Genomic DNA, 144179 nt, shown 5'->3' with positions numbered 1-144179 from the left:
ATGAATTTGGTACTATAGTCTACCCAGACTAGCACATCCTGTATACTCACTTGCCGCATTATTTAGGTACAAGTAAACTTTTCTTTGTACCAGAGTATACTTGTACCTAATGCTCTTACTGATAGTCCAAAGGACTCATGTTTGTCTTTTTGCTAGAAACCAATGAACAGAAACCCTCTGTAATTCTGTGTGCAACTGTGTATATCCAACAATTACAAGAAATGGGTTCATTTCAATTACAGTATTTAATGCAAGATGAAACTCCAGCATGGTTTCATGTATTTTCATCAGTGGTTTCTGTTTTCCATTTATGCATAATAATCCCATATTGTTCAAGGAGAATTTAAACTGAAACTGTATATAAAACAAAGCTCTGATTTACATGTTACCATTAGAGTTTTTGTTTTATTTTGCTTTTATGTATCCACTATCCATAGATGCTATTTTAAAAGGAGGTGTTCTTTGGACTCACTGTAAAATAGTAAAAGAAGGACACGGGCTGGTGTGTTTTCTGGTTCCTTAGCGGGAGAGGTATCTTGCCTTCGTGTGCTTTCTCCCGAGGCTGGGGCTTTGAAGAGAACAGAGTAGTTCTGGTGTTTTCCTCTCTTCCCCAGAGCCATGGTTATCAGAAGAGCAGAGGAACTGAAGCAGAGTTACTTCACCAGAGCGCTTTTCAATCTTTTATGCTTGTTTCATCTTGTGAGCGTGGTGGCAACGGTCCAGGCTATGGGGAGAATAGGTCCTTACATGGAGTGCTTAATAAAAGAGTATTTTATTAGTACAAAGACAGATGAGTACATAGGCACTAAAGAAATAAACAAAAGGAAGAGGCCCTTCGGGCTTGCTGGCAACAATGAAGTCACTGTTCCCTGAAGCGCCACTCCTAAAAAATGGCATTCTCTCGAAGGTCTTCACAAGGATCAGCTGCGTTCCTCACAGCCCATATTTTCCTAGATGATCTGGTCCTTCTCTGGTGCATCGCTATGTACACAGGATGTTATTTCCTGAGCGCCCTTCAAATACATTTGCTCTTGCAAAATTATCAGATGTGAGACAAAGTTAACCTTTCAGTCTTGCAATGCATTGTGATGTCTGTTTGGGGATTTTGGATAAATCATCCCAGGGAGGAAGTCAGCAGCAGTTATTTATGGCCAGATACCAGATAGTCACCTTTTTTTAAAACGCAAAATTATGTTTTAAACACTTAAAATGTAAATCTTTCTAAAATTATTAATCAGCTCTGACTATATCCAGAGGGCAAATAGAACATAATTTAATTCTTTAATAACTTCAGGTTTATCTGAGTCAGTCCCGGTATTCCAGATTTAGACAGCTTTTTCTCACCCTGCAGTGTGGCCTCTCCTAAGTGAACTGGGGCCAGTCAGGCAGCGAAATAGAGCACTAGTCACCAGACATGTCATATCCCAGGACCTGCAATGGAAGCCTGAACTTGTCTGATGACATTCTGGGAAAGCACCCTATTTAACTCCTCCAAAGCGAAGATTTGGATTTGTACCCACAGCTACACGCACATTTTCAGATGGGGCTGTCTTGGGATGCTGTGGAAAGGTTGCTTCTTCACTTACTTGCACTGCACACGTTTGCTGTCCACAATTTGGCAAAAAAAAAAAAATCTATGCTCTTCCTACCATGGGCACTCAATGCAAAGCTAAGGGTGCTGATTGTCTCTTTCCTACATCACCTTAAATAATACAACCCGAAGAATGTGCTCTACCTTCGAGCTTATGACCATTTCCACTAACTATATAACCACTACTCTTGAATTGAAGGGATAATTAGAGGAGACAAACATGGTTTAAAATAGGGAAAAATAATTCAGGCTCAGTCATGATAATGGTTGGTCTCTGATTTTGACAAAGATAATCTTTGAAGATTACAGACACTACAAATAATGCAAAGCTCTAGAAGTCAGATGCTAATTAAAACCCTTTCCCATGCTTGTATATAATTTACTAGGAATATATTTTGCTGATAGATGTTGCTCAAGATACTTAAGAAATATTATGAATGAAAACAGATTTTTAAAAGGTATAATTCAAACCTTCTTTTCCCAAGTTCCTGGACTATATTCTAGTTGCATTTTCAAAATAATAAGTACATGTTATAATACTTTGATCCAGCTCCAACATCTGTCTGTCATGGTTCTCTTCTTCCTAATGAAGGAAGTCCACATAGCTTAGCTCAGTGTTTTTAAGCTAATTCGCTCATTGCCCCAATTTATCCTTCTTATTAAGTTTGTGATCCTCACACTGGTTCACTACTTCTCAACCATGATGACTGTTTATTACACTGCTGAACTTCCCCCAGGGTTTCCTTGACTGTGAATTATAAGGAAACCCTATGGGGAATTTGTGTTCTCTCCCATGGGGTTCCTATAGCAAAATCAACTCAATAGCACCCAACAACCATTTTTATGAAAATAAACAACCAGGCCTTTCTTCTGTGGCATTGCTGTTGTACCAACTTTTAGATTAGAAAACAAGAGCAAACTGCACAACTCTGGGACCTAATTCTTCCTATGCTTAATGTATATTTCCATATTATGGAGAATTCGTCACTCCCAGAGCAAGCCATGTGTTATTCTTGAGCCCATTTCCAATGTTACCTTCTCTATGTAGCATTTGAGCTTCCATTAGACAAAAGGGACTGGCCTCTCTTCTGAACCATCGTAGCTCTTTGTACTTCCCATGGGGTATTCCTCCTATCTTGTGCTGTAGTTTTATCTGTATACACACTATTGAGTTATACACAACAATTGATAAGGGCCTTCAAGCCATAATCCTTTGCGATATATTATATTTCTGGGTTTCATATGCCTGTAGTTCTAGTCCCAGTTTGGAGGGCATTATATGCTAAATAGGATGAGATTCAGTGCCAGCTCTGGTAGAGGGTATGAACTGGACCACACTCTTTGATGAACGGTTATCTTTGTTGCTATTATTTGCAACAAGGAATTATATACTACGGCTGAGAGAGAAAGCAAACTGTTTCTGGAGGGGCCGAGGAGAACGCTGATAGAGATTAGTAGAAGGCTAGTGCCCACTGGAAAAATCTTGCCAGAGGCCCCAGGTCATACATGCAAAAATAAAATACATTCCAGGGGTAAAGAATAGAAGATTATATGTAGGTGAAATTTTATTGCACCAGGTCATTCCCACCAAACAACCATTCCCTGCATGGGTCTGATAAGAAGGTGGGGAATATACTGAGAGGGTTCACCTGTGAATAGGATTCCCTGCAATACCACCTGCTGTTTATAAAAGGAGCCCACTGAGAAGAAGGGGGTGTGGTCTCATCACGGGCAAGAGTCTGGAGTAGAGTGCATTGTCTGGCCCCAGCGTCTGGCTTACCGCTCCCTGACCTTCAGAATTGAGACTGAGCAGCAGCCATCACCCCAAATAAGACATTTCCTCAAATGGCACCAATTTGCAGAACCCCAAGATGTGAGGGAATATAGTCAAAGGAGAAGTGGGGGGACATGGAACAGACTGCCATCTTGCAAGAATTGGATTTGGGGGGGGGGATTTTTCAATCTGGAACTCCTTGGGATAACTTTTGTATTAATTCTTACAAAGGATGTCATTATTACAGCTCTCTCTCCTACCAGATCACACATAATTTTAGGACAGAACATACACATCTCAGTATTGCAGTACCCAACATGGTGTCTTATAGAAGCAAAACCCAAGTGAATTTTAAAATAGAATTATATGTATGAATCAGGTCTACCTTGGTTTTAAAATAACAAGCCCAGTTCAAACGGGCTCAATTTCTGAAAGAGGAATACACTTGCTGATATAAAGGAGTTACCTAGCGCCACAAATATAAAAGGACTGACAGTCTCAAACATTATCATTACAATTCTTTTTCTTCATTGCTCTTCTCTTTCTGGATTGTTTTAACTACATGTGTTAGTCTAGGTACATTAGAGAAACAAATCCACAGAAACTCATATGTGTAAAGGAGAGTTTTATGTAAAAGGTAAGTGCACATCAAGAAAATATCCCAACACAGTGCTGCCCATGCCCACAATCCAACATTAACCCATATGGCCAATACCAATCCACAAAATCTGCATCCATCTCACAAAACATAGACTATGATGCCGACTGCAGGTGGAAAGCTGAATCAGTGAGTGTGTCAGCGTCTCAGCACTGGCTGGGGCTTCCACACAAGTGCTCCAGCACCCAGGGCTGCATCGGAGTAGGTCAATGTGGCTTCACCTCAGGAATGTCTTGCAAGAAGTGAGCCTTGCCAGCTGAAGCAGGGAACTGGCTAAGGCAGCTACACCCTGGTCCAACCTCAGAAAGCAAGAGACCTGAGAACTCAAAAGGTGAGGCTCACCAAGCCATTTATCTCTCCGCCCTTCAATTAACCCCACATGTGTTTATTGGCCAGATTGGCACAATATACTTTATCTCCCTACAATTTTAGAGGAGATGTTCTTGCACATGGTGGACAGAAAGGAACCAGCAGCCAAAGAGCACATTCACCTTCCTTTCCTTGCAACTCCAGCAGAAGGGAAAAATATTATTTCCCAATTCTCATATCCCAACCCCAGGCAGTATAGCCATGGGCTCCCCTTGCATTTACATTAGCTATGGAAGATAGTTTCCTAACACAATGCATAGATGAATGACAGGAAAGCATATAGGACAGAAACTCCATGTAATTACACATCGAAATTATAAATTTTCAAACATAACAGTTTGGTATTTTAGTGATATAAGAGATCAGCATTGTGTTAGGCTGGTTGACTTGAGAAACAAGTCCAGAGATCTCATATATGTTTAAGAAAGAGCCTTATATCAAAGAGTAATTGTATTTTGAGAAAGCATCCTAGCCCAGTCCAAATCAACTCTTTAAGTCGATATTAGTCCATATGTCTGATACTCATATAAATTCCTTTTCAGACTCGTGATGCCCAAATGCAGGAAGATCACAGGCTGGTGGGTGAAAATTCTTGTGGATCCAGTGTCAGTGGAAGTATCTCAACTCTGGTGCAGGTCTCCACAGGCTCCTCCAGCTCTCTGAGTGGCCCAATGTCAGGAAAGTGAAGCAGAGAGACTGTGTGGGGCCCACCTCCAGGGAGAAAGAGAGGAAGATCCTAGATTCCTCATGGGAAGGCCACTCCCACAATAAGGCATCATCAGGCTGTGACCTGATTGATAGGCTAGGTTCCACTCCTGCACTTACCAGTGGACATGACATTATGTAACCACAACAAGTGTATTTTTTACATCTAACTAAAATATGAGCTTATGCTTGAGGAAAATGAATAATACAAGAACCCAAATTTCATTTACTGAGGAGCCACAGTCTAGGTGGTGGTTGACAAAACTGTATGCATGAAACGCATATCAAGCTTTAAATATTGCAACAGAGATTACAGCAATAACTCTTGACAGAAAGAATGATTCAGGGTACAGTGACCACTCAAAGCTTTATGGAGGTAGGAATAACTGCCACGATTAACAAAACATAGATGGTTGGTTAATTGTTAGAAGGGGGGTGGGGGGAGAATAAGCCCTGAGGTAGAAATTATTTGTAGGGACCTAATGGGAGGTGATAGCTCACTTATGCAGAAACTCTGGTGGCTTAGTGGTTACGCATTGGGCTGTCATCCTCGTCGTTGGCAGTTTGAAAGTACCAGCAGCTCCTTGGAGAAAGACTGGGCTTTCTACTCCCCTAAACAGTTACAGCCTCAGAAACCCACAGGAAGGTCGGTATGAGTCATCATTGACTCGATGGCAGTGAGAGGTCACTTACAGTGGAGAATTTGTGTTGGGTATAAGGCTTGGTCGCTACAGTGAAATTCTCTTAACAAAGTTTTCAGTACTAAATTTGAACTTGATCTAGTTGCTATCATTCCACTAGAAGTGGGTGAAAAGTCACGTTTACTATTTCTTATCCAACTGTGAAGTTAATGACATAAAGCAAAGCCCCACTTTTCATTTACTGGTTCAATTCTACCATTAGCTGCATCATGCTGCCCTTTTCCCTCTGATCCTAACCCCCGGGAGTCAGGTCAGAGCGTACAAGTAAAAGAACCCAGTCATCCAGACCGCCAAGTCTGCCCAGGACTTCAGATGCCTTGCCAGTTGTGAATTTGGGACTCCCTAGAGCTCTCTTCACTCCTGACCTGCTGGCTACAAATTGAGGGGTTGTGTCTGCCTCATCAGGATAACGGCCCTAAGAAGCTGTGGAGTTCCCAGTGCCCTTGCTGGCTCCAATTACTCCCTCAGATTCAATTATTCGCCATAATGACTCACATAACTCACAGGAAGTGCTATGCTTCACTTTATAGTATAAAGAACACCAAGCAGGATCAGCATAAAGAAGGGGTGCAATAGATGAGGTCGTGGAGTGCGCAGGCCCCAATCACTTTCAGCAAGCAAGGCTGTCATCTGCTTATTGCAGGTTGTTAATTAGCATTCTTCCTATCCTGATGTTGCGTTCCTCATATAAGCCAGCTCACTGATTATTTGGTCAGATTGAACAAGTATGATGAGAAGATACAGTGCTGATGCTCATCTTTCCTGATTTTAAATCACACAGTGTTCCCTTGTGTACATGTATACAGGTTCCACATAAGCACAAGTAAGCGTTCTGGAATCTCCATTCTACCCTAGTTTACTTTGATCCACACAGTTGCATGTCTTAGCATAGTCAAGAACACACAAGTAAACATCTTTCTGGTATTCTCTGCTCTCAGCCAACATCCATCTGACATCAGCAATGATGTACCTTTTCCAGTCCTCTTCCGAATTCAGTCTAAACCTCTGGTAGCCCGGTCCACTCCTGCTGCAACTGTTGTTGAATGGTTTTCAGCAACCATTGTATTTGTGTGTGATATCAATGATATTGTTCTACAATTTGCATAATCTGTTAAGGCACTTTGGAATGGGTACAATTACCCATCTCCTTACACGTGGGAGAGACTCTCTGCTCACTTCCCTGGAGACATTCTACTGACAAGGCTGACTTCCTGAAAGACATCCCTGAGAAGAAGCCACAAGGACCTATTCTGATGCACCCCTAGGAACTGGAGGAGCCACATAGAGACCTCTGCCATCACTGAGATGCTTACAACGCCACTGGATCCAGAAGACTTCCAACCCACTGGCCTGTGATTGTCCTGCATTTGGCATCATTGCATGTGTTTCGTGAGTCTGAAGAGGACTTTATAGATTGGTATCAGACATGTGGGCTAATATCAGACTCATGGGCTTAGACTGGATTGGGCCGGAATGCTTTCTTAATATACAATTACTCTTTATATAAAACTCTGTTATACACATGAGTTTTTATGGCTTTGTTTCTCTAGTCGACCCAGACTAACACAAAAGGAATGACGGAGGGAAGGAAAAAAGGAAAAGCACGAATGAAAGAGGAAGGTTGGCAAAAGGGCAGACACTGGTACAAAAAAAAATTGCTCACGCAGTTTTAGAAGCAGGCTATTCCTGCCACAGTCCTTACAGGCTTGTAGCTGCGAAAGCAAATGAATCCAAGTCTGCGTGTCAGGCTTGGGACTGGAGAGACAGATGAATCTAAGTTTGGCAGGTCAGATGGCAGGCTGATGATGGCTCCTGCGATCGACAGGCAACATGGCAGGTTGTTGGCTCAGGTTTAAAGAACCAAAAGTTAGTGAGTCAGAAGCAGGTTCAGATCAAGCAAAAAGCAAGCGCTTCCATGGTGTACTTATATGGCAAGTAAGTCACACCTGGAGGTGTTTCCTTCCTTTTTTTGGTCATTTTCTTGGGGGGTTCTTACAGCTCTTATCACAATCCACTCATAAAGTCACTCTGTCAAGCACATTTGTTGTACATGTTGCCATCATCATTTGCAAAACATTTTCTTTCTACTTGAGCCATTGGTATCAGCTGATTCCCCCCTGTCCTGCCCTCCCTCCCTCATGATCCCTTGATAATTTATAAGTAATTACTTTTTCCATTTCTCACACTGACCATGTCTCCCTTCACTCCCTTCACTTTTCTGTTGTTTGTTGTACTTCGATCACTGTCATCAGCCCTGCTTTCTCCCCCACTTTCCCTTACTCTCCTGGTATTGCTACTGTCATTATTGGTTCTGAGGGATTTATCTGTCCTGGATTCCTTGTGTTTCCAGCTCTTATCTGGAGATACTTAATTTCAATTACTTAAGGGCTGTACCCGAGTAAGCGGTGGCAATCCTCCCTAATCTTTTTACAACTGATTGCATGCTCACAGCCGATCTCATTATTGGAGTGTGTGTTAGTCTGGGCACTTTAGAAAAACAAATCCACAGAAACTCATGTATAAGAGAGAGTTTTATATAAGGTTAAGTGCACATCAAGAAAACATCCCAACCCAGTGCTGCCCAAGTCCACAAGTCCAACATTAACCCGTATGTACAACAACAATTCACAAAGTCCTCCTTCATCTCACAAAACAGATGTAATGATTCTGACTACAGGAGGAAAGCCGAGTCAGCGCTGGCAGGGGTCTCCACACAGCTGCTCCAGCTCCTAGGGCTGCATCGGAGTAGGTCCATGTGGCTTCTCTTCAGGGATGTCTTGCAGGAAGTGAGTATTGCTGACGCAGGGAACTGGCTAAGGCAGCTGCACAGTGGTGTGACCATCACAAAGCAAGAGACCTGAGAACTAGAAAGGTGAGGCTCACTGAGCCATTTATCCCTCTGCCCTTCAATTAACCCCACATGTGTTTATCGGCCAGGTTGGCACAATAAACTAACTACCTCAATCCACCCCTTGCCAATTTGGCACCTGTACATAATTCTTTAGCCTCACGATTGCAATTAAGTAACACCCACACCTTAATCCTATAATACTGTGAATATGTTACCCCAACTATGAAAGTTTGTAAGCCAATCACTTCATGCCTTTATCCCCCCAATTTCGGGTTTCCAATTTACATACTGTTCATTTACATCAACCCAATTCTCTGAGAAGACAATCATATTTTTTTACATGAAGAGTCTTCATTCCAGTTGGAACCTTGTGAAGTCTGCATCCATAAGCAAAGTCAAATCTGCACAGGCCACCCATAAAGTCAGCAAAATATGCACCAGTTTACAGGCTCAAAAATCTGCATCTGGTCGGGTTCTGGTCAACTCAATGTGGGCTGCGTCACTCAGCTTCTACAGGGTGACCATTGGTCACTTTGCCTTTAGACCATGGGCTCTCACCAATACTCAACAAGCCTAGCCCCCTTGTACTAGGTCATGAACCTTAGAGCAGTCAACCCATTCTCATCTTCTCTTTTTCCTGTAAACCAAGTCCGCAAGTGTCAGTGGCCAAACTCAACCCGTCTCTTTATTGCTGCATTTTCCCACTTCCACTCAACAAGTAGATCCAGGTGGTCACCTAGCAAGCATTTTAGCCTGCTCTCAGGCTCCCTTTAACATTCAGTCCCAGAGAGGTGTTTTCTTCATGCTTCCAGATTTTTTTCCAGCTTCTGACAAAGACCATTGATTCCTGAGTACAATAAAGCACTGGATGGAGCATATCTTTCTTTGCATAGCTTTCTTTGCAGGCGTGGCCTAAACCCATCTAAAGGTCAACTTTTAATGGCTCAAAGCAAATGGGCTTACAAATTTTCTATTTTTATATTTCCCATATTTCCCCATAAAACTAGCAAGTAAATACTGTGGCTTTATCTGACCTCTGGGTAGACAAGAAAAACTACCACGAAGGAGAGGTCAAAGAAACATCTACTCTCCATCTTATGATTTGTTTCTCTAGCACCCCACTCCCAATGTACCATAATGTGTTACTCTGGGTACGTTAGATAAATAGAAACTCCTGTATAAGAGAGAGGGCTTTTAAAAAAATCATTTTACTGGGGGTTCATACAATTCTTATCACAATCCATATATCCAACCATTGTGTCAAGCACATTTGTACATATGTTGCCATCATCATTCTCAAAACATTTACTTTGTACTTGAGCCCTTGGTATCAGCTCCTCATTTTCCCCCTCCCTCCCCCCTCCCCCATCCCCCATGAACCCTTGATAATTTATAAATTATTATTATTTTGTCATATCTCACCCCATCCAACATCTCCCTTCACCCACTTCGCTGTCTACCCCCCAGGGAGGAGGTTATATGTAGATCCTTGTAATCTGTTCCCCCTTTCTCCCTCACCTTCCTTCCACCCTCCCAGTATTGCCAGAGGGTTTTATATAAAGGTTAAGTACACATCAAGAAAACATCCCAACACAGTGCTGCCCAAGCCCACAAGTCCAACATTAACACATTAACCCATATGTTCAACACCATCCACAAAGTCCACCTATAAACTAAAATAAACTATAAACTAACTACCTCAGAGTGGATTACATTGTATTAGGTCACATCATGGAGGATTACTAGCCCTTAACTGCCAAACTAATATATATGTTAATTTTTGTTATATATATGTTAATTTTTTGTTAATGTTTCAGGACAGAGTGTAAACCTGGTCTCTTATATACTATGTTGAGCCTTGATTTACTTGTTTCCCTCACTTAGCATTAACTATTTTATAGAGTGTTCTTTGAAAATACAAATTTAGGAGATTAGATCAGTGTTTCCCTCATATATACTTGGAGACATGACCATTTTTCTGTACCCAGCGTCCCAGTGTGCTTCATTCACAAAAGACAGCACATGCCACTCTTAGTGGAAGGCCTGGCCTCAGGCTGCTGAGGCCACTTTGCTGTTTATATAGAACAGGCAAAAAATACCTGGGAATTTACTCTCCCCACCCTCATAATAATGGAGAAGGAATATACATAATCTTATTCCCTTTCTCCTGATAAAACCAAATCTGAGGTATGACCTACTTTACGTCCAGTGCTCCTCGGAGAAATCGAAGGACTTTGTAGATTTACTATCCTTTCTATTCCTTCACTAGTTTTCTCTAAGAACCCCTCTTAATAATACTCTTTCACAAGAAGAATTTTATTAGGTTACATTTCTGAGGCTTGCAAGTTAATCAGTTTCAATGTATGACTAATATTCTACACTGTGCATCACTTATACCAGAACTTAACTATTCATCAATAGTTTTGCATTTGGATTGTTTGCATTTTTTTAAATTGATTTTCTGATGATTAGTTTTTCAAATAAAGGGGTTTTCCAGAGGTCTGGATTGCTTTATATGTATAAATTCCTAGAAAGAAAATTAATAAATCAAAGGGCATGAATATTGAAGCATAAACATCTGGATGAATCTGGAAAGTCATTTTGCTTTTAAGACGTGTGTTCAGTTTATAGTTCCCATGCCAGCATACCTATTTTTAGCCACATTAAGCAATCCTTAAGATCAACTTTAAATGCTTCTTTATTTTTATTACTCACAAAAGATTATTTTTTAATCAATGAATTGATAAAGTTGATATTTTTTATCAATGTATTGAATTTTCCTTCAGATTTTTTGGGGGTGAATTATTTGTTTAAAATAATGGCCTTGTTGCTTTTTAGCAGTTTATGTGAAACTGTGTAATTAAAATCATTAAATCTGCGTGATTTCTGCCATCTATTTGATCTGTGGGAACATTTTCTGTATGTACTGGTAGATATCATTTTTAACTTAATATTTTGGAAGATATCATTTTTAACTTAGCCAGTTAATTTTAAATATTTTGGAAGATATCATTTTTAACTTAGCCAGTTAATTTTTAACAAGTCTTTAGATGATTCATTCAATATTAATATATTGAGCCTCTGAAATGTAAAATTAACTATAATTGGGAATCATCTTAAGAAAGAATGGCTCTTGCTTATATCCTAATAACTAAGGTAAACCTTTTTATACTTCTTAGACTCTATGTTTACACGTGGGACTTTATATCTTTAATGTCTCCTTGAATATTTGCCAATGAGTCTGCATTGTATACAAAACAGACTGAAACCACTAAACCCCAAACAAGAAAACTTTCGCTCAGCCTAGTTTCTCTCTGCACTTCACGTAGATACTCGTGTATAAATTGAGTGTTTCAGCATATTCTTTTTTTTTCATTAGATGATCTTTATTATCCAATAACATCAATAACGTGATTTTGTTTACAATAATTTTTCTGGGAAAATAAAATATAATTAATTTAACATAAATAATATTCAAGATTCATCATGGAGACAAGCATATTCTTAATGCAGTTTTTGTGGTATAATTGAGTGCCTTGGCTGATACTCGGGTCGGCTGTACTCGAGTATTTACGGCATCTCTCCCTCAGACCAGAGGCAGTGTTACATTTGATGGTACCACTCCTCTTCTAGTTACTGTTTACTCATTTATTTCCAGGTGACTGCAGCCTCTGATCTCACTCCTAATCTATTAGCTATTAGGACTTTCTTATAGTTTGTCTCTTTCTTTTCCTCTCTCTCTCACTTATGATCCTCTCTTGAAGTCCTTTCCCCCCAAAACCCTGAGTTTCTTTGGGTTCCATCTTTCTTCCCTCATACTGTTTCCCCCGGCCTTAACTGTTTGACCACCAGCTCCTCATCCCACCCCCCAACCCCCATGCTTGGAAGGCCTGGTTGAAGTAGTCAACGCCACTTACTCAGCATTTGGGTTAGCTCTTCTCTCCCTATCTAGCACATGCTGTCTGAAGCCCCACCTTAGGCCTGAAGGCTCCTGGCCCATAAACTAATGTCTAATAAGTCTGCACAAGCAGTTTTCAAAACGGTTTATGCAATTGTACTTGCTATTTTAATTATGTAATTTAATCAATGTTATGTAAGCCAATGAAATCTGAGTATGAAACATGAGCTATTTCTATATAAATTCAGAGAAATGCTTTGGCAAAACTCTCTAGTAACTGATAACGTAGTGAATAGCTGCAGTCACATAAAATGAAAAACCAGACTAGAAATAAAGAATAAGAACTGCTAAAACCTAGACACATCTTACTGATTCTGCAAGTGGCTCTAACTCATCAAAGCTGCCACTGGAATCTGTGGATGGGGCTGTATGTGAGAAGACAAAGCTGAGCACCAACCCACAGGCCCCCACAAAGCAATTGCCCTGGTCCCCCATCACAAGAGAATTGAGTACAAGTTCATTCACATATTTCTCCTTTAAAGAATGTAAATTTATGTATTTTAAGGGGTCGACCACTTCGGAGAGTGCTGGTGGTGTAGTGGTTGCTCCTTGCGCTGCAATCTACAAGCTCGGCGATTCGAAACCACCAGCCAGCTCCTCAAGAGAAAGATGGGGCTCTTTTCTTCTTAAAGAGATGCCGTCTGGGACACAGAAGCAGTGCTGCCCTGCTCTGTAGGTCTCTATGAATCAGAACTGACTTGATGGCAGTGAGTGATATGTATAACTTTCATTTTTCCCAGTTTGAACAGACTGCTGGATGGTCCAACTATCTGTTCCACTTACCTTGTCTAGGAAACCGCCTTCCCCTGGAATGCTTTGATCACAGTGTGAGGCTTCTACTATCCTTGCTGTACTCTCTTTCTGATAAATTTAATTACCAACCAAATCCTTAAGATAACCTTTTAGTAAGTAAGGACCAAATCTACAAATTCTTTGCTAAGAGGGTCCATTCATTAGTACACACTCCACCTTCCACTTTAGTCCCTCTCTTGCGCAGTAACTAGATTTTTCATTTTAATGTTGAATTAAATTTAAAGTATATTGAAATAATTTGTCAACTGTAATGAAAGGATTGTGTCACAAGATTATCCCTTTGGAGTCATAATTTATTCCTTCTCAGCAATTATAACTCAATGGCTCACTATCGGGCTAGTATTGGGCCACAAACACCAAGGTCAGTGGCTTGCAAACTCACTAGCTACTACACAGGAGAAAGAGGAGGCGATCTGCTTCCATAGAGATTGACAGCCTCAGACAACCTATGAGGTTGAAGCTAAGAGTTGAAATTGACTCCAAAGCAGTGGGCAGCTCAACAAATACTTATAAACGGAAAATTATTTAAATCAGATGGCCGGTGTTAATTTATATATTTTTCGTCAAATGTCACCTTGCGGAAATGTGTGGGCAATTTCTGGGTGGATAATGAAAAATACATCAGCCACACTCACTTTCATCTAAATGTAGTCTTAAGTGTTGCTTCATTCTTGCACTCTGTGCACTTATTTTCTCTGGGGCAATTTCTCTGACCTAGGCAGGATAGATGGGATTATCCTTTCTTTTTGTATGTTTGTTTCATTTTTGGATGGAGAGAATTGATGATGCTAATAGTTATTAACTTACCCTTGACCTCAGCCCCCATAAGTGAATTAGCAGGGGTTTGTGCCCTAGCACTGTGCATCTTGAATCGCCTTTTAAAGGCTCTTAACCCTCTTTCTACTGTTGAACAGGAGAACTAAGGAAAAGTCAAGCCCCTCTGTGTACCGTGATTTCTTATCTACTTCCCTGGCTGTCTATAATTATTGCATTAACATTTAGTCCTTTGACTTAACACATTTCCACCTAACATTCTTGGGAAGACTTATGTTTATAATTTATTCTTTAATATATTTACATTAATAGATCCAATTTGCCTTGATCTAGTAGCTTCTTGGAAAAAGGAAAATGGTAGTATTGGGGGGTGGTCTAGAGGAGCTTACTTTGCGTAGAGAAAGGAAAGTTCAGTGTGTTTGGGTGAGGGGATGGAAGAATATGAAAGATACAGCCAGAGATGAGGATTCTGGAACTCCAGAGGGGATTACTAGGACCTACCATGCCAGAAATTGAACTAGAGTGTAGCATGGAAAGAGCAAAGTGATCCAAGACACAGTGTCTTTTTCAGTTGTAATCTGGGCTGAATTTAGTGCCCACAGAATGTGACCCTTATTTATTTTTGAGAAGTCATTCTGTGTTTTGTTTCTAAGTAAACATATGGTAGATGCTTTGCGTTGATCAGATGTACCGGAAACTAGAGCCTGAAGATTACTTATGGAGCAGAGCATCACTTTCCATAGGAACAGTTTAAGACTTGAGGATTGAGTTTCTGACTCAGGACTTAGCCTTGGAAATGTCTTAAGTATGACTAATTAGATGTGTGTAATGACAATTAAGTGATTACTGTAAATATCATATATCACGTTAAAATATAACACAGAGTTTATAAAATGGTCTTGGATATATCATGGATCCAACTACAAGTTGTATTGGCAAGATCATCAAACATGTCATGCTTTACTGACTACAGATCTTCTCCATGATCTTTTGCATGTATAAAGTCTGAGAAGAGTGAGTTAGTGAGAAGGCTGCTCAGAAAGCTCATTAGAAAATTTGAGAAGCTCCCTTCATTTTTCTGAGTGTTACCTATGTTTCATGTCCCTTCTAACAGTCTAGGAAACTAAACTTTAAAATTAACATACTGGTTCATCTTATGAGGGGACTTCAAAAAATTCATGAAAAAAATCTATTTTATAGGATCGCTGAAGACAAATGGGTGCATAAGCAAATGTGGTGAAGAAAGCTGATGGTGCCCGGCTATCAAAAGAGATAGTGTCTGGGGTCTTAAAGGCTGGAAGGTGAACAAGCGGCCATCTAGCTCAGAAGCAAATAAGCCCACATGGAAGAAGCACACCGGCCAGTGCGATCACGAGGTGCCCAAGGGACCAGGTATAAGGCATCATGCAAAAAAAAAAAAAAGATATGTGTGTGTATGTATGTGTATATATGTGTATGTGTATATATGTATATGTATATATGTGTATATATATCATATTAAATGAAGGGGGAAGTGCAGAGTGGAGACCCAAGGCCCAAGTGTCGGCCAATGGAGATCCCCTCATAGAGGGGTTTAGGAGAGGAGATGGGTTAATTAGGGTGTGAGGTAGTATCAATGAAGAACACAGCTTTCCCCCAGATCCTGGATGCTTCCTCCCCCCAACTACCATGATCCGAATTCTACCTTGCAGGGCTGGATAGAACAGAGGCTGTACACTGGTACATATGAGGGCTGGAGGTACAGGGAATCCAGGGTGGATGATACCTTCAGGACCAAGGGTGTGAGGGACGATGCTGGGAGAGTGGAGGGTGAGTGGGTTGTAAAGGGGGAACTGATTACAAGGATCCACATGTGACCTCTTCCCTGGGAGAGGGACAGCAGAGAAGGGGGGAAGGGAGACTCCAGATAGGGCAAGATATGACAAAATAACGATGTATAAATTACCAAGGGCACATGAGGGAGGGGGGAATGGGGAGGGAGGGGGAAAAAAAGAGGATCTGATGCAAGGGGCTTAAGTGGAGAGCAAATGCCTTGAGAATGATTGGGGCAGGGAATGTATGGATGTGCTTTATACAATTGATGTATGTATATGTATGGATTGTGGTAAGAGTTGTATGAGTCCTTAATAAAATGTAAAAAAAGAAAAGAGAAAAAAATGATTAGGGAAAAGACTGTACAGATGTGCTTTATACAATTGATGTATGTATATGTATGAACTGTGATAAGAATTCTATGAGCCCCAATAAATTGTTTAAAAAAAATCTATTTTAAATATAACGGAAATTTCCCATGGGTGTTTGAGACCTCTTGTACCTTATCATAAACAGACACTAAGCTATAGTAACTTCATGTGCAGCCTTAGACTTTGGAAGTACTTTGGGTAGGATAAGGAGCCCTGGTAATGCACTGGGTTAAGCCTTGGGCTGTGAACCCATCAGAAGTGGAAACCCATCAGCCTCTCTCTCTGGAGAAAGATGGGGCTGCCTGCTTCCTTAGACATTCACAGCCTTGGAAACTGCAAGGAGCCATTCTGCCTTGTCCTGAAGGGTTGGTGTGAGTCAGAGTCCTGTAGGATGCGATGGGTTCGCTTGTGCTTTTGGTTTCAGTAGGGTATGCACTAGGAGGCCCTGGTTGGCATTAAGGGTTAAAATGCTTAGTTGCTACCAAACGGTTAGATTTCAATTCAGCCTAGAAGCACCTGGTAAAGAAGATCTGACAACTACTTCAAAAAAAAAAAAAAGCCATTGAGGACATGTGACAACTAACGGGGTTGCCCTAAGTCAGACCTGACCCCTGTTACTAGTTTATGGTATTGTCCTACTTTGGAAAATTGTTTGAAATGATAGCTCCTGGTTCTTCAGTGATGTATCCTGCCCCCGCTCCCATCCCCACCAAGTCCTTTGCTACACAGATGATTCTGACTCGTAGACCAAGTAAGACAGAGTAGAACTAACTACCCGAAAACGTTTCCAGAGATGGTAAATCTGTGAGGAAGCTGACCGGCACACCTTTCTCCCAAGGGATGGCTGGCAGGTTCCACTGCCTTCAGCTAGCCGTGGAAGTCAGGCTTAGCCCCGGGGCTTTCTAAATCAATGCCAGTACCACTGAGCCGCTTTGTTGTTCAAAAGATATTTTCGAGTGATGCTGCTACCATTTTAGAAATAAGAGCTAGTCATCTACATCCTTTCTTCTTCCTTCTTAAAAAAAATAAATCATTTTATTGCGGGCTCGTACAGCTCTTATAACAATTCACGCATCCATTGTGTCAAGCATATTTGTACATATGTTGCCATCATTTTCAAAACATTTTCTTTCTACTTGAGCCCTTGGGATCAGCTCCTTTCCCCCTCTCCCTTCCCCACCCTTTCACCCTCATTAACCCTTGATAAACTATAAATGATTGTTATTTTCATATCTTATACTAACTGCTTTCTCCCTCCACTCATGTTTCTGTTGGTCCCCACCCCTCGGGAAGAGGGGTTATAAGTCAATTGTGATCAGTTCCCCTTTTCTCCCCCTTTTCCTCCCACCTTCCCCCTGCTCTCATGTTATTGCTGCTCCCATTATTGTTCCTGCAGAGTTTATCTGTCCTGGATCCCATCTGTCCAGAGCTCTTATCTGTAACAGTGTACATGCTCTGGTCCAGCTGGGTTTATAAGGTAGAACTGGGGTCATGATAGTGGGTGGGTGGTCGGGGGAGGAATAATTAAAGAACTAGAGGAATGCTATGTGTTTCATCAGTTCTTAACTGCACCTTGGGTAGCTTGTTCACCCCTTCTTTGTGACTATTCTGTGAGGAGATGTATAATTGTTTACAAATGGGTCTCGGATCTCCACTCCAACCCCCTTTGTTGGCATTGAGATGACTATTTGTTTTGGGTCTTCTGGTGCCTGATACATGATCCTGTGGACACCTGGTAATCACACAGACTGGTGTGCTTCTTCCATGTGGGCTTAGTTGTTTCCCTGATAGATGGTCATTTGTTTCACTTTAAGGCTTTAAGACTCCAGATGCTATATCTTCTAATACCCGGACACTATCAGCTACCCTCACCACATTTGCCTATACACACATTTTGTCTTCAGCAATTGATTCTAGAAGGTGAACATCACAAAATGCCAGGTTATTAGAACAAAGCGTTTTTACATTGAGGGATGACTTGAGTAGAGACCCAATGTCCGTCCGTCTGCTACCTTGATACTTAACGTATAAATATATGTACATAGATCAATATCCCTTTTGTAATATATTAATATATTTACATATATACATGCCTATGTTTATACCCCTATAATTGTCCTTTGCTTCCTAATTCTTTCCTCTACTTCCTTTTATTTTCCTCTTGTCCCACTATCATGTTCAACCTTCACTCTGCTCTCAGATATTCCTCCCGGCTACATTGCATTTGAACAAACCCCACCAGGCATTTTACATCTTCCTTGACATCGATTTTAGATCTCTTGTTGTTTCCTTGTCCCTGGGTTTGTTGGCTCCCCACTCCCTTTACCCTACCTTTCCTCTCCCCATGTCCCCCCAGAACCACAGGTCCCATTGTTTCCTCCTCAGGATTGTTTATCTTGCCTATCTTATATAGGTAGACATGACAAAAAAGACAAAGAAGTAGAAAGGCGGCTAAGCATAGTTCCAGTTCTGTCTGCTGACCCTTACGTGTGCTTTCCAATCGAGTCTGATGAGACGCTCAGCCTGCCCTGAGTCTGCAGTCTACTCTTGGGATGCCTCTGGGACTTCATGACTGTGCTCCCCTTGCTGTTCTGTTGCGTTCCCTTCATGTTTCGCCCAGGTGTGTGTGTGGGTGTGGTGGGGGGTTCAGAGCGGGCACAAGTCCCACACTGTGTCTTCAGTGCTGTACCCTGTAGCACGGTGGGACAGTGAGGGGACTTCGTTTCTTGTGGTGGGGATGGCCCTACTGTCCTCTTTGTGCCTTGGCTGCTCTGAGCAGGAGTGCCATCCTTGGGGCTTGGTGGGCCAGGATGCAGTTCTCTCTCTCTCTCTCTCTCTCTCTTTCTCTCCCCCCTCTTAGTTTGCTCCTGTGTGGCCTGAGCAGACTCACTCCTCTCCCTGGGCTGTATCTTCAGTGCTGTCCAAATCTGGGGAAGGGGGGCATCAATGCAGCTGGGATAGATAGGGGCTGGTCCTGCAGACCTCTCTGTTAGTTCATTGCTTCATGCTGGTATATTGTCCTCAGGCTTGGCATGCCAGGTTGAGGTCTGTTCCTTCTCTCCCTTTCCTGTGGAGACATAAACAATACCCTCCCCGTGGGTGGGGTAGTGCCCTGTTCCCCCACTAGCCATGTCCTGTCTTCTTCTTTTTAAACTCCTTTCCCCCTCCTTTTTAGTTGGCTGCCATATGCATGTCTGGGTTGGGTCTGACCCTGCCAGAGTGCCTGGGCCTCGCCCTGGGGATTTACGCATTTAGTGGCTTTTCTCCTATGCTCCTTGTGATTTTTACGCTTACCTCAGTGGACCCATGTTGTACTTGCCCTCCTCTTCTTAATCCTAAAATAGCTAAGTTTAAAAGATGGCAGTTTAGTGACAAACCAAAGCATGGCACCAAGAGTGGGTTTAGTCACCCTGTTGTCTGCTTAGCCACAGCCTACTTCTTGCTTAGTGAATCTTCTAGCAGTTACGACCAGGTCATTAGCAAAATCCTGTGAAAAAGGAGCCTAAACCCTCTCTGACAGAATTCTCAAAATGACAAAATGCCTTGAGTGTGGTCTTCTTTATTCCCCCAAACAGGGCAGGTAAAGGTGACAAGCAGTGAGACTTGTGCTAATGAGGTCACTGCAAATGGATGACGTGGCAAAAAAGAGAGAAAAAGCAAGAGAGGAGGAAGAGTGAGGAGCTGGGCAGAGGACACACCATAGATAGCGGATTTCAGTAGCTTTAACATGTTAGAATTGCCGCTGGTAATACGGAAAAGCCATTTTAAGTTTTATTTAATGCTATCATCTTTTCTTTGCATTTTGTTTTTTTTGCAAATAAAAAAGATATTTAATTCTGTTTGCATTACAAATTTATGGAACCAAAATTGTTATAGAACCCCAAACTTAATTTATATAACCCTTTTTGGGGAGTGCAAATTATACATCCGCCTTGCCCCTCCATTTTATTTTTCCCCTTTCCTCTTTTGAAAATGAACGCATTTGATTAAATGAACTTTCACGTTAATGAATTTTGTTCTAAAGCCAAAGAGAATGCTGGTAACCAGGTACTACGTTAAGCTATTTCCATTAGATGACTCTGACTCAGAGAGGCCCTAAATGGGTTTCTGAGGCAGTAATGTGTAGCGATCAGACAGTCTCTTCTTTCTTCCCTGGAGCAGCTGCTGTGTTTGAACCACTGACCTTGAAGTAAGTAGCCCAATGTCTAACCCACAGTGGCCATCAGAGCTTTTTTAGAGGTTACCTTCCATCCCACACCCAAACTCTACTGTCTTTGAGTCAATTGTGACTTAAAGTGACCCTTGAGGGTAGAGTGGAAGTGCCCTTTTTGGTGTCTGAGGTTGTAAAGATTTACCTGAGCAGAAAGCCTCATCTCCAGCTGGAGGAGCAGCTGGTGAGTTTGAACTGCTGACCGTGTGGTTCGTATTCCCATGCTTTACTTAGACTAGGCCACCAGGGCGTCTAGTCATGGCCATGGCCCTTCGTAAATATACGGCTCTGATTCTATGTTAGGATTTCTGTCTTAGAAATAAAATATTACAGAGATAAAATTCTTCAGGCTTTACAATTTAAAAATTATATATGTTGTTAACTATACAGTATAGACTTATATAATATCATTTTAAAAATGATAAACAAAAATAAAATAGTACTAATGACACACTTATCAAGATGAATATAAATAATTCACATATTCCAATCGATGCCCAAAGGCAATGTTACGTAAATTCAATATATAGCCCTGGATAGATTCTCCAATGTTGGCCTCTGAAAAGCTTTATACAGATATTGTCGGGGAAGGAGCAGCATACTTCACCTTGGAAATTTAATATTATAAAGACACTGCCATTAGAGATTTTATGTACTTCTACATACCCTTCTTGAATTTGAAATAATGGATAAGCTCGGGTAATCATTTTTGTTCTCTTTCAAGTTTTATGACTAAAATATTGAGTTGGGTTTTACAGCCTGCATTCATTATATTCTGTGGAGTCAGTCAACAGCTCCAGGCAAAGAATACCTTTGGAGTCGGAAGTCGATGCTAAGGAACCAGCTATTTAAAATGAATAATCATGTATTCTAAAAGCATGAGGATTTTACAAATGAGACTGAAGTACAAATAACACTGCAAATATATATATATATATATATATATATATATATATATATATATATATATATATATATATATATACCATCATTTTCCAACCCTGTATAGACATTTTAGAAGCCATGGTGGTGCAGTGGTTAAGCACCTGACATCTAACTGAAATGTTGGCTACTCAAAACCCCCAGGTGCACTGGAGGAGAAAGATGTGGCAGTGTGTTTCCATAAAGATTTACAGCCTTAGAAATGCCATGCCCCAGTTCTACTCTGTCCTGTTTGGTCACTGAGATGAAACCATCACAATGATAAAGGTTTTTAGTTTGTTTGGTTTGTTTTTGATAGACATTTCTTTTTTCTTATGTGGTTAGAATAATTTTCTAAAATATAGGCCAGTATTGTTGCTGTAAAACTTCATTTGCAGGATACTTTGGTAATTTTTTTTTGAAGAAAGACTTATTTTATACAGACAATATTAAAGAATGTTGCTAGGAGGAATTCTGAAGGGATTATAGTAATGACACAATCTCAGTTTGATAAGGCTATGTTTATAAAACTAAACAATAGACCCTCATTTCTTATTTCATTTTCTTTTTAAACTGTTTTCCTTAGGTACCGTCTGTCTCATACTGGCCCAGTGGTTCCGATGCTTGGGCTCAAGGTTGCAGTCACTGTGTCGGTCCAGCTCACTGAGGCCTCCCTCTTGTTCACCAGCCCTCTTTTCTGTCTTACCCAGCATGATGTCTTTTTCTAGTGACTGGTTCCTCCCGAAGATAGGTCCAAGGTAAGTGAAATAAAAAGCTTACCATCCTTGCTTGTAAGGAGCAAGCAGGTTATACTTTCCTGAAGACAGATCTCTTCATTTCTCTGGCAGTCAGTGGTGTATTCGACAACATCACAACTCAAAAGTGGCAATTCTATATATTTTCTTCATTATCCAACTTTTGCATGCATGTGAGGTGAAAGACAATACTACTTTAGTCTGGATTCTTTAGAGGAACAGAACAAGTGAAGTGACATAGAAAGTTAACTTCAAGGAAGTGGGTTGTAGAATTATGGGTGGAGGTAAATGTATTGAGTTAGGCAGCAGGCTGAAGACTTCTGCTGGCTCATGTGCTTCTAGGACTGGATGAACCCCATATGCAGGTCAGGTGGCAGGCTGGAGTCATCTGCTGGTTCATGGAGCTTATGGAGCTGGAAAATCTAAGTTCTGCAGGTTTACAAACCATGCACTTCTTGTCAGATAACGAGAGGAGTGCAGGATCCCAGGGTATAAGTAAACATTATCCAAAACATCCATTTAAATACTGGAGGCAGGTCACACCCCAAGGAAAATCCCTCTTCAAAAAATTGGCTGCTCACACCAGGTCACAAAATGGAAAAGGATTACATTGTGTTTACTAAAACCACTGAGAATCCCTAGCCTACCCAAGTTGACACATAACCTTAACCAACTCAAAAAGCATGGCTTGGGTCATGTTTACCTTAGTCATTAAAGTGGCATTTTTGCTTTTTCACACTTTAAAGAAATCTTTTCCAGATGTGTACACTGCCATGTGTTTGATTTCTTGGTAATTGCTTCCTTGAGCATTGATTGTTGAAAATCCTTGAAGTCTTCATTTTCTCTTGCCATTTATCATGCTGTTTATTGGGCCAGTTTTGAGGATTTTCGTTTTCTCGATCTTCATACTGCAAGCTGTGCTGTCTCAGTCAGTAAGTGCGTCCAGTCATCTGCATGTTTCAGCAAGCAGGTTGTGTCAAATGCATACCTCAGTTTGCTTATGTCTTCTTCAATTCCTGATCTCGTGTGCTTCAGCATGAAGTTCTCATTGTAACCAACTAGATACAATTGGTTGCTATAACTTGTTTAAATAAAATGGGAACTTGATTTCCACAGGGAAACATTCAGGAAGGGTAGAAATATGGTCTTGATTCATGTCCTGCTCAGCTCCTAACTGCTGATGTACCGCATTGTGGCAATACAGAAGGACTGGATGAAGATACAAATGGTCAGAGTCTCTACACTCATGATCACAGGGTTTGGGAGGCAGGCTCTAGTGGGAAAGGCTGTCACAGTTGTGAGTAAAGGTAACTCCCGATACAGATTCTCCAGACTGAAAATCATCCCCACATTAGCCCCCATAAAGGTGCTACCATAAAAAAAATGTCTTCTGCTTGCGTATGCACTGAGAGGCTCTCTGCCTTTAATAGTAATCAGGTTCCGTTGCCCATCCCACCCAAGGTGCAGCCTGCTTCCTTCTGACACTGATCATAGCTTTATTCCTTGGAGACAGCTTTGCAGGGCCATTCGAGGTTAAGCTGCTAACTTCACTCTAGTTCTCAACCTTCCTAATGCCACAACCCTTTAATACAGTTCCTTGTGTTGTGGTGACCCCCAATCATAAATTTATTTTATTTTTTAAACATATTATTAGGGACTCATACAACTCTTATCACAATCCATACATACATCAATTGTGTAACGCACATCTGTACATTCTTTGCCCTCATCATTTTCAAAGCATTTGCTCTACACTTAAGCCCTTTGCATCAAGTCCTCTTTTTCCCTCCCCTCCCCGCTCCCCCCTCCCTCATGAGCCCTTGATAATTTATAGATTGCTATTTTGTCATATCTTGCCCCATCCGGAGTCTCCCTTCACCGCCTTCTCTGCTGTCCATCTCCCAGGGAAGAGGTCACATGTAGATCCTTGTAATCTGTTCCCCCTTTCCAACCCATTCACCCTCTACCCTCCCAGTATCGCCCCTCACACCCCTGGTCCTGAAGGTATCATCTGCCCTGGATTCCCTGTGCCTCCAGCTCCCATCTGCACCAGTGTACATCCTCTGCTCTATCCAGATTTGCAAGGTAGAATTCGGATCATGATAGTTGGGGTGGAGGGGAGGAAGCATTTAGGAACTGGAGGAAAGCTGTATTCTTCATTGGTGCTACATTGATGCTACATAAATTTATTTTCGTTGCTACTTCATAGCTGTGATTCTACTACTGTTATGAATCGTCATGTAAATATCTGATGTGCAGGATGTATTTTCATTGTTACAAATTGAACGTAATTAAAGCGTAGTGGTTAATCACAAAACAATATGTAATTATATATTGTGAAATATTTATTTCTAATTACAAATAAATGAAATTTTGTCTTGAAGCATGGTGTAGCATGGATAGCAGTCTTATAACAGTAAACTACATTGCTACATTTTGCAACAGTATGCACAAATAGCCAACGTTGGTGTGAAGGTTGAGAGAGCTTCTTTCTCACCAGACCAGCGTATCTGCATGTGGGAGGACCCGCCTGGAGACTGATAGAGGAGAAGTGTCTCGGTTCCTCAGACCATCAGAAACATGTGTTTCCAATGGTCTTAGGTGACCCCGGTGAAAGGGTCATTCAAACCTCAACGGGGTCGCCACCCACAGGCTGAGGACCGCTGCTCTAGTACCTGCCCACTCCATTGCGTATGTGCCTCCAGAACCTGCCCACCCCATTAAGTATGTGCCTGCCAGAGCTATAGAGACCCATTGGAAAACACATTTGCTCTCTGGATCCTGACATCGGGAAAGGTGAGCCCCAAATGCCCCACTCTTTCTGTCTCTTTATTTCCTATAATTGCACTACGGCTCCTTGGTACCCATTCAGTGTGGGGCCAGTCCCTCCACTACATGACCTAGAACATGCTAGAGTTATTTTGATAAACCTATTACAGCCGCTTTGATAAGTTTGGGTTTCTCTGTTTAACAAAATGTAACTCTAATGCCTAGCCTGTCTGGGATAAAAGGTTTGTAAATGAAAACTTGGAATTATACTTCTACTCCTTACTTAACAATTGTCTTGTGATGCAACATTTCACATTTATGTCCCCTGGGGAAACTGCTTTATGCCTTAATGATGCAAGCTGGCAGGAGCCCAGGGATGAGGTGAGAATAATTCTGCTCATGATGGCTAAAGTTAAGCGTCATCTCGATGCAGGAGTGATTGTAATAGTAGATGTGATATAATTTGGCCACTCTGTCATTATGCAATCATTCTCCATTTTTACATATTACTGAATTTCACATAACCACTTGTTCTACGGAACCTAACCATTGTGAAAAATGAGGGGTGGGTGTATAATGTATATTGTTATTATTTTACTAGGTAATATATATATAATTTTCATGTTAATATATTATATTTTAATCTATATATAATATAGATTATTATTTACTAGGTGAAAGCGCTTGCCAGGCATTGTTAATTTGTATAAGAGTTTAAATGCCAAAGGCTTGCTATTTGTTTTTTCTGGAAACTGTGGTAAAGCAGAATGACTTGACACGACTCTTCTTCCCATGTCTTTGTAGCTACCACCAAATGTTTGCAGAGTGTTGTGAAATACTAATCGAAAGGATTGGCCAGCTCACTTGGAATATTTATGTAAACTATCACAGAAGCAGGAAGGGAGAGAATCTCGTGACCCTCAAGGGAAAGGAGCCTTTATTGGGATATGCGTGAGACGACTGTCGGGAGTCAGCAGAAACAGCAGATGTACTGGGGTCCCCAGTCCCACAATCACGAGGCAAAGCGGAGGAGCTGGAGACTTCCCGGCCTACAGCTAGAGGTGTTGATCGAGGGACCACATGGCTGAGAAGCGGCACTATGAACAAATCCCTGCATCCCTCCCATATGGAAAACCCTTACTGTTGTGAGGTGCCATCGAGTCTGTTCTGCCGCAAAGGGACTCCTTGTACAATAAAACCAAACCTGCCCCATCCAGTTGCGGCTGGGCTTGAGTCCCTTGTTGTCCCCACTGTGTCATTCCATTGTGCTGAAGGCCGCCCTCTTTTCTGCTGCCCTGCCACTACCCAGCATAATGTCCTTCTCCAGGGACTGGTCTCTTCTAACAACGTGTCCAAAGTACGTAAGACGCAGTCTCACCATCCTTGCCTCTAAGGAGCATTCTGGCTGTACGCTTCCAAGGGAGACTTGTTTGTTCTGAGTGCAGCCCGTGTGCTTAGCATTCTTCACCAGCACCGCAGCTCCCTACAAACCCCCATTCGCGAGTGCTGTCTGTGCGTTGTGTGGCCGCTCCAACAAATTACTGAATCAGGCAGCCACAGATGCGGTGGGAGCGATGCTTGGTGTCAGAATCAGGAAGAATGGGGGGTGCTGGCACATCTGACCTCTGCCTTATGCCATTTGTCCTTGGGCGGGTGTGGAATGGGATTCTTTTTCCCCCTTGTGTCGCTGGAGAACGTCAGATAAGGTCTCCATGCTATTTCCTCAGTAACCTGTAACTTCAGGAGCCACATAAACGAATTCTGCACCAGGAACTCTCTCTATGTTGGGGTTGGTAAGATCTGCCATGCAGATTACAAAACTCTGATGTCACTGGGGGGCGTTAGACTGTTAGCCACGAAGTAGGTGGTTCAAACCTACCAGTCAAACCTTCCTCGGGAGAAAACCAAGGTTTTCTGTTCCAGTATAGATTTACAGCCTTAGAGACCCTGTTTAGTTCACTATGAATCAAAAGTAACTCAACAGTAGTAGGTCTTATGATACTCTGTAGACTGCAGTCGGTGCTCAGTGCTCAGAGTAAGAATCTGAAGTACAGACAACTCCAACTTTAATGTTACCAAATTTACCCTCACTTTGAAATGATTAAACCAATCTGCACTCACAGCAAGTTCTTCATCACAAACACCTTCACTTGCATCCTCTATCATAAAAAGGGCAGTGCGACTTTCCTTGCTCAAAAGGCTAAATATGAGTAGTACACACTTATTCTGATTTCCAGGAGCCATGGTGGCATAGGGGTTATGGGTTTGAAACCAGCCTGGTCCTCAGGAGAAAGACAGGGCTTTCTACTCCTTTAAAGAATTAAGTCCTGGAAACTCACTGGGGCAGTTCTACTCTGGCCTTTAGGGCCACCGTGAGTCAACAGGCAGTAAGGTTTTTGGTTGTTGCTATGGTTATGTGTTGGACTAACTGCAAAGTCGTCCGTTTGAAACCATTCGCAGGTCCTAGGGAGAAAGGTGAGCGTTTCACTTTAGTAAAGAGTTAGTCTCCAAGCCCTGTTCTAAATGGTCACTATGAGTCAGAATCCACTCAATAGCAGTTCTTTTAATTTTTAATTTACCTACAAATTCAATTTAAGGACACACCAGGAACAGATCTCCTATAATCCAGGGACTAGGTCATTGATTGTGAACACAAAAGTTCAGTTCCAACATCATGAAAATTATGGATTGTGATAAATTCTACAAACTACTGTAACATTTCCAGAACAATCGACTTTTTTGAGAATTCTGGTCACAATGTAATTATCATTTATGCCATTGCTAGCGTTTGCATAACCTCAAATTTTTCCCTCCCAAGAAAGTATAAATGATAATTATGTTGCAACCAGAATTCTGAAAAAAGGCAATTTCTTTGAAGGGGTCTGCGGCCACTATGTTTGTTTTGCTTGTTTTTACTTCATGGGCTTTAAAATGCAATTTAGGAATGCTGTAACTGATGCATTTTCCCCACCAATAAGCACATAGGACAAAATGAATGCAAACGCATGTCTGCCGGCAAGATTTGTTTTTGAAATTATTCCATTTGTAGTGAGGCCACAGATAGGAGCTCGCTTCTTTCCCCCTGGGCCCAGGGCAGGCTTCTTTTCCCGACCCACGTGGGCAGTGCAGCAGGGAGTCTAGTGTGCTTCAGCCTCCGGGGGACTCTTGCCCTGCCGTCTGTGGGCACACGCGCACGCAGCCTTGCACACTCAGCGTTCGTGGTGCACGGATGAAGCCCGCGTGGAGGTGCGCTTGCATCGCGGGCCCACAGGCCGGGGAAAGGCACCCGGGAGCCCGCGGGGCGCCCACCGTGGCCCCCACTGAGGCCGGCGCCCCGCTCGTCGCCCGCCTCGCGTGCCGGCGCCCCCACGTGCGGCCGCCCCTCCCGAGACGCAGGCCGGGCACGCCCCTCGCCCTCCCCGGCGCGCCGCGCCGACTCCACGTGGGCGCAGCCCGGCGCCAGGCGGCCGCGCTCCCCGCGGAGCCCCTCGCCGGCACCCGCGGGGGGCGGGCAGGCGCCGCCCGGGGTCAGACGGACAAAGCGGGCGTCCAATCGAGCCCGGCACTGCCTCCCCGAAGGGTGGGAACGGCGGCGGGGCCGGGCCCAATGAGCGGGGAGCCCGAGTGGGACTTCCTCCCGGAATCCCGTTGGTCAGAGTAGCGGGGCCGTGGGTGACACGTAAGTTGGGTGGGAGGCGGCGGCGCCCGCGGCTCGGCCAGTGCAGTCGGGGACCCCGGCCCGCCGCGCGCCCAGCCCGCCCGGCGCCCACCCGAGTCCCCTTTGTTGGGCTCGCAGCCCCGCGCCCTTAGGTGGCCCCGGGCCGCGCAGTGGGCGCCGCCGCGCGGGGTGTGGAGCGGCCGGGGCGGGACTCCCAGCGGCGCCGGGAGCGCCGGGCCAGAAAGTGGGCAGCAGCAGGAGGAGGAGGAGCAGGAGGGCACGGGGCGCAGCGCGCGAGCGGCCGGCGCAGAAGTATGCGGAGGGCCCCCGCGCGGGCCCGGGCCCCGGCGGCGAGCGAGCCCAGGAAAAGTTTGGCGCCCAGGGCTGCGCGCCCCGCGACGCGCGGGGGCTGAGGCGGCCGCCACTTCCCCTCCGGCCCCGCTTTTGTGCCGTGCGGCGGCTCCGGTGCGGCGGCCGCTGCTGAGACGCCCGCGGGGACCCGGCGACGGCGGGCGCGGAGACGGGGCCGACGAGGGCGCCCGCGGCGCGCGCTCCAGGCGGGACGATGGGCAACGGGCTGTGCTCCCGAAAGCAGAAGCGGATCGTGCAGACGCTGCTGCTGCTGACCGTGGTGGTGGGCTTCCTGTACGGCGCGATGCTCTACTACGAGGTGCAGGCGCAGCTGCGGAAAGCCGAGGCGGTGGCGCTCAAGTACCAGCAGCACCAGGAGTCCCTGTCGGCCCAGTTACAAGGTACCGTAACGGGACCTGCGCGGCCCCCGGCCAACTTCGTCCCGCGCCTCCCGCCCTGGCTGCAAAAGTGCCTCTGGGGAGCCGTGGGCACTGCGGGTGCCGCGTCCGACCCGCAGGGGCTTCGGGCCAGCGAGGCAGGGCTGCCGACCCCCCAGTCTGCCAGGGGAGTGGACATCCTTGTCCTCCTGGCGGTTACGTTTGAAATGGATCGCCGGCTCCCAGGGCCGCCCAGCGCCGGGTGGGCGGGGACGCGCAGCGCCTTTCGGGGACCGCTTGTCAAAGGCCCAGCTGGGTCCGGCGGGCGCTCTGTGCATCCTGCCCCGAGAGGCAGCGCTCACGGGGTCTGGGTGTTTTGGTTTCCAGTGCATTTTGCCCGCCGGCTGAAAAACGAAGGTCTTTGAGATTTCTCTAGAAGGAAAACGTAGGCCGTCATCCCGCGGCTCAAAGGGATGAGCCAGTGCAATGTTCTTGTCCTGTTAACTCCGCAGGGCCACCTCAGGGATGTTGCCTGGGTTGTAGTAGTCCACAGACCACTTACTGTTCACCACCTGCAGGTATGCTCCCCACAAAAGGGGGTCTGTTTGCCTTTCTGAGTAGCTGTGGGTTCATCAGAAGGCTGAGTGTGTGCTTGAGCCAATTAACCATGGGAAGTTGGAGAAAAACACGATTTTTCACTTTGTCAGAGGCAGCAAACACAACTGGAGTAGAAGTGGAAAGACTTGAAGCTGATAACCTTCTGTTGCAGACTCATTTACTGCAAATCTCAGAAAGATAACTGATGTATGAATGTGCAGTAAGGTCAGTGTGGTGCTGTCGTCTTCACCGCATTTTACAGCTGCTTTTTGTGCTTAGGTTAGTTTTCAGCGTGTTCACCACCCTCCTGCGGACCACGAAAAGATAGAGTGAGACAGGAACAAGGAAGGAAGATAGAAAATACAGTAAAGCTGTACGTTTTGGAAGTGCTGACGGTTTGCTGATAATGTAGCCGTAGCTTATTTCATATTACCATATCGGTTGGTTGGGCGTATTTGCCTGCATGGTCATACAAATTTAAAACAGATGCTTTCTCCTCGCTCCAGCTCCTTTGAGTGTTGGGGAGTAAAAAATTTAGGGTGAGCAAAAATGATACGCCACAGCCAATTGCTGGTTCTTATTCGCTTACCCCAATTTAGCAGAAAGGGAAGTATTTTTAGTCTACTGAAGCTGCATAGCTTCAGGCAATGAAAATATGTAAACCGGGCTTGGTTCAAGAGGAAAACCTATTTTGGTAATCTTAGGTTAATTTTCTTTAAGTGCTTGAAATTTATTCACGTTGATTATATTTGCCTTGTTGAAATACTTTGGTTTGAGAAGGGTGTAAGAGGCCAGGGGCTTCCTTGTGAGGTTCAGTGCAGGTAATCCAAGGAAAGAGTTTGTTGTCTAACAGTAACCTGTCAGGACTGGTTTCCCTGGATGTGGGTGCAGTACGTGAGGTTGTGTGCATTGGTCTCGTATGTGAGGCACCCAGGAGGGTGGGTGCTGCTGTGGTCACCAGTGTGTCCTCAGTACCACACAGACAGACAGACAGCACCTGGCATTCAGGAGAGGATGGATACACAGTACTCAGTAAACAACTATCACTCTCCCAAGCACTTTCCTCCGCTTTCTTGGGCGTCACTTCTCTGTCTCTGCTTGGGAAAACCGAAGAAAGCAAAACCATTAAAAAGCAAAAACAAATCAAACAAAACAACAAAAAATGAAAGAACCCAAGTAGCAACTTGTCTCAACTGCTAATGTTAGGACTTGACTGAAGTCTTAATTTCTGAGTCACCCTCTTTATTTGAAAATCAATCTCAAGTTCGTCGCCCTTCTCCCCCATTCATTTTATGGTGATGGTAGTGCCAGGGTTGGGGGTGGCCTGGGACCAGTCCCTGGTGACACAGCTGGTGAACAGATGTGGCTGTGAAAGAGGAGGTTAATGGATCGAGCCCACTCATGAGTGCGTCGGAAGAACTGCCTGTGGTTGTCTCCTTCCGAAAAATCAGCCCTTTGCAATTCTTGTCGGGGACAGCTACCCTTTGATATGTGGGGTCACCCGGAGTCATTGGCCTCAATGGCAACTGTTACTAGTGACGGGGAAACAGTGGGCAGGGAGTGGTCGGACGTGGCAACGCAAGGCCAGTAAAGTGTGCAGCGTTTACTTTGCAGTTGGAGACAAATATGTGCTAAACTAGTTTGGATTAGTGGCCTTGAAGTCCATTTCTTCATTTGCTCTTTTGCCCTTTCCGCCTGATTTGTGCTGCTGCTGCAACAGTCACACCCTGGTCATTCATGAAGACTATTCCCCAGTGAGGACACGTGTTTTAGGAAAGGATCATCAGGTTCCCTACCCCCATGGAGCCACTTGATGACGGTTTCCTGGTACTGTGTGGCTTTTGCTCCTCTTGGTGTTAGCAATGGCGGTTTGTACAGCAGTGCGCCTGCCACCTGCAGAGATAAGGCAGCAGGCTGCACTTTCTGAAGACCGGACGTGAATTAAAATCAGAGTTCATTATGAGCAACCACCTACTTTATTACTTCAGCCCAATAGTCTTATAGGTATGCATTTATTAAGTTAGCATATTTAGGTCATCATCAGTTGAGGAATGGGTTGTATGCAGAGCTTAGTTTGAAAGTAGGTTACTTCTCACCCCAAATGCCTCTCCTTGTCGGAAGAACAACAGCAACAACCCCTCAAAACCAAACCATTGTGGTCAAATCGAGTCTTACTTCTAGCAGCTCTCCTCTAGACTCCCCAATGTCATCCCTGATAACAAGTATCATCTTTCTCTCTGTGTCAATGTCTGACTATCTTTCTCTAATGCTGTACTTGGTCTGAGGGACTTTCTTTCACACAATATATCATTCCTCAGTATACGTGAGCAATGGGACAGAGGTCACCCATTGTGTAGGAGGTAGTAACAACCTTTGTCTGACCAACACAGTTTAATTTGACCTTTAATTTAAAAAATTGCTTTCAAGTGGGTCGTCCACCATTTCCCTATGTCTACACTCAGTAGTTCTTGGCCTTGGCTGCCCATCAAAATCATCTGGTGAGCATCCAGATGAATTAACTCGCAATTATGGGGGTATAACTCAGGAATCTTTAGTACTCCCCAGATACCGCCAACTCACGAAGTTGAGAACCACAGCGTTGTAATACTAAAATGGAGCCACTCCACACATTTACTGGGCTCAATTTGTTTGGTCCCAAAGACTGTTGCAATTTTAAGTATGTGATTAAAGTAAAGATGATGATTTGTAGCCAAACAGATTGGGGTTCAAAGCCTGGCCTTGCTGTTTTCTGTGTGGCATGGGCTTCAAGCTTCCTTGTAAAATGGAGATCACAGTGATCTACTTCATAGGGTTTTTGTGAGAATTAAATAAGAAAATGCCTGCAAAACTTCTCATAACTACTTGGCACACAGTAGGTACTCATTAAAGATTCGCTGTGATTCTCATGGGTGGAGCCCCTGTTGAAGGTAGGACGGGTTTTCTCTCAGGAATTTTCAAGGTCAGATTTTTGCCAATTTCCAAATCTGTTGGTAGAGTTAGGCAGCTCACTTTGACTCTGTATCTCATTGCTAAGCTACAGTTGCACTCTCTCTCTGTAGTTACAATATCTACTCACAGAATCCTGGAAACCCTGCCCAGTGCGCCCTAAGGCTGCATGATCTTGAAATGGTCTCCCCTTCTCTCCAATCAGAGTTCTGATTGCCCCACACAGTTAAAGACCAGCCAGGAGTGGGAAGAAAGGGCTTGCTTGTTTGAATACATGTTGCTCTTTCATCAACTCTAAATCTGTCCTTTCTGTGTGAGTTTCTCAGTCTTCAGATGTTGTTCACAGATGTGCCTGGTTTGTAGACTCTCTAGTTCTGGTCTAGTGGTTAGGGAATATTCATTTTACAGTGGTTCCAATAGTCTACTTGAGCCAATTTAGGGTCATAAAATGTATGTTTCCGAACCGGTCATTATGGCTGGAGAGATGGTTTGGAATGAGCCTTCCTTACTGGCTCCAGATAAACAGATTCTACCTGAACCACGTGGACTAGAAATTCTAGAAGGATTTATTTATTTACTTACCTATCTTCACATACAAGTAGGGACTGTTGCTGAAGTCAGATGAGTAGATACCACACAGCGGAAATAAAACAACTTGCGCTACACTGTTTCCTAAGCGTGCTTACACACCCACATAGGATGGTCTCAGCAGACGATGCTGTCCATTATTTGACCAGGCAATTTTGAACTAGGCTGACTTGATTTAATGGGCCACTTTCTGAGGCACAGGGAGCCCTAGTGCCACAGTAGGTTAAGCATTCAGCTGCTGTTGCAATATCTGCAGTTCAAACCCAACCATTGCTCTGTGGGAGAAAGATAAACTGCTGGCTACTATAAAGATTTGCGGTCCCCCAAATTTCTATTATACTTTTCCCTATAGGGCAAACTAGGAGTTGAAATCCACTTGATGACAGTAGGTTTGGTTTTCTTTTCCTGTTGCAAATATCATTTCTTACATCGTTGTTAGAGTGCTCTCTTTTCAGATTGGGCTGAGCAAACCGGGAGAACATATTCTAACCAAACACATGACTGCTGTCGAATCAACTCTTGAGTCTAGTGACTTTCTGTAGGATTTCTGAGGCTGTAAGGCTCCATGGGAGCAGATAGCCTCAATTTCCTTCCTCAGAGTGGCTGGTGGGTTTAAACTACCATCCTTGAGGGTTAACTGACAGCAGTACCAGGGTCCTTGAACATATTCTAATATGGCGGCAAAAAAGTTTACTGCTCTTTCACCACTGCCCCTTCTGAGCATATATTGTTAGTGCTGTTTGTTTAATACTTCTTAGCAGAGTGGTTAAGGCTGCAGATCTAGCTCCACCAGTGATCTGCCAGCACAGGCTCAGTGAGACTGTCACCGGTTGCTGAGCACAGCACCTCAAGTAGAGCGGATATGTAGCAATTGATGAAGAGACCAGTGTGTGCTGTGCTGTGAGTGAAGATAGCAAACTCCATTTTTATTTATTTAATTTTTACTCATTTTAGTGGGATCCCTTCGAGATATAACATTCCATAGTTCTACCACATCAAGCAGTACTGTACATTGCTACCACAGTGCTTCCAAACATTTTCTTTCTTCTTTAATTCCTTGACATCATCTCCTCGTTCCACGCTACCCAGCTTTGTTAGAGCAGAGTTCCGAGGGCAACATTTCTCTCTTTGGAGGACTAGGGAGCTTTGAGATTGTGTTCATATCCGTGGAGGCAAAACAAAATGAGTGAAAGGTATGATGCTGTGCTCGATGCCCTGGTTTCCCCTATTCAGGGTTAGCTTGTGCAAACCCCTGGTAGTGCAGAAAGTTGGAGCTCCTGAGATTGCCCAAGTTGTACCTCGTCAGAGTGGCTCTTGGAATCATTCTGCAGACTGGGGTGGATGCGGGTGGTGCACATGGATGTCCATTAGGCTGAATTTGACCCCACGTTCCTCTTGTGATCACGAGCTCGGGAAATGTCCAGCATTCTGGCCATGGCTCCACCTGATAGCCTCTGAGGCGAGAAGGTCAGAAGGCAGCCCCACCTTCTGGAAGGTTGGTGCCTCAACTTGAATTTACCCTTATAAATAAAGTAGCAATTGCTACTCACAATGTTTCCATTTTGCGCATATAGGAACAAGTGATAAATTAAAAAATGAAATTTCCACTGACAAATTGTGTTGATCGTTTAAGAGCCACGTCCCTCCAATGACTTGTTCTGATAATGCATGTGTGATTGAGATAAAGCCAAGGGGACATTGGGTTTTCTAACAGGTTCCCTATCTTCTAGTGTGTTATTTTGTCCATCAGCAGTAGGTACATTTTCAGGAGAAAATACTAATAAGCAATGCATTTTGCCTTTAGGTGTTTGTCAACTTCAGCCATTCAGATTTGAAACCCAGGAATCAAATAAGCAGGATAGAAGTGGGGAGCAGGGGGGTATGAGCAGAAAGGAAAGTTAATAAATTAACACAAGTTTAGTGTACTTTAGTTTGGAGACTGTACTCACTCGCCCCGCTGTTTAAAGTTTAAATTAGGGTATGTTACTGATTAACTCTCTTCTGGGTCCTGAGTGTGACTGCTAGAGGCAGGCAGTAACCATATGAAAAATGAGGCCTGTGTGTGAGCATGGGGGCGATTTAAGTGGGGGGAAAGAGGAAGCATTAAGTGTAGGGGCAAAAATCCCTACTTCCTACATTAGTAAAGTATTCTTGGTCTTCCTAGTGGTGACTAGAAACTGTCAAGAATGGGATTCGGATGTTTTATATCTTCACATGGTGGCCTGTAAGCTGTGTTGGACTGCTAACCACAGGATCCATGGTTCAAACCCACCAGCATCTCAATGGGAGACAGATGAGGCTCCTTGCTCCCATAAGGATGAATAGCCTCAGAGACCTATATAGATAGAGTAGCTATGAAATGGTATTGACTCATGGCAGGGAGTTTTATTTTATTATAGGTAAATGCATCTTAGTTATCTGTAGAAATGAAAAGCAATTTAAAAATGAGTACTTCGAAGTGTCATATTTGCTATTTATGTCAACTGCCCTGTGCTTAGCAGGGTGTAATTGCCTTTTGAACCTTGGAGAATTTCATGTAGTGCATTGTTGTTCATTGACTTCCGTAAGTGAGAACCATGGTGTGGGCAAAGCATAGTAGATTATATTCATTGAAGTACAGAGTTAGGACAAAGTTAGGGACACCACTCGGCCTGGCTAGCACTTAGCTAACCAGCACTCAGTCTCCTGCATTCAGTCTTAGGTTGGTTCAAGCAGGAACATTTGCCGTTGAAGCCAGTTATTTCTCTGTTTTCAATTAACCTATGTAATTTTTATTTCTGCTGATGTCCCTTTCTGTCAGTGCCAGGCTTTAAAAATTCCTTCATCTCTAGTGGTTGGTGCCTGGTGCATTCTAGGAAGGAATCCTGTGGGTTTCATCTGTTTGACTGTTAACCAAAAGGTTGATGGTTTGAACCCAACAGCGTTACCTGGGAGAAAGATGAGTCTGTTTTTGTAAAGATTTATAAAGCCTTATGGAGCAATTCTTGACCCTATAGGATCACTATGAGGAAGAATTGATTCCGTGGCAATGGTTTTATTAAGTAGGTGCTCAATGAATCAAAAGTTTATTTCGCCATTTGATATTTTCTGCCTAAATGTTTGGTAATGAATAGAGGCTCGAGACTCAAAACACTTGAATTTGCTTTTCTCCTGTCTTTTCTCCTAATTGCGTGGCCCTGGGCAAGTTAGTTAAGGAGCCTGGAGGCACTCAGGTTGGGCATTGGGCTGCTAACCTGAAGGCCAGAGCTCACACATAACCTGCTGTTGTGAGGGAGGAAGATGAAACTGTCGATTCCTGTAAAGGTTTACAGTCTTGCAACCTAATACAGGATGCTATAATTTTGAGTCAACTCCATGGAAGTGGGCTTGGGTGGGTGTGGCAAGTTATTTCGCTTTCCTTGACTCAATGCCATCATAAGTAATAATCAGGAAAATAGTTATCAGAGGTTGTCATGTATGTCCGTAGTTTGAGCCAGTGTTAATGCTTCAGTCGCTATCATTGAGTCATTTCAATTCATTGCAACCTTATGGGATAGAATGGAGCTGCCCCTGTGGATTTTTCTGGGAGCATAGTGAGGCCATAGGACAGGCTAGAATTGCCTCCCTGAGTGTCTGAGATGGGAACCATTGCTGTGAGTAGAAAGTTCTGTCTTTCTTCAAGAAGCAGCTGGTAGTTGGAGCAGCAGTCCTTGTGGAGCACAGCCCAGTTCATAGCCACTTTTCCCCGAGGGCTCCCCAATAGTGCTTAGCAAGATGTAGTTGCATCTTGGGACCTTGGGGACTCTCTTAAAGTGGGTTGTTGTTCACTGACCTCAGGAAGTGAGAACCACAGTGTGAAAAATGAGTGGTAGATTGTATTTATTAAAGCACAGAGTTAAGACACATTTTCGAACATCCATTAGGTTTTGTCTCTTGAATAGCCATCATCATTGAAGTACATCTTGCTATGTAAAGGAACTACTTGTGAGCCTGTGTTTATTTAATTGAGGTGCTATTTTAGAACTGAAACAGAAACAAATAAATACCCACAAGTTCAGTAGGTTCTATTTGTATGTAAAGGCTTGCTTTAAAACCCTTCCCTCAATAAAAGACAAAAGCTTCAAGAGAGCTCTTGAAAATCTGACTCAGTGAAGTATCCCGTAAAAGAATCTCCAACTCATTGCACACATTGTGTTCAATTTAGTCATCCAGAAAAATTGGGACGTGCCTCCTCTGTAATGAGAGTACTGGCATCTGAGTAAATGTCGGTTGACTGTTTAAGAGAATTGTACATCATAGGCAGCCTTTAGTTTTAAGTCCTACTGGAACCCTGATGAAGCGCCCAATTGGCTGAGTGGTTAGGCATTGGGCTGCTAATCACAAGGTCAGTGGTTCGAAACCACCAGCTGCACAGTGGGAGAAAGAACAAGGCTTTCTACTTCCATAAAGACGTTCATACAGCCTCAGAAATCCACGAGGTGATGCTACCCTGTTGTATAGGGTCACACGGATTCCAGGTCATGGAATCTACTCCGTGCAGTGAGTTTGGTTTGGTTTGAGGGCTGCTGGCACAGTGGTTGCACTGTTGCCTAGTGAGTTAGTTTATTGCGCCAACCTGGCCGATAAACACATGTGGGATTAATTGAAGGACGGAGGGATAAATGGCTCAGTGAGCCTAGCCTTTCCATTTCTAGGGTCTCTTGCTTTGTTATGGTCGCACCAGGGTGCAGCTGCCTTAGCTGTTCCGCTTCAGATTGCAAGGCTGACTTCCTACAAGATACCTCCAAGGGGAAGCCACATGGACCTACCCCAGTACAGCCCTGGATGCTGGAGCAGCCGTGTGGAGACCCCTGCCAGTGCTGAGATGCTTACACATTCACTGACTTGGCTTTCCTCCTGAAGTTGGTGTCATTGCGTCTGTTTTGTGAGATTGAAGAGGACTTTGAAGATTGCTGTTGGACATATGGGTTAATGTTGGACTTGGCTTGGACAGCATTGGGTTGGGATGTTTTCTTGATGCACACTTAATCTTTACATAAAACTGTCTTATACATGAGTTTCTGTGGATTTGTTTCTCTAAAATACCCAGGCTAATACACCTAGTAACTGAAAGATCAGTGACTCAAATCCAGTAACGGTTCAGTAACTGCTTCATAGAAGAAAGAATGGCAGTCCCAGGTAGAGGGGAGACTTACCCTGACTTTTTAGATTCTTCATTGCCTTAGCAAGAACAGTTTCCTGTAGGGCTGGGCCTGTGACCTGATTTCAGAGACCCAGAAATCAGGGAATTAGAGTTGGGGAAATGAAGACTGATTGAAAATAGTGTGGAACCAAAAGCAAGGGATTTGAGAGAAACAAAAAAAGACCTCCCACCCCACCCCACCCCCCCAAAAAATCTTAAACTCACTGTTGTGGAGTCGAATCTCCTTCACGGGGATCCTAGGAGACAGGGTAGAAGTGCCCTGTGGGTTTCTGAGATGGCAACAGTTCATCCCAGGACTCAGACACCTCTTCCTCTTCCCCAGGAGTGCGTAGTTGGTGGGTTTGAATGGCTGACCGCGTGCTAAGCAGACAAGCATGTTACCCACTACACCGCCACAGACAAAGCAGCTCCCCTCCCCTGGATGATGTGGTGAAGTGCTGAGGCAGAGTCTTGCTCGTACCTGCGTGTGCACGAGAAGGGACTGGACAGTGAAGCACTTTGGGGCTTGAGAGGCCGTGCAGTGCAATTGGATTGCAACTGCTTATCAGCAAGGTGACCGTCAGCAAGCAGATGAACCTCTGTGAACATCGACTTCTTCATATTTGAATTGGGGAAAACAATGTTTGCCTCATACACTCATATGGACTACTGTAAGATACAGTATTTCTAAAGTGACCAGGACACCTTGCTGAATTAGTATGGTGGTATTTGGTTTCCTTTATCCCTAGATGGTGCAATGCTTAGTGCCTTGGCTACTGACTGAAAGCTTAGAGGTGGGAGGCCACCTCTCGGTATGTCAGAAGAAAGGCCTACCCATCTTCTTCGAAAAACCGGCCATTGGAATCCTTGAAGAGTGTAGTCCTCTTCCCAGACCAACATGGGCGTTTCCCTGGGCGGGGTTTCACGGGGTGGCAACTGGCTTTGTGTGTGTGTTTTTACTGGTTGTTCTACATTCTAGTGGGTAAGCTGGGGCTTCAATGTGGCCCTTTTCAGAACTGTGCGCTCAACTTGGCTCCAAAACATTTATTGGATAGAAGATAGTCTCTTGGATTTTCTATATTGACCCATTTGAGGAAGGAAAAAATCTCAGATCACTTTGCATGGTCGTAACTAAGAGATGCTGTTTCTCACCTTGACAACGTGGTGTTTTTGTTTTATCATGGAGGACGCAATGTTCTTGCTACTTTCCCGCAAGGCGGTTTGTGGGATTTGTAGCTCCTGTTTGGAAGTGAAAGGCATTATATATGTATACAAATATATACATATGTACAAATAAATATATATAAAGGCATTATATACATATATATATAATGCAAAAATACCAAACTCAATTTTTCCCCAAGCCACTCTTATTTGGAGCGGATTTATTTTAGGAGACTTTTTAGGAAAGCCTCAAAAAATTATTTTGATAGAATTTTAAAATTTTGATTTGATGGCATTACATGATTTTTAATACATAAAACACCTACTGTGCTCAAATACTGCGACAAGCACTTTTCATGGATGAGAGAGGGGTTGGTGGTTTCAGGTAGGAGTCTCACTTTCTCTTTGGAAAACAGGTTCAATCCCAGGCCTGCACACCCCCACACAGCCACCCACCCATCTGTCAGTGGAGGGATGTGTGTGGCTGAACGGGTTCTAGCAGAGCTTCTAGATCAGCGGTTCTCACCTGTGGATCTCAACCCCTCTGGGGGTGAACGCCCCTTTCACGGGGATCGCCTAAGACCATCGGAAAACACATTTCCGATGATCTTAGGAATCGAGACACCGCTCCTCTATCCATCTTTAGATGGGTCCGCCCACACGCAGATACGCCCACACACCAAGTACCTTGCCTGATGACATCATCACACCAACCCCGTCACATACACCCTGTCCATATACAGGTGTATGTGACAGGGTTGGTGCCATAATGTACTCAATGCGGACCAGTCACGCGTGTAGAGAGCATCTGTGTAGAAACCAGGTACTCTGTTGAGTATTGCAGTATTGCAGGTAAAACAACACTTCATGAGTTCTAATTACTGGGTAAATGTAAAATCACATACTGTAAAATCAACTACTACAAAAATTATATGTGTCATGGGAACTGGATGCTGATCGGTCTTTTTATGTTCAGCTGTGGTTATGTTCAATTTGTAACACTGAAAATACATCCTGCATATCAGATATTTGTATTACAATTATAGTAGCAAAATTACAGTTATGAAGTCGCAACAAAAATAATTTGATGGTTGGGGGTCACCACAACATGAGGAACTGTCTGCAAGGGTGGCAGCATGAGGAAGGTTGAGGACCACTGTTCTAGACTAACATGGACTGGGAAGGAAGCCTGGTGATCTGCTTTCAACAATCACCCTGTGAAAATGACAGGGATCACAGCGGTCTGATTCCATTACACAGTCCATTACACAGGCGTGCCGTCCCGGGGAATCGGGAGCAGACTCGATGGAAGCTAGTAACAGCAACAACTGTGGTGATAGCACTTGAGTGTGACTTTTGTTATCTTTAATTTGCCTCTGAACCTCTGAAGGGTTCATTAGCTTTCCACTGTCACGATCTAGTCTAGAAAAACTGAACTGAGACCCCTCGCCTGTCATCCTAGCCCATCTTCTTTTCACAGTACTCCATTTCCCCCCAAATTATTTTCAGCGTCCCATGGCAATATGAGTGGCTTTGAGAAAGTAGGTTAGGTGCATCAGGTGAGGATTGAAGACACAACTTAGAGTCAGAAGTAACAGGCCTGATTATGTGATGGGATATTTCCCGAGGACATTTGCTGCTGTCATGAATGACATTGCTGGCTGGCTCAGTAGTGGGTTTTGGGTGGTCTGTCGATGCGCACTAAGTAACATAAAAGTCTCTCAGCATGAAACATGCACACCCTTTTCCAAAAACAAACCTCTCAGTTTAATGTTAAAATCTCTCGCCTAGCTTCCATTACTCATCCTTTGTGTAAAGACAGCACATTTTAGGCTGTGAATAGCCTAATTTGTGCGTGCGTGCGTGTGTGTGTGTGTGTGTGTGTGGGGTTCGTTTTTACAGTGACCATTCACTAATGACATCTACGCCAGATTTTTAAAATTAAAGGTAATGGTGTCGTGTTTCCTGTTTTAGAAACGGATTTTGGTTGGGTGGGGAGAGGGGGGTGGGCAGAGGATGGTGGGAAGAAGTGAAGGGCAGTAATTGAAAATATTTAATTATTTTCACATGGAACTATTTATAGTTTTTTCCCCCATGTCTAAACAGGCAGAATAAACACTCCTGAGGAGAAAACAGTGGGACCTACAGTTAAGGGGTGAGGGAAGAAGCAGGGAGAAGGGAGTGGGGGGGGGGCAAACAAACCCAGGGACAAGTGAACAACAAGTGATCTAAAATCAATAGCAAGGAAGGCAGAATGTCTGGTGTGGTTTGATCAAGTGCAATGTACTGATGAATTACTGAAAGCTGAGTGAAGGTTGAATGTGATAGTGGGACAAGAGAAAAATAAAAGGAAATAGAGGAAAGAACTAGGAGGCAAAGGACATTGATAGAGGTACAAATACAGCACTTACATATGTAAGCATTTATATATAACAATAGGGGCATAGATCTATGTACATGTATGTATGTTAAGTATTACAGTAGTCTCTACTCAAGTCCAGGACATTGGGCCTCTACTCAAGTCCTCCCTCAATGCAAGAACACTGTTCTAATAACCTGGCACTTTGTGATACTCACCTTCCCAATGTGATCACTGAAGTCAAAATGAGTGCATAAGCAAATGTGGTGAAGAAAGCAGATGGTGCCCTGCTATTAGAAGATAAAGAGTTTGGGGTCATAAAGGCTTGAAGTTAAACAAGCATCCATCTAGCAGGGAATCAACTAAGTCCACAGGGAAGAAGCACACCAGCCTGTGCGATCACAAGGTGTCGATGGGATCAGATGTCAGACATCAGAAGACCCAAAGCAAACATCTTTTTGATGAGAATGAGTGGGGTTTGGAGTCTAAACCCAAAGCCCATCTGTAGACAATTGGACATCCCCTCACAGAATGGTCACAAGGAAGGGACCAGCCAGCCAGGGTTCAGTAGAGCACTGATGAACATATAACATTCCTCTAGTTCTTAAATGTTTCCTCCCCACCACCATCATGACCCTACTTTTACATTACAAATCCAGCTAGTCCAGTGCACTTATGCTGGTACAGATAAGAGCTCTTGACACATGGAATCCAAGACAGACAGGTCCCTCAGGAACATTAGCGAGAGTACCTATACCGGGAGGATGGGACAGTGGGGAGAGAAAGAGAGAACCAATCACAATGATTGATGTATAACATTGCCCCCTCCCACTCAAGGGGGACGAACAACAGAAAAGTGGGTGAAGGAAGAGATAGCAGTTAGTGTAAGACATGAAAAAATAAATTGTAAATTATCAAGGGCTCATGAGGGAGGGAGGCTGGAGGAGGAGGCAGTTAAAAAATGAGCTGATACCAAGGGCTCAAGTAGAAAGAAACTGTGTTTGACACGGTGGATATATGGATTATTATAAGAGCTGTAAGAGCCCCCCAATAAAATGATTAAAAAAGAAAAACGTGTGTGAAGCATAGCTGCAGGCCTGAGGTTTAGGAATGTGTGCAATTAAATCTGATATAAACCTTAAGCTCTACAGTTAAGAAATATTGACCCTGAGCCAATAAGTCACTTACTCTGGGCCCCCAGCTAAGTGCAGAGCCCCAGGGTGTGATTTCTAAGTAGCACCATGCTGCTGTCTGTGTAGACCAGCAGTGCCCTCTGCTTCCTACCAACAGCAGCGGGCTATTTTTAAGCAATATTGCATATTTTTTGAATAGCTTATGTATGCTCTGTGCTTTTATTGGCCTGTAAGTGCTTATGCAGAGGACATGTCAGTCATTATTCTTCCCTAATAAGCTTCACTAAATAGGCACATAGCCTGGAGGGACTTGGGAATGAGATAAATTGCTCTCCACAGCAGTATGACATTTAAAAAAAATGTTTTAACTCTTCTTCATATTTGAAATGTCACAATATGATAGTGAATAGAAAAGTAAAAGATGAGCTGTCATTCTGAAGGAGAAGGTATTATAGAACATTTGGATGATATCATTTGCTTTCTTTTGAGAGTAGGTGGGTTTAAAAATACATATATTTCCTCTCTTCACTAAGTGATATAAGTTTCTCCAAATCCGGCTATCAAGCAAAAGTTGGTGTTATGTGGACATAGAGGATGATCACATTAGATCACAGAATGAGGGATGAGTATGTCGTTATATAACTGCCAAATCATATCACAAAGATGCTGTATCACTTTCCGACCAGCGCCACACCAAATTCACTGCCATCGAGTCGATGCCGATGCATAGTGACTCTATAGGCCAGGGTCATACAGTCCTGTGAGTTTCCAAGACCGTCACCCATCTTTCTCTTGGAGCAGCTGGTGGTTTCGAACTGCTGGCCTCTCACTTAGCGCCTCACCATGTAACCACCAGGGCTTGGCAGTGGATCTTTTATTATTGTAATGTAGAATGCTGGATAGCGAGATAGTCTGTGAGAAGAGGGAGTAACTATTTCAGGAGATTTGAACATTCCATTTCTTAGCTCTTATCTCATGTAAGTAGAATTTCTGTTATTAACGGCAACCACAGATGCTGCCCGTCAGGATATTGGAGCAACTTTGTTGTTGCTTCATTGCCTTCCTGACACACCTCTGACACGGCAATACATACTATAAATGCAGGTGAACGTTGGACATTTGATAATTATTTGATAACTTTTTATTACCAAGTAGCTTACCAAGTTAACTTTAATGGGATTTAATATTATAAATCAGTAATTCCTGCCCAGTTGAATCTGTATTTCTACTTTTAACATACATATAGAGCGGTGGTTCTCAACCTGTGGGTCGCGACCCCGATGGGGGGGGGGGGGACTAAGACCATTGGAAAACACATACCTCTGATGGTCTTAGGAACCAAGACACCATTCCTCTCCCTGACACCCCATTTGCACTCGCCAGAAGCCCATTCACAGTCAAAGTTGAAGATGTTCCTGAGACAGCACAAGAGGAGGTCCTTGAACTTATCAACAGCGATGCAGTACAAACTGATTTCTCTACAATGCAAGTTAGAAAATTCTGGATCAAGTGTTTGCAGTCATAATCTGCTCTGTCTGAGACTGTTGTGCCTTCTTGTTCCATTTCCCACAACATATCTTTGTGAAGCAGGGTTTTTCAGCTTGTTGGTTATCAAGTCTAAATACAGAAGTGGACGTTGTGGAAGATGATCTTCGTTGTGCTCTTGCAAAGACTGCCCTGAGAATTTCTGATCTGGTGAGAAAGAAGCTATCTCAACTTTCACACTGATGTTGGCTTTTTATGCATACTGTCACAAAATAGCTATGTAATTTACTATTGTTATGTTTAGACGGTTACCCATGCTACACCATGCTTCAAGCCAAAATTTCATTTATTTGTCATGAGAAATAAATATTTCACAATATATAATATATTGTTTTTGTGATTAATTACTGTGCTTTAATTATGTTCTGTTCGTAACAATGAAAATACATTCTGCATGTCAGATATTTACATGATGATTCATAACAGTAGCAAAATTACAGTTATAAAGTAGCAACAATAATTTTAGGGTTGGGGGTCACAACAACATGAGGAACTGTGTTAAGGGGTTGTGGCATGAGGAAGGTTGAGAACCACTGACCTAGAGGATCGGTTTTAGGGGTAGTTCTTCGTGGTTCTTTTTCATGGACGGCAGGGAGCATGTCTTGCTAGCTGACTGGTCTTCTCAGCTTGCTTCCCCTCAGGAGACCTTGGTTAGCTGATGGCTTCTTTTCACTTGGTGCTGACCCTTTCAGCCACTGCAGATATCATGCTGTCAAAACTTTTTGTGGTTTCCTGTGAAACTACTTTGGGTTTGCACAAGAAGCCACATCCGTCTCTTAGAAATAAACCTGCTCTCACCGTGGGCTTCTCCTGCGAGCCCAACTCTTGAACTCTCACGAGATGTAATTGTCTGATTAGCACTCTGAGGCGCCGAATAATTTTGAAACCATCCAGTGCTTGTTCTTTTTTTTTTTTTATTCTTAGTTTTAGCAGACCTGCCCTCAATCAACCTCTCACCTCTCTTCTCTCTCTCTCTCTCTCTCTCTCTCTCTCTCTCTCTCTCTCTCTCTCTCTCTCTCTCTCTCTCTCTCTCTCTCTCTCTCTCTCACACACACACACACACACACACACACACACACACATCAAATACCACTATAAAAAGCAAGAAGAAATCTAGTGGCATCCACACTTCACTGAGAAACCTTCTTAGCTGGATCACCCGGTTCGTTTGGCACATTATTTTTCCCTCATGTAACTGCAGGTGACAGCAAGTTCCTTAATAGCACATAACCACAAGTGCTGCTAAACATGTTGCCAGTATGTAATTTTCAGTTTCTAATACTTTTTTTTCTCACTTGAAGCTGCGATTAGCCATCTGTGAACAGTGTAGTGTGTTGGAGACGGGACATCTCCTCACACTGTTCTCAGAGTTCTATAGCTTCTCCACCTTTTAGGTCCTCTTAGGGTAGCACCTCACTTTCTGAATCTGAACCAGTTATTATTATGATGGGTTTTTTGGTTTTTCACTACATAGAAAGTTATCTCAAGTGGAATTGGCTTAGAATAATGAACCGTGTCTTCGTTTTTAAGGGACAGTCTCTGGTCTTAGCTGGGGCTGAGGTTGCCTCATGCCAGCCAGGATTGCAGTAATCCAAAACTTGACTGGGATTGAAGGATCTGCTGCCAAATTCACTTATGTCATTGTTAGCAGCCCCAGCTCCCTCTCCCTTATCTGGGGTGCCCCTCAGGGCCGTCCCACAACATGGGTGGGCTGACCCAAGGGCGTGTGAGAAAGCACGCAAGCACCAGGGCCAGAAGCTTAGGGTCATAGCCGCGATATTGTATCACTGTTGCCATTTTCTGTTTTTCGAATGCAATTACTAAATCTAGCCCATACACAAACCACTGTCACCATACGCAAATCACTGATTCAGGGACACCCCATATGTGTCAGAGTAGAACTGTGCTCAGTAGGGTTTGTAATGGCTGCTGTTTAGCAAGTCAATTGCCAGGCTTACTTCTGAAGCACCCAGGTGTCAAGGCAAATCTTTAACTGTTGTTAGTAGCTGAGACTGTTCACCACTTGTACTACCCTGGAACTCAAGGAAAGGGACTTAAGAGGAAGAATAACAGGGGCCATGGATGATTTGGGGCCTTCCTTTTGGTTGCCTGTCTCAAGTTGAGAATACTTATGTGAATATCATTATTGCCATTTTTGGCAACGTGATTACCACAGGCACCGTGAGCTAGTCCATATTCAGTTTGTACCAGCGCCGTTACCCATGATTTCCTTGGATTATCTGACTTGATACTTTTGGTAAAATGTTTGGTTACATAGTAACATATGAACTGTCATTGCATTTGAAATATATTAGCAAGAGGTGGCATTTGAAATCACGACACTTCAGAGGGGAATTATCCAGTACTGAAACCAACTGACCTGACAACCATCCACGTCAGTCCATCAAGCAGGCTGTCAAGAGAAATATCAAATTGAAAGGCATGGTTCCTGGTGGGTTTCAAAATCCAACGATGATATGGGATAATTCCCACTTCTACAAGTGATCTTATTTTTTTGATAAGTAGATAAGAATGCCATGATTATATTTGCTCTTAGTCTTTTCCCTTGCTTATAAATACTCCTTCTGACTTTATATACCGCAGTCTCTGTTGAAGGGTTTGTTATTTGAAGGAAGATCATTTTATAGGATTTTATTAGTCTTAGAAATATAAACCTCTTTGATGTAAACAGGAGCCTTAATTGTATAACTGGTAGTTTCAGGCAGCTCATTCTACCCTACCTCGAAAGTCAAGTTTTAAAAATTGCTACATGTTAGCATTCTTTAAGAATGTTAAAAAGATCAAACACAGAGTAAGAGTTTATTATGAAAAGGTCATTAAATGTGTTCTGAATGGTTGTAATTCCAAATTCACATCCTAACTTCTTGTAAAACATTTTAGTAATTAGAAATTAATGAAATAAATATTTCTCTTTTCCACTGGACTTCCATTGAACTGTCTTCAGCATATTTCTATTACGAGATTGACTGTGGAAATAGGGAATGTTTTTTCAAAGTGTGTTTGAGGTCATAGTCCATTCAAGAATCGAGGGAAACAAAACAAAAATCAAGGACAGCTCTAGAAGTTGCTTTGTGGTTGATTTTTGATGGGACCCCTGGTTTGTCTCATGACCCTCCGGCAATGGCATTGGGAATGTTTGCCGAGGGTGTCGGACGGAGGGTATCCGATGACGGCAAGTGTCCCGTGCAGTGCTGTTGCTATTAGATTCCTCGGGTGGGTTGTGGCGCAACAGAAGGAAGCACTGCCTGGTCTGCGCCACGCTCACGATGGCTCTTTCGTTGAAGTATGTGGTTGCTGCCACTGTGTCAACCCGATCGGTTTTTATACAAATATCCCTGTAGTTATTTGTAACAGCAAAAACACTTTTTATAAATCCAGCTTACATGTATGAATAGAGGCTAAACCTCTGTGCTGATCTATCGATTTTGATCCATCTAATCTTTCCAGTGTGAGTTAGAGAGGCTTTCTACCCCTGTAAACCATTAATTACTCTGAGAATCTCTGGGGCAGTTCTGTCCTGTCCTATAGGGTCACTCTGAGTCAGAAAGGACTCAATGGCAGAGTTGTCTTTGTTATTCAATTTCAATGAGGCTTCGAATCACATGTCATAAGCACACTGTAAACCCATGTGGCTTGTTTTTGTTGCTCCCAGTGCTTTTATAGTCACCGATTATGATAATTTTTGGTGTTTTGGAGATAATTAATGTTCGTGAACCCTAAATCAAATGGATATTTTTGATAATGAAATAGTAATTAAGGGTAAAGGAGAGAAAAACAAAGGCTTCTGCTCAGTTGCTAATAATGTTGTAATTAGTAATGCTCTAATTCAGCATAGAAAGATTTACAAAAATAACTTCTTTGTTAGTATTCATAAGCTCCGCAAAATGTCATATTTAAGCCATTTACAACTGTGTCACGTATTCTGTGAGTGAAAGTGCTATTAAATATTACGAGGGATTTTGTATGATCTGTTAGGGGAGAAGGAGCAAGGGGGGCAGCATGGAGTTCGTGCACTGGGTGACAGCAACCCCAGTAACACCACTGCGAGGTGGCATGTACCTGGTTGATGCCAGCTCCCCCCTGTTACTCTAAGTTGCTTGGGCTTCTGCTTCTCTGTTTGATGGTCACACGTTTCCTTATGTAGTTCCTTCTCTGGTTCTTGTCTTTAAAACCATATTTGGAACAATTTTCTACATGGGACACAAGCTAGTGCTGACTTGTACTGGATGGTTCTTAAGAGGCTTCTGTTAGTCCAGGTAGACTAGAGAAACAAATCCAGGGAGAGTGTGTGTTTGTGTGTGTGTGTGTGTGTGTGTGTGTGTGAGAGAGAGAGAGAGAGAGAGAGAGAGAGAGAGAGAGAGAGAGAGAGAGAGAGAGAGAGAGAGAAAGAAGAGAACTTTATCTCCAAGAATAATTTTATATTGAGGAAACAGTCCATAATTCCAATATTAGTCCACATGTCTGATACTAGTCCATAAATTCTTCTTTAGACTCACACACTGGCCAGTGGGTAGAAGGGCTTGTGGATCCAGTAGCAGTAGAAGCATCTCAACACTGGCCCAGGTCTCTACACATCTCCTCCAGCTCTCTGAGTGTCTCAGCAGCAGGGAAGGGAAGGCAGAGAAGAGAGAGTGGGTCTGGCCTCCAGTGAGCTATTTATCTCTGTGGTGTCTCCAAATGAGGTCATCAAACTGCAACCTGATTGACAGGCTAGACTACAAACCCCTCTTCACTCAAATTGACAGGAGATTATGTAACTGCCACAAAGCTTATGTGTTACTTACTCATCCGCCCATCCATCCTTCCATCCATCCATTTATTTATTTCTGATAACAGTTTTGGTTTCAGTTCCTGGTTTTAGTAGGGTTCATAAGGATTTATCTAATAGATGCTCTCATTTTTTGGAACCGTCCAAGGAAGCAGTAGCTCGTGCCTAGCTGTCGCTGTTCATTGCCATCGAGTATCCAGCTGTGCAGAGACCCTGTGTGTACAGGCTTTTCAAGGCTGTGACTGTTGGGAAGCAGGTCACAGACCTCCTGCCTGTGGAGGTATCTCCATGTACACCCAAACTGCGAGCTTTTTAGTTAACCTTTTGTACCACCTAGGGACTCCTGTCTATTGAGTTTTGATTGTTGCTTACTGTGTGTCATCCAGGTGATTCCAACTCACGTTGACTCCATGTGACAGAGTAGAATTGCCCCATAGGGTTTCTAGGTTGTACTCTTCACAGGGTCTTATCCCCAGGTCTTTTCTCGTTCACACAGCAGGCTGGTGGGTTAAACCTCCAACCTTACTATTTAGCTGAATGAGAGTGTTTGCAAGTTGTTTGTGAGACCCATAAGAAAACCCAAGAAGCTATCATCTGATGAGCAGCTCATACTCTGAGATGGAGCTGAGCCTTTAAAACAGTATATTTGCTTTGTTTTCATTGTTGGCTTCCAGCTCTTCTCAGAACTGCTTCCTGCCTAGTGACAACTCATTCCGTACGACCACGTTGTGTGTCTTGTCTGTGACTGCTTTTCCATTGGGCATTGTCAGTTTGGGAGCCCTGGGGAGACTCAGCAGGTCCATGGACTTCCTGAAATTACATAGCTGTTGTTTTGCCTATGTGCATTTTTTCTCAACCGAGACAATAGCTCTTATCAGATCCTCAAATCATAAGTGACCTGAAGAACTGCTTTAGGACAAATTCCTCCTTCTGAGGGCCTTTCTAGTCTAGCTTGGAATTTGACATTGTCCACCGCATGGACCCTCTGTGACACTCTCCCCGAGCCAACACCAACCCCCAAATTAAGGAAGAATACTGTCTAGGAAGTCACATGGCACGTATTTTAATAAATCACACTCTTAAAATTTACTAGTAAGTGCTTAGTCATTAAGAAAAATTCTGCCCAGTTACATGAGAATTCATACTTCTCAACATGCATCTATACATATCCACTTTGGTCCTAGAAACACAAAACTATCTTCTCATTTCATTTTCTCATGAACTTTTTTACACCCTCTTGTGTATTCTTATTTCAAATTTGGGAAAGTGAGTCACAAAACAAGACTGTGACACGTTTGAGATGAACACTCAAGTTGTTTGAATCCTGACTCAGGGCTCTTACAAATATTGTCCTGAGTTTCCCAGGCTCCCTCACCATGGGACTGGAAATGGGCTTTTCACAGCAGTCAGAAAATGAAATTCCTCCGATTTTGCTTCCTCCACGGGCGCTTTGATTTTCCCCTGAAATTTAAGAATTAGTCAACTTGCAATGGACCTGCCCACTCTTCTCTCTTTTCATCGTCATGTACTATGATTGTGGAAGATGCTAACGATTGGCCTTCTAATAATTTCTGCTTCACTCTCGTGGCTTTCCACTGACACTATCATGTTCATTGTTAAATCTCAGCTCTAAGCACATACCACTGTGAAGGCCTCTAATGCCCCACAGTATGGAGGGCTCCGACTCCATTGCCATGACACGGACACAGAGAGCTTCATCGTACTCAGCATTCTGTGCCATAAGAAGCATCACTTGCTCATTTATTTCTAACTGTACGTCTGCAATGCATACACCCCAAACCATACGTCTGTGCGGCAAAGGAAGTCATCCCACTGAAAGCGGTGGTCCAAGACGAAAGGTCAGGAAGGCTCTCTTCTAAGATGAAGGCCGCTGTAACGGAAAGAAAGTTGGTAAAATTGCACATGGGAAGAAGGACTGTCTCATTTGACCTTTGGACAGTTCTTAAGGGTAAAACCATTTCAACAATCATTAAGGATAAAAATAGGATCTTGAAAGCAGTTGAAAGAGCAGTTGGCATAAAACCAGCCTTTAACACAGAAAAGGCAAGTTCTTGAAGTGGAGAACTATTGATGATTTGCATAGCAGACCAAATTCAAAAGAGGATTCCTCTGAGTTTCCTGTTGATTGAAACAAAAGTTCCCCATCTTTCTTTATGAAAACCAGGGACAACTAGAGTACTGTTGAGTACTTTCGTGCCAATGAGGACTGGTTTTAGTCTTTCAAACACAGATTTGGGTTAAACACAACCAGGAAGGCCAAGGTGGAAGCTATCGAAACATTCAAAAATGAGCTCGACAAGATAATGATCAGATTAATAAAGAATGATGATAAAAACCAAGCCAAACCCTTGACCGTCCAGTTAATTCCAACTCTTAGTGACCGTGATAGGGTTTCCGAGCCAAACCAGATCAGCCCCAGACCCCACTAATGCAGGTGGTTTCTGGATCATGATTTTATGGGACAGAATAGAATTGTCCCACAGGGTTTCCAAGACCAAATGTTTACTGAAGCGAACTGCCACATCTTTCTTCCAAGGAGCAGTTGATGAGTTCGAACTATCAATTGCTGGGTTAGCCAACTGAATGCTTCCCCACTGTGTCACCATCCACTGCTCTCCAGTCACAGTGACCCTGCACCACAGAGAGAACTCCATGGGATGGCTGAGGCTGTACATCTTCACTGAAGCTGACTGCCTGACCTTTCTCCCGACGTGCTGCTGGTGGGTCCTACCTTTCAGTTAGCAGCCTGCTGCTTACCCCACCACACCACCATCGCTCCTTTCACATTTCCTCCTTACTTCGACTTAAGTCTTTTTGGATAGACTGGCGGCTACTTGATGTGCTCAGCAACTATTTTTAGTAAGATGATTGCAACTTAAGGACTTTGTTAAGTGCATTTGCAAATTACTCTGTTGTAGCCATTGCTGTTGCTGCCCTGTCCATTAAGACCCATGTGTGTCAGTGTAGAACTGTGCTCTGGCTGTACCCTATCACCTGTGGAAAAATACATCTCCAGACCTGTCTTCGGAGGTGCCTCTGGGTGGTTTTGAACTGCCAACCTTTTTCTAGTAGTACAGTGCTTACAGTTTGCTCTACCCAGGATTCCATTTCTCCCTTCTCCCACACCAGTGCTAATTTAATATGCCAACATACCTGGTTTTTACACATAGTTCTATTAACAGTAGATATGAAAAAATAAAACCGAAAATAAGCAACCAAAACCTAATATTCAAAATCACATGGATTGGTAGCATTTTTCAGCCACTGAGTTGTTCCCCCAGGGGATGACCTGCCAGGAAGCTGCCTTATCTCTTGTGAACCATTGCTCATGCAACCAGGCACCTGCTTTTGCTATTTGTATTGTATAAAGGGGACACACAAAATATATATTTAGTTATTTTAAAAGTGCGAATTAAATAGGTATGATTACTTTTCCTAAATTAATTTCCTGAACGAAATTTGTAAGTCCCTGGTTTGGCAGTCCTCTGCTTCACAGAAGACCATAGTGGAGCATTTAACTCAAAGTGTAACTGAAGACCCCCAGGAGGAATGTGTCCTGGGGTGTTGGACTTCCCCTGAAATAACATTTCTTCTAAGTTGAGATTTTGTGATATTAAAATTCTGATATGCTAGCTAACTGAACAATGCTGAAAGTAAGTATTGCCCGTAATAACTCCTACTCAGCAGTTTATTAACCCTGCTAGCCCTACTCAGATGGATTCAGGTTCCAAGAAGTCAAGCAACCACAGATAGAAGATACTGGAAGGAGAGAAAGCTATTAAAAGATCAAAACAAGTCCTCAAAAAAGCTAAGTGCTATTTATATAGCATTTATATTGTGTTGAGTATTATATGTAATCTAGAGAGGATTTAAAATATGGTAAAGGATGTTTATTTGCATATATATATGATGATTTTATTAGGGCCTCATACAACTCATCACAATCCATACATACATCAGTCGTGTAAAGCACATTTGCATACTCATTGCCCTCATCATTTTAAAAACATTTACTTTCCACCTAAGCCCCTGGAATCAGCATCTCATTTTTTACCCATTCCTCCCCGCTGCCCCCTCCCTCATGAACACTTGATAATTTATAAATTATTATTTTGTCATATCTTGCCCTGTCAGATGTCTCCCATAACCCACCTTTTTGTTGTCCATCCCCCAGGGAGGAGGTCTCATGTAGATCCTTGTAATTGGTTCCCCTTTCAAACACACCCTCCCTCCACCCTCCCAGTATCGCCACTCACACCCTTGGTCCTGAAGGGATCATCCACCCTAGATTCCCTGTGTTTCCAGTTCCTATCTGTACCAGTGTACATCCTCTGGTCTAGCCAGATTTGTAAGGCAGAATTGGGATCATGATAGTGGGGGTGGGGAGGAAGCATTTAGGAACCAGAGGAAAGTTGTGTGTTTCATCATTGGTACATTGGACCCTGGTGGCTCATTTCCTCCCCAAAACCCTTCTGTAAGGGGATATCCAGTGGCCTGCAAATGGGCTTTGGATCTCCAGTCCGCACTACCCACCTCATTCACAATTACATGGTTTTTTGTTCTGATGATGCCTGATACCTGATCCCTTCGACTTCTTGTGATTGCACAGACTGGTGTGCTTCTTCTGTGTGGGCTTTGTTGCTTCTGAGCTAGATGACTGCTTGTTTACCTTCAAGCCTTTAAGACCCCAGACGCTATATCTTTTGATAGCCAGGCACCATCAGCTTTCTTCGACACATTTGCTTATGCACCCATTTGTCTTCAGCGATCATATCAGGGAGGTGAGCACACAATGATAAGAGGTTTTTTTCTTTGATGCCTGATAAATGATCCCTTCAGCATCTCATGATCATGCAAGCTGATATGCTTCACCACATTTGCTTATTCATCTGCTTTGTCTTCAGCGATTGTGTCGGGAAGGTGAGCATCATAGAATGCCAGTTTAATTGAACAAAATATTCTTGCATTGAGGGAATACTTGAGTGGAGGCCCAATATCCATCTGCTACCTTAATACTAAACCTATAAATATGTGCACATAGATCTATTTCCCCATCCTCATATATATATATTTACATATGTACATGTGTTTATTTAGACCTCTATAAATGCCCTTTGCCTCCTAGCTCTTTCCACCATTTCCTTTGACCTTCCTCTTGTTTCACTATCATGCTCAGTCTTCATTTAGGTTTCAGTAATTCCTCTTGGTTATATTACCTTTGATTACACCCTACCCGCCCTCCTATACCTTCCTCACCACCGATTTGGATCATTTGTTGTTCCCTTGTCCCTGGGTTTGTTAACACCACTACCTTTCCCCATTCTTCCCCCTCTTCCATTTCCCCCGGAACTGTCGGTCCCTTTGTTTTTTCCTCCAGATTGTTCATCCAGCCTGTTTTATTTAGGCAGACCTGCTGAGATAATAACATGCACAAAAACAAGACAGATCAAAACTGAGCAACAATATAAAACAAAACAACAACAGCGACAAGCCAATGACAAAAAACAAAACACAATAAGAAAGGAAAGCTTGTAGTTAATTCAGGGACTGTTTGTTGGCTTTAGGTGTATTTGCCTTTAGGCCTTTAGGGAATTGTGCCCAATCTGATCCTGCCACACCCAGGCCAAACACTAAGGGGGTGCAACAGAACAGCAAGGGAACTGGAGCGGTGAGGTCCCCAGGGAAGGCTGAAGATGGACTTTGGGGCCAGGGCGTGGTGCCCCAACAGAGTGGACTGGAAAACACTCCTAAAGGTTTATTTGAATATATATATATGGAAATATGCCATTTTATCAAAGGGACTTTGTACAAAATGCAAAGATTTTGTAATGGCCATCCCATAGTACTCATCTGTGCTCAGACCCAAATGCCCGTGGTTAACTGTATCCATGTTGGAAACCTAGGCGGCAGCGTCTGTATCCCTAGGAGTCCTGGAGCCAGTCTCTGGTAGATAATGAGGGATGACTACATAGTGTTTTCACAGAGCCCTGGTGATGTCAGGGTTAAGTGTTTGTTAACTAAAATGTTGATGGTTTGAATCTCCCAGCTCAGCTAAGAAAAAAGCCAGACCTGCTCCCTCAGAGATAACTAGACGAGGAACCATGGCCACTGCTGTTGAGCTGCTAGCGGCCCTGGATGACAGACAGTGGAACTGCCACACAAGGTCTCCAAGGCGGTAAGGATGTGCAGAGCAGACTGCCATGGCTTTCAGTTGCAGTCCTTCCTTTATTGGAAGAACCATTGAATGACCATTAGATATAGCACACGTTAGTCACATAAGTGTACTTCTTGGAAGAGGGTGCCAGTTTGTAATGATGAAGCACCTAACATAAATGGTAAGTCAAAGCCAGTATGTAGATTTGTTCTTTTATTCAACAAACAGTTCCTGAAATACCTGCTCTACACAAGCCATCTTGGGGGATATAAATTTGATTGTACCCATGCTGCCGCCACAAGAAGAGAACGGAAATGAAGTAGTCACGTCACGGTTAAGGCTTCCTTCCCCATTGGGTTTGGTGATTCTGCGCTTTCAGTGACTATAAGTGAAGCTTCTTTACCAAAAGTATTTCAACATGTAATATGTTGACTTTAGCAGTAGAAATTGGTTTAATAAAACATAAGTTTTATTATGTGGAGCCTAAGTGAAAACTTTGGTTTCACACAGTGATTTTGGTGGGTAAAGAACACGGTGACAGTTTCGGGCAGGAACCTATGGGTGGGCGGGGGATTTTGAAAGCTCTATAGAGGGATTGCTAGTGAACGCAGAGAAAATCCATGCCGCCCTCCCCCCCCCTTTGGAGAACAGCTGCATATGTGCTGGGATTCTTTTGTACAACCAAATTAAAAGAAAATTATGTTCTTAATATATTTTTTTGGTCAAAGCAGTTACTCTGGTTAATACACAAGCATACATTTATACCCAGGGCCTTTTCGAAAGGATCATGAAAAATTCAGAGAGCCAGATAGGCCTGTCTTTTTAGGAATTTCTATGCCTTAAAGCGAAGGAGCCCTGGTGACACTGTTGAATAAGAACCACAAGGTGAGTGGTTCAAGACTGTCAGCCATTTGCTGGAAGAAAGATGAGACTTCCTGCTCTCCTACAAATGTACAAAGCTCCAGAAACCCCATTGAGGGTTGTTCTCATGGATGACTGGAGATTTGGCGGTACAATTCAAAGCATTGCTTTAAACACCTTTACTCTTCCAGTGACACAGATTCTTCCATTTATTGTGAAATCAGTAGATACACAATATCTACAGATGTGTGTGTGTGTGGGGGGGTGGTCTTCAAAAAGTCCGTGGAAAAATTCTTTTATCGTTTAATTCTACTTTTCTACAATTTTTGAAGTCCTCGCATATATGACTGTATGGTGTGTGTGTTGTGTGTGACAGGAAGGGGGAGAGAGAGACACTTGGCTTTCAGGTTGGCTTCCTGTAGTAAGATTGTCTTAAATAACAATTTGTTTATATTCTGACTTTTCTAAAGCTTGATGCCTCGCGTATCAGCTTATAAATATCAGATTTCTCTCCTGCAGAAAGGATGCTGAAGGCTGATCCCGAGGTATACCAGTGAAGCCTTGATATGGAAATGCATGTTTCCTGTGCATTGTCTTGACATGCTTTTTGTGTGTTTAATAGACGTGTTTAGTAGACTTGGTAAGCAGAAGCAGTTTTATCTTTCTTTCTTTTGGCCAAACGCATTCATTTATGTACTCTTTGTGAGCAATGCCTGCTTAGGAAATCTTCAGATTAGGAACATGTAGATTCTTGTTAATCCCTTCTAAATGAAGGTCTACATGCTTTACAGAACCAGAGAGTAGCCCGTCAGTCACCGATATGTGTTCCTTCTTGAACTTAAAGAATGCTTCTTCCCATTAACTTTGTTCTTTTGGAAATATATTGATGTTTCCTGACTTTGTTTTTTGCCTTCTTTATCTTTCCTTTATTCTTTTCTTTTTTAACTTCACCAGTTGATTGCCCAGATTCCCCAAAGCCGCATATTTAATTTCCACTTTGTTCTGTAAAGTGAAAAGCCTTTCTTTAGCCCCCACAGCATCTTACTGACAAGAAGGTGTAGCTTTTAATTACTACTCCAATAAGTTATTCCTTGATTTTTGAGTTTTATCTCAGTAGCGCATAGTAATTCCCTGCTGTCTTGGTCTATTCTGATGTTATCCAGGTTACTTGGAAACCGGAGCCAACTGGCATGACTTAGGCTACCCTAACTAAGTTCAAGAAGACAAAGTAAAGTATTATAATAAAATGTGCAAAGACATAGAATTATAAAGCCCAAAAGGAAGAACACACTCGGCATATTTCAAGCAGAATTAATTAAAGAAAAAATTCAACCATCCCGTTGAAATATCAAAAGATTCCATAGGCAAAAATATTGAAGGATGCAAGAAGCCTCAAGAGATGAAGGAATGAATACACAGTCACTGTTCCCAAAAGTTCTGGTTAATAATTCAACCATTTCTAGTGGTAGCATACGGTTAAACAAACAAAAACAACCCTGAAGATATTGAAGGAAACAGCCCAAGCGCCACTTAAGGCATCAGCAAGGACCAGTTTCCAGGAACTGACAGAACACCAAGTGAAACCCTCATCTGGCTATGCCACGATATTTGGAATAAAGCTGCCTGGCCAGCCAGCCAGAATGTACCTATTCCAAAGAAAGGGTACCCAATAATGTGGAAATTATCAAACAGTATTTTTCATATCACATGCAAGTCACACTTTGCTGAAGGTAGTCTAACGGTGATTGCAGCAGCACATCGACGGGGGCTGCTGGAAATGCAAAGTGCGCTCAGAGGAGGGCTTCACATCAAGGATGCCGTTGCTGACAGCAGAAGAATTTTACTTGAAAATGGAGAATAGCAGAGATGTTTGCGTTTTATTTACTATGCAGAGCATTCAGTTCTGAGGATCATAAACTGTGGCTAGCTCTCACAAAAATGAGACTTTCAGAACACTGCATTGTGCTCAGGCAGAGCCTTTACGACACGTGTCAAGCTGTCGTTTGACAAGGACAAGGGAGTGGCGTGTGATTTAAAATGGAGAGAAAGGTACGTGTCAGGGTTGTGTCCTTTCACCGTGTTACTCAGTCAGCTTGCTGAGCGTGTAGCAGAAAAGGCTGGACTGTGTAAAGAAGAATGCAACATCAGGAGGAAGGGTGGTGTGTGTGTTTTTTTTAAACACAACTTCTGATATGCAGATGGCACAACTTTGCTTGCTGAAAGCAAGGAGGACTTGAAGCAGTTGCTGGTAAAGATGAAGGATTGCGGGTTTCAGTGTGGATAATAACGATGTGAAGAAAATGAAAGTCCGCATCACTGGACCAGTAGAAAGCCTCATGAGAAATGGAGAAAAGATTGAAGTTGTTAAGGAATTCATTTTGCTTGGATACACAGTGCTTATGGAAACAGCAGTGTTTAAGAAATCAAATGATTTATTGCACTGGGCACATCTATTTCACAAGGCCTCTTTGAAATGTTGAAATGCAAGAATGTCACTTTGAAGTCGAAGCTGGGATCCAACATGGTGTTGCCAGTTGCCTCGCATGCATGTGAAAGTTGAACGATGAATAAGGAAAAGCAAAGAAGAATCTGAGTATGGTGTTGGCAGTGATCATTGAGAGTACCCCGGATTGCCACATCTGTCTTAGAAGATGTACCTGCAGAATGTTCCTTCAGAGTGAGGATGGCAAGACTACTTCTCATGTACTTTGGATATGTTACCAGGTGAGACCAGTCCCTGGAAAAAGACATCATGCTTGGCAAAGCTGAGGGCAGTGAACAAGAGGAAGGCCTTTCAGGAGTTGGATTGACGGGGATTGCAGCGATGAATGTGAGCATGGGGCAGGACGGGGCTGTGTTGTGTTTGTGCATAAAGTCAGTGTCAGTCGGAATGACTTGATGGCAGCCCACAACACAACGGGCTGCCTTACTGAGATCAAGTGTTCTATATAATTATTTTGACTCTATTTTCCAATTATATATCATGAATATTACAGCTTCAGTTTATGTCTCCAACTTCTAATTTTGACTCCTCATCTCTTGACTGAACTAAAGCAGTAGAAGAATCCCAATAGGTTTTCTTAATTCAGCCCTTACTTCCGAAGCGGTTGCTCATAATCTCTGTAAAATATAAATTAGGTAATGTTACTGTCCATCTCTTTTTCTGAGGGTGTGGGGAGGGGGAGGGTGGGGGAACTGATAGCAATGCTAACTGTGGAACCCCACTCAAGGGCAATGAGTAACAAAACAGTAGGTGAGCAATGGACAGATTGGATGATGCAAGTTACAGCAAATAATAATATAAAATACTAAGGGTTCCTGGGCAGTAGGGGATAGGGGGAGGGGATAAAGGGGAGCTGATATCAAAGAGTTCAAGAAGAAATGTTTTGATGGGGGCACATAAATACATTTTCCATTCAATAGTTCATATATAGTTCACCTCATTTATAGCGGTTCCTACAATAAAAAATCACTGTCCTTCCTCCCTGTGCTTCCTATTTCCATTTCTCCTGCTTTCTCAAACCTTCTGAACTTCAGCCTTAGGTAAATGTTGCCTTTGATCTCAGTTATTTGATTATTCTAAGCCATAGTCCTGAAGGTTCCACTAGTCTCTATCCAACCAGTAAGCCTAGTCTTTTAATTTGTATTTTAATCAGTTTTAAATTCCTCTCAGCAATTTAATCTCCACTAACAAGATTCCAGCCACATGGGCCTTTCTGCTGTTTTAGGAGCACCTAATGCTTACAACCCTCTGAAGATCTGTGTACCTGTATTTTCTCTGGCTGGAATGATATTGCTTAAGATTTTTTTCATGATCTTTTCATTATTCAGGGTTCTACTCAGATTTCACCTGTACTCCCCGCTGATTTATAAACATAGTTAGGATGCAAAGAAGACCAGGTTGTTAGGCAGAAATTTACATTTTGCAAAACTGGAGAGTGATCACAACAGATCACAGAATGGAAGATGACTGCTCATTGACATAATCACCAAGCCACAGAGAATCGTGGCCCGGTCACGTTAGCACGTTACCTTCAGCATCCAGCCAGTGCTGCGCTCACTTTGCACCACAGCTCTTGTTGCCACCACATGCATGCCCTTAATCCTTAAAACAAATCTTATTACTATTGTTGGAAATTCGAAAATATTGGATAAGCAGATCGTTGATAAGTAAAGCGTAGGTATGTTTAGAAAGAGCTCTTTTAGAAATGGAGTCGTACTAATTACCTATGGATGTATAACTAATGATCCCATAACTTAATGGCTTCTAACAGCAAGCGTAACTGACATTTCTTATTTCACAGTTTCCTAAGCATCAGGAATCTAGGAGCAGCTTAGCGTGATGGTTCTGGCTCAGGCTCTCACATGCGGCTGTGATCAAGATGCCAACTGCGGTTGCTGTCATCTAAGGCTTGACGAGGGCATGGTCCACTTCCAACTTCGTTCACATGATTGTTAGCAGGCTCCAGTTCCTCATTGTTGGCAGAAGCTTCAGTTTCTAACTAATGCACTGCCCTAGAGAGTGTCGGAATGCCATCCTGACTTGGCAGTTGACGACTCATAGAGTGAGGAGAAAGCTGAGCCAGATTCTGGAAGGGGCACACAGTCATCTGTGCCACGTGCTACTAATCACATTTAGCAACTCTGGTACACTGTGGGAGGGAGGGGAGTATACCAGAGGGAGGTGGACGGTGGGGCTAATCTGGAAGGCTGGTTACATTAGTCCTATTTGTCCTGCCCCTTCTCCCCTCCCCCAAGAGGTTTTGAAATGGTTTCTATTAAGAAATTTTGCCTTTTGTAGTTCTCTCAATCAGCGAGGGAGTTGAGGGACTCTATAAACAATCGACAGAAATCACAAACACATAACTTTCTTGATGTAAGGAACTACCCTATATAAGCCAAAAGATGTTAATAGTCTTTTCCTACAAGTACTGTTAATCTTATTATTTCCCCCATTTTCAGTTACTCCTATCTGAATTGTGCTTTTGTATCTCCTTATATGTCTGTTGTCCCCTGTGAGGTGATATATACTGCACCACTGGATGTCCCAATGAAGGTACAAGGACACTGAATCAGAACATTTGTTTTTCACATCCACCCTTGACATCCTTGGTCTTAGGACAATGTCTAGAAAACAGTTAAGGAGCCAAGTATTCAGTACATGGATACATAAATGTTCTGTTTTACCCTAGAAAATATATTTTAAACATCATATTTTATATGAAACTATTCTAAACCCAAACTATCGATTTCATTAGTTCACTATGTACTGAGCTTCTCTATGTAGAAAACATGACGCTAGGTCTCCAAAGTTTGAAGCAACAACAAGTATGCCCTGCACTTTCCAGAAGTCTTCTTTTAGTAAGGAGGAGCGTGTATGCTCTGCGCCTCATGACAGGTGTAATACTAAGGAAGCATTTGTAGGCATAGTGGCTTGCTGAGAATTCGAGACGGCTACAGAGTGGAATGTCCTCTTGATGCTTTAGGAGCAGTACAATGACCACCTTATGCTGTAATATTATATTCCTTTAAGGCTACTTAGAATATCAGAAGGTGAGAAACTGTATTTTCTGAACTATAACAAGAATCAGAAAATCTAGTCTACCTAAGCAAAACAAAAACTTACTGCCATCAAGTCGATTCTGACTCATAGTGACCCTACAGGACAAAGTAGAACTGCCCCTTTCATACAGCATGATGGAACAGAAAGCCTCATCTTTTCCCTGAGAAGTAGCTAGTGAGTTCAAACAGTTGACCTTGTGGTCAGCAGCCCAACCTGTAACCCACTAACCTACCAGAGCTCCAGGAACAGAAACTATGTAGTTTATATATTTGAAAACTCACTTTGGTGAAACGACTGAAAAGACTTGACATTGGGAATGTTTCATTCTTTATGGTTGTTCTATGGACTGACCAGCCCTAGAGTCCCCTCTTTAGACTTTGTGCCCTGAGCAGTGGGCATTTTTTGTGCCCCTCCCGTATTGTCAGCTGCTCCCTGTAGCAATACTTTCTCCTCCTCTGTCTGATTTTACTGTGGACTTGCCAGCCACGTCACTAACCCTGATAGAACTACGTGAAACAGGAATTGATAAACCAAAAGAAGAAACGTTTTCAAATAACTTTCTGGTTGGCTGTTTTTCAGTTTAGCTGTCTGGGTGCGTTTTACAACGTCACAATGGGCTCACTTCCCGCCTCCTGCAGGCAGGCCCCACCAGGCGGAATAGACTCCATGCTCTGTCACTTAGTCTCTAATGACAAATGCCCCGGCTGACAGTATCCATAAAGCATGCCACTCAGACAGAGATGTCTGCTTGACCCCCAGTGGGTAGGGCTGGACTAGGAAGACCCTCCTTTCCTCAGATGGTCAGGTCAACCCAAGGGATGATCCCAGGAGCCGCTCACTGCAGTGGTTCCAGGAACTTGGCCCTGTGGAAAACCCAACACCCAAGCTTGAGAGGGAAATTAAACTCCCACTCTGATTCCTTCAGAGGCTAGAGGCCTGGGAGCAGCTTTAACTGCTGTTGATACATCATTTCCTGCGTGAGGCAGTTCATTCCTGGGAGGAATAAGGTCATAGGGGTTTAATGGGCATTTGCTGATGCCCCTCAAGGTCACAAACCACACAGAGCAAGGAATTTTTAAATTAAAGTCGAACCTAGACTATCCTAGTTATTAGTTACATTTTTCCACTCCCTTACATATTTTCTCTCGCCAACCTTGTGACTCACTCAGTAGTCACATCAGAGAAATCCACCTTCTCTAGCAGTCACCAAGCAAATCCAGGGCATAGTTTCATGGGCCCGATACTGTGTTTGCTGCTGCTGTTGGTCCTCAGTTTGCTATGTCAGAGCTCGCAAGTGGCCACTCGGGGTGGCCCCTGCTTGACTGGAGCAACCGAGGAAGAGGGCGAGCCAGGAAGAGGGGGAAGACATGGAACGTGTGGCCGACTCCTCTGTGCACAGCCGCCCCCTGTGCCGTGAGACCGTAGGAGCCGACTGGTGTCTGGCTACCATTCCTGAACGTGACAATCAAGGATATTGGGGAAGGATCCTGCGGGAAAGGGGGAAAAGATAAAACAAATGTATGGAATCAAGACTTTCCTGAGCCGCAGAGGCAGGGTGATCACCTGAGACTGCTGCACTGAGATAAGGAACCAAAAACTATCTCCCGAAGCTTTTAAAAACCAGACAGTAGCCTCCGTAATAGGCATGCTTGCACTTCGCTATACGCTCTTTGAGGATCTTTATGGGCTCCAACGGACAACGGCAACTAACTCCAAAGGTTAAATAGGAAACGTGAGGGGACAGTGAGGGTATATTCGTGGGGGAGGACAGTGTGGAAAATGATGATGAGAAGGACTTCAAAGACCAAAAAATGCCACCAGTGCCCTGACTACCTGCTGAAATGACTGGTGCCTGTTCCGCTGTGTCCACCAACAGCAACAACAAAGAGCTCACGAGACAAAGCAGCGTTAAAAAGCCGGCCATCTCCCTGGCCTGTCCGTTGCCTAAGCTCCCCCAGCAAATCTTAGTTTGGGGCATTTGCTCTGCGCAGTGTTCCTGTTCGCCCTTGGGCTGGTTTCTACTGAGCACCATGAACTTCAGACCAGGTGTGGCTCTTCCGCTTCAAGTAGCGTACTTTTAAATGCCGCGTGTCTGGTATTCAGTCCCCATCCTGCCTTCAGAGCAGAGCTGACATTCGCCCCCATGTTTTTGTTGTTTAAAACTCAGTGGAAATTCCTGGAGTACATTTCTGTGCCACCCGCTGAAGCCGGCTCTGATCCTTGCATTATGGATTAGAGAATGGAGGCTGCATGGTGGTGATGCTCATAGATGCTGGAAGGAATATGCATGCGAATCTGCTGACTCCAGTCCAGTTTTCTCCCAAGTTTAACACAGCTCCGCTTCTCTTGCCCATGTGCCAAGAGGTTGGGAAACACTGATGATGTGCACTGGGAGGCTTCGTTAGACCACGCTTGAGTCTGTGCCACTAGCCACCACCACGCCCCCAGCCCCAGCTAGGAGGGGCAGCTGTAAGCTGTGTGGCAGATGTGCCTTTGCCCTTGGAGGCCACTCTGACAATTGAGTGCAAGCCCCAACCCCTGGCCTATGGGATACAGGGTGAGCTGTCATCTTCTCTGTGCATTTACCAAAGAAAAGAAAAATGAAAAATTGGATCTTAGAGCAGGTTTAGCAATTTAGCCCCCAAACCTCTACTCACAAGAGAAGTGAACTTATTATAAACGTATGCAAGTTAGAGAACTGTTCTTTGACTTCAGTCTTTAAAACAAACAAAAAATTATTTTAGGGTTTGGATGTGATCTTTAATCTGAAGATTGTTAAATTTAATAAAATAGATTTATATTTTGTTATAAGCTGCATGCCTCTGTCTATACAAGCCACAGAAATGACAGTGTCTTTACTTTTCCAATAACCTTCAGGAGAAGGATGGTGGTTTCACAGTTAAAAAATATAAACCATCATCGATTAATTGATTTAATGGAAATGAGCATGAAAGATATTTCATTTTAGGTTCTATAAGGTATAATCCATATTTACCTTTGGGTCTGTATTTGGTAAGGCAGTCTTTAATGAAGCCACACTGAACACCAGCTCAGGAAAATCAGAAACGATGAAATATCCCTGCAGTTTGGAATGCGTGCTGACATGCTTTCATATTTGAGTACTGTGATTCATATCTGGAGAGCCCTTGGCAAGTTACTTTCCCTGTTTCAGTGCCTGTGAAAATAAGGATTATGCGTGTTTCCTGGAGTTTCAGATACTATGAATGTACTACTTACTGGGTCTGGTATATAACAGGTGTGGAGAGAGTGTGTCAACCTCCACCCACCTTTGTAATTAGTTGAGGAATTAAAGAAAAATAAGTATTACACTTGCTGATGATGAGTTAGAACAGCAGTTCTCATCCTGTGGGTCGCGCAGGCTCTTTGGGCATCAAAGGACCCTTTCATTGGGGTCGCCTAAGACCAACGGAAAACACCTATTTCCGATGGTCTTAGGAACCAAGACACCACTCCTCTATCATCTCCAGGGGGAGTCTGCCCACATGCAGATATACCCACATAGGTGTACCCTGCGTGAAGACTGTTACCCATGCTACACCATGCTTCAACATTAAATTTCATTTATTCGTCAATTAGAAATAAGTATTTCACACTAATTACATATTGTTTTTGTGATTAATCACTATGCTTTAATTATGTTCAATTTGTAACAATTAAAATACATCCTGCATATCAGATATTTACATGACAATTCATAACAGTAGCAAAACTACAGTTATGAAGTGGCAACAAAAATAATGTTAGGGTTGAGGTCACCACCACATGAGGAACCGTATGAGAGGGTCGTGGCCTTAGGAAGGCTGAGAACCACTGAGTTAGAGGCTTCCTCCTTCTAAAGCTTCATATTTGAAGCTCCATTATACTTCATCGCAAATTTTATGCAATACTGACTTACAAAATAAAAAGGCAGCACAGAGCTCTCATGCCTCCCTCTGAAGATCACCATTAAGGCAAGTAAGTTTAGGATATTGCCGGGCCTTATGTTTTTAACCGATATTTTCCTCTCGGGTGGTATATTTTGGAATAATCCTTAAAAGGTCCCCATTTCAGTCATCAGTTCATTTTATTGAGAACATCAAAGCAGTAAAACTCGCTGAAGTGGAATTGTCAGGAAATGAAACATTCTGGGGCATTTAGTTGTCAATGTTACATAGAAAAGTCATTACCTTCGTCACCTACACGGTTTCTGGTCTCAACATTTAAATCATTGTGTTGGAGTTGTGTTTTATGGTGAGGTCAGCACTGGTGCCCCCGCCCTGTTCAAGAAAGAAGAAAGAAATCACCTAAAAACTGAGTAGAGCATCCTCGTCCGATTTCTGTCTGTAAATCTGTGTGGGGTTAGAAAGCCTCAAGTTTCACCCATAGAACCCCTTGTGGTGTCAACACCACCTCAGCTCCTTATGTATTTACATACATAGGCATCTATTTTCCTCACACATAAAATCACATGCCTGGGGGCAGAATTCAGTGGGGGGTGGAAGGTGGGAATTTCTCTGTAAAGACAACCATTCAGAAGTTAAATTTTAATGGATTTTTTCCTCTGTGTAATTGCACTGTTGAGTAAACAGTTTTGATCAAACGAAGGCTGTTTTTCCATCACAAAAGTATCTTAAGTTTAACCCCAAAAAAAGAATGCATGCTTGAATTCTGAATGTGCTTTTCCATACTGAGATTGATTTCTGACCACTGAATTTGTGAGGAGAATTGTGTAAAACTTATTTTGGCTCTTTAAAGCATTTCTTATTATATGTATAGTGATATTTTTGCAAACATATTGAAATCCAGAATTAAGAATAAAGCTCTTACCGTGATTTATTTTTTTAGAACTGAAAGTAAGATATTGTAAATTACTTTTGCATATTCCTAGTGGAACACTAGGCTAGAAAATATTTGCTTTTGGAAGATTTTAGGTATTTGCATGTTTGGGTTATGAAACGGACAGAAAAGGTGATGGCCAACACTCTATATGCCGTAGATAAATATCAAGATTTGTATTATCCATATTGATAATGAAGCATCATTTTTTCTGCTTTGTAGGAGTTTTCTGTCTTTCATGGGTCATGGTCTTGTTTTTATTTATTTGGCTGTAATTTTCTTTATTTGCTGATGAGTTCAATATGGAGATACTTTAATACTGACAACTACTTTTAAAATAGAGAAGGTTTTTGTTTGTTTCATTTGTGGTCGCCTCAGAAGAAAAGGTAATAGCTAATGATAATTATTTAGTTATTTTGGCCCACCTGGACTGTTAATTACATACTTTCTTAGGGCTAATTCTCAGGATCAAGGGTTGGCATTCATAATTCATATGTTGGTGGTCTTGTCGGGGTGGGTGGGTTACTTAAGTACTGATAGTGCAGTAACCACCATTTTATCTTTGTTAAAAGTAACACTGAAAAGTGGGTCCTTTCAAGCACCAAGCCAAAGTTTATCTATTTTGTTCTCAAGATTCTAAATCAACCGGGAAAGAGCCATCATGAGCAGTCAGGTACGATTGCTCACATTTGCTCAGGTGGCGTTGAAAGACACGCTTCCTTTTTCAGTCTCTTGAAAAGCAGCCTCAAATATTACTCTAGCAAGTGTTTTATTTAACACCTATGAGGTAACATTAGGAATTCAGCATAATGGAAGAAGACTCTCTAAATCACTGAAAAAGTGTAATGCTTTTTAAAGAAAGGTAGTTTTAAGCATGCTACATGTAAGATTAGCTAATGGCTAAAGAGAGGCCACTATGTGTCATGATGAATGAGTAGACTTACAGCCATTGAGTCAGTTCTGACTCACAGTGGCCCCATGGGGCAGATTAGAACCAGCCCCAAAGGGTTCCAGAGCTGTAATCTCTATGGAAACAGACTGCCATGGCTTTCGCCATGCAGTTGCTGTTGGGTTTGAGCTACCAACATTCTGGTTAGCAATTGATTATTTTTAAGCAATTGGGTGTTTTAACCGGAGCTTCGGCATGAACGCTAAAGGCTAGACAAGCAGATTGTATTATGGTTGCTGTTAATGTTTTGAACGTGCAAGGACTGGTGGTTCTCCCTGGATATGTGGATACTCATCTACAAATATCTTTAAGCTTTTCTGACAGATTTGTCTACCAACGATAAAGACTAGCAGCATGTTCTTTAGTGGACAAGCTCCCCGTTCTTCCTAAGAAATCCCAATGAACGCTTTACCAAGGGCAAAGCAACATAAGAGGTGCCGTGTCTGCTGTATGAAAAGATCTTGTTTTAGGAAGTAGGGCTTTACCAAAGGGCTTCAAAAATAAGTGGAAAAATGAAATGAAAAGGTAATTAAAATTTCCCACAAACTCTTTGAAGTTCCCTCTCATAATTAGTTTTACTGTCGGTTGCTTGAAAATCAACAAGTAGATAATAATACACGTCTATTCCTATCTACATTCCTATAAATGTTGAATTGATGGAATCTGGAACCAGTGTGATGATTCTCTGACTGAATTTCCTGTTTTTTAATCTCATTCTCAATTACTTGCAGCTGTCTAAATAATTTTAATCACTTTCAGATACATTTCAGGGGCAGTGCAGGGGGCAAATAAAAAGGCCTTATGCTCTTCAGCCCTAATCAAGGGCCTTAACACTTTAGGCCCAAAAGGTGTCGCCCCATCTTTTCTCTCCTCTTCGTCTTGGATATCATAGATGTATCTCTCTCTGCTCTTGTCAGGCCGACATTCGTTCTTGAACTTCACTGTTCCTCCCTGTGGTCTCAGTGCGTATCCAGGTCACGTCACAATTCTGACTGAATTCTTGCTTGTTGAACCAGATCAGAGAATTGTAGCGTGGAAGAGGTCTTGGAAAGCACTTCTTAAGCCTTCTAAAAATGTTGTCAGCGATGAATCTTAAGGCATTAAATAAAAACCTCTCATGTAGGATTAATCCCAGGTCTCTGGAGTCTGGCCCTGGCTTTGCCTGCAGTGGCTTCCTGCCTGCAGATGCACATGGCTACATCTGTGGCAGCTTGTTTACTCCACGAGCAACATGCAACATTTGTATTCTCCCATATTGTGTCCAGGCTAGTTACATGCTTGGTTTTTTCTTAGTGTGCAGGAGTGCAGACTATAGGACGTGTAAATTGGAACTCACACAGGGCAGGGAAAAACTGAGCAAGCACCCTCACTACACTGATTCAGAATTTTCCCTATCGTATGTGTATACTTCTACACTTTACTGCTCCTTCCGCCTCACATGACGTTATTGTGTCAGCAGCTTTTACAGTCAGACCTGTAAACCAGGAGAACGTCACTGTCGGACCCCGCGACACGGCTCCTACTTCACATATAATTTTACATTATGGAGGAATCATCTCAGAGTTGGCATGGTGATCAGAACTCAAAGCGCTCCATAGGGTTCGATCTTTCTATTGGCAGTCTAGTGGTTAACCTACTGCGCTTCCTGGGATATTGATGGAAGGTCATAAGTGTCAGGTAAGTCAGAAATGGTTTTTGTTTTGTTTCCAAAAGTCTTTTCCTAAAAATCTAGACACTTTTTAAAAAAAAAAATCAAAAGATCATTTCATTGGGGCTCTTACAGCTCTTAGAACATTCTATACATCAATTGTATCAAACATTTATACATATGTTGCCATCATTATTTTCTAAACATTTACTTTCTTTTGGGCCCTTAATATCAGCTCCTCCTTTTTCCCCTCCCTCCCCCCTAGCCTTATGACCCCTTGATAAATTATAAATTATTATCAGTTTTATATCTTACCCTGGCCGATGTCTCCCTTTCCCCATGGTTTCTGTTGTTGCCCCGCTGGGGTTGGGGATGGTTAGGTGTCAATCATTGCAATCAGTACCATCTTCCTCCTCCCCTCTTCCTACCTTCCCCCCTACCCTCTTGGTATCGCTGCTCCCAGCCCTGTTCCCAGGATTCCATGTGTTGTGAGCTCTTATCTGTACCTGTACACGTACTCTAGTCTAGCCCACTGGGGTCGTGATAGTGAGGGGTGAGGAAGTCTCAAGGAACCAGACGAAAATCGTGTGTTTCATTGGTGCTTCATTGCACCCTGGTTGACTCATCCCTTCCTTGTGACCCTTCTGTGAGTGTTTGTCCCATTGCCTACAGATGGGTTTTGAGTCTCTGCTCTGACCCCTCTCGTTCTCAACAATATGGTGTGTGTTTGTTTGGGGTCTTCTGATGCCTGTTACCTGATCCCATAGACACCTCATGATTGCACAGGCTGGTGTGATTCTACTGTGTGGGCTTGTTGTTTCTCTGCTAGATGGCCGCTTGTTTACCTTCAAGCCTTTAAGACCCCAGATGCTATATCTTTTGATAGCAGGGCTTCATCAGCTTTTTTCACCACATTTGCTTATGCACCCACTTTGTCTTCAGCAATTATGCCAGGAGGGTGAGCATCACAGAATGCCAGGTTGTTAGAACAAAGTGTTGTTACATTGAGGGAGGGCATGAGCAGAGGCCTGCAGTCCATCCACTTCCTCAAACTTATAAGTGTATGTACATAAGTCAATACCTCTATTTTTATGGATTAATGGATTTACATATGTACACACCTATGTGTATCCCTCTATCCGTAGCTTTGCTTCCTAGATCATTCCTGTTTCCTTGTATCTTCCTCCAGCCCCACCATGCAGCTCGCCCTTCTTCTGCCTCTTTGTCATTCCTCTTAACTAGATTGCTTTTGCTCCAACACCCCCAGGATCTTTGTGTCCTCCTCCTTGTTGATTTTAATTTTCTAGTTATTACCCTGTCTATAGCGTTGTTTGCTCACCACTCCCTTCCTCTGCCTCCTTCTCCCCGCAAGTCCCTCCAGAACCATCAGTCCCATTGCTTTCTCCTCAAGCTTGCTTCTCTCAGCCTCCTGCTAACCTTTCTTTTCAATCTTGCTTCTCTAACTCAAATTGAAGTCACTAGGAGGATTTGAAATCAAATTGTAACGATTTATGTACTGAGTATACCATACTTTACTATAAATAAACATATTTAGAATCATGAAATTCTAGCATTGGCTCGGCCTGGGTGACTCAACCCTCCAGCTAATTCATCCTATTGCAAAGGAAATAGACTGAGAAAGGTAGTTTCCTTAGTTGTGATCACAGAGCTTGTTAGTATCAAAAAGGGCCTGGAGCTCAGGAATCTTGGCTCGGTCCAGTGTTATTTTCTGCAAATGACTTGAAAGTCCACATTAAGTTATAGGGTGACCCCACCTGTTCTGTCTGTTTCAATGTCACTCTGCCCCCGCACCCCGCTGTGTTGTTTCTCTTTCAGTGGTGTAATATACCTCAATTTTATTTTATTTTCAAAGGATTTAATCTGAATTCTAACTATAGGAGTAGGTTGAAAGACAATTGGAAATCTAAGTCTAATGCTGATTTCTCAAAGACTTTTCTTCTTTCTGGTATCCAATCAAGCATCGCTCTATAGATAGATCTAGGCCATTTATTGATTTCCCTGTGCTTAAACATCCTCATGTGCTTGGTTCGTTTAGCAGTATGCCTCTACCACTCATTCTCCTTTTCTCATGGAAACTTACAGGCTGCCAGTAAATTTCCAGTATGTATATTGCTGTGAACCAACAGTATCAAAAACGTTTCTTAAGACTTGAGTGTTGGCAGTTTATGTATGTTCATTTTATAAAATCACTGGTAGAAAGAGTACACTATGCATTAATATCATTTATTATCTTGGATTCTATCACTCATTTGTGTCTCATTAAATATTGAAAAGAAGGTACCAGACACAAGGATAGGGACAGTAAACACATGTTAAAGAGACTGACTCAACACTAATTCCACAATCTCTACGGAGAGTGATTGATCTATAGACAGAGTATTACAGAAAATTATGGCTGTGGCTAAAGATTTACCTGCATCATTAACTCTGGTGAAAGAGAGGCAGTTCTATTACATACACAGCCCTGCAATAACACTTATCAATGAATGGAAACTAAGTTTTGGAAGAATAAAACTGTATCCACGAATATGTAAGTACACATAAAAAAGTTCATGGAAATGAAATGAACAGATACTGGGATTTTTTCCTACAAACATTTTTAAGCCCCCTTAAATAAAGATATCAATAGGAGCTGCCAGAAATTCACGCTGAATTCAAACAAGAAGCAGTTGCTTAAATAGAACAAGGTTTAAAATCAGGAAAGATATGTTAGGTTGTGTTGTACCATATTTACGTGGAGCAAGTAATCTGAGAAGTTGGGCTATCAAGAGTGGGCCTTTAAGATTGGAGGAAGGCTTACTAAGAACCTGTGATAGGCAGGTGACACAAGCTTGCTTGTTGAGAGCCAAGAGGCACCGAAGCACTTAATGAAAGTCAGCCTGCAGCTTTCAGTGTGGCTTACAACTCAATGTAAAGAAAGCAAAATATTGACGTTGTCAAGGCTTTCATGTGCATCCACCATCAACCGTCTTGGAAACATCAGTCAAAAAATATCTAACAATTTGTTGCAATGGAGAAATCTGCTGCACAGAATTCTTTAAAGTGTAAAAAGAAGAGATATCACTTTGAGGACTTAGGTGTGCGTGACCCAAGCCTTGGTATTTTCAGTCACCTTATGTGAAATCTGGACACTGGACAAAGAAGGCTGGAGGAGAAATGATACATTTGAAGTATGATTGGCACAGCACACTGAATATGCTATGGACTGCCGAAAGATCAACAACAAAAAAAATCTTACTTGGAAAAAGTAGATCCAGAACGTTCACTTAAAAGAGCGACTTTGCCTCACCTATTGTCGTCATGTTCTCCAGAAGGACTTCATACTTGGTAAAGTGGAAGGTCAGTGAATAAGAGGAGGCTCTCGGGGGGGTTGCTTAATAGAGTGAATATAGGAGGACTCAGACAGAACAGTGATTGTGAAAATGGCACAGGACTGGGCAGTGTTGCCTTCTTTTGTACATGGAGCGCCTCTGAGATGGAATTGACTTGACAGCACCTAACAAGTTTCTATATGTGTATTTACTTATGCTTCAAATCTGTATGTAAATTAGTAGAGCGCACCAGGGGCAAAGTTATGAAACCCTCTTAGCTGTAACCAAACACCAAAGTCAACTAGCTTAACTCTGTTGGTGAAGTTTACATTCTACTTTGATGGTAGCCACCGTGGTCACAAAGCTTGTGAGCAGCCATTCCAAGCACAAAGATTGGTCTCCTTCCCTCTGATAGAAAGAAGAGTGAAACATTCTTACATATGCAAATAATTCGTCCGAAGGACTATGGGCTGCGGGAACAACAGCCTCCACGACCCTGAGACTAGAAGTACTGTATGGTGCTCAGAGACCACTCTTAACTGCTCTATTCAGGTCCTGAACAGAGTGGGAGAAATAGAGAACAAAACGCAAAATCATAGAAAGCAGGCTTACTGGTCAGATTGATGGCCAGAACCCTCCAAACTGTGACTCTTATTCTTCAGTCCCGGAACTGAACTCACACCTGTGGCTCGTTTGCCAGTCAAATACTGTTATTTGCCATAAAGTTTGTGTTCCCTCACAGGGACCCTGTGCATAAGGGTACGAAACACTGCCCGCCCTGAGCTACACTCGCAGTGATTACGGGTGAACCCTTTGTTGCTGTTGCTCTGTCAGTCCATCAGTTTTGAAAGTCTTCACCTACTTTACCTAGCATGAGTTCATTTTCCAAGGACTAACCCCACTTGATACCACGTCCAAAGTCCATCAGATGAAGTCTCATCATCCTTAATTCTAAGAAATATCCTGGATTTATTTCTTCCAAAAGAGATTTGTTTGTCTTTCTGGGTGTTCATGGCAGTCCAAATATGTGATATTCTTTTCAACACTATAATTCAAGTACATCAATTCTTCTTTAGTCTTCCTTATTGGTTGTCCAATTTCCCAAACATATGAGGCGATTGAAAATTCCATGGCTTGGATCAAGCACACATAAGTCCTCAAAATGACATCCCTGCTTCTCAGCAGTTTAAAGTCTTCTGAGCAGATTTGCCCAAAGAAACACATCATTTGATTTCTTGAGTGCTGTTCCATGCACTTGAGCATTTATTGTGGACCCAAGCAAAATTAAATCCTCAACAACTTCTGTCTTTTTTCCATTTCTCATAAAGCTGTCTACTGACTTTTTAAACTGAATTGTAATCAGTAATGTAGGCTTTAATTCTTGATCTTCATCAGCAAGTGCTTCAAGTCCTCCTTGCTGTCAGCAAGCAGGATTGTGTCACCTGTGTATCAAAAGGTGTTAATAAACCTTCCTCCCATCCTGATTTTGTGTTCTTCCTCATAGAGTCCCATCTTCTCAGCTCATCTGCCCAGAATAAAGATTGCTTAAATATGACAAAAGGCTACAACCCTGACCCACTTTCCCTGATTAGAAATCACTCAGCACGCCCTTGTTCTGTTCATATGACTCCCTCTTGCTCGCTGTCCAGTTTTGAAAGGCTTAGAATGAAGTGTTCTGGCGTTACCATTCTTCTCAGTGCTGTCCATGGTTTGTTCTCCAGGCGTTGATTGCTTCTGCATACAATAAAACAAAAGTGAACCTACTTCTGGTATGCTCTGCTTTCAGCTGTGATCCCCTCGCCGATTGTTAACGATAGCGCACTGACAGTGTCCTCCTCTGAATCTGGCTGGAATTTCTAGCAGTTCCCTGTTGATGTGCTATGGCATCTGTTACTCAGTTATCTTCAGTGAAATGTTACTTGAATGTGATAGTAATATTGTTCATTAATTTTTGTATTTTATGGGGTCACCTTTCTTTGGAATGGGCACAACTGTAGATCCCTTCTAGTCAGTTGGCAGCTGTCTTCTAAATTCCGTGGCCTAATGAGTTAGTGTGTCCCGGCTTCATCAGTTTTTTGAGACATTTCTACTTCTCTTAATTCTTGGAGCCTCGTGTGTCGCTAACACCATCAGTGTAGTTTAGAATTCTTCCTTCAACACCATTAGTTCTTGATCAGATGCTGCTGCCTCTTGAAATGGTTGCATGTTTACCAGTTATTTCTGTACATTGGCCATATGTATTTCTTCCACTGTCTTCGGATGTTTCCCTCATCATTCCATTTTTTGGCTTTCTAACTCCATGTCTTGGCACATTTCAATTTGATAATTTCCCTTTCTTGAGCTGAGGTTTCAATTTTTCTGTCCGGCTCTCTGACTCCATCCTGCCTTCCATTTCCAATAGCTCCTCTCTCCTCTCAAGGTGCAGAGTCTTCAGACATCCCCTCTGGTCTTTTCTTTCTTGTCTATTTACTTGCTTAAGATGTGTGTGTGTGTGTGTGTGTGTGTGTTTTATATCATTCCACTTGTCAATCTTCTCTCATTAGTGTTAAATGCATCAAGTATGTTCTTGAAAGTCACATGGATTATACTCAGATTAGGGCTCTCATGGACTTGTTGCAGTGTTCTTCAGCATGATCTTACATAGGCGCTCTTGATTCTGTTCCTTAGTCAGCCCCTGGTCTCACGGGAGCTGCTGAAACTGAGCTTCCCTGTTGCTCCCAAGGATGTAGTAATTTTTTATTCTAGTGTACTCCGTCTCACACGCCATGTGTGCACAGTTACCATTTGTGTTGTTGAAAAGGGTATTTACAGTGGACAAGTCACTGGTCTTAGGAATTTCTAGCATGCAGTCTCCAGCTTTGTTTCTGTCTCCAAGGCCATATTTTCTAATTAGTATCCTTACTTTTGCGTTGTGCTCCAACTATTTCCATTCCAGTCACCAATAATTACTAGTGAATTTTGATTGCATGTTTGATCCACTTAAGACTGAAGAAGTTGGTTGGACTCTTCAACTTCATAGTTAATTTTAGTGGTGGTTGCATAAATTTGAAAAGTAATCATATCTGGATTTTGCAGGCATAGTGATTCCTATCACACACACATTGTACTTAGAGATATACAGTCATTTTGATGACGATCGTGACAGTTTCTCTTGAATTTGCCATTCCTGACACAGCAAATTATATGATTAAAAACAACCACTATCAGTCAATTTCAGCTCACTAATGCCTAGGACATTGATCTTTAAGCAGTCCATTTTTATGTTTGCCAACTTCTAGTATTCCTTGGGTCATACGTTGTACGGTTCATGGTCTGATCACTAATGGATTTTTGCAGCTGTTCTCATTTTGAGCTGAACCCTCTTTAGCAAATGACGGCATCAAAAGCTTTATCCTGTCCACATTGTGCTGGACTCATATTTTGAGAAGACAGCTCTTCCTTGGCCACATTGAGAGTGCCTTCCACCCTGGAGCCTCATCTCCTGGCATTACCTCTAACAGTGTTCCACTAGGGTTCCGTGGCCCATCCCTCAGAACTGGGGTACCTGCTCCTTCTTCATAGTCTGTTATTTGCCTGGATGCTTCACTAAATCCTGTTGACCTGCATCTGCGGGACTGACCCTGTTGCTATTTGAACTACCACCACATGCAAGCCGCCAGAGTACGACAAATTGATCGAGGTGGAGCCCAACAACGGAGGGCTGTAAAAGGTGAACATTAACACGAGGCAGGTGTGCACACCTTAGGAGAATCAACCATTGGAGGTCAAAAGGGCAGCATTCACCTAAGGACCAAGTTCAGAAGCCAAGAAAGAAAGGAACAGACGTAGGAAATGAGAGGTGGATAAGTGGGACTGCTACCTGGGTGTGAACTGTGGAATAGAAAATAAATTTGTTCTGTAGACCTCGCTCTGATTCACAAGAAGTTAAAAAGAGATGGGGCTCTAGGGGAGAAACGGGGGAAGGAATATCCCTAGCACTTTGGAAAAGTCGTGGGAGAGCACGGTGAGAGCAGCTGGTGCCCCACCATCAGTTTTGGTCCCTTTACTCACATAATGCAGGCAAGCAAACAGGACTTGCTCAAGCTCCCTCACAGGAATGGCGTCTCCAAACCCACTGCAGGAGGCTTCCCTGGCAGTCACCGCCGACTGTTCCTCCAGTAGCCCACATCTCCCTGAAGGCAGTGTGGCCTGGCCCTTTCTTAAAGAACGTAGAAAGGCTCACTCTTCGACTTTTCTTCTGAGGGCCTTTTACCAGGCACAGGGTATTGAATACAGTGTCCTGTAACTCAGGGTAGCAGTCGTTTAATCCCCTCACATCCTCCCCAGGTTCCCCCTTTCCTTCGCTCTTCTTTCCTCCCCCTTCCGGAAGGTCATTTTTTGGCAGATGCTGCTCTTTCAGTCTAATACGGAGCATAGTCTTCCTGGGGATTATTCGTCACACAGTAGGCCTGTCTCTTGTGTAGCTCAAAGGTGATCTCCTGCATCTGCTTCAGTTGCAGGTTTGAAGGTTACCTGAAGGGCCATAACCTCAGGTTGTCCACCAGTCTCCATCCGACTGATAAACATGGACCTTTTTTAAAAAAGCGTATTTTATATTGTGTTCTATATTTGTCTCCCAGGTTGTGCAGAACCTTTTAGCATGATCCCCATCACAATAGTTGGTAGTGGTAGCCAGCGTCCTCCAGTCCACAATGAGTGTCCACTGTGGGTCTTGTGTTCCATCAGCCCTTTGGACTAATTGTGTCCTTGAGTCTTTAGAGATCAGTAGTTATCTATCAGATGGCCGCCCTCCGTCTTTAAGACCCTAGTTCAGCATTTCCCCAAATGCTGGGCATACTGCCCTCTGGAGGGTGCTGAAATAATCGAGGGGGGTTGCAGAAGCAATACCTACCCGCACTGTATCCCCATTCTGGACTATAGTCCAAAAGTTTTTAATTGCCAGTGGATTGTTAACGAATTTTTAAATATTTTTTTCTGAAAAGGGGATGGTAGGCAAAGTAAGTTTGGGAACCCATTCTGTTGTTACTTGCCAGAGTAGGATGTGGAGTATTGTCTTTATGGCCTGGGATATGCAAATTGACCAACATGTCCCACAAAGTGTGGTCCTAATTGCTCAAACCCAGTGACTCAGCCCCTCGAGGTGTTTGGTAACAACTGAGTTATAACTGTGTGCTCTAGTATATAACCTCAATATGCATAACTTTAGCATAATACAATTTATCTCCATGGAAATGTTCTGCCAGACCTGTGTGTGCTTGTGGGTCTGCTAACCACTGCACCACCAAGGCTCCTAAGACCCTTACCTACAGAGTCACTATGAGTCAGAAGTGACTTGATGGCAGTGAGAAGTGGCTAGGTTACCGGGTTAGCAAGGGTTTACTTCAGAGAATTCTTGAGTTGGTCCTAGACCTATAGATGATGGTGAAATAAATCTTTCCAGCGGGACCCCTGCTGATGTATTAGGCTACTGGTTGGGCTGTTCACTGTGAGTTTAGTAGTTGAAAACCACCAACTGCTTTGTGGGAAAAGGATGAGGCTTTCTACTCCTGTACGGAGTAGCAATCACAATCCTAACCCTGTGCTCTGGGGTCACTGAGTCAGTGAGGGCTTTGAGCATTGACCTGACGTTCTAGCTCCCAGAAGCATGAGTGTTCATGTGGCGTAGTAGGCTCTTCCATTCTAACTAATACATTTGCTACATAGTAAACATGACCACAGTCGAACCCCTCTGTGGCCCTCCTTGGTTCTTAGTCCACCTTTCACACTGTGTCTTAAATCAGAAATAGTGGAACCTTCTTAGATCTACTTTTACCAGGCCTTTTGAATCACTCATGGACTTTTATTCTCTTTCCTAAATATCTTTTAGTTCTGTGCGTTTCTCTATATCTCCATCAATGACTATTCCATATGTTTGAATAAAAGATGAACTTGACTTCATCCTGCAAAATTACCCCCTCAGAAAAGAGGAGTTGCCTTGAATTGGAATGAGTACAGTCTCTACTATTATTAGGTGCTTCCTCAACGGCTTTACTTTAAACAGCATAGCACTCTGAGAAAAACACATTAGCCCAAGATGACCTCACTCAATTCTGGCTGGGTATTTCTGGAGGACACTTGACACAATCCTGTTGTATTTCATTTCTTAAGGATGCAGTAGCATAAAATGCCATGGGTATTTATTCCCAGTAATGGGTCCTCACAACTGCAAATGCAAAATGCCTTTATAAGTGAGCCTTTTTACATGCATTCATAGAAGCCAAAGGTGGGGATCTTTTATTTTCCATCCCGATTTAGGTATGTGTGCTGCTATCCAGGGGCCAGGTTGGTCAGACAATGAATCACCCCTCTAACGTGATGTCTGGAAGTGCTCTTTGGTGACGCTTGCGCTGTTAACTGGCATTGAGGATTTCGTTGGCCCTGAGGGTGGCATGGTTGCCCACCCCTGATTATAAGCTCAGGGTATTCAGGAGTTGTGGATAGCAAAGCGTGAGTTGTACAGCTGCAAGACAAATGAAAGTGATAGCTGTATTAAATGTTCTCGCCATGTTTATGGCTGGTTGCTAGGTGTCCCCCTGTCAGTTCTGACTTCTATCCCTCTATGTAACAATTGAAGGAAACGCCACCCAGTTGGCACCACCCTCCCAATGGTTATGCTTGAGTCAATTATTGCAAGCCTCTGTGTCAGTCCTTGTCACGAACCTTCCTCTTTACCAAGCATGATGTCCTATGCCAGAGACGAGTCTCTTGAGAACATCTCCAGAGTCTGTAAGGTGAAGTCTCATCAAGCTCACTGCTAAGGAACGTTCTGGCTGTACCTCTGCTAAGATCTTGTAAAAAATCATTTTATTAGGGGCTCATACAAGTCTTACCACAATCCACACACACATCAACTGTGTAAAGCACATTTGTACATTCATTGCCCTCATCATTCTCAAAACATTTGCTCTCCACTTAAGTCTCTGGCATCAACTCCTCATTTTTCCCCATCCCTGCCTGCTCCCCCCTCCCTCATGAACCCTTGATAATTTTTAAATTATTATTTTGTCATATCTTACCTTGTCCAACGTCTCACTTCACCCACTTTTCTGTTGTTCATCCCCAGGGAGGAGGTTATATGTAGATCCTTGTAATCGGTTCTCCCTTTCCACCCACCATCCCTCCACCCTCACGATATTGCCACTCACCACTGGTCCTGAAAGGATCATCCGCCCTGGAATCCCTGTGTTTCTAGTTCCTATCTGTACCAGTGTATATCCTCTGGTCTAGTCAGATTTGTAAGGTAGAATTGGGATCATGATAGTCGGTGGGAGGAAGCATTTAGGAACTAGAGGAAAGTTGTATGTTTCATCTTTGCTACACTGTACCCTGACTGGCTCATCTTCTCCCTGCAACCCTTCCATAAGAGGATGTCCAGTTGCCCACAGATGGGCTTTGGGTCTCCACTCCATACTCGCCCTTATTCACAATGATATGATTTTTTTGTTCTGATGAGGTCTGATACCTAAGCCCTTTGACACCTCGTGATAGCACAGGCTGGTGTGCTTCTTCCATTTGGGCTTTGTTGCTTCTGAACTAGATGGCTGCTTGTTTACCTTCAAGACTTTAAGACCCCAGACTGTATCTTTTGATAGCCTGGCACCAACAGCTTTCTTCACTACATTTGCTTGTGCCCCCATTTGTCTTCAGTGATCAAGGATGTGAGCATGCAATGATAAGATTTTTTGTTCTTTGATGCCTTCAGCACCTCATGATCACGCAGGCTGGTGTGCTTCTTCTCTGTAGGCTTTGTTGCTTCTGAGCTAGATGGCTGCTTGTTTACCTTCAAGCCTTTAAGACTCCAGACGCTCTTGATAGCCGAGCACCATCAGCTTTCTTCTCACATTTGCTTATGTACCTGCTTTGTCTTCAGCAATTGTGTCAGGACGGTGAGCATCATGAAATGGCAGTTTAGTAGAATAAAGTATTCTTGCATTGAGGGAGTACTTGAGTGGAGACCCAATGTCCATCTGCTACCTTAATACTAAATCTATACATATATTCACATAGATTTATTTTCATATCCCCATATAAAAATATATTTACATATGTACATGCCCTTATTTAGATCTCTATAAATGCCCTTTGCCTCCTGGCTCTTTCCTCTATTTCCTTTGACCTTCCTCTTGTCCCACTATCATGTTCAGCCTTCATTTGGATTTCACTAATTCCTCTCAGTTATATTAACCTTGGTCACGCCCTACCAGGCCTCCCACACCGTCCTCACCACTGATTTGGATCACTCGTTGTTCCCTTGTCCCTGGGTTTATTAACACCACTTCCTTTCCCCCACCTCCCCCTCTCCAGTGTGCCCCAGAACCATCAGTCCTGTTGTTTTCGCTCCAGATTGTTCATCCAGCCTATCTTATTTAGACAGACCTGCGGAGATAATAACATGCACAAAAACAAGACCAAGAGCAAAACCAAGCAACAAAATAAAACAACACAACAACAAGCCAATGACAAAAAAACAACAACATACCACGACAACGAGAAAGAAAAGCTTGTAGTTAGTTCAAGGACTGTTTGTTGTCCTTTAGGAGTGTTTTCCCCTTGAGTCTGATGGGGCGCCAAGCCCTGGCCCCAAAGTCTATTTTTGGTATTCCCTTGAGACTTTGTTGCTCTGTTCCCCTCGCTGTTCTGTTCCATGCCGTTATTGTTTTGCCTCGGTGTGTGGTGGGATCAGATTGGGCGCAATTCCCACACTGTGTCTCCAGTGTTTTTCCCTGTAGGGCTATGGGTCAGTGAGGAATGTCGTGTTTCATAGTGGGACCAGCCATATGGTCTTTTCTGTGGATTGGCTGCTCTGATTGGGAATATCGTCCTCAAGGCTTGGTGGGCCAGGATGTGCTCCACTCTCTCTTCCTCCCCCTTCATTTGCTCCTGTGTGTGCTGATCAGACATGCCCCTGTCCTGGAGCTTTAGATTCAGTTCTGTCCTATGCAATAAATTCTTCTAGGATGTTTTTGTTTAAATTTCATTGAGAGCGCTGACAGAGTAGAACAATCCATAATTCAATTAGATCAAGCATAATTGTGTAATTTCTGCCCCCATCAGTTTCAAAACATTTCTTCTTGAACTCTTTGATATCAGCTCCCCTTTATCCCCTCCCCCTATCCCCTACTGCCCAGGAACCCTTAGTATTTTATATTATTATTTGCTGTAACTTGCAGCATCCAATCTGTCCATTGCTCACCTACTGTTTTGTTACTCACTGCCCTTGAGTGGGGTTCCACAGTTACCATTGCTATCAGTTCCCACTGCCTCCCCCTTCCCACACCCTCAGGGAATCATCACTCCTGTTTCTGGTCCTGAAGGGTTTCTCTATCTTGGCAGGTCTAATAAGATGAATGAGGTAAAACTCAGATCATACTATAAAAAGGTAGGCAATGTTAGCCAGAGGATAGTGATGTGTTTCATCAGAGCTATACTGCACCCCGGATAGATCATCCCTTCCATGTTCTTTGGGCAGTACATGATACTTTCAATATTCACCAGTACCATATTTCAAATGCATCAATTCTTCATTCTTCCTTATTCAGTGTCCAACTTCCGCATGCATCATCTCCATTAATGATATCCATATGTGGTTATGATCCACACTTGTGACTTAGAACAAAATTTGCAGTGATGGCATCAGAGTTTCCACAAATGGTAACTCCATACCCCACTAAGCCACTCAAAGAGGACTGAAAAACTAATTTGAGTCAGCAGAGTTACAGATGTCAGATGTGCATATGAAGAATTTGATTAAAATGTTTTGGGAGAAGTACATATATAAAAGAGTGACATATCCAAATATATTTCAATCCCAGTTTTACTTCTGCAACTGAAAGCAGCATATGTCATGTTATACAAGGCGACGTGTCATGTTAGACAAGGTAGATTGCAAGGCTGCAGTCTCCAGGTTTTAAAATAATTTTTATTGCGCCCACTCTAAGAATCAGAATAATGCCACCAGATACTGCCTGCTGCCTACCTCCCAACACCGAGGATAAGCAATATCCTGTCTGAAGTCACCTAAGGTTTGTCTTACTTGTTAATCTTTATGAAGGGCTTCAAAGCAATCATGGGGAGTGGGGGGAATGCATTGCCTTTTCAAATTTTTCATGTATCTTTGAAACCTTTTCGTATATAAATAGAAACATTTGATAAGTACCCCATTTTGTCTAGCTTCTTCAGTTATACGTTCATGCAAATTATGGCATTGCTAAATGGTATTCCATTGCGGAACTAACCACAACTTAGCATTCTGCTGTGGCAGGTATTTGTGTTGTTTCCCAGGGAAAACTATTATGAGGAGCGCTGCTATGCATAGTCTCCTATGTGACTTTTGGAGAATAAATTCCAAGCCTTTCAAAGTAGGGATTTGAGTGTAGAGATTTCTAAGTCGTACAATATACCCAGGTTCAAACAGTTTTATAAAGTGGTTTTCACCAATATGTACACCCAGTGGCAACGTATGACCGTTTTTCTTCCAATGTTTTTTCCAACTCTATAGAATTCTCTCTCTCCCTTTGAATCTCAGCATTATGCTGGTGTACAGTGCATTGGATTATGACTAATTCAGTTGATTTTGGTGGTGGGGGGGTATATTTGAGTGGCTATTCACAACCAAAACCACACCAGTTGCCACCGAGTCAGTTCTGAGTCACAACGCCCTGTACAGGGCTTCTGAGTCTATAATTCTTTACAGGAGCCAGCCAGCTTTTTCTTTGCTCAGCAGAACAGCTGGTAGGTTTGAACTATTAGCACCTGCAGGCTGCCTGTCCGTGCACTTACTCCTCCTTGTATGGTGCTCTTTGGTAAGCGCTGCCTGCCTAACAGTGTGGTCAAACTCGCCACGGTCAAACTCACCGTGGTCAAACTCACCACGGTCAAACAACTCACCGTGGTCAAACTCACCACGGTCAAACAACTCACCACGGTCAAACTCACCACGGTCAAACAACTCACCATGGTCAAACTCACCACGGTCAAACAACTCACCATGGTCAAACTCACCACGGTCAAACAACTCACCATGGTCAGACTCACCGTGGTCAAACTCACCAGCTGTTCCGCAGGAGGCAGACAAGACTGTCTGCTTCTACCAAGAATTACAGTCTTGGAAACCCAACATAGGGTCACTGCGAGTCGGAATCAACTCGTTGGCTGTGGGTGTGGTGGGGATGATTTCTTTGGGGGGGCGGGGTGTAGAAGAGAGTAGAAGAGGAGGAGGGCTTGGCAGGACTAGAGCCTTCACTTTTTGCAAGTCTGGTTTTGAATGTCTACTCAACTACTCACTGTATGGAGACATGAAACTTGGCCCACGTTTCCCACCCCATCAGTATCTTTTAGCAACTCAACCGCCATCATGTTGATGCCGACTCATGGTGACCCTATAGGGCAAAGTAGAACTGTCCCTGTGAGTGACTGAGGCTGTGCCTTTATGTGAGTGGGAGTCCTAGTCTGTCTTTGTCCTGCGGAGTGGTGGACCTTGGAGGTAGCAGGCCAAGCATAACCACTATGCCACTTTTTCTTTGTCCAAAACATTCATTACTTCTACTTAACTATTTGTACTTCATTATTCATCATTTTTATCTCTGTGCCAGAATATAAGCTTGCAAAAGAGCTTTTCTTAACTCTTCTTTCTGCTTACACAGTTGGCTCCAATATTTTAACAGTGCCTAGAATGTAAAAGATAAACAAACTCAGTCATTAAGTCAATTCACAGTCGTAGTCGCCAGACATAGGAGTTCAGGTAATAAGTACTCAATAAACGTGTTTGATGTATTGAAGGAACTCATCAGAATACACTAGATAAGACTTCAGTGTCTTTTATGCCAGATCTTTGGGAGACCTTTGATCAGATATGCTGTATATATTTACCACCTGCAGTGGAAGCTTGGTATTGGATCATTCGACGAACGTGGGGTTGTATGTGTACTGCTGTATTTTTGAGAAGGATAAGCTAGTTGTGTCTTGGGTTATTATGAGCGAGTTTTGAGTGTTCTCTGGGACTACTGGTTCTACCTGAAGCATGGCTTGTAATGCAGAGTTAAAGCATTTTATTTAGGCCTGATGGGTGAGCCCTGGGTTTCAGGCTGACCACCCCACCCTTTTGCTGGCATTCTTCAAGTGTCCATAGAATGTGGGACGGTTCACTGAAAGTCAAAGTACTCGTGAAAATTATTTATCATGTTGTGCTTCAGCCCAGCAGCTCTATTATAAAATTAAGGCATTTTACCCGCTTGAGCTTATCTTTAGAATATTTTTACACGCACCATACACCCTTGCATCACATCGAGGTGACCAGAGGATCTGTCTCTCCCGATCTTGTTCTCGCATGTATTTCCAGACTGACTGTGGTGCTGTACAGCAGAAATCTCCCTGCTTGATAAGAATATTACTCTACAGCAGCGGTTCTCAGCTGTGGGTAGCCAGCCCTTTCACAGGGGTCGTCCAATTCATAGCAGTAGCAAAATTACAGTGATGAGGTAGCAATGAAAGTAATTTTATGGCTGGGGGGGTCACCACAACATGAGGAGCTGTATGAAAGGGTCACGGCTTTAGGAAGGTTGAGAACCGCTGCTCTACAGGGTCTATTTGTAAATACCCCATTTTAAGTAACCTTTGTTTTTATTTCTGTGAATCCTTAAGACTCTAATATACGCACATGTACACTTACATCCACATACCTTTGAGAATGTAATTTCACTTCGTAGAGTACAGCATTTTCATGGGGCATGGGATATTGGTCACCGAAGCCCACAAAAGAGATTTTGTTCAAAAATTTTCCAGCTCTGCAGGAGTCAGCCTTTCATCCCAACTTTCATAGCCGTTGGTGCTCTCTAATTGTCTTCTTAGCTGTTTCTCACAACCTGAATGTATTTGGTTATAAACACTTTAGAAGAGTACCCCCTATACTCTCATGTCTCCCAAGGGGCACGGAACTAGTCAACTACAATGGACCGGTGTAAGAGCTCATGAGGAGTGAAAACAGTTGGTCGGCAAATAAGAGCGATCATTAGTAGTTCACTGGTTGAAAGAATGCCCAAAAGAAAGTGCATATGAAGAAATACATATTTAAGCCAGTTCATACTTGCTTTAAAAAGCCAAATTTCAATTAGATAGTGTCATGAGGGAAAAGCTGGCTATTTAGTTTTATCAAAAACAGAAAAGGCAGTTAAGCACCAATTCAAATCATGGTTAAAATTTCCATTTAAGCTAATTTATATACTGTCTGCATTAGCAAACTTCAAAATAGACACATATGAGCTATTATAGGAACTGTATTGTGCAGTAAAATATACTGTGATTTTTCATCCAGTAGAAAAATATCTCATCAGACTGAGCATTCCAAAAGCATCTATAGTTCAGGGCTGTGATTGAACTAATGCTAATCTGCGGAGCCTGTACATCAACAGATACGTTGATAGTTAATCTCTAGTCTGCTATCTGCCCCTTCTCTGGACTGTATGAGTACATGTGAGCCAACAAACTTGGGAATTTAAAAATCCCGTGACTTACAGGGTGGCAGTCAGGGGAGGTAAAGGCTGACCTATCTTCTAAATGCACCCATCCGGTGAAGGGATCTGATTGAACAGCCCTGGGCGCTAGCACCTGTGCACTAAACAGGCAGGGAGGGGTCAAGATACAAAAGAGAGGGAAGGAACTATGACATAGACAGTCCCAGCCTTCAGGACACAGTTTCTGTGCCCACGCCCCGTTCATGGAGCCTCTATTGAATGCCGGAGTCCACGTATTGGTGGCGGTGTCATTGCCTGAGTCCATCCCTACCCAGGAAAACCCCACGGGTACTCTGCTGAGTTTCCAAGGCAGTGACTCTTCAGAAACAGGTGGCCCGGTTTTTCTTCTGAGGTGTTTCTGGCAGGTTCAAACCTTTAATCTTGATTAGCAATCAAGTGCTTAACCTTTGAACCATCCAGTGACTCACACACCGGTGCTAGAACAATGGAATAAATCAAAAGCCCTTCTCCGCTCCATTCCCGTGAGAGAGACAGCAACAGCGAAGGTGAATAACGTATTGTATGTCGTGGAAAGAGAGACGTGCTAAGGAGAAAGTGAAAGAATGGAAGGAACCTGAGGAGTTGAGGGTGAAAAACAAGCAGCACTTGAGCGACCTCTGGGGGGGTGGAGGGGGGAGACTCCCTGGCAGGTGTCTTTGAAGTGCAGTTCAGGAGGCAGGGGGTGCAGGCCATGCAGGGAGCAGGAGCAGGGCGGGCCTGGCAAGGGCAGGGTGAAGTCCTGAGCGAGGGGGTGCCATGGAGAACGTGGCTCTGACGGCACAAGACAGATCATCCAGGCAAGGCCAGTGCATGACACCTTCTTTTGTCATCCTCAAGGCATGTTGTGTCGGCTTTCTAGAGGGCCCGAGAAAGATGGCGTCTGCTTGGTATGAGAGCGTTTGAGAAAATGAGCCATAGCGGTAGCAGAAATCTGCCTGGGACCGCTTCCTAGAGAATCCTTTCTCTGCCCCACCACTCTTGTGGTTCCTCCCCAACAAGGGCGGGTTTGTCAAAACTGCGGCGGGGAACCATGAGACATCCACCTTAGAATTCTGATTTGACTCCTTCGGATGATTTTTGTTTGCTAGTTACGAAACAAATCCTTCAGGGGACCCAATTTTCCCCAGTTCATACAGTTCAAAAGACTACATCGATGTGGTGAAGTTTCCAGGACCAGCATTGGTGGAATGAATGACTGGTATCATTGCTCACAAAAGTGGCTCAAATTTGATGGATTGTATGCTAAAAAATAAAGTAGATATTTAAAATTTTTATCCTTGCCATTTTCCATATAGTTTTGGAAGGCTACTTATGTAATAAATATCTACAGATTCAGAACCTTTAAAAATCTCAGAAATACTGTGTTTTTGGAACACAAGCTTGTTCAATTGCTTCCAATTACATTTTCATCCTCTCACTATTTTACTTACAACCTTCAACTAAATATTACATGTGTTCTTTAGAAATGTTACCATATATAAAATGATAGAGCTACTTCCAAATCCTAATGCTTTTACAATTCTGTGACGTTTACACTAAGCCTCGGTTGCTTTGTTTTCCTAATAAAATGAAACATTATTGTCTGTTGGGAACATAAAATTCCATGAGCTATTGCTCCTGACAAAGGGACATCGCCCCTTTTGTCTTAAGGTATTAAAGCACGTAGCCAGGTTTTCCGTCTAATTCCAGAGTATAAGTTTTTAATTTGGATTCCCAGCAATTTGCCTGGAAATGGTATAGATAGGTAGCCTACCCAGAAATGGGTGTGTACAGCTCTAATCTCTCTTGTGACTTTCAGGTAGAAGTCAGAGTCACAATGGAAAATTGCTGTAGGGAGCAGGCATGTTTTCAAACTCCTGAAGGGAAATAGAACCGCTTTCTAGTCTTGCCTGCATGGAAAATGTTAGACAACTTTCCAGAAAGTAGGAGAGTAGAGGAGTATTGTGGATTCTCATCTTTTTCTTATGGGCTCTTGTGACTCAAATCCTATTGCTTTTGCAATGTTAATCTGCATTGAAGATCCAACGTGTCAAGACTGAGCCATTACTTTTGTCCTTTTTCTTTAAGCATGTTTGGTGCTCTGTGAATATTCATTATATTCCATTTTGTTGCAGAAGCTCTAGCAGCATTAGTTCATCTTGACTGATGCCCTTGACTTTGGAGTATAAATAGAAAAATAGAGATAGGTGACAAGGATTGATTAGCAATCCTCTTTCTAAGCGAAACAGTAAACCTATCTAGATAAATCACTAGCTCAAAAGCCCGGAGAATGCATGTGAGAGTATTAAGTTGTGTATGTTTAATTGATAGTAGAATATTTTAGAAAAGATGTAAGGATACAAAGATTCCAGCTGCTCTCACTATGAAAAAATAAATTTAGTTTTTATAGGCTGTGAGAGTTCAGATTTGATTTCACTTTAAGTGAAAAAATTTTAAGGGAAAATATCTTACCGTTATTTGAAGTCAATTAATATATATAAGGGTGCTGTAAAAATTCATGGACAAGTGGAATGAAATGTGTTCTGTGAAGTTTCTGATCTTCCTTGTGTAGCAGTACAGCGTTATCATTAGCTTTTAATTGTAGAATTCTCAGGAGCCCTGGTGGCCTGGAGGGCGTGCATGGGGCTGCTAAGCTGGCTGGAGTAGACGTGGTGGCGGCAGTCGGTGTTGAAGGACCCATTGGGAGCAGTGTGAGGACACGCAGCACTTTGCTATCTTCCATCTGTCATTGCTGCTCTGGTCTTCCACCTTCTTCTCAGCGCTATTCTCCCAGCCTCACACATTCCTGAGGTCTTAAGTTTTATTTCATCAAGATGAAAAGCTGGTGTTAACACTCATTGCTGATCGGTTCTGAGTAAGATGATATTAATAGCGAGCAAGCTCATGATTCCTGCATAGTTCTCTTCCTATTTACCTTGTGGTTTTTCCCTACAGGATTTGCAAAAGCAGATTCTTTTGACCGTGCCATTGTTCGGTGTCCTTGAGTCCGTTCTGACGTTTGCCACTTTGTGCACAACAGAACACAACACTGCCATGTCCTTGGTCATTCTTCATGATGTGTGAGATTGTTATTGTAGACGCTGTGTCAGTTTATCCCATGGAGGGCCTTCTTCTACCTTCCCCAGGATGAGAGCCTTTTCTAAAAACTGGTCTCTTGACGAAACGTCCGAAGTGTATGACACGAGGTCTTGTCACCATCTCTTGTGAGAAGCATTGTGTCTGTACTTTTCATGAAACGCATTGGTTTGTTGTCTGGCAGCCCACGGGACTTTCAATATTCTTTGGCAACAGAATAATTCCAATGCATCAGTTCTTCCGTGCCCACCCATACTCATTGTCTAGCTTCCACATGTTTATGAGATAACAGAAACTACTTTTCTGCGTGTTATTAGTGTGCGATTTGTGTGTCTGTGTATGTATTATAGAATTCACAAGACTTTACATTTAGATTGTAATCCCATGCTGGACTCCATGTGGACATCATGTGGGACAGATGTAGTTTGTTTGCGAAAGTTTACAACATAGTATCCTAGGTTCTCCTGCCTCTTGACACATTGTTATTAATGTGTCAAATGTGTGAAATTCCCAATGAATGTAAAACTGTCAAAGGCAATTGTGTGATTCAGTTTAGTAAGTAGGTACTCTAACCAGCGAGTTCTCACTCCTGACGGAAATCCTAGGCAAGAAGGTAAGAATGAAACACCGTGTCCTACTCTTTGTCCTCACTCCTCCTCACCACACTCATTCTCTATTACGGTGAATCTATTTCCTCCGTTCCTTCTGATGGATTTTTGTACTGTCTTCCTGGTGTAGTGGATTACAAATTGGGCTTCTAACTACAAGGTCCACAGTTTGAATCCACCAGGTGCTCCCAGGAGCAAGATGAGGCTCTCAGCTCCCAGAAAGGTGTACAACCTTAGAAACACAGAGACAGTCCCACTAGGTCCTATAGCAGCAGTTGTCAACTTGTGGTTTGCGCCCCCTTTGGGGGTTGAATGACCCTTTCACAGGGATTGCCTGATTCATAACAGTAGCAAAATTAAAGTTTTAAAGTAGCAACGAAAATCATTTTATGGTTGGCCGGATCACCACCACATGAGGAACTGTATGAAAGGGTCGTGGCACAAGGAAGGTTGAGAACCATTGTGATAGAGAATGACTGGTAGGTTCAAACCACTGATCTTTGGGTTAGCCTTGTGAAGCACATGTCAGTGGTCATTGCCATTGTCATCCTTGGTTTAAAATGGTCTGATTACCTAGGACTTTGGAGTTAAAAGCAGTGAGTGTGCAGTGATTGCTTCTGTATTTGATTAAGAAGAATTTGTCACAGTTGAAATTTATAAGGTTAACTTTTTTTCCTCAATCTCATTCTTTCAAAATAGTGTCTGAGGTCATGGAAAAGCCTTCTTTCTTTTTTTTATCCTACTGCTTCCCTTAGCGAACTTGTCCTCGGTGTTGCTAGGCTAAAGTGTTTTCCCCTGGTGGGTGTGATTTCCTTTCAAGGCTCATGTACTTGGGACTTAGCGCTGCCACTCACTTCCATTAGAGGACGATCTTGGCCACTCTGCCTCTTCCTACATTTGGAAGTGATGAGCATGCTTGCTGAAATTGTCTAGTTAGTGACAAAGATTCGCTTTTCGCTGCTGTGTGTATGCCCTTGTGACCTTGTACCCCAGACCTTGGGAACTGGGTCCAATAGACTCATGGTGTGGGGTGTTTTTCCTCTGAACTGAGGAGGTTAAAGCATTTCTACAACCTCCTTATCTGCCTCTCTTATATTAATACTATGAAGACCAGAAAATGCTTACTTGTGTTTTATTGACTATGCAAAGGCATCTCACTGTGTGGATCATAGCAAACGATGCATAGCATTGAGAAGAATTGGAATTCCAGAACATTAATTCCAAACCATTGTGCTCATTCTGAACCCTAAGATCATAGGAACCCGTAGGAACATGCATACAGAGGCCTTGTTCAAATAGAAGAAAGAAAGGCTGCATGGTGTGACCTTGGGAAAGGTGTGTGTCAGGGCTGTGTCCTCTCACCATACTTAATCTGTATACGAACAAATAATCTGAGCAGCAGGACTATATGAAGACCCAGAAGAATGTAATACAGAGGACAGAACTGAAGATATAGCCCAGGGAGAGTGGCAGGTCTGTCCAGACCATATTGGTGCGAACTAAGAGATAAAGAAAAAGAGAACCTCATCATGGCCACCAAGCCCGAGGGACAACATCCCTGCTCGGAGCAGCCAATGCACACAGAGGACTGTAGGGCCGGCCCCACCTTGAGACACAATGTGCTCACTGACCCAAAGCACTATGGGGACAGAATTGGAGACACTGTGTGGAAAATGTGCCTGGTCTGCCCCACGCACAGCTGGGTGAAACCCAAAGGGAGTGCAACAGGGCGGCAAGGGGAGCAAAGTAACCAAGTCCCTGATGAATCCTGAAAATAGACTTCTGTCTTAGGGGCACATGGCTTGTCACCTCATCAGACCCAACTGGAAAACACTCATAAGGGTCAGCAGACAGACCTGGAATGAGCTATCAGTTTGTTTGTTGTTGTTTTGTTTTTTGTTTTGCCCTATGTCTATCTATGTAAGATAGGCAGGACAAACAATCCTGAGGAGAAAACAATGGGACTGGTGGGTGGTCCCAGGGGGACAAGGAAGAGGATGGGGCAGGGTGGGGCAGTGGGGCACCAACAAACTCAGGGATGATGGAACAACAAGAGATCTAAAAATGATGGCAAGGAAGCCTGGTGGGGTTTTATTAAGTGCAATGCATCCAAGAGGAATTACTGAGAGCTGAGTGGAGGGAAATGATAGTGGGACAGGAGGAAGGGGAAAGGAAATAAAGGAAAGAAGTAGGAAGCAAAAGCTATTTATACAGGTATAGCTATGGGCATGCATATATGTAAATATATTAATTTATAATGAAAGGGATAGAGGCCAATGTACATATATTTATGTTAAAGTATTAAGATAGATGGACTTAGGGCCTCTACTCAAGGCCTCCCTAAACACAAGAACACGTAGGTCTAATAAGCTGGCACTCTCTGATGCTCACCTTCCTGAAATGATCACTGAAGACAAAATGGGTGCATAAGCAAATGTGCTGAAGAAAGTAGATGGTGCCCAGCTATCAAAAGATAAAGCATCTGATGTCTTAAAGGCTTGGAGTTAAACAAGCAGCCATCTAGCAGGGAAGCAAATAAGCCTACATGGAAGAAGCACACCAGCCTGTGTGATCAGGAGGTGTTGATTGGATCATGTATCAAAAGATCTGAAATAAACAATTATATCAATGTGAATGAGGGTGTTTGGAGTGGAGACCCAAAGCCCATCTGTAACAATTGTACATCCCCCCCGCCCCACAGAAGGGTTACAAGGAAGGGGCAATTCAACCAGGGTGCAGTATAGCACCAACGAAACATTTTCCTCTAGTTCCTGAATGCCCCCTCCCCGCTACCATGACCCAGTTCTACCTTACAAATCCAGCTAGACCGAAGTATACACATTGGTACAAATGAGAGCTCTTGACATAAGAAATTCAGGACAGATAAAACCATCAAGAACAGTAGTGGGTGTAACGATATTATGGGGTAGAGGAATAGTGGGATGGCGGGTAGGGGACGGGGAGAAGGGAATCCATCACAAGGTTGAATATATAGCCCACCTCCAGGGAGATGAATAACAGAAATGTGGGTGAAGGGAAACTATGGACAGTGTAAGCCATGAAATAACAATAATATATACTGATCAAGGATTCTCTGGGATGGAAAAGTGGGGAGGAAGACGGAAAAGAACTGATACCAAGGGCTCAAGCAGAAAAAAAAAATGTTTCGGAAATGTTGATGGGAACATATGTACAAGTGTGCTTAATACAATTGAATGATGGATTGTCTCAAGATTTGTAAGAGCCCCCCAATAAAATGATAAAAAACGATTTTATGAAGATGAATTTGGTATCAGAATTAGAGGAAGGGTTATTAAATTGTGATATACAGATGACACCTCCTTGCTTCCTGAAAGTGAGGCACTTGCTAATGAAAGTAAAAGATTGTAGCAGTCAATGTGGATTGATGTAGAGAAAGCAAAAATTCTCATTACTGGACCAAATAGGCAACACCACGATCAGCAGAGAAAAGATTGTAGTGGTCAAGAATTCCATCTTGCTTGAGTCATGGGTGTGTTAGGCTGGGTTGTCCAGAAAAACAAAACCAGTGATGCTTATGTGCGTGTAAGAGTGAACTTTGTATCAAGACAGGATCCCAGGCAAGTCCAAGTCAAGTCTGTGGCTCAGAGGATTGCCAGAGTCCTCTTCAGACCCATGTAGCTGCAGGCTGATGCAGCAAAAGCAGGAAGCAGGGAAGGTCACAGGATGATAGGTCAGTGGGAACGTGGCAGACTCCTGACAGCAGTCCATGACATTGACCCACATAGGCTGCCCCTGGAGGATACAAAGTCTGAGTGAGAAGGAAGGCAAAGGGAGTAATGAGAGAAAAGTTCTCGTTACTTCTCTTGGAAGAAGGGCCCTCTCTAAGGAGATATCACTGAATTAACAGGTTGGATTCCACCCCAACCTTCACACGGATATCAAGTGGGCGTACAATCTAAACCACCACAGTGGATGTGCATATGGCTGCTCATGTCGTGATGCTGATTTCTTTAGAACATGTGCCCAGCAGAGGGTTGCTGAATTGGGTGATGTTTCTATTTCAAGTTGTTTGAGGTAGCACCATATAACTTTCCATAGTAGCTGTATATTTTTACAGCTTCACCTGTAGTTCATGAGGCATCTAATCTCTCTGTAGCCCTCTAGCATTTATTATTTTCTCATTAAAAAAAAAGTTATCAGTCACTTGATAAAGGTAGGATCTTGCTGGGTTGGTTTGTACCTCCCAGGTGGATAATGATTGTTGGACATGTGATCGGGAGAGACCAGTCCCTGGAGAAGGACATTATCTTTAGTACAGTGGAAGGGCAGTAAAAAAGAAGAACTCCAATGACATGGATTGACCTCTAGCAACCTGCTAAGAGCGTAGAGCTGCCCTGTTGGGCTTCTGAGGCTGTCCATCTTTATGGAAGCAGGCTGACTACCATGGAGCAAATGGGGGATCCAAGTAGTTGACCTTGTGGTTAGCAGCCCTGTGAGTAACCCGCGGTGTCACCAAGGCTCCACGCAGTTAGGAAACTAAAAACCAGACTCACGGCCATCAAGGTGATTCCAACTCATAGCAACTTGTATGACGAAGCCAAACTGCTGGTTTGGGTTTCTGAGATTGTAAATCTTTACAGGAGTAGGAAGTTCCATCTTTTTTCGAGGAGCGACTGCTGCGTTAGATCCACCAACCTGTGGTTAGTAACCCAAGATGCAACCCGCTATGCCACCAAGCCTCCACACATACACGGATGCATCCCAAACCAAAACTCACTGCCATGGAGTCAGTTCTGACTCCTAGTCACTACGGTAGTTTGTAATTTGTTGTCAATTTGAGGGGATTCAGAGTGAAGGGGGTTAGGTGGTTAATCAGGTTGCAGCTCCATGACCTCATTTGGAGGTGCTAAGGATATTAACAGCTTGCTGGAGGCAGGGCACATGCTTATTCCCTGGGAGACATTCCAGCTGACATGACACATGGAGCTATACCAGTGCCCTGAGCTGGAGGAGCCATGTGGAGACCCCTGCCAGCGCTGAGATGCTTACAACACCACTGGATCCACAAGACTTCCCACCCGCTGACCTGTGATCTTCCTGCATTCGGTATCATCGCTATGTTTTAGGAGTCTGAAGAAGATCTTATAGATTGGTATCAGACATAGATGCTCACATCAGACTTGATCTGGACTGGCTGAGATGTTTTCTCAATCTTCATTTGCTCGTGTATATGAAGCTCTTTTTTTATACACAAAAAATACTGTGATAGGTAGGTTTATTGTGTCAACCTGGCCAAAAGTAACATGTGGGATTAATTTGGTCCCAGTTTGATTGGAGGGCAAATAAATGGCTCAGCAAGCCCTGCCCCGCTCTGTAGACAGGATGTTAGCAGAGGTCAGGCTTGCTGAAGTAGTGGAGTGAGCCCTAGCAACATACATTTTATATGAGAGGACACAGTTGGAGAGGATTTGTGGAGACCTTAGAAGGTGACGGCTACGTTGGAAGCGGGGTAGCAGTAGCTGGTACCTGGCAGCCGTGGCAGTGGAGAAGGTGCATGCGCCCACATGGTGGGGAATGGAGGAGGGACGGCAGGAGGATTGCTGAGAGTATAACTTGGAGGCATCCAGAAGGGGTGAGGCAATTCTGTGTACTCTGCAAGGTCAATCCCATGATTGATGTTGCAATTCTATCTTGAGCAGTCACGGAGCTTGCAAAACTGGTCAAAGAACCAAGTAACAGGTTTGGCCTAGTTGCTACGGAATGAGATCATGTATCCCTAATGTTGAGCAAACAGGATTTGAAAGGCCTATCAGAAATTTACTTTGTTTTCTCCAATCTTTTTCACAAAGCTCACTTCCTGCTTAAAGCACCATGTGGGGCAGCGTTTTCTGTGCCTGGACCACATCTAGGGCAGATTTGGTTTTTTTTTAAATTTTTTAAAAAGCATCTTTCAATAGCTTTTAACCACAGGCAGTCTCGATTGAATAATTCATATATCCCACGAGTCCCATGTAATAGGAAAGGTTTTCTTTATTCAAAAGTAAAGTTTGTCCCTCTGTCTAGTTCCAGTTTGCGATAGTTGTGAAATGTATACTAGAGAGAAGAGGACCGTGATCAACTTCTTTATCTGTTTTTCTTTCTCACACACATCGATTCCCTTCCTTCAGGCCGGAAGAGCTTACAGACTGACATCTGTTTACCATTGGTGTCTTCTGGCCTTGGTTGATGTTAAACCCGACTTGTCCTTTGTGGGCACTTTTATGGACCCTTTGGGGCATCCCTGCCTCCCTCATTTCTGTGGATCGCTCCCCTATGTTTTACCTAATGACAGGGCCTCTTTCTCCTCTGTCCCTTAGGCAGCTGGCGACGACGGCTGCGACTTTTTTCCCTGTCCGTACTGCCTTAATTCAGATTTCATCATCGCCAACTTTGCAGTCTTGGTGGGATATGGCGGGGAAACATTATATGCACCTGAGGAACCGCTCATCTGGTTTCTCAGGAGAGGGGCATAAGATAGAAATGCAGATATGGGGTAAGGACTGTGCACATGTGATTGAAGCCGTGATAACAGCTCTGCTTGCCTGGGAAAAGACGTGTCACCGAGACACTCCGATGTAAGGGGCAAGAGACAGGAAAGCCGCTGTCCAAGAAAGACGCTTCTTTCAGAGTATTGGTTCTATAAAGGACAGACAGTTGCCAGCCCAGAAACAACAAGCTGTCTGTTCTTTCCCCAGAGCGGGCTATTTAAAGTACATACACATCCATTTTTATTGGGTGAGGGCTTGTATCCGTTTCCTAGGGCCGCCGAACAAGTCATCACAAGTGAGGTGGCTTAAAACAAGAGAAATGTGTTCCCTCACAGTTCTAGAGCCCAGCCATCTGAAATCAGGCCATCGGCAGGCCCAGCTCTTTCTGAGGAAGGTTGCTCTCTAGCTTCTGGGTGTCCAGAGTGTGGGTGTCCATTGGTTTGCAGATGCGTCACTCCAGTCTCCGGCTCTGTCGTCACATGACCTTCTCCCTGTGTGTTCCCTCTGTCTCCCTGTGTCCCAATTTCCCTCTTCTTTTAAAGCTAGGGAGCCCTGGTGGTGTCATGGTGATGTGTTGGGCTGTGATCTGCATGGTTGCCAGTTCAAACCTGCCAATAGCTCCTCCGGGAAAGACTGGGTTTTAAGCCACAGGGGGTCATGATGAGGCAGCATTGACTCGGTGGCACTGAAGTCAAGATACCAGTCACTGGATTAGGGCCTGCCACCCAGACTCTCCCATAATTTCATCATCACTTGGTTTTTCTCTGCAGATAGTTTGTTTACAAATGAGTTCCCGTTCACAGGTGTGCCAGGAGTTAGGACACAAATGTATCTTCTCAAGGGATACACAAATCAACCTACAATAGGGCTCTAATCTTTTGCCTTCTAGCTTAGCCCTGTGTTGAAAAAATGATATTGACTTTAGACTCGATCATTCTTTCAGGACAAAATTTAACTTTTTTTTTTCCTTCTTTCTCTTTTTAGTTGTATATGAACACAGATCAAGATTGGAGAAATCCCTGCAGAAGGAAAGACTTGAACATAAGAAAGCAAAGGAAGGTAACTAAATAGTTTGTGGTCCATGTTTTTATCTTTGAAACAGTATATATATATATATATATATATATATATATATATATATATATATATATATATATATATATATATATATATATATACTTGCTTTACTGTTTTGGGGGTAAGGCACTTCCTAAAACAACCTAAGTCCGTGTATAGGTGGCCGGAGAGAAAGAGACGTCAAACAATGTGTTCTGTCTTGTACAGTGATTCTTGCTGCCTTGAAGCAGTTCATGTGTTGGTAATTCCTGCATATTCCGTCAGACCTCCAAGGGGGGAAAATACAACAGAATAACAGCATACAACATCCAGATCTGTAGGATAAGTCGGTGGTTTGATACACACAGACCTACATATAATTGATGACATAGTTTGGTATATTTAATTTATGAACTTCTTTTTGTCTTTTGGAGAAGTTTATTGGCACAGTTAATTGACTTACCTTTAAAAATTAGCACATGGCACCTTTTCCAGACTTTTAAATTTTGTTAAGCACAAGTCTGAAAATAGCTGAGATTTGCACTTTTCTCTATTCCTTGCTTTTTGTATTTATTTATTTGTGTTCAGTAGCCAATCTTGAAGTTTAAGTTAGAGGTGTTCGGTCTGCTTACCTTGGTGTGAGAAGAGGAGGGGGAGTGGAGGAAGATTGCGTGGTGTAGTGCGTTTCTCTGATCCCTCTGTTGATCCTGTGCCAACTCTAGAAGTTTATCTTAATTAAAATGCTTGGCTAGGCTTTGGGTTTTCTTAGTCTTCAAACGCTGAGTGATTTCTTAGAGCCATCTAGTGGATAACAAAGCTGTAGAGCATTAATGGTTTCCTTCTGAATCCTGCGTGATTAGAGACTGCCATCTAGTGGACTCGATAAGTCCCTCTGTCCTCAGGTGTGCTTCCCCTCCTGTTCTCTGGGACAGCTTATCACAAACAACGCTAACCGTGTTGTTTCTAACATTTGGCTATAAAGTGGGCTTTGTTCAGGAGCCATTTAGAGCTCTGAGGCAGTGTTTCTCAACATGTGGTTCACCACCCCTTTGGGGGTTGAACGACCCTTTCACAGGGGTCACCCAATTCATAACAGTAGCACAATTACAGTTATGAAGTAGCAACAAAAATAATTTTCTGGTTTGGGGGGTCACCACCACATGAGGAACTGTATTAAAGAGTCGCAGCATTAGGAAGGTGGAGAACCGCTGCTCTGAGGTAAGGAACAAGATGGAACTTCAGTTCTCTTTAATATTTTTTAAAGTATTGATTGAAAAAGGAACGTAAATCCCTAAGTTGATTCTTTTAAAACAAGAACTTTTCCCCCCCCACAATTGAGTAGAGATTGCCTTTAATGTTTATGGTGTCTTAAAATTCCACAGTGAATTAACTTACACTCTATTTTATCCATCTTTTATTTCTCAGATTTCCTGGTTTATAAGCTAGAAGCACAAGAAACACTAAATAAAGGCCGAGTAAGTTTGTCGTATCCTGTTTTTCCTATGAAACTTTCATGAGCGGGAAATAGTCATAAAATGTGTCCATCACTGTTGATCCCTAGGCTTGTTGGGTAGCCTACTCTTTTCTTTCTTTCTTTCCCAAAAGGAAAGCTTTGAAATGTGTTCTTTTTAAACTCACCTTCATTAATTGCACTGTAGATGGTGGTGATGATAGCCTTCGTTTCCTGGGAATGCCCCAACAGAATGCTGCGACCTTGCTGCCTGGGACTTTATTATTTCCGCAGAGCCAGAGGTCTGAATTCAGGGAATTTTCAGGGCTAGGCTGGCACACACACATCTGGACCCTCCAGAGGAGGGAGGACCCTGCTCTTCTTTCTGCTCCTGTAGTTCTGGACATTTCTGCTCCTATAATTCCTTGCGGTTCTTTGACTGCTTGTAGATCACTCTTTACATGTTGTTCGTCTTGTTCTGGTTGAGTCTGTCCCTCTGTGTCTGCATAAATCTTTCAAGAGACCGCTCAGAAGAGATTAGGTTTGGGATCCAGCGTGACCTCATTATCACAGCACAAGAACATTCTGTTTGCTTAAGCAGGATCGAGTCCACAGTGTACAGGGGGCTAAAGTTTTTATATAACTTTTTTTGAGGGGCACACTGAATCCATAAAACTAGTAAGTTGGGAAGAGCATTAGTCTTTACCAGTCAGAAGGTTATTATTAGTCATTCATTCCTAGCCTCACTTTTCCATAGAATGTGATATTTTCCTTGGCTTTCCTCTGTATGCTTAGTGTCTTATATAATACCTGGCCCAGCTCCGGCATTCAGAAACATTTGTAGGATGGTTGGATCGATAAATGAGTGAATATTAAAAACCTAAACCAGCCATACAAAAAGAGTCTTCCTGTTACTCTGAGGGGGTGGGGGGAGTGAGTAAATATTGGTGTTTGAGGGCTTAAAAACCAAGAAGGGTCAGTTCCTTAGATTTCCTGGACCCCGTTGTGACTTGCTTACAAAAGCCTGGCCAGCTCTGTGGCTCGCTGTGGGACATTACAGTATGACTGTATGACTGCCTATACTGCATTGAAGCAGTATAGCAATAACGCAAAAAGGAGTGAGTGGTCCATGGTATAAGTTTCAAAAATAATGGGAGGAAATATTGGAGGGTGGGCCCGTGCTGGCTCTGAGGTAAATGCAGGGGGCGAGAAGAGCTAGAAAGCCCGGAGACAGAGAGCAAACAGTGCAGGAGCCCCTGCTTCACTGACTGACAACTAGAAAGTGGTGGGCGTTTGGGGTTCTACGGCTGCTCAGGGCGGTGGAAATGTGTCAGGTGCATGTGCAACAATGCTCCACAGGGGCGTAAATAGATGCTGACAAACACGGAGCTTCCCGGCACCCTGTCCCTGGCTTGACTACGTACGCCAGTCTGGTTTCTCGCTCTCCACAGTGCAGGGTCCCGGCGTGGGGTGGGGCTGGGGGTATGTGTGTAGAGTTTTCCACCCACTTTTCAAAGTGGTCCTGCTTGGTTTCTCTCCTCTTCTGTCTCATCTCAGCGTGTTAGTCATGTGTAGTGACAGCGTCTCAGGATCAGTTCCTCTGCGCTTCTACCTTCCGTTCTGCGTGATGTGAACGGTGGGGCCCTGTTTCATGAAGCCACCACTTTATGATTTGGTCACGTGGTTTTTCATGACTCAGATCTATCAAGGGTATGGTCATGCTAAAACTTCACTTCTGCTAGGAAACAAAATAAGTGGCCCCAGAGAGTCCTGGTTCACGCCTACAACTCATTTCCGCTCACGCGAGAGTGACATACTGACCTTTTGCTCTTCGGTGCTTGATTTGGATCTAGCAGGAGAGCTAGCTTTGTTCGCTCTGTGTTAACCACTTTTTTTTTTCCATTGACAGCAAGATTCCAATAGCAGATACGGTGCCTTGAATGTCCAGCATCAGATGCTGAAAGTGAGTGAAACTTTTCGTTGTTTATGAAAGAAAGGACTCACTGGGATTTGAACTGAGTGGTGCGGTGGGATGCGATTAAAGAAACTTTTCAGAGAGTCGATTTGTGTCACAGTAGAGTTTCGTACGTCGCATTTGATTTAGATTATGCACAAGTATAGTGTTCCATCGTATTGGTCACCTGATTGCAAAGAACATATTTAGCTTATGATTCATTATCTTTTAAATCTAGTACTCTGGTCACCTAACTTTTTATTTTGTTCCTCTCTGAGGTTTGTTTGTCTTCATTTCTCACAATAACCTCTCTTAGACACTGGCTTTTGTCTTAGACAGAGTGGAGTCAGTCCCTATTAAAATGCTTCCCTCGTGTTACTTCATTTAATAAGTATTCTCATACCCACGGCGGCAGCACAATTTGTATCTAACGCGTCTCCTTCCTTAGTCCTTGGATAGAACTCGCTCCTGGGTCTCAGGAAGACCATTGTGTGTGTCGAGCTGGAAGAGGCGAGTAGTGTTGGCGTTCATGCTGCCATCTGCACAGCATGGTACGCCCTGCCGCAGCCCCCTGCCCCTTCATTTGCGTTGAGTAATACCTTGTGCCCTAGGTCAGGCAGGGCCCGGCTGTTGAATGAGCCGGGACTTTTCCTATTATCAGGAATGCTGCCTGTGAAGAAAGCAGGCATTCTTTTCCCATTAAGCATTTGGCGATTGTCGACTCTTTCTAGCTTGAGATTACAGGGTAGTCATATAATCCAGAGTAAGGGACATAAGAATAATTGTATAAACAATCAATTTGTCATTGCATCGAAGGGGAAATGTCCTTTTAAAACAAAGCAAAACAAAAAATCTGGGCGACCAGAGAAAGCTGGAAAACAGAAGAGAGATCAATTAGGTTACTGGGGCAATATCAAACAGAAGGGATAGGTTTGCCATTAGCTTTTCTGTTTCCACGGTCATTTGAGTCCATGATAATTTCCCCAAATCATCCTCTCTCCGTGTCTCTCATGCTAACTTTTTGTTTCCCCTTAATGTTAACCATTAAGGGAGAGGTTATATTTGGGCCACAATCCCTAATGATTCCTAAGAAATGTTGGAGAGCCGGAGGGGAGCTGCAGGCATGCAGTGCAAGCTCAGGGGGATGAGGTCTGTTTCCATTTGTTCTCCGTTGCCCAAGTTCCGTCCTCGAGAGAGCCTTTCTGCATGGAGTGTGTATCGCCGCTGCTCAGGTTTTCATCTTTGCAGAGTCAACACGAGGAGCTGAAGAAACAGCACAGCGACTTGGAAGAGGAACATCGCAAACAAGGGGAGGACTTCATTCGGACATTTAACGACCACAAGCAGAAGTACTTGGAGCTGCAGCAGGAGAAGGAACAGGAACTGTCGAAACTGAAAGGTGTCTGGGAATATATCGAGCCTGATGATGGGAAAATAAGCCCTGTGAACGTTGCATTAGAGCCACAGACTCTTGTTTTGGTGGCTTCTGCGCTGTGAGAGATTGATCCTGTGACCCTTTAACAGCTACTTGCTTTCTGTAGTATGTCCTATTTGTCCTTTGCTTCTTGGGTTTGTTTAGGGAAGCACCCTAAGTTACTGAATGTTTCTCAGGGGGCTCACGGGGCCAAGACAGTTCCTGTGTGCATGCGACAAGACATTTAGCATCTCTGACCCCAGCCCATTGCATTCCATCAGTGCTCCCCAGTTGTGACCATGGAAAATTGCTCCTATTTCTAAAACTCTCTGAAGGGCCGACAATCTTCCTCTTGAGGTGTTGAGCACTAGATGAAGCTGCCCAAAGCTCAGGTTCTAGAGCAGCGGTTCTCAACCTATGGGTCGCGACCCCTTTGGGGGGTTGAGCAACCCTTTCACAGGGGTCGCCCGATTCATAACAGTAGCAAAATTGTAGTGATGAAGTAGCAATGAAAATACTTTTATAGTGGGGAGGGGGTGTTCACCACCACATGAGGAACTGTACTAATGGGTCACGGCATTAGGAAGGTCGAGAAACCACTGCTGTAGCGCCAGATGGCCTGGGTACTTAGTAATTCCATCACTAGTCAGATATATGACCCTGGGCTTGCTGTGTTATCATTTAAGTCTTCTTTGTCCTTGTCTGTAGGGTGGGATAATCCTAAAAAGTATCAACCGCAATGGGCTGATGTTGAGAATCAAGTCCTTTTTGTCAAACACCTAGAATTGTTACTGGCCTATGGTAAATAGTCGGTATGTGTTAGCTGTCTTCGGCCTTGTGACAATCATCCTTAGATATTTTCAGAGTAAAATGGAACAAAATGTTTTGCTTCTATGGGTGTGTGAGAAAAAGGGCATCGACACATTTACAATAAAATATGCGGGTGCTACATAACTTTAAGATGTAGAAATACTTCAAAAAGGCACCAGGAACATGCAAAAAAAACGATGTAATCTTGGTAGCATTGTGGGACCCAATGCCCTGGTTTTGATAGTGTCCTCATATACATATGATGTCACCCACAAGGGAAGCTGAGTGATAGGTAGTGGGGACCTTGCTGTACTATCTTTGTACCTTTTTGTCCTTAATATTTTCTAAATTGAAAGCTGAAGGGGCGGTAGTAGTCTGGTGGCAATAGACTCAGGTCAGTTATGAGTAGAATTCCCCAAGAGATGCAGACGCTGTTGGCGATGTGGCAGGTGAGGAGGGGCGTTGAAGTAGCCTAAGGAAAGGAAGGTTGCATGCTGGAGTTGCTCACCGACGTGTATCGGAGAAGAGGGAGCTGCAGTGTCGGATGGCAGCTACGCCTTGTCCGGAGAGGAGAGGCTTCACTGGCTACACGGTTTGTTGTTGCTGCTGATGTTTCGGCTATAACTGCCACTGATCCAGCCCCCACACACGGCCACCTTTATGTATAACAGGGAGAAATGCTGTCCGGTCCTCTGCCATCTTGGTAATATTGGCATGATGCACTATTTAGCACTTGAAAACCTAAGCTAAGCTAGTGCGGTATACTGATCTGTGATTCATTAAGGAAGGAGAAATAAAAATAGCACATAACATATATTAGGGACGTGCCGTTTTGTACGTGGTGTACTTTAAGAGATTTACGTAAATTGGTATAACTGTTTGCAGTAAGAGCCCTGAAAGACAATTTTTGATGTCCACTCTTATGTGCACTCCTGTGTTTGAAACAAAATGTATGTGGAGTAAAATTTTAGCCAATTGTGGATAGAAGTCAAAGTGGAGTCATAGGGGTTAGGAGGACACCCGTAACTTGAATCCTAAAATGATGTAAGGCCCATGAGCTAGCCTGCACTTCCTAGCACTCAGGACAGACGGGGAAACACAGAACACGCGGGACTCTTGCAATCAGAAAAGAGCCCTGAAGGTATAGGAATTAAGCATTGGGCTACAAACCACAAGTTCTAGGTGTGACCGTTTGTTCTTTTAAGGATGAACGGTCTCAAAACTGTCCTGTACGGTTACTCAGAGTCAGAGAGTGGGTTTATTAGAAAAAGAGAGTATACGGTGTCTTAGCAAAGAGAGAATAGTGTTTCTGGTACCAGTTTCTAGTAGAAATTCTTTGGAGACCTTAAATAAAATAGTAAGCAGTGACTGGTGAAACTTTCATAAACAGCCTTCACCTGAGTAACTTTTTTATGATCCCTGGTGAACATTCAGAACAGTCCTTTGAAGCATGCTGTCTGCTGGCCGGTGGGCAGGGTGGCCGTGCTGCGAGTCGGCCCCAGGTCATGACGGCTAACAGCAGCAGCATGTATGTTTGATCTGTTAGGCCTCTAATCCATGTTGTCTTTGGTAGTTTAATGAGATGCAAAGAGAGAATGGATTCTAGGGGAGGTCGAGCTGATTACATGTAAACGGGGATCATTATTTTCGATATCATAATGGCTGACACTTAACAAAGGTTTACCATTTGCCGACACCATGTGAAACTCTTCATACGGATGATTTTATCTGATTATATCAACCGTAAGATAGCCACTGTGTTTCGCCTCGTTAACAGATGAAGAAGTTGAGGTGGACCAATAACTTGCCCAAGGTGATCCTGCAAAGGCTGGGAGCCAAACGTCAAACATGGTCCAGGGGCGTGCCACGGTCATGACCTTCATGACCTGCAATCCCTTTCAACAATTTCAAACTTGTTTGCTAGAAATGTGTGTGTGTGTGTGTGTGTGTGTGTGTGTGTTTTCCAGGGTGTGTTCCTTTTGAATGGCCTCCTGGGTTTTTGTTTGTTTGTTTGTTTCCTTTGAAAAATCTATTCTTGCCAAGTTTGGCATCCCAAACATTAGCCCATCTCTAGTCTTGATTTCTCCCCAAACTCAATTGTGAATTTAATACCCAGGGCTCAGGCCAGGACCTGAAGGAGTCAAGGTGGCTGGAAGTGTCATTGAGACCTGGTGACTGACACTTTGATTCAGGGCTGACACCCTGGAGAGTTAGGACCCTGTGTACAGGATGTGGCTGCCACGCAGGCGTGGTGTCCCTAGGAACAAACAAAGAACCATAATCTGCTGTGAATGCATTCCTACTCATGGCCACAGTGGGTGTGACATAGTAGAACTGAGCCCCATGGGTGTGGTGTCCCCAGGAACAAATCAACACAATCTGCTTTTGAATGCATTCCTGCTCGTGGCCGCAGTGGGTGTGACATAGCAGAACTGAGCCCGGGCTGCAATTTCCCCCAAAACAGATCAAGAGGCCTCTCTACACTGTTGGGAAGTGGCTTCAAACTGCCACCTTTCTCTTGACTAGTCGCATGCAAGCATTTTGTGCATCCAGATCCTCTGTGTAGGACAGTCCCAGCATAATTGCTAACAGCACAGACCTTCCCTCCCCAGAGTGTCTCTCATTGGAAAATGAATTCCCAGTCAGCCTGCTTCCTGCCCACCCCCGCAGAGGGCTGTCACATCAGAATTGGCCTTGCATGGCCAGACCTTATTAAAGTCAGAGTCTTGATTTCTAAACAGTGAGAATTATTCGAATGTGGAGGACCCTGTACAGGACACCACTGCGAGGGGCTAATAGTGAAAATATGTTGGTGGGTTGGATTTGGCATCAATTGCCTCGGAGGTCCAGATTCAGGATGTGAGCAGTTCACTAAGCGTGTCTGCTCCCTAGTGTTTGGGTTTGGGTCTCGGGAGATGGCGAGGGCGCTCAGACTGCTCGAGTTGCTCTCGAAATACCTTTCCTATAGCATTGGAGGTAGACTTTGTATGGCCAAAAACTTAATAGTGGGAGAAGGACAAACATATCATTAGATTTTTGGAAACAGATTGCTTAGTGCTCCTGTAGCCACAAGTGGGTGTCTTCAGTGAACAGAAATTTGTTGTTTCACCAGTTTAGGAGACTAGATGTTCAAATTTAGAGCTATGGTCCTAGGGGAAGGCTCTTGGTCTGCTCTAGGGGGAAATTATTGCCTCAGTTTCTCTAGAGATGTCTTGAAGAACTCCACATGCCATCTTTCTTTCTACCTTGGTTCTTACATCTCTGTGTTCAGTCACCCATTTTTATATCTTTACACAGATAGGACCTCACTATTGTAACAAAGAAAGCCTTGTTTGCAAATGGGATCACATTCATAGATGGGGATTAGCATTTACATGAATGCTTTTGAGAAACACAATCCAATCTATGACAAGTAAATGGGGTCTCTGTCTTTCTCTGTGCCTGTATCCAGCCAGCCAGCCAGCCAGCCAGCCAGCCATCCATCTTTATCTGTCTCACGATCTCTATCTCCATCACCTTTCAAGGCCTGTGGGAATTATTCATGCGATGAGAAATGTGCTCAGTACTTTTGCTAACTCTAGTTCTAATTTAAGGGAACTCAGATCTTAGGCCACCTCTGCCCTGTTTCACTTTATTCCTGAGGGATTGTTTATTGGCAGAAATATCGAACTCCTGAGTAATGAAAAATCCTTAACTTCTTACTTGGTGTGGAGCTTGTTTAAAAGTACTTAAAGTGCTGCATCAGGTTGCACCTGGATGTCCACCTGAATCGATGCCACATCCCAGTGGGGCACAGTTGTTGTACTCAAAACAAACTCAGCGTCGAGTTAGACGAGGCCTTAAACGTGAAGGTAGTAAAATCACAAGCCTGGCAATCTTAAAGCTTTATGCATGCTTCTTCTCTCTCTAAAATAGAAACTGTGTACAATTTGAGGGAAGAGAACAGACAGCTGAGGAAAGCACACCAAGACATGCACACGCAGCTCCAGGATGTGAAGGTAAGTCCCAGGAAAGGTCGCACTGGGCAGTGTTTGTCTGCTCTACTTCCCACACAGTCCTCTCGTTGACCGGCTCAGCACAGCCAGGTGGTCAGTGTGGGCTGTGCATCAGCCCGAGCTCACCACTTCTGCACCTCAAGCTGAAAGATGTCTCCGCATCAAAATGTTTTCTCTGATGCCAAAATGATCCTTTGCAAGAGGTGATTGCTTTTAAGTAAGCCTTGGTTTGTTAGCAATGAACTCTTTGGTCCTTTGTTTTCCCTGTCTGTGGTTGCAGGGTTTGGGTATTGTATTTGTAATCTGGTTACCGTTGTTTTTCAACTTCAGAAACAGTGACAACACATAAGAAACAAAATAAGTACAAAGGCATGGGACATTTGAGCGGTCCTACCATTGTCAACCAAAGAGAATGTGTCTTCAGATGGTAAAAGCTCAACATGTAAAATTCTTTTTTATGTAGCAACAGCATAAGAATTTACTCTCCGAGCATGAACAACTTGTAGTGACTTTGGAAGACCACAAGAGTGCACTAGCTGCTGCACAGGTTAGCAGGGTAGCAGCCTCTGATTCCTTTCAGCCGGCTTAACACTTCGGAATTCCTTTATGCATGCAGCGTCTTCAAAGTCAATCTTCCCTAAGTTCCTTAGGACAAAGCTATCTTGATTCCAAGGCACATGCATGTTCTCCAAAGACAATCAAGAGAAAATTTAATATGTTTTGACTAATTTTTACACTGTTGGATAATATATATATCCCTATTCTTACCCTATTCTTTTTTCCTATCTGCCGGCCTGTGTGCACAGTAGTCTAGTATCTGTTTAAATCTCAGAAATCGTTCTATATGCATGATCTTTTGCAACTCTCTGGTCTGGGTCGGCTCTCAGTGAAACAATAAGATCTATATGATGTTATGGTGTTGAGTCCCTAACTATAATTGTCAGACATTTCTTTCATCCCTACTGCTGCGTTTTCAGTGTTCCAGTTTAGTCCACTCCTTTTAAGACTAAGCTTATGGACCATGGGGGAAACTGTAGAGCATAAGTAGACTCGTGTCGATAGAGGAGGAAAAGCAAGAGCCCTAAGCTCCATTCGTTCAAAGCCTGGAACAATCCTAGGCACAAGGTAAGCCCTCAGCAGATCCTAATTGAATAAGCAAGTAATAAATTCAAGCTTTGGAGAGCCTAGGAAAATAAGAGCAAATTGGACTATTTTACAGCTTTCTAATAGAAGCAAAGAAACAGGGATGTCAGTGTATTAAACTAGATCAGAACGTTTCTTTTTGGTCGAGAAATTAGGAGGAAAAGGCCAAAGGAAACCAACCAACTGTGCTTATCAGGAGATTAGCGAGAGAGAGCCCACTCTGCGAAAGCGTAAGATGCAGGGCCCTGATCCTATCAGAGGCTCCGTAGTAGCATCTGTGTCTGTGGGGCCTCGTCCAAGGTTGCCACTGGTTCTGTGCTTCCCTACGAAGCTACAAAGCTGCACTAATGCTTCTCACCTGCATTCATTAAATTGGTGTTTGGACAAGTATATTTTATTCAAATCCTTCTTTATAAAAGGATTTATTTGATATGAGAGTGTTATTCATTCTGGAAAATGTGGCAGTGTTAGCAAAACAAACAGCACAGCTCCACGTGTACTGTAATAGCCACCAATATTAGCCTAAGCAGCAATTTGAAAACCAGAGAAATGTAAATAAAATCATTCACTTGAAGGCCAAACCACGTACACTTGGAGAATTATTAATAGGATTTTATAGTAGGATATATATTTTTAAACATCATCTATAGTCTTATATTTCTTTCATCACTGTGCCACCAGGGTGCCTTAAACTCTTCAGTATTATTTGCCCCCTGCCTTTTTAGTTCCTTTTATTAAGAATGTTGCACATAATCTGCATACGTGCAGACATCAATTCTTGACTTACAGGGCAAAGAAGAACCACTCCCCAGGATGGCTGAGGCTGTGACTCCCTATAGGAGCAGACAGCCTCATCTTTCTCCCAGGGAGTAGCTGGTGGATTTGAACTGCTGACCTTGTAGTTAGCAGCCAAAGGTGTAACTAACTACTGCACCAGGGATCCCTACACATGCACTAAATGACCTGATTTCAGACCTTAGTTCTAAGTTCATGTCCGTTTGGAAGAGAAGGACATTGAAGAATGGAAATCCAGGTTCATGTCATGTCAGTGCCCAGCTTTCCAACCTCGCAAAGCTCAGGACCAGGAATGTTCCAGGAAATCAAACAAAAACAAAAAGTGTCAGTGAACCAACCCACCGCCATCCAGTCAATTCTGGCTCATGGCCATTCTGTATAAGGTTTCTAAGCCTATACATCTTTATAGGAACAGACAGGCTCTCCCAGAGCAGCTGCTGGGTTTGAACCACTGACCTTGTTAGCAGCCCCTGACTAACCCAGAGCGCTACTAGGGTTCCCTGATATTTGAGCATAAATTGGAGAAAGGGGGTGGTCTGGGTGGTTGTACACATACACACACTAGATTCTAAACTATGAATCTTTTCCTCTGCAAACTCACTCAGATGGGTAAAAGATACATACACATGTCTTTGTATCATGTGACTAATTAATGCTATAAAACAGTGGTTCGTAGTTGTCTCACCTTTAAGAATGAGATAGTATATAGATATGTGTATATTGGAAGATTGTTTATAAAACTCTAGCTCTTTAGTGCAGCCTGGGAAACTAACATCTGTCAGATATTTCCCTGTTTCCTTTACCTCTAATCCCCAATTGCATGTGTTCAAAACGGTGGCGCATGTCAAAGTAAGAAGAGCTAACGAATGCATGGACACGCTCTGCCTGTTTCTCTTAACTGGCATTTAAGTATAATGTTTTGGTCTAGTTTTCTGATAAACCCAAATACTCACGAATGCTCTTTTTCCTCCTCAAATTGTGCAATTTATGCCCAATTGTGCAATTGATATGCAGACTCAAGTTGCAGAATATAAACAACTGAAAGATACTCTGAGTCGGATCCCAAGCTTCAGAAAACCTGATCTAACCAACGAGCAAAATATTTCCCTGGTGGCCCAGTCTCCGCAAGGTGATGGCACAAAAGAGAAGCTAGCTGGAGAGCCCGGGCAGGTAAGGCGTGTGAGCTGAGGGTTGGCTGGTGGCTAGGTCACTTTCTCCGGCAGGCCGTCACCAGGTGAGCTGTGCTCAGGATTGCCTATCCTCCCGGCAGAATGAAACCCAAACTAAACTGACTGCCGTCGAATTGATGCCGGGGCAGGGTAGCACTGCCCCTCTGAGCTGCTGAGACTAACTCCTGACAGAACGGAAAGCTCTGCCTTTCACCCAGGGAGGAGCTGATGGTTTCCAATTGCCGACCTTACTGGACCGCAGCCCAGGGCAGAACCGCCGCACTGGCAGGGCTCCTCTCCCGCAGAATAGGGGTCCTCGAGTTTTAATGTCGGTCTAGAATCTCAAAACCTTGAACTCACTGCCATCGAGTCAGGTCTGACGCACGGCAGCCCTATTGGACAAGGTCCAACTGCCCTTAGGGGTTTCCGAGACTACAGCTCCTTACAGGAGAAGAAAGCGTCATCGTTCCTCTGAGGAGCATCTGAAGGTTTTGAACTGCTAACTTCACGGTTAGCAGCCCAGCTTGTGACCATTGCACCACCAGGGGGCTCCCTGTCTAGAGCCTAGGGCTTGTTGCACATAAGGCAGATCACTGGACCCAGCCGGAGAGTTGCGGATCCCTTGACTGACGGTGAGAGGCCTGTGAATTGGCCTCTCTCAGTGGCTCTGCTGGTCAGGGAGCCCACTTTGAGAACCACGAATTACAGTGTTTTCTGAGAGAGACTTTGACTCTGGTTTTGTCGTTATTCGTGTGGATGTATTTGTCTTAAGAGACTTAGAGTGCCTAGATTTTAAAGAATTTTTTTTTTTTCGTTTTGAGTTTTCTGTGTTTGTAGTTTCGGTACAGTGAGAAGGTTAAACGACTGCAGGACATTATGTGACAGCCCACTCAAGGTTTAAACTAGATAATATTTCAACTGGGGACAGTGGTAAGTCCATGTAAACATGGCCACATTTGCATAAAAGACATTTATAAAACCACCACAGGTGTGAGTACTAGTCTCAACATTCACTTTATTTTTTCTTGTTGTTCGTGTAGATTACACCTTGCTTTAATATATCTCATGACTTGGACATTAGACCTAGTGTCACCCTTTTAAGTTCTTTCAAGGCTGCTTTTGCAAAATCACCCGTGTAACAAAAGGGTGAAGTCTGGCTGCCTGACCCCCTGACAGAGTCTTTTTTAACAAGACACAATTGAGATGTCTAACTCTTAGAGGTGCATCTTGGGGACATAATTAAGCTTATGTTTTGAGGACTCGGTCATATGCAACTGTCCTCAGTCTGTCAGAGCCTGCCTCCAAGGACACGGTCAGTATCCTCTGATGACTGGACGGGACGGTCTGAGCACTTGGCCGTGACCATGAAGTGGGTAGTTAGACCCCGCCAGCCCGCCTCTGCTGGGTTAAGGCGAGGCAGTGTGCTTCCACAGATGTGTGCAGCCTCCAAGACTTTGTGGAGCGGGTCTCCTCTGGCCTAAAGGTGTGCTGTGAGTCAGAAGGGACTGGGTGGCAGTGGATTTTTAGTTTATACTTGATCCATCTTTTAATGGCTCAGAGCTTCAGTTTTCCCGTCTGTGAGGAGAGTTATCTTATCTAGCCTTCCTCACAGGTATGTGGTAAAGATACATGCAGGTGAGTGACAGCATCTAGAGTCTTTAAGAGAAATGAGATTTCATCTGAAGTCAGGGCGCTGCTATGTCATCTTTGCCACATATGGCGAGGCTCTTGCCAAAGTTGTCCTCCGGTATCTCAGAAAGGATTTGTCCCCTCTTTATGATTTACACCACCCAGCTCAAATCAGGTTAGCTGTATTTCTCCTAATTTACTACTAGAAGCTTCACATTTATTTCAATTATGGGAGAGCAAGCCAATGAAAGAAGTTGTACATAGTCAAAAAGGAAAGATGTGATATATTTTCCTGTTGGTAGTATAGCAACTATTGCTTTTTCCCTAACTGATAAAGAGTACATAAAGGTCTTTGAAATTTATAGGGAAACTGACTTCAGTAAGCAAATTACAGAGTACCCGAAAATCTATGCCTTTCTTCTGCTCAAAGTTTTCTGTTCTAATACTAAGTCATTTCAAAAACCCTTGCTGATTATGAAGAAGTGTTTCATTGCTTCTGGAATCATGGACATTGTTTTTTACTAACATAGATGTCCCTGTTAGTATGATATTATTTTTAATTCAGCCAAACTAATGAAAATAAACCCAACGTGTTCATTTAGTCTTTGTCCTAATGAAAACCCAAAATTGACAGTTAAGGGAGTTACTTCGTTATTTAATCTCCTGTATCTTGAGGGGTTTCCCTCTTTTGATCGAAGGACAGACAGGACTTAGAGCACTTCTGAGGGCAAGGTCTGCTTCTGACACATGGTCCCTACAGCTCTTGCTCTCGATGTCGCGTGCTGTCTGAGGGGCACTTGTGCTTATATTTGTTTTATAGGTGAGTTACACACCTCACCTACACAAGAAGCGTTACGTAGCTCCTTTGCAGCTGTATTTTAAGTCAGGACTATATTTGTAGACTTCTTAATTGTGCTGATCTTCAAGATGGATAGCTACCAGCATTATGCTAAAGAAGTTCAATCTCTGCTTTTGAGTCAGAAGAATGTCATTCCCCATGATGTGCTTGGCCTAGGTGTCTCGAAATAGTGACGTGGGGCAGCATGAGGAAGCAGTTCCTGGAAGAACAGAAGACACTAAGCCTTCCCCTCCCACTCAGAACGGGCCTGAATTTCAGGCTCTTGCAGAGCTGAACCAGCAGGATGCAGAAGCCAGAGAGCCCGAGCGACACCAGGTGGAGGAAGAGCACAGAAAGGCACTTGAGGAGGAGGAAATGGAGCAGGTCGGACAAGCGGAACATCTGGAAGAAGAGCACGACCCGTCGCCGGAGGAGCAGGATCGGGATTGGAAGGAACAGCATGACCAACAAGACGCCAACCTTCTGGAAGGGCACCCTCCTGCTGAGGTACCAGTTCATCCATCTCAAAGCGACTGGACTTGTGCTTTGCTCTTTAGGGTAGTGGGTGTGGATTTATTTTTAAATATTAGAGAAGAAAACGCATCTATGATAAATGAAAATTTGAGGGACTTATTTAACTGCCCAGTGTACATATTTAAGTTTTCTCTTGTAATGTTAATAATACAGCTATGGAAGAAATTCCTTACATGCATAGAATGAGGAAGGAAAAGCGCTGTTGGTGGATGTAATAGTCTTCTCGTGGTGAACAGTGCTCACGCAGGGAGATTGATGCTAATACCCTTCCAGTGGGCAGAGTGCACCTGGTTAGACACCTACCTCCAAGCCCCACAAGCCTCTCAAAGCTGAGAAAGCAGCATTTTTGTGTGATCCGAAGTCGCTTTCTTGCTGATCCATTAACTGTCAAATTAATGTTGTCTTTTGCCAGTCTCACCTTCCAGAGCGTGAAGCGGTCATCTAAAAATCAGTCTCCTCACTAGGGATACTCCACAAAGTGAGGAGAGTTAGACAGTGATCCTCCACTGCGTGAGCATGCTAGACCAGTGTGGTCACACACCCTTCCCTCATTGAAAAGTCCCCTTTCACACAAGTTCTAGTCACCATTTCTTAACAAAGACAGCCGCATTAAAATAAATGATATTTTTTAAAAAGACTTGAAACTATTAACTGATACCACTTGCACCTGGGTACCTTTTTCCTCCTGTCTCTAAACTGATCCCCGACCATAGTTACCTCACCTATACAAAGCTGCTCATCGCCTCGTATATGAAACTCTGTCTGGTCTCAAATTTGCCAGGACACAAATCTTTCTGGGGCTTTAGGTTGAGTGGGTCTGAGGGCCTGGGTAATTCTTTCGTGCGGTTTCTAACTTAGTGTGGAGAAGCCTCGCCTAGTCCTGGGTCCTTCATAGACATCTTCAGATGTAGCCCCCCAGTAGGTTCAGTTGCCCTCAACTGTACTCTCTTTTTCCTTGATGGCAATCGAGTGTGCTGTGTTGGGGCAGTGGGGACAGGTGGGTAACCCAACGAGGAAGCAAAATGTAAAAGTCCTGCACCAGGTTATCCTCTAATACGAAGTTATTTTCTGTCTTCTTCCTCTTCCTCCGTCCTGCCTGTTTTCCCATCGTAATCTGCAGTTTGACAATTTTTTTTTAAACTTTTAGTTGTGTTTAGCCTGACATTGGTATCTATTCTACTAATTAGCGTCCTTTAGTTTTTAACGTGCTACAGAAAAGTTTTAGCGTTTCAGTTCACAAATTACTCCAAAGAGTGAGAGGTTAGTAGGTGCCCGTTTATATCTGAGCCTTTTTAGCATAAATGTAAATAAAGTGTGAAATGTATTTCTTCTGGTGTCCTCTCGGCTCCATTTGAAGAGCGGCACATTGAAAATCTGCGTGCCAGCAGATCGGCACACTGGTCTGCTAAACCAAACCAGGGCAATTTGGAGAAAGTTGGGAAATGGGAATCGTGGTGCTGGTAGACCTTGGGTATTGGGTCTCCTGGGTTTTGCATGAGAAGCAAATGAAGTGTTGGGCGCTCCAGAGAGGGTGACTGCTTGTTCCCTGCCAACTTGCCTTTTCCCTAGGCATATCCTTCTGCCAAGCCAGTTGGCAAATTCCGATCACCATTTGAGGAGCAGTTAGAACAGCAGAGACTAGCGGCGAGGCAGACGGAGGAGGCTCAGCGGCTGAGAGAGCGCCAGGAAGCACTACATCAGCAGAGGCTGCAGGGACACCTGTCATGGCAGCGGCAGCAGCAGGAGCAGCAGCAGCAGCTTCGGGAGAGAGAGCTGGCCCGGGAGAGAGAGCTGGCCCGGCAGAGGCAGGTCCAGCACGAGGAAGTTCAGCAGCAGCACCAGGAGCAGCTACGGTAACCTCCCCCTCGTGATGGGCTGAGACAGCCTTCCTGTGGTTTTCTTAAGCAGATTCAAAACAGTTTTGTGCATGTGTCTCCCGTGAACTTGAAAGGCGCATATTGCCCGTGTAGGAGAGTTTGTACTTCCTGGTAATGCAATGCCAAATATGAATTTTTGACACATCTTTTTCTGCTTAAAAATTATAGTTTGGGCTTCAGACTCATCGGGCAGGCTTTGTGCTATGTTTTGTTGTTTGAATCATATTTTATCTTTTTAAGGCACCTTTTGAATGTATAGAATCTTTGTTATAACCAAATATGTACATTTTATTGAAAAGCATGGCTTTAAAACATTATTTTTCATCTCATTTATTTCTACTTTAAAATAAATGCCCTCTGTAGAACTGTGCCACTTCGTTTGTGTCACTGAATCTCTGCTGTCTGGGTCTCCTGTAGGCAGCAAGCTCGCTATGATGCTATGGACAAGGATATTGTTCAGGGAGCAGAGGACCAGGGCATCCAAGAGGAAGAAGGCGGTGGTGAGACGTCTTAGATGACGACTGTTTGAGAAATTGATGTGGCAATCTTCCTAACATTAACACGCGGTCTACTTGCCTGACTAAAGGCAGATTTGTGAATTAATGTCTGTTGTTGCTGATATAAGTATTTCTCAGTGTACCAGGCAGGCCTCATCCATAGACAGAATCACCTAAGATAATCTGTTTCCAAACATGTTCCCCATCTTCTCCTTTGGCATGCTACATAGTTCTTTCTGATGAATTATCTTAGAACTTTTACGGTGTAGCAAACTTCTCCATTCCCTCTGACCCTTGGAAGTCTTGCGTTCATTGTCTCAGAATGTTTCCACTTCAGTTGATAGCACTTTTCATTTATGGCGCACATCTACGGGTTTATCCGCTGTTGCTTTACTGCTGTCTTAGAACCAGAGAGCATTCATCTCTGGCAGAACACACCCACAAGGGTAAGTGTCCTTTCCTTAAATCTAGAGAAGGATGACACAGACTCCCTCCATAGCTGATTCTGCTATTATAAAATAGCCCTTAGAGTTAAAACAAAACAAACGCAGAAAACAAAAAACAGTACAGCGGCCGAGTGCTCGCCTAACCCACCAGCTGATCCCTGGTCGTCTGCATCCATATAAAACCTTGGCAGCCACGTGGGCTAGCTAGGGTCAGCCCCCTCGCAGTGACTTTGACTTTTTATTTGCTTGTGTATAGTTAAGGCATTGTTTTCCTTTTGTCCTTCATGTGGACCTTTAAGCTTTTTTGTTCCATTATCAGTAAAGCTAAAGAGTGGTTTGTTCACTTTCCTATCTGAACAATACTTCTGTGTACCCAAAACCCTGCATGTTTTATAGCTTAAGGTAATGTAGGTTAAATACTTCCTACACATATGTAATGCTTCCTCTTGTATCTCACCTGTCTTAAAAATTATTTTTATTCTCTTTGTAGGGTCTTAAAATTCCCTTTAAGCATCTCTCTCTCTCTCTCTCTCTCTCTCTCTCACACACACACACACACACACACACACACACGGTGCAAGTCAGTGTGTGTGTGCACAAAAGCATGGCGTGTCTCTATGCGGCTGTCCCCGGCCCCACATGAGAGCGCATAGGACGGGTCATATTCAACTGTGAGCTCTGCAGAAGGAGTTACTGTCGCTCACATTTCCTGAGCCGTGATCAATTTCTTCTTTTGATAGTTCCTCCAATACTACCAAAAAGTAGTAGATAAATTTTAGCAGTGACCCAAACTAGCTGGGGTTTGTCAAGGATTGCTCTTAGCCTTCCTGCTTTTAACACAATAGAGAGAAAAAGAAAAAGAAGTGCCACCTCCATTTGTGACTTGACTTCGGAGGGCTGGAATGGTGTCGCTTGCTCACACTCTCTCCTTCAACTCCAAGTCTGGAAACAGGACAGAAGTTTACTCAGCAGGGCTGAGCACTGCTAGGGTGTTTGGAATTGGAAGGGAGATTCCTGCTGGACTCATTTGCGCCTGATTTCAGTTTCTCTGCTTTGCTGCTAGCCTATGAGAGAGACAACCAGCACCAAGATGAAGCAGAAGACGATGCAGATAACGGACATGAACCTCGAGCACAAAGGCCCCGAGAGGCCAATCCAAACTCTGAGGCAGATGTAAGTGTCCTCTCTTCTGGCCATCACCTGGGAAACTCAGCAGGCAGAAAGGAAACCTGCCCAGTTGCCCTGCGACAGGCCTCTGCGTCTACATGTATGTGTGCTTTTGCTGATGGAGAATGAAGGTGGCTTTGCACTTGAATGATACCTGCCGGCCAGGGCTTTAGTGATAACAGTTCAGCTGAGATGACAGTGGCCTCTTGAGCATGTTTAGGCTCTTAAGGGAATGGAAGAATTTCCTTGTCCAGAGAAGCCCCATAGAGACTAAAGTTTACTCTGTGGCTTCTCTGTCTCCCGGAAGCATTCAGCGCGTCGGGTGGGGATGGAGGTGGGGCATGTCCTCAGGCAGGCATTACCATTTCTGACCGGAGGGGGTCTTCGGGCTCTACAGTTGTAACTCTTTAGGAGAAAGGTGCCTTCTGAAAGGTGCTTGGACAACTGGAATCGTTCTGCAGTTGGCAATACAAAGGGCATTGGCTGAGCACAGTCTCTGGGGGATGGGGTGATCTGGAGGGCGGAAGGGCTGTTCTTCAAAGTCTGTTGCCAAGGACGGCCTTAGCTCAGTTCTGCCTCTTCCTAAGGAGCCGCTTTCAGCTTCATGGTGCTGTTTTATGATACTAGAACCAGAACCTCTACTTTGGCGTTGCCTTCCGCTCACCCTCTCCTCTTTCAGGCCCCTTCTTGTGTTCTTGCTGGTGTGGGCCTTCTCTCCTTTCCACGACTTTTCAGACACTATCCCCATTCCCTCCCCTCTTCCCCGCTCTCCCCGCCCCCACCAAAAAGTTGCCCTTGACTCTTCATTCCTGGCAAACCCCATCTGGGTCAGAGTGGAACTGTGCTCCCTGGGATGTTCAGCGGCTGGTTTCTTGGAAGTAGATCACCAGGTTGTTCTTCTGGGGCAGCACCTGTGGTTAGACGTGAACTGCCAGATACTCTTTGCTTCACAGCTGAGTACTTTGACGGTTTGTACCAGCCAGAGCCTCCACTTGGCACCCACTTATACACCGAACATTGCTTGGGAAAGGAAAGTGTGCAAAATCCAATGTTCCAGTGAAAGGTGGTACCATTTTTCCCATGTGATTTTTTTTCTCCTGCTCTTATGAGTTTTGTTAGCTCTTTTTCTTGTTGCTTGTTCAGTTATGCTTTCAGTACTCGTGATGGCAGTGTCTGGAGGACTGTCTGGGAATCACTTGCAGAAAAGGAGCGCTGTTGGTACTTCATTTTGATTCATCAGCCTCTGCAAAGCGAAGGCTCCACTCTTGGCAGCGGAGCCTTGGAGTGCTCTGAGCTTTCCAGAGGGGGACAATTTAATTGTCTGCCCACATGTGGCCTTTCAAAAGAAATTAAGCTTGATCCCGGATTTTGCAGCAGGGGTTGCTTTTGATTCACATTTTGCAGAGGGCAGCTGTGGAAGATATAAACCCAGCAGATGACCCCAATAATCAAGGTGAAGATGAATTTGAGGAAGCTGAGCAGGTGAGAGAAGAGAATCTTCCCGATGAAAATGAGGAGCAGAAACACAATAGCCAAAAGCAGGAGAATGCGGAAATGGAGGAACATTTGGTGGTAAGCAAGAGGCTTGTCCGGAGGGTGACCCTGGCTGCTGTAAACTCTTCAGCTGGGTGCCGTAAGCTCTGGGATTGTGTTGAAGGTTAGTTACAGCGCCTACTTCGACCACTTTGCCACGCTTATTGGTGGGAGGCCCTTATGTGAAATTATCTGCCCACCCCGGGAAAGCTGGTGCTGGACATGCTGGGCTGTGTCTGGTAAGGGAGTGCCCATCATTTCCTGGCCACGGAGTGTTCCACCTGCACATTTTGTGGTGGCGTGCTTGCTCGTCAGCCACGAGCCCTGTGAAACCCATCTCTGGTGTAGAGTAACGTGAGCCTTGCCTTTTGTGTCGACAGATGGCAGGAAACCCAGACCAGCAGGAAGATAACGCTGATGAGCAGTACCAGGAAGAGGGGGAAGAGGAGGTAGGAAGACTTCCTGCTGATTTCTGATCTGGGTACCTGGCCGCTCCCGGTCCCTTTATAAAGAGCGCAAGCCCCGGCAGCATTGCGCGCACCCACGAGCCTGGGTGTAGAAATGTTCAGGAAGCTCGAGTCAGCCTGAGGAGGGTGATTGCAAGAGAAAGTGCAGGCATCCAGTTGGAAGATAATACAGACTGGCAAACAGAGCCCACCTCTCTGGTTCTCACAGGAAATTTTGAGTTATGAACGTATCAGACTTTCCAGGAATTGTGCATTTAGATTGATGCACACTTTGCTTGTTTTTTACAGGAATAGTTTTTCCTGTCTCTCTCCCCTTATAAAACATAAAAAAAGGAAAAAACAAAGCTGTGGATCCTGAGGGAGCCTGGCCTCGGGCCTGTAGCCTCCCCTGGAGCCGCCTCGGCGGTGCCTGCCTCCCAGGGCTCACTGAGCCGCGCGTTGATTGGAATAGACTTTGCACCCCACCAAACAATTTTGAAAATAGCTCGATCAATCCTCCCCCCACCCCCACCCCCGCATCACTCAAATAACACCAGCATTTTAGTTAAACGTTGACAATAGAGGAAAAAGGCACAATTTGTGAGGAGCTCAGTTGAATCAAATGCATTGAATAGAATTTCTTGCCACTTTGATTTCCTATTGATTGTAAATGCCTGGACATTTAGATTGCGTGCAGGGTCTGTGTTAGTGACTCATTCATGTGGGGGGCACGGGTGGGGGTGAGTACCCCTTGGTTCTGTAGTCATGACCCCCACAGTTCCCCATCGCTGGAATTTAGTACTTGGGATTCTGAGAGGGAATGTGGTCCAGGCCCTGTGTTTAGTCTCTAAGTGGACTACTAGTTGATGCTTCTCAAGTTAAAGGAAAAATAAATTACAGCCTGTATTTTAGCCAGCTGCCTCGTGTGTGATGTGTGACTTGGCCATGAGGGAGCAGCATGAGCGGATGGACAGGCATCAGCCTGGACAGATGCCCCCTCATCTTGGAAAACTGGATCAGGTTGTGGGTACCACTGCTGCACCCACACGCCCCGTTCCTGTGGCTGTGTCTGCTGCCGCCTTCCGTTGGCCAGCTGTGCAGACTAATGCTGCCATGCGTGCTTGGCCCAGGTGGACGGGAGGATGTAGTGCTGTACAACCATGGCCAACATCCCCAGTCGCTGAGACGGCGTTCCTCTCTCCCTTTTGGCAGCCTGGGTCCACCGTACTCAGGACCCTGTGCTGTCTTAGGAGAAAAGAGCCTTAGAGAAACTGGTGGGCTGGAATATAGTCAGACATTCGGCAAGAAAGATGCTTATCCAGGCCTCCCTTGTTCCAGGAAGTCTCCACTGACATCATTTTGTTTCATCGTGTCCCATGCCAAGGGTCTTTAGGCGATTACAAGAGAAAAGGTTCACCTTGGCTTCTTTTTAAAAATTCAGAAGGGTAAACATAAAATTTTAATGAGTGAGTACTGATTGCTTTACCCCACCATATGATCATCCGTTATGGTGGGGAGAGAAACCCTGAGATGCAAGAGCATTGGGGATAGAAAGACAAGACAGGGAGATGGTGAAATGACCGGAAGAGCCTCATCTTAGGCAGCCATTCACTCCTCTTCCGCTAAGCTCCCTCGGTTCTGGTGCAAGGACCTAAGCCTCTTTTCTCTCTCTCTTTACCCAGGTTTAGGCCCTCATTCTTTTTTCCCAGGTCCCTGCCCAGAATTCCTGTGGCCAGGATCTGTGTCCCTGTTTTCTAATCCCCTCCCTCTTGCATGGCTCCCAGCTGCTGTGCCCTTTGATTTAACACCTGTGCCCCTTGAGCTCTTAGCCGCAGACCCCCACACCTTCCACTTTGCCTCTGCGGGAGCTTTTTTCCTGGTCTCTCTCCGCTAATCTCGGAGACCTTCCATTGTCCCGCGTGACTGCTGCGAAGCCAGGGCTGCTGCTGCTGCTACCAGGTCCTCTGCTTTCTATCCCCCAGGCAGCACCTTTCCTGTTAGCCTTGCAGTCCTTGGAAGAAACTGCAGTCTGCAGGTCTGTGCCTGTTGACAGTTACAGCTTATGAAACCGTGGGCTAGAATTCTGAATGCCAAAGCCCTGACCAGGTAAAACGTGGGGATGCCGTACTGTCCCTGCCTTCTGCCGTCTGAGTGCAGCGCTGTTAGCCTTTGAAGGTTTAAAGATGACTGCCATGAACAAGCGGGCTTTGTGTTTTGCTTAAGTGGGTGAGCCAGAAATACATACGTCTTGTCACCCCAGCCAGATCTGTTGTGAAGTGTGCGTTGGAGCCAACAAGGGCTGCGTGGTTGGCGCAGACAGCTAAGTAGACACCGGCTCCCCAAATGGGGCAGTTCACTCCCTCGGAGGCACCTGGGGAGAAAGGGCTGCCAAGCTGCGTCCAAACGGTCACCGCCAGGAGCCAGGAACGTGCCGCGGAGCCAGCTCGTGTCTGGGGCCACTGTGCGTTCCAGTGGACTCCACAGTGGTCTTTGAATTTTGTTTGTGTTTTTTGCGAACCAGTAAACAAATCATGACCTTGCCACAAAGTAGTTGATGCACTTAAAAACTGCTTAAACATACCACAAACAAAACAAAAAACAACAACAACAAATCCACACGACAGAGTAGCAGCTTGAGAACTCCAAGGGCCTCCGTCTGCCGATTACCCGATGGAGCTGAGGCTTCCGGAAAGCACCAGCATCCGGGCCTCTGGCTGCCTTCAGGGGCCAGGCCAGGCACCCGGCTGTGGGATTGGGGGCCTGGGAGCCTCCGTGTCACCGTGATGCACACACTGCTCAGCCAGCAGGGAGGTGTCCATCACTGTCGCTAAGGTTGCCATCAGTCTTTCATTTGTCACCTTCCGTTCACCTCTGGAGCCTCGCAGTTTAGACCACGTAAGGGTCAGCGTTCCTGTTCGCAGCTCAGGCCATAACATCTTTCCTGGGTAAGGGAAAGGCTTGAGACTTAGAGGGGAGAGCTATCCAGCGCCCATGACAGACGCGGGTGTTTTATGTCAGTGGTTTTTGTTGTTGTTTATTTAGCCGTTTACTAAAGTTTGCCACATTTTTATGGGGCCCATTTCTAAAATGCTTAAAGTTTTAGAGGATAAAAGTACCTCAGAAGGAGCTCCGTTGGGGAATCTGTGATCGTCTGTGGGCTTCATTCCGCAGGCCACTAAAGGGTCGGTGTGGACGTCTTAATCGTGTGTTCACATCATGAAAGGTTAGCATGTGGCTTCTAATTATGAGTGCAAGTGTAGGGTAGAGATCGATCAGAAAACCCCATGTCACTGTCTTTTCCGTCACGGCTTTCAGATGAGTTTGAGTTTCTTTTGCCCCTAAACAGGAAGAATATACAAGGGTGTCTTCAAAATGTCTGTGGAAAAATGGAATTGAAAGATAATAGAGTTTTTCAGGAACTCTCTGACGTCCCTTCATATTTACTAAAATGGAAAGTATATCTTAGACTCTGTTGTCTTTAAGTCTGGAACATTCTGAACTTTTCACTGAAGTATAACTTAAATCAGTGCTTTCCAATTCAAATTGTATGGTCAACTGACTGATAAACTTTATACCACAGAGCCCAAGACTAGAGAAGAGAGATTTTGTAAAAGGGTGATTGTTTCATTAACCAGGAATATTCATTGCCTAGTAATGAACCATTGTCACTAAAGGGAAAGGATTGATTTGAGGTGTCTGCTAACGCTAAAATTCAGGTGGGAGAGCATGTGAAAGATGCAAATCTTTACCAGATTTGATCCTTGCCTCCAGTGGGCCTTACCTACTGCTGTCCAATCAACCTGCCTGCCCAGGACTCTATAGGGCAGAGTAGGAGCCTATGGGGTTTCTGAACCTGTAGCTCTTTTTGGCTGCAGAGAGCCGAACCTCGCTACCCTGGAGCAGCTGGTGAGTTTGGGCTGCCAACCTCGAGATAGCAGCTGGCACGTAAGCCACTGCACCACAGAGCACCTTAGTGGTTCCTAAGAATCAGCATGTTCACAAGCACCCCAAGGGTGTTGACGTTTGAGGGCCACATTGATTAGAGAAGCTGCCCTAGGGGTGGGCATGCCCATGAGCTATGGGAAGTCTAAACCTATTGAAACGTGTAATATAAAGTGTCGTGTGTCTGTGCTCGTATGCAGAATCTTCCGACCAAAGTCTTAAAGCTTATGATTCCTCCTCTCTCCGTGTACCCCCACAGAAAACTGAAGACCATTGATTTTTATCCAACTCTTTATTTTACAATAAGGAATTTGACATTCAGAGAAATGAGCTGAATTGTTGAAGACCACAAAGCTTATTACTATTAGACCCAAGATTAGAATTCACTTAGGTCCGATTTTATTGGCTACCATTTTGGAAGGCTTATTTGGTATTGAGCAGTTTAGGAGGAATTATCATCATGGGGCATCATTTCTAATTAACCCAACAAAGAAAGTTAGTTAGTTAGTTAGTTAGTTAGTTAGTTAGTTAGTTAGTTAGTTAGATAGATAGATAGATAGATAGATAGATAGATAGATAGATGATAGATAGATGATAGATAAATAGATAGATAGACAGATAGATAGATAGACAGATAGATAGATAGGGATATATCTCAATTTGATATGTAAGGAAAGTAACCTCATACTGGTTCCGGATTGAAATATGTGAAGACCCAGGATTATAATGCTGCTCCAAAAGCAAGCAAGCAGGCAAATGATATCTTCCTTCCTCTCTTATCAACATGACTAAGTTCTAAATCCCTGGTCATAATGCAAAAATTGGCATTATAGAAATGAATAAAGATCATATCAGATCAGAAAAATGGAGAACGATTCCATCATTATGTAACTGCCAGATCACATCATACTATAACTGCCAAACTACTAAAAATCATGGCCTAGCCAATTTGATAACGAAATCTTAATCATTACAACCAGTACTCTGCTCTGTGCCTTGGGATTCTGTACTGCCAGTTGCCCTTTGTTAGTGCACAAGATAGTTTGATTCTTTACAATTGTCCTATGTAGGAAATAGGAGAAAATAAGGTATTGATAAGTTAGGGAAAGGTATAATGACACTTTTGGAAGTGAATTATATCATCAACTGTTACCCTGAAAACTGCAATATTGTAGGAAAGAGTTAAAGATTTATCTTTTCTTTGTTGTATAGACTTTGCCTTAGAGTAATTAAATAGTCTATGGTTTAGAAAGCCAACAGTTATGCACTGTAACTCTGTGCAGGAGAATTTTGCCTACCTCTGGTTTATATGTTCTCTGTACCATACTGCATAACTTTGAGTTATTTTTCCTCTGTCCCCAATATACCATGTTAAGTATTTTCTAATCATTTATTTCTCTTACTAAAGCATTTTAGACATCAGGTTAATAGAAAATGACATTTTGATGGCATGTTAATAGAAATCAATAAGGACACTTCAACAATTTAGTGATAGTTTAATCCATCAGATCTTAATAAAGGAAAAAATAAGTACATCACCATTTTCATGCCAATGTCCTATAGAATCTGTAGGGAGTTACTATGGGATCCCGTGCTTAGAGACAGAGTGCTGTCATGGACCGCTGAGCGGGCCATTCCAAACCAACAAGTCCAATAACCTTGTTGATGTCACCTGAGACCATACAGGACAGAAGAGCTGCTTCAGAGCGGTTACAAGGCCATGGATGTTTGTGGAAGCAGACAACCACATCTGTCCTCTGCGGAGCAAGCAGCTGGAGGGGTAGGGCGGCTGCATATCTTGAGGTTTGCAGGAAGCACTAACAACGGTGTCCCCGGAGCTCCTTGATAGAGCTCTAAAATGAAGGTCGTTTCTTTTTAGCTTAATCCACAAGGAAAAAGTGAATGCACAAGGTGCTCCCAGAGTGCTTTGGCTTCAAGGAAGAGGCCGGTTAGAGCAGTTCCCAGAGGCTTGCTTCTCAGCGGGGTTCTGAGGAGTCCCATCAGTGGGCTCCTGACGGGCTGTAGTACTACCTCATGCTGAACTGATCTTCACCCAGCCGTGAAACTGCATTCAAATGACTTAAACCTTTTGACATACAGTGATCTTTAGAGCAGATGGCAAGTTAGAGAACGATTTACTCTGGCTGTTTGTGGACTGTGATCATATTCAGTAGAGGCTGTTTAAGCACATTATGCTGCTTAATTTTATTTGCATTTTTCAACAAATAATTGTGATCCGTGGAACAGGGATATAATAAATAAAAACCAAAAAACTAAACTTACTGCCATTGAGTCAATACTGACTCAGAGACACCTAATAGGACAGAGTAGAATTGTCTCTGTGAGTTTCCAAGATGGTGACTGCTTATGGGAGTAGAAAGCCCCATCTTTCCCCGACAGAGCGGCTGGTGGTTTAGAACTGTGGACCTTGCTAATCACTGCCCAACCTGGAACCACCATTTCATGGGGACTCCAGGAGAGTTCATAATGGAACCCTAAGTGAGAAAAGTAATGTTGAAACACTAAACTGATGTAGGGACACGAGGCACTGGTGTAGATTATTTCCTGGAGAAATTAAATAATCATACACTGCTTTCTAGGTATTTTTAGCCAGAAAAAAAAACCTTACCCTGAATTATCGAATGAATATTGTAGGTTATTACTATCTACATGAAGGCAGCAGTGTATTTTCCGTGCTTTTACAAATCAGATTTTTTCATTGATTCTTTCATTGGTACTTTTGTGCCACAGACTTAGATCGCAATGGTAATTGTGCCAAGCATGCATCCAGCTATTGAAGATAGTTGAATAAGACAAGACGTCCCTGGCCTTCATGGGACTTAAAAATCTGCCAGAACTTTCAGACTTTTACAGTTCTTCCCACTTGGAAAGAGATTTTTTTTCCTCTTTCAACAGAATTTTACCAGGTGTTATACCTGGAAGTGTTAATTCTTCTCCAGAGAGATCAGAAGTACAGACACCAAGCCCGAGATTCCGTCACACCGACTTGGATCGTACAGGCACATTTCTTTGTACTGACCATGGAAGGCACACCTCTGACTCTTATGTTTTTCCTTAAATTTAGTTTTTGCTCCGTGGGTGAACCTTCTGGTGGCCTGATTTAGTTGCTTCTGCTACTGACATGTTAAAAGTGTGATGCACTGCCTCTGGTTTGTTTCAGGTTCAGGAAGATTTGACTGAAGAGAAAAAAAGAGAACTGGAGCCTAATGCCGAAGAGACCTACGGTGACAATGTATGTGCAGCACACAGATGCCTGTTGCATGTGTGCGTGCGTGTGCATGTGTACGCGTGTGTGTGTGTTGTTTCATTATTCAGACAAACTCTTGAAGAGATATTTGCACACAGAGATGTATGTGTATATTTATACACTCACAGACACAGGGAACTTCAAAAAGGTCTTGGACAAATGTAATGAAAGATGGAACTTTTCCATGCATATTGTGATGACCTTGCATGTGTGTGTTGGTGCTGTGGGTTAGGCTAAACACAGGGTTGGTGGTTCAAATCAACTCCTTTGGGAAAAAAGTGATGCTCCTTGCTCCTGTATTTTGTCTAGAAAACCCTCTGGAAGGTCACTATGAGTTGGAATCAACTTAATTGCAGTGCATTTGGGGGATATTTATAATATATATGTATTTTCCTATCATACTATACAAACACACGTACGAGGGGTAACCCCCAAAACTAGAATCCCACCCCCACCAAAGCTATGTATTTAATTTTTTTTTACAAAGCAATCTAATCACCTTCAGAGTACTTTCCATTATACTTAATGCATTGGTCCAATCTGCTATTCCATTCTTGGAAACATTTTTCAACTCATCTGTTTGGATGATTGACAGCACCTCCCTTGATTTTTTTCCCCCTTCACCTCGTCTACATCAACAAATCACTGTCCTTTCATATCCCTCTTCATTCATGGAAACAAAAAAAAAAGTTGAGCGGAGCAAGGTCAGGTGAGTAAGTCGTGTGGGGCAGGAGAGGCATGCTGTTTTTTGCCCAAAACTGGCGCACTGAGATGGCTGTGTGAGCAGGTGCACTGTCATGGTGGCAAAACCAGTCCCCCACCTGCCACAAATCTGGACTCTGTTACACACTGTTGTGCTCTCTTTTCAGAACCTTTAAATAGAAAGCTTGTTTAACAGTCTGACCTGAACTCCAAATGTACTATCCCTCTCCTATCAAAAAACAAATGAGCATCGGTTTTGTGGGGGTACCCCCTCGTATATATTTTTATACGTATATATGCATATATGTGTATATATATATTTGTATAATCGGTGGAAGAATGCTCACCTGTTTGCAAGACTTCCACCAATTGATTTCAGCTTAATTCCTACTGAGAATTTGCCTTTCCACCCCAGATATATGACAGCAGAATCTAGTTTTAACAAAAATTATCACTGGGTGGTTCCTGTACATTCTCATTCATTGTATCTGGGGTGCAAGTGTTAATTCTCAGCAGGAAGTCTATGACCAGAATGAACTGGTTCAAAGCCTTGCCTGCTTTCCCTGAGTTGGAATTGGCTGTTAGGTGCCAGGGGGTTGATCCCAACATGATGTGACAGAGTAGAACTGTTTCACAGGGTTTCCAACACTAATCTCTCTGTGGGAGCCGAGCACCAGAACTTCACTTCTTCTGGACATCACTGGATGTATTTAAACGCCCACCCTTTCAGCAGCTGGCAGCTGAACACTCAACCTTTGTTTTCCATCAGGGCTCCTTAGGTATCGTGCATAATGGCACCTCAGAGGTGCCACTGAGTTGACGGGGTCCGTTTATCATTTAGAAACAGTTACAGCAATAAGACAATTAGGAGAGGTGAACACCGGTGTCTTAAAGTTCATTTTCATCACTCACTTCCTTTCACCAGAAAGGCATGATCTTGAATTTTTTAAGAGGGACCTGTTTATCTCCCCAACTCTACTGCCTGCCCCTTCCTTACTTTTCTTCTTTTCTTTTAAGGTTGATGATAAAAACAATGATGCAGAAGAGCAAGAAGTCCGAGAGGCCCACCACCCCAAAGGCCGAGAGGAACACTATGAGGAGGAGGAAGAGGAGGAGGAGGAAGATGGGGCCGCTGCGGCTGAGAAATCCCATCGGAGAGCTGAAATGTAGCTGCCCCTGCTCTCGCCTGGGGCTCAGACTGGGATTCTTCTCGAGCTGCTCAGAAAGAAATCTGCCTACTGAACTTTAGGATATTTAATTGCAGAAATCAAGGAATTTAGACTTAAAGAACTTTTGTATTAGAAATACTCATACGTTTATATGACTGTATTTTGATAGCCTAGTTTAGAGCTTCTTTTATATTGACTATAACTTGAGCAAGAACAAAAAAAGCAAACCTGAGACTCTGAATCTCATTTTTCATAGATCATGAGATGTTGGAATTTTGGTTTTGTTTCAACGTGTTACCATCCTACCTTGTCATTTCCAGCTGTCCCGTGTGACTTTGACAAAGTGCGGTGTATAAACAGCGAGCCTACAAGATGCTCTGCAGCCATGAAGGAGAGGAAGCTCGGTCGGCTGACTGTGGCCCTCCCGGGGCTCCGATCGACTTTCACTGTGTCTCGGAGACCCTCATGCAGTGTGGCATCCCATTGAAATTGTTCGTGTTTGTTTTCAAAGGAAAGGCATTGATTTTTAGAATTTTTTTTCAGATCCATTACAAAAATGTTTGACATTACTGAAAATAACAACTGTTCTGCTTGAGAGGAACTGAATTGAAAAGTAACATAGTACTAAAACTCACGTGACAATATCCTGGCCTTAGGTCCTTCAGTGTTAAAGCAAGGTCTAACACACCAGAGTATGAACCTTTGTGCAGGACGACCGGGTCGTTTAAGAGCTATCTTAGTGAGTATGTGTGGCGGTTTTCACAGGAGAGCCTGTCTTCAGTATTCTTTGTTCCTTGTTTCGGTGTGTAGTTCTCAGCGTAATACGTATCTCCGTGCCTCTGCACACACTCAGCCCAGTGACGAGCGTGAGCCTGAAGGCGTACCAGGTGGTGTAATAGGGTTGTTTTTTGCAACCACATTAGCTAGGCACATGGTGATAGGATATAACCTCCTGACTTTACTATTTGCAACTTGATTATGAATTATTGTAAATCCCTTTGATAAAATATGAAGAATCAAAATTCACCTTGAATAAAGGCATAGTTCAGTCATAAAAATAAAGCTTTTTTAAAAGCAGAAGGTCTAGGTAATGTCATTCACTTGGAGGTGATTTTGTAATAACACCCCGAAAGTCACATTTCAGTTTCGCCCATTATTGTATGAATGTAATTTTGTATTTTAATAGCCATGTTCATGTTTGGTTTTGATTATCCAAGTTGAGTGATTGTATGTATGCATAGGAATGTTTCATTTCTGTGTATATTGGAGTTTCCATCATCATAAATCAAGTCTTACACTTATGTATAAAACTCTTTCTGTAATGTAAAATGTATAATATTGTATATAATATTCAGAATACAATTATTTTGGTAAATTAGTTTGTATTTTTAATGTCCCTGTTGCAGTATTTAATTATTTGAAAGATATTGGAACTTGGCAATAGTCAATAAAGACCCACAAAGCAGGTGGTAAATCTTTTATAGCATGTGACTTCTTAATAGTTTTATCTTAAGTCATTCTTTTTAATAAAATATGTTTAAGGTTACCCACTACACCAGCAGGCATGCTTGTGGTGCTGTTGAGTTGGACTGATAACCATAGGTCAGTGGTTCAAGCCTCCTCGCTGATCCACTAGAAAAGATGAGGGAGGCTGCTCTGATGAAGATTTCAAGTCTCAGAAACCTGGTGTAGGGCCATGAGTCAGAATCAACTCGGTGCCAGAGGGATTGTCTTTGGAGACGGGGGTAAGAGATAGGATAGGGGGCTACGTAGTGTCAAGTCCTTTCCAACTCATAGCAACCCTACGGCACCACAGAAAGAATTGCTCCCCCATCCCGCACCATCCTCCCAATTACGTTGCAGCGCCTGTCTCATTATCTCATTGACCTGCATTACCAAGCGTGATATGCCATCCCAGGCACTAGTTTCTCCTGATACATGGCCAAGGTAGGTACAGGGGATAACGTCTCCCCATCCCAGCTTCTAAGGCGCACTCTGGTCATACTTCCAAACAGGTTAGTTGTTCTCCGGGCAGTGCGTTGCACTTTGGGTGTGTTTCTCCAGCACCATGATTCAAACGCAGCAACTCCCCGTCTTGTTCACTATTCAGCTTTCACATGCATGTGAAGCAACTGGAAACACTATGGCTAGGGTCTTAGTTCTCAGGGTGATATCTTTGCTTTTCAGCATGTATAGATTTGCCCAATTTGGGGGACAAGGTGATTAATACATATAAAAAATTATAAAATCCCTTTCCATGCTGCCTCTCTGCTCTTGGATTGCCATGTGTATCCCCTCCACCTTCCTAAAGAAAGCTAAAATGTATTTTCTCTCGTACTGAGTGACCAGCATGCATTTTTTCTCACACTGAGAGCGCCGTGTGCAGACACGTTGCCTGTGGGTAGCTGTGAGCTGCGCAGAGTGGTCTCAAGGGCAGCAGGTTGCCAGGCCTTGTTAAACTGGTACTGTGGGTGGATTCAAACCACCAACCTTCAGCAATTCAGAGAAACCGTGTAAGACATTTTCACCATCGAGTTACCTGGTGAGTGCCAGGGCACACAAATACCATGCAGTCTCCCGTGTTAGGCCAGGTTGTCTACAGAAATGAACCCAGTGATGCTCAGCTCTATAAGAACTACTTGCATATCCAGAAGGCAGCCCAGCCCAGTCCCACTACAATGGGAGTCCCTAAATCCAAAGGCAGTCCCCAGCATGCCAGTGACAGAATGGTGGACGAGGAAGCAGGACGATCCCTGCTTGGTGGATACAGCACCTAGTGCATCCAAAGTTGGTAGGAATATGGCAGGGTGCTGATAGCGTTCAGGCTTGGTGGCAGAATCCCAGCAAGCAGAAACGCCAAGTCTCAGGAAGAGTGAGGTTCCCAGTGCCTCACTTACAAGCCACTCTCCCACGGAGGCGTCATCTAGCTGTGACCGGATTGACCGGCTGGATTCCATCCCTGTGCTTTCATCCATCTTCAGGTTAACATTGAGTCATCTACCACATCTCCCCAGGGAAGGAGTAACTCACAGCATTCAGAACCCTTTGAGTGGATGTTTGAGAGAAACTAGAATCAGCCAGGGCTCATACATTCATGAAATGAGCAGATCTGCAACGCCACTTATCCTGACATTACAGCATTTGTACTGTGATTAATAAGTTAGGATACTTGTGGGCTGGGGAGACATATTTGGATGAGTAAAATGGAAGAAAAAAGGTACAGTAGTAAAGATGGAAGGACTGATTTTTTTTGAAGGAGTGGTTGAAAACCGTAGAAGAGTAAATAGAAACTGATCCAAGTCACCGGAACTGTTATCTAGGAAAAGTATTGTCATTCACTGGCTGCATTCATTGACCCTGTGGCATCTACTGGAGTCCTAACCTGGCTCTGGTAAGATGGATGGGACCCTCTTCTCACCCAGAAGAACTTATTCCTTTGCGAGCCACTGACATTCTTCCGGTTCAAGTTCTCCGGTTTTGCTTTTGTTGTTAGTTTTTACTACACTGTGGTGCACCGATCTCCTGTCATGTTACATGGCCCTTTAAAAAGATTGAGTCAAGTCTACTTGTATTTCCCTTCTTGTCCATCATACCATCTGTTCTTAGCTTTCTCCCAACCATCCTGGCTACTCTGTTCTTATAGGCTCACCTCCTGCTGTGCCGCAAGCAGTGTTCTTCAGGTTTTTCTGGGAGTTGTGTTTAACTCTCATGTTATCAATGTCTTGTACAGATGTCTCCTATTCCATCTCAAGTCAGTTTGCTCTAGTTCCAGTCCACCCCACATTCCCATCTTTAAAACTAACTTGACCTTCTTTTCCACCCTCAAAACAACTGCCTTAAGTTCTGTTTCTCAAGTGATGATGTCCTTCAGGTGGAAATATAAATTTGTTCTCAATTCTACCTTTTCTTAGAGCTACTACCAAAATATCTGCCCATTTTTTTGTCCGCATGGTCATGCTTCTGACCCCAGCTCTCTTTTCTTGCCCTGTGAAATAGTCCCCTAGCTCATCTCCTCTCTGCTGCTACTGCAAGTTCTGCTAGCACGATCTTTCCCAAGATAACCCAACACTGCTGCATTACGACTTTCATTTGATAAATCCCTTGTACATAGGAAACCTTCCAAGTGCCTCACTGTTGACCCACATCATTTTTCATGATCAAAAATCATGTAACCTTTTCAGCCTTAAAACTCACCCTCTAATGCAAGGTCATTATAGATGTAGTGACTCATCTTTGTAAAGTACATTTCTCATGTCCTGGTGTCTGTTTCTGACCCTGTCCTCCAGGGAGGGAAGTTGACAGCAGAGTCAATGCTACTACCTTTTCTCCTCCGAAGGCATACCAATTGGATTCTTTCCTTGGATTGTTTTCCTCCTGGAGGGAATGTTCTCCAGGGCATTTCCATATTTTTTTTGGGAACATCTTCTCAGGGATATTTGCAATAGCAAACAATCTTGAAAGCTAGCAATGTGTTTCCCTTGGGGTTAGAAGGCAGGTTTGTGTTCTGCCCAAGATCATACTCATAATGTCTCCCTGCAGAGCAAGGTCTCAGTTGGTTTTATGAACACCCCTCATTTCCTAAAATCAGGGATCCTCAGCTGGGACCCAAGCCAATGTGTGTGCAGCGTGCACCCAATGTGCTCCACTTGCCCATGGAATGTGGGGGAACTGATGTCAACAAGCAGCTCGGGTGGCTTGCTGTGCTGAGAACTAAAGTTCTTTGTCGCTGATCCAGGTTCTAACGCTTCTACCAGCATTCATGAAACTGGCAAGCTACTAGTTTAAAGAATGGTAAAACAAAAACTCACCATGTACAATACTTGGCTTCTTTTTTTTTTTTTTAATAGGCTGTAGCTAAATTTTCTCCAATGACAAAGCTTTGGGCTGAACTCGGCACTATGGGTCCATTATCTCGGTTGTATGGAGAAGTAGCCTAGGAGTAGGGAACAGGCCTAACTCAGAAAGAGCAGCAAAAGGCAAAGGCAGAGATGAAGAGAAAGAATGATGGAATTTTTTTCATCCCCATAACTGGCCACCCCTGATGCCAGCTACATCTACCCAATGAGCCAACACATTTTTTTCCCCACGTGAGCTAGTTGGATTTGGACTTGCCACCAGAAGATCCCTGGCTTACTCTTGAATACTATTTAGTTATTGAAATCACCATGTTCTCTCATATCGTGGTACACAAACATATGCCATGTGCTTGCCCCCAAAATGCTGCTTCATCCCTATTGGCCCTTCTCTCCTTGACTGAGCGAGCTATTCACGAAGCTGCTAACTGCAAGATCAGTGATTCAAAGCCCCAGTTGCTCTGTGGAAGACAGATTGTGTACTTCCGTAAGGATGTAACAAAAGGGCTGCTCTACAGAGTTGCTATGAGTCCGAATTGATGGCAATGGTTGGTTGGTTTTGTGAACCTCAGATATACTTCTTCTGATAAGGTTCCACTCTACTTGCACTTCCCTCATGCCTGGATTGAATATCCCTCGTATGTTGGTTTATAGGATCTAGCAGTTCAAGTCACATACTTATTGTATGTGAAACTACCTATAAACTGCATAGAAACTACCTATAAACATATCTATTGTGGCAATAATTTCTATTGCAATAATTAATACCAAACTAGTCCCAAGAAGTTGGAGATTGATAAAGTACCCCAACCCCAACTCTTGCAAGATGATAGTCTTCTCCAGGTCCCCCAACTCCTCCATTGAGTATATGCCCTCACGTCTCTGTGAAGATTCTCTGAATTGCTGCAGGGTCCCACAGAACTCACAAAAGTTCAAGGAAATGCCTCACGTGGGGTAAGTGCTGTTAAGTCCAAAATCCAAAGACTAGGCAGGGGTATACCAGATGCTGGGGTGTGAGGGAAACCAGCCCCTAACACATCATCACAGGTCCGGTAGGTGCAATTGTACAGTGACCACAAGTAAAGATTTTAGTAAAGTCACAGAGAGCATGAGAGATAGAAATAATGGAGTCAGACACATTCCATGGTAGCATGCTCACCTCAGCCTCACTTGGTGGTCCACATGGAGAGAGAGAGATTTATTGCTAACCAAGGCTTTTATATTCTCTGGGGACATACAAGCCCCCTAATTACAGGTGAAGACATACGTAACAGGAAAGAGTTGTGCTATAGGTAATGCAGTAATGGGAGGGGGGTGATCCAGGGGTATCCATGTAATAGGAAGGGGAGGTAATTGGGGCATACGTGTCACATGTGACAAGATGGGTTGATCCTAGATTCAGGGAGACAGCTTAATTTTGGATGTCACTGAGCCCCTTTAACCTGTTCTCTGGCTCACTATAGATACCATTATTAGTAGGGTGTAAACCCCACCTGCAGGAACCAAACTGATGACCACAAACCTTTAGGGAGAAGTGGTCTATTGTTGTTAGCAGCAGGGAGTGGGCTCCACCTGTGGTGGGCCCAGACAGTTATCTAGCAACTGACTGCCTTCAAGGTCAGGAGGTAACTTGACAGTCATTTACCAATAGTTGCAAGCAGTGTCCTAAGTCTAGCATGTATTTGGGGGAGATGACTTGGGAGAAATCTTTCTGTTTCCCACACTGGGGGCAGAGGACATACTCCAGTCCTGGTTCTTGCTGGTGATGAAATCACACTCCCTGCGTCTCAGTGGGCTCATTTTATTTGCATCAGGGAAGCCTGTTAATAACTACTCACAGGTGAATCCTATTGGTATGTTCTTCACTTTCTTACTAGTCTCATCCAGGGAAATGTTGGGTGGAAGTTACATGGTGCCACAAAACTTCACCCAAGTATAAGAATCTATTTTCCACCCCTGGACTGAGTCTTATTTATGCCCACGGGACCTGAGGTCTCTGGCAGGATATTCCCAGTAAGCATCGGCCTCCTAATCTTAATCAGCCAGGCTTTCCCCCAGGTCACTCCCAAAATAGTTTTCTTTCTCATTTCAGCTGTAGCATATAATTCCTTATATCCACCCAGATAAGCAATAAACAGAGAATGTGGTTCAATTTGCACCCTCTGCTAAGGTCAGCACTCAATCTCAGCCCATTCCTGTTTGTTAAAAAAAAAAAATGGGACCACAGCCACAGGTGAATGAAATCCAGAATTATTGTGTATCGCATATGGCTGGAAGGGCCAGATTAATTGAGTGAAACTCATCTATAATCTCCTTGAGTTTATAGTTGGACCATTTTTCTCTTGTTTATTATTGCTTCCTAAACATTGGCATATAGCAGATATTCAAAAGATAATTAAAAATAAATATATTACACACCTCATCTGTGAAAGGGCATATTGATTATTTCAAGGTTATGTAACAAATCCGTTGGCAGAGCTAGGATTTCTTCCTAGGTGAATCTGTTTCCAAAGTGAACAATTCCAATTGCTACAAGGCTGTTTATATCCTTGATCAGTGTTACATTCTGAGCTCATGTATTAAGAAGGACTGGAATATATATTGTAAAATAATTCTTGGGGGAGCCATAAAAATGGCTGTTATCTCAACCATAGATCTTGAGTAGCGATTTTAAATTTTTGAATTACTTGGCCAGAGAAAGTGATAGCTCAAAGAAAGCATAAATTTGTTATGTCTATTGTCTTCCAAGCAACAAACGTAGAATGGTGGATAAAGAATTTCTTGAGAAACAGATGAGTGGGACTATGAAGTTTAGAGAGGTTTTAAAACTATGATGTATTATGATACATTAAATAATCAATTATTATTTAGAAGAGTCCTAAGTAAGGCCAGAAAAAAAAGATGAATATTCTCTTAGAATCGCCTCAAGCTTGTTATTTAACAAAGGTGTCTCGGTGGCACAGTGGGTTGTGCACTGAGATGATTCCTGAAGGCCGAGTGGTTTGAACCCGTCCATCACTTCTGAGAAGGATTTCTGTTCCTTAAAGCAGTGGTTCTCAACCTTCCTCATGCCGTGACCCTTTCACACAGTTCCTCATGTGGTGGTGACCGCCAACCATAACATTAGTCTCGTTGCTACTTCACTACTGTCATTTTGCTACTGTGATGAATCATGACTCCCAGATTGAGAACCACTGCCTTAAAGAGTTACAGGCCCAGGAACCCACAGGTGCTGTTCCATTGTCCCAACGAGCACTATGAGTTGTACCAGACACGATGGCCCTGGGTCTGCTTTTTTGGTCGTTGTTTGGTTTGGTAACTTAAAAGGTTGGGTAGAGCTGGTTACCATTGTGAAGTATTATGCACCGATTTTCCTTCACTCAATACACTCTCTCCTCTTCGTCTGAAGCCAGTGAAACCCTATAACCACAGAGGCGACTTGAGAACCAAGATAGACCATTCGCCTCCCATCTTGTGGGCAGGGTGATGGATATTGAAATGAGCACGTGACACAAAGTGGTCCTCTAGTCTCTCCCTCTGTGATTCCATCCTAAGGCTGGATAAAAGAAGTCACTTATCTATCTAGCGGTAGAGAAGTCATGAACATCTGCAGTTACCAGAAGTTGTGCTTCCCATCGCCTGTAGCATCAGGAAAGACTGAAGGCAGCCCTGAAAGAGGAGGAGATGTGGGGAAGACAGAAGACAGGGGGGTTGGGCTAGGGAGAAGAAAAGAAAAGAGTGTTCAGACTCCCACTTCTGACTTCTTTTGCTTTTTCTTGTCAGTAAATCTCCCCCTCTCTCTTTTTCCTAAAGAATGTTGACTTGATTCATCACTAAATACCTCAAAGTGCAGAGCATTGTTAGTGTGATGGGAAATACAGTGAGACAGGAAATACTTGCTTATGATGAGCTTTCGGTCTCCTCTCTCTGAATGCAGCAAGCACTTCTGAAATATCTGTTGCTTGAATACATAGATGATAACTTTTGGGAGGCAACTGCTTGATCATCATCTCTATTCTTAGATCTGCCTTCAGACCCAGAGAATCCATAATAAAAGTATAGAAATAATTGTAATGAAGGTATGCACACTCGTAAAACTCCATTTCTTTTTACACAAAAGATTGACCAACTTTTAAAAATAAAAAACTGGATAGTAAACCTACCAGCCTTTGCAAGCCAAAGGAATCTGTTGAAACTACTCAACATTATTGTTGTACTGTGAAAACAGCCATTAGTTTAGCTGTTAACATTCTTTTTAAAAGGATGGGGGCTGAATTTCACCAGCTGACTTTAGTTTGCCCACACCTGGTCTATACGGTACACATGCTGGCTGTAAAAACAATGATCTCGACAGAAAGTAGAAAACGTTGAGGTATCTGAGTATAAAACTAGCAGTAAATGTTCTAGTTCTTTGTTATAAACTCTTACTTTAAATCGGCAAGAACTCAGTGTTATCCTAGCTGCTGCATTTGTGGGCTGTTTTAAGTAATCGGAAATGATATACTTTGGTCCTTTACCGTCTTGGCCTACCTTGTTTCTTCCCTTTCTTGTATGTTTCTAATGGAGCTTGAAATTAAATGTCATTTCAGTCTATGTGTTAACATATACAGCATTCCCCATAAAGTACATGCCTCCCAAAGAATTGGATCATTGGAAATATGGGTTTGTGAAAGCTTAAAAGCCATCACTGTGTCTGATGTGTCCAAATGACAATGACTGCCCATTATCGCCCTTGTTGTAACATGAGTGGGATTCACAAGTTCATGGAGACATGCCATCATCTTTTAACTCCATGTTTTTTATGAACATTTCGAAGTCCTCTTGCAGACTGTCCAATTTTGACTCAGACCTACTGCTCAGGACAAGCAGAACCGCGCCAGAGGGACTTGCCAGACTACGTGCAATCTCGGTGGGAAAAGAGCTCCCACTTCCAGTCTTCCCATTCAGAACCAAGTGCTTAACCATTGCACTGCTAGGTCCTCTGTATTCAGGAGAGCCACAGTTGATGTCTCAACTCTGTCGGTGTTTGATTCTTCCTATGTTTATGAATGCCAGTGGGACTGGAGTTCCTTTTCCATACAGGCAATTAAAATGCATTCACATTCCAACTATCTCCTAATCTTTTAGATTTCTCCCTTCAAGTGGTTGGGTATATTTCCCCTGCCTTGGAGTGATACTTTCCTGTGGACTGTTACTTTCTTCTGAAAAATAGAATTAAAGGGGCGTTAAGGATTATCTCAGCTATCTCCTCATTTGGAAGATAGTCCGCCAGTTTCATATCTAAACAGAAGCCCAGGCAGTCCAGAATTTTGCTCCTAGGCATTCACCCAAATGAGTTGAAAATGTATGTCCGGCCATGTAAAAACTGATAGTGTGTGTCATAACCCTATCCTAATCGCCACAAATGGAAAGTAACAAAGGTGCCCTTGGATAGGTGAATGGACAGTATCATTGTGGTGCTTTCAACTAGAAATGCATACTGCTAAATGAAGCTTAAATGCGTATTACAAAGTAAAATAAACCAGTCTCAAAAAACTACATATCATATCATTTCAACTATATTCTTCGAAAGAGAATATCATAGGCGCAGCACGGTGATCAACAGTTGCCCAGGGCCCGTGGGCTACGGGGAGAGGCGGCTGAGTGCACACACGGCATTCCAAGACAGGGAATTGTTTTCGGTATCATAGTCTTAGAGGACACATGACCCTGTGATTTGTCAAAGCCCATCAAAAAGCCAAACCAAATGCATCGCCATCAAGTCGATGCCAACTCATAGTGACCCTATAGGACAGGGTAGAACTGCCCCTGTGAGGTTACAAGATTGCAGCTCTGCAGGGGGATAGAAGGCCCCGTCTTTCTCCCTTGGAGCCGCTAGTGGTTTCAAATGGCTGTCCAACTCAGAGCCGAGGCCCTGCCCACGAGCTGCCCAAAACGAGGAGTGAAACTAGATGCCAGCTGTGGACTTCCATTCATAATAATCTATCCGTGTTGGGCAAGCAGGTGTGTGCCACACAAATGGAAGATGCTAGTAATAGCAGGCACTGTGTGCATGGAGAGGAGTACCAGAGGGGAACTTTTTGTGCTTTGTAGACAATTTCGCTGCAAACCTAAAACTGTTAAAAGGAGGGGGAAAAAAGGTATTCAAATAGTGGGCCAGTTCTTCTCATGACCACTTTCTCCATGCTTGCTTTCTGGGATCACTCCCTTGACGGGAAGCCAGCTACCAGGTATTCGTGCAGCCTTAGGATGATGACAAGGTGACATGTAGGTGACAAGGTATTGAGGCCAGTGAGGCATTCCTTCTAACAGGCCACTTAATAGCTCTTGGCAACAGGTTCCTCAGCCCCAATGCATCTTGAGCACCAAACTCCAAACTCATTGCCACCGAGCCAATGCTAACTCATAGCAACAGGCAGAGGAGAACTTCCCTCCTTGGGTTTCTGAGCCTTTCAAGCTTTATAAGGCCAGAGATAGCCTCATCATTCTCCTGTGGAGTGACTGATGGGTTTGAACCGCTGACCTTGCAATTAGTCACTCACTACATTGACTATTATATTACACTACCAGGACTCCCACACCTTGATCACAACCTCATGAAAAGCCCTGAGCCCGTACCACCTACGGAAGTTGTTCCCAGGTTCCTGACCCACAGAAATGATGAAGTAATAAACATTTATTGTTTTAATCCAATAGGTCTGAGAGTCATTTGTTACACAGCAGGTGATAAATAATACACCTTGTAATAGGTGCTTATAGCTCAAAGTGGAAAGGTCAGTGGTGAAAGGAGTTTGCAGCTGCCTGGTGCAGCTGGGCATGGGGCCAATTGCCCTGCTAGAAGCCTGGCCAATATGCGTTGTGAGTGGAGATGGAATTTTACTCAATGAGTTGAAAAAATGTAATCCAATGTATTTGTTCAAAATTATTAGGATCTTTTTGGCAGACGGTATTAGCCTCTAATATTAAGGTTCTCAACCTTAGCCACGCACCTGGAGAATATTTAAACTAGTGATGCCTAGTTCTCACGCCCACAAGCTCATGTCTAAATGCTCAGGGTGCAGCCTGGGCATCAGGGTTTTTAAATTTCCCCAGGTGGTTCTAACGTGCAGCCAAGATGTAAAACTGCTGCTCTAATAGGTAGAAGTTGGGAAGTGCGACGTTCCACTCTTTACCTCCCGACTTCTCTCTCCTGGATGACAACTTACAATGAAAACAAGGCGTGGACTAAATCCGCAAAGCGGATATTATTTACAGAGAAGCAGGAAAAAGACATCTGAATTTTCTGAGGGTCAATGAAGCCCCTGCTCTTTGCCCTTTGAGGCCATATAGACAGGTACCAGGCGTGAGGAACTTGCTCAAGTCAGATACTGTACAATTCAAGGACAAGAATTCCAATTTCTCCTCAGATCCTCTGATAACGAGTCAGCATCCTTCTTCATTGGGTCCTAGACGTCCTGGATTCAGCATGGATTTCTGAAAAAGTTGGGATCCCTGTACCTATCTATTGGAAACACCAGTAATTATACCAATAAAAAGAGAAAATAATTCCGATTTGAAGTTCTGAAATGAAAATAATGGGAACCTTGTGCTAGCCCTTAGGAGTTAGGGCTCTGATTAAAGTCGGGCTTCACTTAGAACCACCAGGAAAACTTAAAACAGCAAACCAAAAATTCCCCATTCAACCCCCAATTAAATCAGAATCTCTGGGATAGAGCTTCAGCATTGATTTTTTTTTAAAGCCTCTCCTATATTAGTTGCCCAAGGCAAGGATTTGGGGGAGGTTGTAACTACAATGGGGTGGTACACTGAGGTTTTCTTGGGGCGATAAAACTGTTGTTTGTCTTGACTTGTGGGAGTGATTAAATAAATCTATATCTATAAACAAACTCACTGCCTTGGAGTCAATTACTACTCAGACAAATCTCTGGGCTTTTAAAACTCATAACAAGCCAGTGTGACAGGGGTGGCCTGCTGGCAGCATTGTCTTCGTGTTATAGCGTCATAGCACCCTCTCCGATAACCTGGAAAAGAATGCAAACTCCAGAGCACTTCGCTGTGCTTCGCAGCCCGGGTGGTTTAATGGTTACATGTTGGGTTGCAATCCACGTGGTCAGCAGTTCGAAAGCACCAGCAGCTCCTGGGGAGAAAGATGGGGCTTTCTACTCCTGCAAACAATTGTCAGCGTTGATTCCATAGCAGTGAGTTTGGTTGGGGTTCATTGTGCTTATACAGAACTTGTACATGAGTCAAGAGGTAGTCGTGTGAACAAAACGAGAGCATACTGCATGGTTTAAAATCAGAAAAGGTGTGCGCCACTGTATGCTCTCGCCAGACGTATTCAATCTGTATGCGGAACAGGGAAGCTGGTTTATATGAAGACGACTGGGACATCAGGTTCAGAGGAAGGCTAATTAACAAGCTTTGATATGCAGATAGCACAACCTTGCTTACTGATAGCCTTCATTCGGTATGGGTTACAACTTCATGTAAAAATAGACCAACATGCTCACAACTGGACAATAAACATCATGATGGTAAATGGAAAAAAGATTGACGTTGTCATGGATTTTGTCTTGCGTGGATCTGCAATCAATGCTGATGGAAGCAGCAGTCAAGAGACCAAAAGACACATCGCATGGGTGGAGCTGCTGCACAAGACCTTTGTAGGGCGCTGCAAAGCAAGCGTGCTCCTTTGAGAACTAAGGTACGTTTGCCCCACGCTCTGGTGGTTTCAATGGTCTCATATATATGTGGAAGCTGGACATTGCATGCGGAGAACCGAGGAAGGATCCAGGGATTGGGTGCTGGTGAAGAATACTGAAAGTTTCACAGACGGTCACAAGGATAAACGAGTCTGTCTTGGCAGATGTACTGCCAGAGTGCTCCACAGGCATGGAGGACGGGACGTTGTTTTACAGACTTTGGGCACAGTCAGGAGAGACCAGTCTCTGGAGGACAGCATGCTTGGGGGCAGCCAAAAAGAGGCAGTGCCTCACCGAGATGGATGGACCCAGCGGCTGCCGCAGCAATGGTGGGCTCAGGCAGAGGACCGATGGTGAGGGCGTGCAGTGTTACATTCTGTGGTGCTCAGGTCACTGTGGGTGAAAACCATTTTGATGGCGCCTAACAAGGACAACAACACTCTTCAGAAACGGATCATGTTTTCATCCCCCAGGGCTGCTGGATGGGTCTGAAGGTCAACCTTTGGGTCAGGTGTTAACGTCCGTAGAATTATAGCCCCAAAAGGGGGCGAGGGGGATAAAGTTCTATTATATGATCATTTGGAAAAAATTAAATAACATAATAATTCAGAAAAAAATGTCAAATCCCGCTGGTGTTGTGGTAGTTATGTCTTTGCCTGCTAACCCATAGGGCAAGTAGTTCAAACCCACCAGCCACTCTGCAGGAGAAAGACAGGCCTTTCTACTCCCAGGGAAGAGTTACAGTCTCAGAAACTGGCAGCGCAGTTCTACCCTGTCCTACAGGGTAGGCATCAAGTTTACTTTTGAGTGTTAATGGTGAATCTAGAGTTGAGAAGGTTGAATTGGATTTCAGCAGTCTCAAGAATTTGATCTCAACATTAAACAAGTTGTTCAGCCATTGCTGGAGTATGTTTTCACAATTACGACACCATCAGAGCTAACTTCCTTTACTAACTCGTCTCCTCTAACCACGCTCAGACCTGTGCAGAGGGAGCATGCACTCTATGTCTATGCTGAAGTCTTTGAAAGTGAATTACAAATAATAGTGAGACATAGCTTTCTTCCAGCGTCACCGTGGGAAACTTTAGGAAGGATACGATTTTGCAGTGAAGGATTGTATTAGTCACACAAAAATTCTATCATCTCTGCTCTTGGAGAAAAACCCTCAATGTGGCTAGTTTATTAGTTTCAATTTTAGCTAAGGCTGTTGGAAGAAGTGAATACATTTAATATAAAGAATGCAGCATGCACTAATATGTATGTATGTCATGTATGCATGTATGTATAGATGCACTAATGTGTAAAGAAAAGAAAAATTCAAAAATCTAAATTTTTAATAAAACTTTATGAATATTCTTAACTTCTGTAGCCTCTCCAAAGAGTGATATTTGAAGTGACACAGCATGCCAATAAAATCACATAAATACGAAACAGAATAGCCAATGAGGCCAGATCTGGAGACATAGTTGTGTGCCAGCATTGAAATAGTCAGGTGAAGAGAAGAAAGATCAACCACACCAGAGGAGAACAGTGTACTCAACGCACAGCAATGCTTTTAACAAACTCAGGGAGACTTTATTAAACACAAGATTTGAGACGCAGAAATCATAATGGCAATAAGATGAGATATCCCTAGCTTACAGATTTGGGAAGGAAATGCAAGGCCATGAGAAAAATACCATTGTGATGAAAGCATTCAGAGTGACCAAGCCTCAAGAGAGCAGTTACTGGCCAATTAGGAAGAACGTGAGCAAGTGGGTTTCAGGTGACATGGAAGCCATCATGGATGCTCTGCGTACCACCAGGAGGAGCTGAGGCGAAACCGCAGAAGTCCCTGGAGAGGCATCTTCTTGCTGCTGAACTGTGTACCAACTGACTGGTGAGCCCTAACTACAGCCTGGAAAGTTTTACTAAACATTTCTGAATGCTGTTCACGTTTGCAGCCTCTCTGAAGAGCAATCTTTTAAATAACGTAGCACATAAATAA

At 43.5% G+C, this 144179-nt stretch overlaps 1 protein-coding gene across 1 annotated transcript; it reads left to right on the top strand.

Moving 5' to 3' along the window:
- The first annotated feature begins 28695 nt into the window (after positions 1–28695).
- Positions 28696–130190, top strand: GOLIM4 (golgi integral membrane protein 4). The gene is made up of 16 exons (XM_075547004.1): positions 28696–29442; positions 97788–97862; positions 99285–99334; positions 101219–101272; positions 102512–102662; positions 107403–107485; positions 107946–108029; positions 110435–110590; positions 113234–113563; positions 115160–115443; positions 115885–115967; positions 117474–117583; positions 118982–119149; positions 119491–119559; positions 126680–126751; positions 128486–130190. Exons 1-16 carry the CDS (start codon positions 29256–29258, stop codon positions 128636–128638), a joined length of 2109 nt encoding a protein of 702 aa, XP_075403119.1. The 5' UTR covers positions 28696–29255; the 3' UTR covers positions 128639–130190.
- Positions 130191–144179: the final 13989 nt, after the last annotated feature.

Source organism: Tenrec ecaudatus, chromosome 4, assembly GCF_050624435.1.
Source record: "Tenrec ecaudatus isolate mTenEca1 chromosome 4, mTenEca1.hap1, whole genome shotgun sequence".
NCBI classification, from domain to species: domain Eukaryota; kingdom Metazoa; phylum Chordata; class Mammalia; order Afrosoricida; family Tenrecidae; genus Tenrec; species Tenrec ecaudatus.
Note: the sequence above shows the minus strand (reverse complement) of the source record. Positions and strands in the feature narration are given on the sequence as shown.

Coding starts and splice junctions, on each gene's coding strand:
- GOLIM4 (XM_075547004.1), top strand. CDS start 29,256: ATGGGCAACGGGCTGTGCTCCCGAAAGCAGAAGCGGATCGTGCAGACG. Junction 102,663..107,402: donor GGAACTGTCGAAACTGAAAG/GTGTCTGGGAAT, acceptor TCTCTAAAATAG/AAACTGTGTACAATTTGAGG. Junction 107,486..107,945: donor CGCAGCTCCAGGATGTGAAG/GTAAGTCCCAGG, acceptor TTTTTTATGTAG/CAACAGCATAAGAATTTACT.